The 144179-nt window shown below is 43.6% G+C and overlaps 2 protein-coding genes across 23 annotated transcripts in view; both read right to left on the bottom strand.

The window, feature by feature from the left end:
• The window catches only part of macroh2a1 (macroH2A.1 histone), a 23527-nt gene extending 22983 nt beyond the window's left edge, over window positions 1-544 (bottom strand). For 2 of the 5 annotated variants that reach the window (XM_090188812.1, XM_036989564.2), the window contains exon 1: window positions 1-303. This exon is cut by the window's left edge and continues 131 nt beyond it. The gene's annotated coding sequence lies outside the window, so the exon portion shown is untranslated. The other 3 variants (XR_016484091.1, XM_036989562.2, XM_036989565.2) reach the window with 3 other exon arrangements.
• A 24236-nt stretch (window positions 545-24780) lies between these two features.
• larp1 (La ribonucleoprotein 1, translational regulator) lies at window positions 24781-79745 on the bottom strand. 18 transcript variants are annotated; one of them, XM_090188815.1, is made up of 20 exons: window positions 78887-79745; window positions 59502-59572; window positions 57815-57880; window positions 55269-55349; window positions 51302-51452; window positions 48439-48573; window positions 45615-45767; window positions 44498-44660; window positions 43820-43964; window positions 42999-43176; window positions 41109-41293; window positions 39934-40344; window positions 38398-38521; window positions 37818-38023; window positions 35791-35897; window positions 35453-35610; window positions 34925-35069; window positions 31263-31372; window positions 30885-31012; window positions 24781-28050 (listed from the first exon to the last, which is right to left on the bottom strand). In XM_090188815.1, the coding sequence occupies exons 1-20, from the start codon at window positions 79281-79283 to the stop codon at window positions 27826-27828; spliced, it is 3339 nt and encodes a 1112-aa protein (XP_090044941.1). In that variant the 5' UTR covers window positions 79284-79745; the 3' UTR covers window positions 24781-27825. The 18 variants fall into 18 exon arrangements, with proteins under 18 accessions (XP_090044941.1, XP_036845467.2, XP_036845462.2 ...); XM_036989572.2 differs by having other exon boundaries at window positions 39934-40347; XM_036989567.2 differs by having other exon boundaries at window positions 39934-40362.
• Between the last annotated feature and the right edge of the window lie 64434 nt (window positions 79746-144179).

The raw sequence follows: 144179 nt of genomic DNA on the forward strand, positions 1-144179 counted from the left end.
GAATGGATAGATTTTAGACTGCAACAAACCTCAACTCTCCGTATGCGCGCTGTGAACTTTAACCTACCCCGTGCGCTAAGCCCACTATTGACAGCCCCTATTCCTAAACACATGATTGGTAATACATATCCCTAAACACAGTGACGGTTCTAGATTGTATGGCTCCCTGGGCGACATGATATCGGTGACATGATATCATTGATGTGACGTGCAAATGAGCGATAGAAAACCGATTGCGAAAATGTCACCATTCCCCCCAAAAATTGCGGGCGCCCCTTGCCGCCCCCAGCAAGATACCGCCCCGGGTGGTTGTCCAAGTTGCATGTACCTAAATCCGCCACTGCCTAAACATCACACTAACAGTCAAACATTTCACATCACACCTGTCAAATAGACGTGTGCTGAATTCCACACCGGCTTATTAACATTAAAAAATAATGGAATGGGCGAAAATTTTGTTCAGGGTTGAAAAAAAAAAAAGTAAATCATATGGACATCAGTGACTGGGTTAGTGCTTTTTAAAACACCACACAGATCATGTCATGGCTGCTGAGGGGAGGACGGCTCCTAATAATGGCTGGAATGGAGTGGTATCAACCACATGGAAACCAGGTATTTGGTGTGTTTTATACCATTCCATCAACTCCATTCCAGCCATTATTATGAGACGTCCGTCCTTCAGCAGCTTCCACTGGTATAAAGAACTCCAGGCTGGCCGCCTAGCGAGTACCGCTTTCTCCTGATTCAGCTCATACCTCGAACCCAGGATCTATGCCTCGCAAACACACGTGACGGCCCTCCTGAAGAGTCTTACCCATTTGCGCCATAGATATTTGCCAGTGGAAGTGGAGACACTTTGGGCTGAATGAGTTTCACAGATACCCATCTGCTACATATGAACATGTGTAGTGAGGCTGTTACCACACTAGAGGTCATGAGAGAGAGAGAGAGAGAGAGACTATCAGAACCCACTGGATTCTCCAATAGTCTTGAATGAACTACAGGACAAAATAAAAAACCCCTCAACCCAAAAAGGCCTGTGGTGTTGATGGTATCCTCAATGAAATGATCAAATATACAGACAACAAATTCCAATTGGTTATACATAAACTCTTTAACATCATCCTTAGCTCTGGCATCTTCCCCAATATTTGGAACCAAGGACTGATCACCCCTTTCCACAAAAGTGGAGACAAATTTGACCCCAATAACTACCGTGGGATATGAGTCAACAGCAACCTTTCGGAAAATCTTCTGCATTATCATTAACAGCAGACTCTTACATTTTCTCAGTGAAAACAATGTACTGAGCAAATGTCAAATTGGCTCTTTACCAAATTATCTTATGACAGACCACATATTCACCCTGCACACCCTTATTGACAAATAAACAAAACAAAGGCAAAGTATTCTCATGCTTTGCTGATTTCAAAAAAGCCTTCGACTCAATTTGGCATGAGGGTCTGCTATACAAATGGATGGAAAGTGGTGTTGGGGGAAAAACATACGACATTATAAAATCCATGTACACAAACAACAAGTGTGAGGTTAAAATTGGCAAAAAACACACATTTCTTTCCACAGGGCCGTGGTGTGAGACAGGGATGCAGCTTAAGCCCCACCCTCTTTAACATATATATCAACAAATTGGCGAGGGCACTAGAACAGCCTGCAGTACCCGGCCTCACCCTACTAGAATCTAAAGTCAAATCTCTACTGTTTGCTGATGATCTGGTGTTTCTGTCACCAACTAAGGAGGGCCTACAACAGCACCTAGATCTTCTGCACATATCTGCACAGATTCTGTCAGACCTGGGCCCTGACAGTAAATCTCAGTAAGTCCAAAATAATGGTGTTCCAAAAAAGGTCCAGTCGCCAGGACCACAAATACAAATTCCATCTAGACACCGTTGCCCTAGAGAACACAAAAAACTATACATACCTTGGCCTAAACATCAGCGCCACAGGTAACTTCCACAAAACTGTGAACAATCTGAGAGACAAGGCAAGAAGGGCATTCTATGCCATCAAAAGGAACATAACATTCGACATACCAATTAGGATTTGGCTAAAAATACTTGAATCAGTTATAGAACCCATTGCCCTTTATGGTTGTGAGGTCTGGGGTCCGCTCACCAGCCAAGAATTCACAAAATGGGACAAACCCCAAATTGAGACTGCATGCAGAATTCTGCAAAAATATCCTCTGTGTGCAACGTAGAACACCAAATAATGCATGCTGAGCCAATACCCGCTAATTATCAAAATCCAGAAAAGAGCTGCTAAATTCTACAACCACCTAAAAGAAAGCGATTCCCAAACCTTCCAGTGTGAAATATGTCATTCTACACTAGTTTTATGCACTCTTGCCTTGTCCTAATGCAGGCCCTAATGGAGGCCCTAATGGAGTTCCTAATGGAGGCCCTGATGGAGACCCTAATGGAGGTCCTAATAGAGGCCCTAATAGAGGAACCTAATGGAGATCCTAATGCAGGCCCTAATGGAGGTCCTAATGGAGGTCCTAATAGAGGTCTTAATGAAGGCCCTGATGGAGGTCCTAATAGAGGCCCTAATGAAGTATGTAATGGAGGCCCTGATGGAGGTCCTAATAGAGGCCCTAATGAAGTCCGTAATGAACGCCCTGATGGAGGTCCTAATATAGGCCCTAATGAAGTCTGTAATGGAGGCCCTAATAGAGGCCCTAATGAAGTATGTAATGGAGGACAAGTCTGTAATGAAGGCTGTAATGGAGGCCCTGATGGAGGTCCTAATAGAGGCCCTAATAAAGTCCGTAATGGAGGTCCTAATGAAGGCTGTAATGGAGGCCCTGATTGAGTTCCTAATAGAGGCCCTAATAAAGTCCGTAATGAAGGCTGTAATGAAGGCCCTAATAGAGGTCCCAATGGAGGTGTCAAATACTGATTATTAGCAGGTGATTATTTGAGAAGCCAACTGCTTCTAATACAGGTAGCCTAGTGGTTAGAGTGTTGGACTAGTAACCAAAAGGTTGCAAGATTGAATCCCCGAGCTGACAAGGTACAAATCTGTCGATCTGCCCCTGAACAAGGCAGTTAACCCACTGTTCCTAGACTGTCATTGAAAATAAGAATTTGTTCTTAACTGACTTGCCTAGTTAAATAAAGGTTAAATATATATATATATATATATATATATATATATGTAAACAATGATGAACTGGCATACCTGTTAATGATCAACGATGAACTGGCATACCTGTTAACGACCAATGATGGACTGGCATACCTGTTAACGACCAATGATGGACTGGCATACCTGTTAACGACCAATGATGGACTGGCATACCTGTTAACGACCAATGATGGACTGGCATACCTGTTAACGACCAATGATGGACTGGCATACCTGTTAACGACCAATGATGGACTGGCATACCTGTTAACGACCAATGATGGACTGGCATACCTGTTAACGACCAATGATGGACTGGCATACCTGTTAACGACCTAGATTAACCTAAGGATGATGAGTCAGTTGGACATTTTCCGCATTTAAATCAGCCCAAGGCCATCCGTGCCCCCCCCAAAAAATGCATCAGGTCAATCTCTTGGCCTGACAAATGAGGCAGTATCCCAGTAAAATCATGTTGCTGTAGGTTGAGATCACCCCAAATGTACATTGTCTTCCAACGACTTTCTTAAACGCACCTTCGTTGTCGTCAATCAAAAGCTTTGCCCAATGAACTGATTCTTGGACTGATTCATGGACTGATTTTTGGACTGATTCACGGACTGATTCACTGACTGATTCATGGACAGATTCACTGACTGATTCATGGACTGATTCATTGACTGATTCATGGACTGATTCACGGACTGATTCATGGACTGATTCTTGGACTGATTCATGGACCACAGAGCCCATCCCTCTAAATGTTGTTAGAAATTACAAGCGATTACTACCTGGCCTTTGTCTTATTGGAAGTCGGTGACAGCCACAGTACACATTTATAAAGACACACAGTATTTAAGATACCCAATAATGACAAATCGCAAAATAAATCATGTTTTAAACAGTATTTATTTAAAGAAACGATTTTCCAGAGGGAAGTGGTAACCCAGTAACCCCAAAAGAATGAAAAATACTTCCTAGATCAACCGCTCCTGGAAACTACACAAAGCATCAACATACACCCACGAACTATTTACAATAAAATGTAGAATAAAGTAGACAAAACAAAGACCTAGTAATGAAATAAACAACAGTGACTTCGTGAAGAATAACACTTAATGTACCTATAAAATCGGGGCTGTCCCCAACCAGCTCTTTATAAGCTGCAGGCTTGTTTAGGCTTTTGTTCCAGACCAGTCCTACCACACCTTATTCTACCATTTGCACTCACTGTATACAGATTTTTCCATTGTGTTATTGACTGTACGTTTGTTTATGTGTAACTCTGTGTTGTTGTTTTTGTCGCACTGCTTTGCTTTATCTTGGCCAGGTCGCAGTTGTAAATGAGAACTTGTTCTTAACTAGCCTACCTGGTTAAATAAAGGTGAAATAAAAATAAACAAAATATTAATATTTTTAAGTACTTTGTTTTCTGTCAACTCAAACAGACAATCTGGCAATCTGTAACTATAGGACCTAGGCCTTCAGAGGGAGCAAAAATATTCAACAGTGCACCTGGTGAACGGGTTACGGGTTACCAGGTGCACATTTCAGGATGGCTCTAAATGCCTTCAGGGTGGTGCTGGAGGTCCATAGCCATGTAGAGAGCACTCCCCACCCTGACCCAGCCAATGGGGGGGGGGGGGGGGGGGGGGGGGGAACCCCTGATCATTTTTGGATGTTTTTCAAAAAAATCTTCCTATACGTTGTATCAAACTCATAAATCAAGAAAAGAACAGAAAACATAGCATCACTTAATGTGCCAGCATTATATCTTCTGTAGTCAGACCATTCTGCTGCACACACCGAGACTGAACCACACAACATGTGACACACCGAGACTGAACCACACAACATGTGACACACCGAGACAGGACCACACAACATGTGACACACCAAGACAGAACCGGCACGGACACAACATGTGACACACCGAGACTGAACCACACAACATGTGACACACCGATACAGAACCACACAACATGTGACACGGACACAACATGTGACACACCGAGACTGAACCACACAACATGTGACACACCGAGACTGAACCACACAACATGTGACACACCAAGACTGAACCACACAACATGTGACACACCGAGACAGGACCACACAACATGTGACACACCGAGACTGAACCACACAACATGTGACACACCGAGACTGAACCACACAACATGTGACACACCGAGACAGAACCGGCACAGACACAACATGTGACACACTGAGACAGGACCACACAACATGTGACACACCGAGACAGAACCGGCACAGACACAACATGTGACACACTGAGACAGGACCACACAACATGTGACACACCGAGACAGAACCGGCTAATTGATTTCATCCAAATTGAACATTTTATTTTATAGGATTCATATAATATTAAAAAAATATATTACTTAACATCAGACATCCAAACTTGTTTGTTTTTTTCCAACAATGAGTTAGTTACACACGAGGAATCATAATAAATGGTCTTTCTAACTACTGACACCATTTCAGAACAATCTGAGATGGTAGTCGTCATGGCTTGATGAAATGACATGGAACGACTGTTCACTGCAAGCTTCTGTTAAAGAGCACGTTGTCTTTTAAGAAAGCAGAGACGCTTGCCAGACAGTTTGCTTTGCAGGTCAGCTGTTTAGGCAGTGCGCCGATTGCTTTTGAATTTGATGTTGTCATTTGAACTCATTTAAACTCGCCTGGCTAGCTGGTTTATTCACAAATTGCTTTCACATTGCTGTCGGCATAAGTGGCACATCCAATAAGGGACAAACAGACAGGTACCTAGACATGTTCTCTGCGATTCACTTGATGTTTTAATTACTATTTTGCTTGTAGGGGAGAGTCACTTGTTTTTTTTCAAGCGTTCTGGGAGGGTTTAGGTCAAATATTTTTTTTTTTCTGAAGGGAGGGCCATCCACTCCCTAAGCTAGGGGAAGATACACTTCCCCTAAAGTCAATGGAATTAAATTTGGCAAAATTAGCTATATAATTACTCGTGCCTATAAAAAAAATCAATCAAATCGTTCGAAATACTAAACCAGAGAACATGATTTGACCACAGAGGACCATTAGCTACTTTAAAAAAATTAGCGGTGAAATACAGAAGAAACATTTCAGTTGAAGGCATTCATTTGTACAACTGACCAGGTATCTCCCTTTCCCTTTCCCGAAGAAGAAGTTATACATCTTCTTCAGGATCAGTGTCCCTTCCACGGGACGGTTGAGCTAACGTAGGCTAATGCGATTAGCATGAGGTTATAAGTAACAAGAACATTAATAAAAAGTTACTAATAAACAAATTAGGCATATTTGGGCAGTCTTGATACAACATTTTGAATATAAATATAATGCATATAATGCACTTACGCTGCTGCCATCTAGTGGCCAAAATGTAAATTGCAACTGGGATGGAATAATACATTATGTCCTTTCTCTTGCATTTCAAAGATGATGGTACAAAAAAAAATACATTAGAAAGGTTTTTTTTTCTTCTTTGTATTATCTTTTACCAGATCTATTGTGTTATATTCTCCTACATTCCTTTCACATTTCCACAAACTTCAAAGTGCTTCCTTTCAAATGGTACCAATAATATGCATGTCCTTGCTTCAGGGCCTGAGCTACAGGCAGTTAGATTTGGGTATATCATTGTAGGCAAAAATGGGGGGAAAAAGGTGCGTATCCTTAAGAGATAATTATTTTAAGGCAAACCTAAATAAGTTCAGGAGAACAAATGTGCTTAACAAGTCAAATAATAAGTTGCATGGATTCACTGTGTGCAAAAATAGTGTTGAATGTTGAATGTTTAATGATTACCTCATCTCTGTACCCCACACATACAATTATATGTAACTTCCCTCAGTATACATTTGGCCCTTCTTTGGACACTGTGCTAAAACACCTCCAAACGAGTTTCAATGCCATACAACACGCCTTCCGTGGCCTCCAACTGCTCTTAAATGCAAGTAAAACTAAATGCATGGTCTTCAACCGATTTCTGCCCGCCTGACTAGCATCACCACTCTGGACGTTTCTGACTTAGAATATGTGGTCTCCATAACAACACCCACCCGTAGCACGCGCTCCAGCAGGTATAATTCACTGGTCCTCCCCAAAGCCAACACCTCGTCTGGCCGCCTTTCCTTCCATTTCTCTGCTACCAATGACTGGAACGAATTGCAAAAATCACTGAAGCTGGGGATTTATCTTTCTCACTAACTTTAAGCATCAGCTGTCAGAGCAGCTTACCGATCACTGTACCTGTACATAGCAGATCCAACTACCTCATCCCCATATTGTTTTTTTGTTGCTCTTTTGCACCCCAGTATCTCTACTTGCACATCATCATCTGCACATCTATCACTTCATTGTTAATGCTAAATTGTAATTATTTCACCTCTATTTATTGCCTTACCTCCCTAATCTTACTACATTTGCACACACTACACATAGATTTTTCTATTGTGTTATTGACTGTACGTTTGTTTATCCCATGTGTAACTGTGTTGTTTTTTTTGTCACACTGCTTTGCTTTATCTTGGCCAGGTCGCAGTTGTAAATGAGAACTTGTTCTCAACTGGCCTACCTGGTTAAATAAAGGTGTTCTCAACTGGCCTACCTGGTTAAATAAAGGTGTTCTCAACTGGCCTACCTGGTTAAATAAAGGTGTTCTCAACTGGCCTACCTGGTTAAATAAAGGTGTTCTCAACTAGCCTACCTGGTTAAATAAAGGTGTTCTCAACTAGCCTACCTGGTTAAATAAAGGTGTTCTCAACTAGCCTACCTGGTTAAATAAAGGTGTTCTCAACTAGCCTACCTGGTTAAATAAAGGTGTTCTCAACTAGCCTACCTGGTTAAATAAAGGTGTTCTCAACTGGCCTACCTGGTTAAATAAAGGTGTTCTCAACTAGCCTACCTGGTTAAATAAAGGTGTTCTCAACTAGCCTACCTGGTTAAATAAAGGTGTTCTCAACTAGCCTACCTGGTTAAATAAAGGTGTTCTCAACTAGCCTACCTGGTTAAATAAAGGTGTTCTCAACTAGCCTACCTGGTTAAATAAAGGTGTTCTCAACTGGCCTACATGGTTAAATAAAGGTGTTCTCAACTAGCCTACCTGGTTAAATAAAGGTGTTCTCAACTGGCCTACCTGGTTAAATAAAGGTGTTCTCAACTGGCCTACCTGGTTAAATAAAGGTGTTCTCAACTGGCCTACCTGGTTAAATAAAGGTGTTCTCAACTAGCCTACCTGGTTAAATAAAGGTGTTCTCAACTAGCCTACCTGGTTAAATAAAGGTGTTCTCAACTAGCCTACCTGGTTAAATAAAGGTGTTCTCAACTAGCCTACCTGGTTAAATAAAGGTGTTCTCAACTGGCCTACCTGGTTAAATAAAGGTGTTCTCAACTGGCCTACCTGGTTAAATAAAGGTGTTCTCAACTGGCCTACCTGGTTAAATAAAGGTGTTCTCAACTGGCCTACCTGGTTAAATAAAGGTGTTCTCAACTAGCCTACCTGGTTAAATAAAGGTGTTCTCAACTGGCCTACCTGGTTAAATAAAGGTGTTCTCAACTGGCCTACCTGGTTAAATAAAGGTGTTCTCAACTAGTCTACCTGGTTAAATAAAGGTGTTCTCAACTGGCCTACCTGGTTAAATAAAGGTGTTCTCAACTGGCCTACCTGGTTAAATAAAGGTGTTCTCAACTGGCCTACCTGGTTAAATAAAGGTGTTCTCAACTGGCCTACCTGGTTAAATAAAGGTGTTCTCAACTGGCCTACCTGGTTAAATAAAGGTGTTCTCAACTGGCCTACCTGGTTAAATAAAGGTGTTCTCAACTAGCCTACCTGGTTAAATAAAGGTGTTCTCAACTAGCCTACCTGGTTAAATAAAGGTGTTCTCAACTAGCCTACCTGGTTAAATAAAGGTGTTCTCAACTAGCCTACCTGGTTAAATAAAGGTGTTCTCAACTGGCCTACCTGGTTAAATAAAGGTGTTCTCAACTGGCCTACCTGGTTAAATAAAGGTGTTCTCAACTGGCCTACCTGGTTAAATAAAGGTGTTCTCAACTAGCCTACCTGGTTAAATAAAGGTGTTCTCAACTAGCCTACCTGGTTAAATAAAGGTGTTCTCAACTGGCCTACCTGGTTAAATAAAGGTGTTCTCAACTGGCCTACCTGGTTAAATAAAGGTGTTCTCAACTGGCCTACCTGGTTAAATAAAGGTGTTCTCAACTAGTCTACCTGGTTAAATAAAGGTGTTCTCAACTAGCCTACCTGGTTAAATAAAGGTGTTCTCAACTGGCCTACCTGGTTAAATAAAGGTGAAATAAAATGATCAATACATACACACAAAATCTAGGTCAAATAGGGGAGATGGCATTTGATTTGATTTACCGTGAGGTGTTGCTTTATATTTTGTTTTTAAAAACAGGTTTGCTGTTCATTTTAACAATATAAGATGGAAGTGAGTTCCATGAAATAATGGCTCTATATAATACTGTAAGCATTCTTGAATTTGAGGACTGTGAAAAGACCCCTGGTGGCATGTCTGCTGGGGTAAGTGAGCTGTGTATAAGTTGACTATGCAAACAATTTAGAATGTTCAAAACATTCATGTTTCTTATAAAAAGAAGAAGTGATGTAGTCAGTCTCTCCTCAACTCTTAGCCAAGAGAGACTGGCATACATAGTATTTATATCAGCCCTCTGATTTACAATGAAGAGCAAGATGTGCCATTCTGTTCTGGGCCAGCTGCAGCTTAACTAGGTATTTCTTAGCAACACTTTACCATATGGCTGGACAATAATCAAGATAAGACAAAAGTAGAGCCTGCAGGATTAGCTTTTTCAAGAAAGCAGAACATAACTTTATTACGGACAGACAGTTTACAATCTAAGGTAACACCAAGTAATTTAGTCTCCTCAGCTTGTTCAACAGCCACACCATTCACCACACCATACCAGATTCAGCTGAGGTCTAGAACATAGGGAATGATTTGTACCAAACATAATGCTCTTAGTTTTAGAGATGCTCAGGACCAGTTTATTACTGGCCACCCCATTCCAAAACTGCAACTCTTTGTTAAGGGTTTCAGTGACTTCATTAGCTGTGGTTGCTGATGCGTATGTGGTTGAATCATCAGTATACATGGACACACAGGCTTTGTTTAATGCCAGTGGCATGTCATTTGACAGTGACGTCAATACTCTTTGAGGTGTCACCCCCACGGGACACAGGTCTTGAGTGGCTCCGGCTCTCTGGCAAATTGGCCTCCAGAGTGTCCAAACCTTCGATAATATGATTTAACCCAATGTTTAATGACGTTCAGAACAGAACGAGAGGGAGAGTGAAAGAGAGAGAGCAGAGATGGAAGAGGAAGAGAGACACTCACTCTCCTTTTTTTCTGGTTCATTAACAGTCAATGAACTAAGCAGACCATATCTAACTGCTAATGCATTGCTGCCTATGGGAGAGCCACCTCTTAAGCAGACCGGAACTGTGACCGTTTTTTCCCAATGATACATGGCCTGAGTGGCGCATCTTCATTTATCCAACATCTTTGTAGAGAGTATTGCTTTCTGGCCTGCAGCTTAGAGCTCAGACTGACCCCATGACCTCAAATCAGGCTACAGCTTGGCCCTGATTACTACACTGCTTAAAGCAACACACACACACACACGGAACCCCACGATTGCTTACTCTTTAACTGGGCAGAGAGCACAGTTCAACAACCTGACCCAAACCCTCTTTCTTCTAAACCTAGCTACCCCTCCACCGTGTTAGATTGAGTTATTATTCCAAGAAAAGAAGGAGGGAACGTGAGGTCAAAGGTGAGAACGAGCAGACGAAGCCCTGAGCTCTAGGGTGGTAATACTCCCCTGTGATTGGTCAGGATCAGGGTTAGCAGGCTATAGAAGGTATAAACAATAGTGATGGGGAAAAGAATCAATACAGTTACAAATCACAATATTATTTTTGGACGATATTTTACTCCAATTTGTAAAAATACAAAAAATAAAAATGTAAAAAATATATTTATGTGTTAGCTAGCGATAGTCGTCTGTACCTGCTTCAAAACGGCAGTATTTTTCATCCTATAGCTTTGTTCTCCGTCGTCTTCTTAAATAGTGGAGCCAACATGTTTTCAGTACTTTTATTTCCATGACTGATCAAAACAAATGTTCTTTGTTTTGCTCTCTCTCTCTCTCTCTCTGGTCCCTCTGCAGCAGATATATAGTGAGCAATATGTTTGGAATAAAATCACAGTATCGAATCGCAATACATATATATATATATATACACTGAACAAAAATATAAAACTGTATTGAAGTATTGGTCCTATGTTTCATGAGCTGAAATACAAGAAATACAAGATCCCAGAAATGTTCTAGCTTATTTCTCTCAAATTTTGTGCACAAATTAGTTTACATCCCTGTTAGTGAACATTTTCTCCTTTGCCAAGATGATCCATCCACCTGACAGGTGTGGCATATCAAAGAAGCTTATTAAAAGGCATGACGACATAGGCTAAGATGCAATAGATGGTATAAAATACAGTGTATGCATATGAGATGAGTGATGCAAGATATGTAAACATTATTAAAGTGACTAGTGATCCATTTATTAAATGCGCTGGGGACAATAAAAGGCCACTCTAAAATATGCGGTTTTGTAAAACAACACAATGCCACAGATGTCTCAGATAGTGTCACACTCTGACTGTAGAGAGCGTTTTATGTCTCTATTTTGGTTTGGTCAGGGTGTGCAGTCTATGTTCTATGCTTTTCTATTTCTATGTGTTTGGCCGCGTATGGTTCTCAATCAGAGGCAGCTGTATATCGTTGTCTCTGATTGAGAACCATACTTAGGTAGCCTTTTCCCACTGGGTTTTGTGGGTGATTATTTTTTCCGTGTGTGTTTGTGTGCACCGCGGTTGCGTCACGTTCGTTCGTTGCTGTTTACCTGTTTGTTTCGGTTTCACTTTCATTAAAAGATGTGGAACTACACGCACGCTGCGCCTTGGTCGATTTATGACAGGGAGTTTGACTCTGTGATGAAAGCAGTCATCATCATTGGATACGGCCTCTTTGTCCCGGCAGCGTTCCTAACTTGTTGTTTCCACAACATCTAGGGATGATTTCAGAACAAACATAAACCAATGTTATATTTACGTGAATGATATTAATTAGTTACATACAGTAATAGGCACAATATTTAATAGTTTTTGGCCCAATTTAAAAATAAAAATGAACAGTAGCTTTCTCCCTGTTCATCCCAGACATCTACAGAGGTTTTGGGGAGTGTAACTTTAGACCGTCCCCTCGCCCATACCCGGGCGCGAACCAGGGACCCTCTGCACACAACAGTCACCCACGAAGCATCGTTACCCATCACACCACAAATGCCGCGGCCCTTGCAGAGCAAGGGGAACCACTACTTCAAGGCTAGCTATTTCACATCCGTTACAGCAGCATCAGGAGTCTTCTGGCAGAACCAGTGGAGGTCCAGTTGTGGGAGGGACACGAGACAGCCTCGTTCTTTAAATGGTAAGAGACAATATAATTGGTGGGATCTGAACCCTGGTCTCCCACTGGCCACCACTTGGGAAACAAAAATCTTAACCATTAGACCATGAGCTAATTCCCACCTGATAGTGATTCTATGTTGCACGCGATATCTACCTCATCACGATAGGATGAGTTACAACAGAAAAACAGTTACCCAGCTTTTATAACAGGTGTGACATACATGACAGGGTGACAGGCCCATCTTTAAATATACAGGATGGAAATATTCATCTGACTTAAAATAAGGGAAGCATTCTGGGATGCACAAAGGAACAGGAAGGAATTGACTGTGGCGAACAGCCCAGTAGAACTCTCCTGGAATGTTCCACAGCTCTGAAATCTGTGTGACAGAGACCTAATAATGGCAAAATAAGTAAACAGCTTTAATTTTTTTTAAAAAATCTCCCCAGAATTCAGTTGTGAAATCCATTTCTGTTCCAACACACCAGGGTGTTTTAAATAGAAACCTGTCTGACAGGGAACTTCAGGAGCAATTTGGCTTGTTATTAGCCACATGGTCAGGATGTAATATTGCCTTAGGATATGGGAGGGAAGTAATTAAGTCACTTTTAAATATATATATATATATATATATATATTTTTATTTAACTAGGCAAGTCAGTTAAGAACAAATTCTTATTTACAATGACAGATCACCGGAGAACAGTGGGTTAACTGCCTTGTTCAGGGGCAGAACGACAGCTTTTTACCTCGTCAGCTCGGGGATTGGATCAAGCAACCTTTCGGTTACTGGCCCAACACTCTAACCACTACCTGCCACCCCAGGTATCCTTGTAAGTTATATCACTTGTGTGAGATGTTAATGTACTGGACTGAGTGAAACACGCTGAGCTGTTCTATGACCGTGTTAGGACATGATGCTGTATCTTGAATTGGACCATGTGCACGTGATGTGGTGGTTGTTTTGTATTGGACGTAAATGCATTGATTTGTGTTGTGCTGAACATGGGGTCCTTCGTGGCTTTCTGGGGCTCTAATCTTCTGCTCATGCTGGTTGATTACACTGGAAAGCCCTACTTCATCACCCAGTACAGAATTCATACACTGGAAAGCCCAACTTCATCACCCAGTACAGAATTCATACACTGGAAAGCCCTACTTCATCACCCGGTACAGAATTCCACTGAACAAGAACAACCTGGTACAGTCAGTCAAATCCTGTTTTTTTTACACACACACACACACACACACACACACTATATCCTCCTGTATCTCACCATGAACTCCATTAATTATTACAGTAGGCGTCCAACACAGATAATTACCATCCTTATGAAATCCTCAAATTTTCACTGCTGTGTGTGTCTGCGTGTGCGTGCACATTGTAAAGTTCATAATAATCACACTGTAAATAGGACCTGGAGTTTCTCTCCTGTTCAGGTCACGTGGTCAGGGAAAACTCCGGCCCCTATGAACGGCATGCCCATCTGTCGATCGGTCCAAAGTACTCTTACTGAGTTTAATTAATAGATGTTGTTGGACAGGACATTGGCGAGATAACGACCACCATAACTGATAACCACTGGTTACTTAAAGCAGCAATCAGCAGTTGAAACAATAACAAAGCACAATCCCTGCCCGTTTTGGTAAAAAAAAAAAAAAAAAAAAAGTTGTGAGATGTAACCACTCTCAAATTCATTAATTTAAACTGTTTTGAGGCTAAATAAGGTTTAAACATTGTAGTAAAACATATATTTTTTGGATTCTGATTGGTTACGACAATGAAACCAAAGCTCATGGGGCATTTATAAGTTCAATTAATTTACAAGTCCATAAAAATGAATGTAGGAACTGCAGATTGGCCCTTTACAGTGTTTACCCAGTGCCCAACACCTCCTGCAGTCTGTGGAAGATACTCTCGTGACCTAGCATAACCCAGGCCTGTATTTTATAAGTCATAAATATTCCCTGTTTGTAGTGTGTGCCAAATGCAGCTAGATATAATCACCTTAGGTAGCAAACAAACAAAACAATGATGTAGCCAGATATTGAAGAACGTCCCTGTGAGTTTCAAAATGTTGTGATATAACGTCCATGTGAGTTTCAAAATGTTGTGATATAACGTCCATGTGAGTTTCAAAATGTTGTGATATAACGTCCATGTGAGTTTCAAAATGTTGTGATATAACGTTCATGTGAGTTTCAAAATGTTGTGATATAACGTTCATGTGAGTTTCAAAATGTTGTGATATAACGTTCATGTGAGTTTCAAAATGTTGTGATATAACGTCCATGTGAGGGTGCAAAGCTCAGGGGGAAATGGCAGGACGTGATACTTTACCAGTCAGAAATAACCTCTTTATCTGATTAGAGATCTGTTTAATTATCAATTAAGATTGAAAGATGTTACGATTACTCCCAGAAGTATGCAGCAAGAGTTTGAATCGAGTTTGAATCGAGTTTGAATCGAGTTTGATTCGAGTTTGATTCGAGTTTGATTCGAGTTTGATTCGAGTTTGATTCGAGTTTGATTCGAGTTTGATTCGAGTTTGATTCCAGTTTGATTTGTCTAACTAATAAGCGCACCATCAATGATCATGTAACACTTTACTTGACACCCAGTGTCATCACACGTTCCCTATCCCGTAGGTTGACCCGGTGAAGCTGGGAACGCACAATCCCTGCATCAGTGCTCAGACTGTCCGCAATAGGCTGTGAGAGGCTGGACTGAGGGCTTGTAGGCCTGTTGTAAAAGGCAGATCCTCACCAGACATCACCGGCAACAACGTCGCCTATGGGCACAAACCCACCGTCGCTGGACCAGACAGGACTGGCAAAAAGTGCTTTCCACTGACAAGTCGCGGTTTTGTCTCACGAGGGGTAATGGTTGGATTCGAGCTTATCGTCGAAGGAATGAGCCGAGGCCTGTACTCCGGAGCGGGATCAATTTGGAGATGGAGGGTCCATCATGGACTACGGTTTGCAACTGCACATGGGGACAACGATCGTACTTTTTGGAGAAATGTCTTCTGATCTGATGAAACAAAAATAGAACTGTTTGGCCATAATGACCATCGTTATGTTTGGAGGAAGGGGGGCTTATAAGCCGAAGAACACCATCCCAACTTCTGACCCACTGGGGATGTGATGAAAGAAATAAAAGCTGAAATAAATCATTCTCTCTACTATTATTCTGACATTTCACATTCTTAAAATAAAGTGGTGATCCTAACTGACCTAAAACAGGGAAGTTTTACTTGGATTAAATGTCAGGAATTGTGAAAAACTGAGTGAGTAAATGTTACAAGCACATTCAATGCTGTGGCAAATCACCTACTAGAGAACTGAGAGAAAGTGCAGCTCTCCCTGACAGTGTCTTTGACTTTGTGATCCCCCCTGTTAAACCACCCCCCTGTGGTAGTCTGTGGATCTGGCCACCCTGTGGTACGCCGTGGTTCTGGCCACCCTGTGGTACGCCGTGGTTCTGGCCACCCTGTGGTACGCCGTGGTTCTGGCCACCCTGTGGTACGCCGTGGTTCTGGCCACCCTGTGGTACTCTGTGGTTCTGGCCACCCTGTGGTACTCTGTGGTTCTGGCCACCCTGTGGTACGCCGTGGTTCTGGCCACCACCTCCCTTTCCTCTATAGCACCCTATTCCCTATATAGTGCACTACTATAGCACCATATTCCCTATATAGTGCACTACTATAGCACCATATTCCCTATATAGTGCACTACTATAGCACCCTATTCCCTATATAGTGCACTACTATAGCACCCTATTCCCTATATAATGCACTACTATAGCACCCAATTCCCTATATAATGCACTACTATAGCACCATATTCCCTATATAGTGCACTACTATAGCACCCTATTCCCTATATAGTGCACTACTATAGCACCCTATTCCCTATATAGTGCACTACTATAGCACCCTATTCCCTATATAGTGTACTACTATAGCACCCTATTCCCTATATGGTGCACTACTATAGCACCCTATTCCCTATATAGTGCACTACTATAGCACCCTATTCCCTATATAGTGCACTACTATAGCACCCTATTCCCTATATAGTGCACTACTATAGCACCCAATTCCCTATATAATGCACTACTATAGCACCCTATTCCCTATATGGTGCACTACTATAGCACCCTATTCCCTATATAGTGCACTACTATAGCACCCTATTCCCTATATATAGTGCACTACTATAGCACCCTATTCCCTATATAGTGCACTACTATAGCACCCTATTCCCTATATAGTGCACTACTATAGCACCCTATTCCCTATATATAGTGCACTACTATAGCACCCTATTCCCTATATGGTGCACTACTATAGCACCCTATTCCCTATATAGTGCACTACTATAGCACCCTATTCCCTATATATAGTGCACTACTATAGCACCCTATTCCCTATATAGTGCACTACTATAGCACCCTATTCCCTATATATAGTGCACTACTTTTCACTAGAACCCTATGGGCCTTGGTTGGTTAAAAGCAGTGCACTGTAAAGGGAATAGTCTGGCATTTAGAATACAGGGGAAACAGCCTTTATTTTCCCAGAGGGAACTTGGGTATGTTAACTGGTCCAGTACACACGGTTCTTAGTCTCTTCATGTTTACATTTGTGAATCCCTGTCCAGTTATTTGTTTGTACACGCTGGTGTTCTGTCGACTCTCTGGCGAGATCTTCCGAGTGTTGTAATAGCTACTAATCTCTACTGAAGGTAGATTTTTTTTTTTTCTGCAATATTGCTTAAAGCTCATTAAATCCATTCCTTCTCGTCCTGAAAAAGGCAGTTTATACGTACAAAAGAATAGGGGGGGGGGGGGGGGGGGGGGCACTGGGATTGGTTTAGGATTTGTCAGCCTGACACGCAGACCCACAACAAGTCTGTGGCTTTATCATGTACAGGTAAATGTTTTTATTTTTTATTTTATTTATCTGTTATTTTACCAGGTAAGTTGACTGAGAACATGTTCTCATTTGCAGCAACGACCTGGTGAATAGTTACAGGGGAGAGGAGAGGGATGAATGAGCCAATTGTAAACTGGGGATTATTAGGTGACCGTGATGGTTTGAGGGTCAGATTGGGAATTTAGCCAGGACACCGGGGTTAACACCCCTACTCTTACGATAAGGGCCATGGGATCTTTAATGACCTCAGAGAGTCAGGACACCCGTTTAACGTCCCATCCGAAAGACGGCACACTTACACAGGGCAGTGTCCCCAATCACTGCCCTGGGGTATTGGGATATTTTTTTTTAGACCAGAGGAAAGAGTGCCTCCTACTGGCCCTCCAACACCACTTCCAGCAGCATCTGGTCTCCCATCCAGGACCAACCGTGCTTAGCTTCAGAAGCAAGCCAGCAGTGGTATGTATGCAGGGTGGTATGCTGCTGTATGTAGAATTCAGAGGAGAAAAAGTGAATTGTGGAGTGGGGGTAACAGGTGTGCTATCTCGCTTTACTCGCTGGGTGCTCTGCCACATGTGGCAATGACTTCAAATTAAATCCCAAGTTTAAGAACATTGGAAAAAGGCGGCACCCCCCCAAAATTTTTTTTTTTTTTAAATGGACAAAAAAACATCAAATTTCACCTTTTTATTTTCAGCCGCAGTTTCCCAATGTTCTTCATTCTTGGGATTTAATTTGGAGAAAAAAGTACATTATTCTCGGGTTTCTTTCATGTACCGTACACACTGGTTTATTTTGTACCAACTATGTCCTCTACCCTCAATCTCTGCAGGTTCAACCAGAACTTTGAAGCCCTGTGGGTTTTGGACAGGCTACACGGCACTGACGCCAACTTCTGGAAGACCAATGCCCACGAGCGTCACGCCGTGCTGCTCAGCCACACCTCTCTGAAAAAAAATTGTTCAGTGATGCTTCCCCAACCCAAATGTCACCTCTGACCTCCAACCTGTAAGGACCATGGCTGCATGCGCAATCTCTCCTTCCTCCTGTTTTGTGCACTCGTTCCACTACATTGGATTTGGTGCGGAGCTAAAAACTAACTTTCTAAACTAAGTTTTCAGATACTAATAATTTTCTTTCAAATCCGTAAAAGAAGAATAGTTTACAGATAAAGGAGAGGTTGAAATGAAACGTTAAACTGCCTTTAAAAAGTAACAAATCCCTTTGAAAAGCATCCTAGATACAAGTTAGAAGCAGTTATTCTAGTGTCAACATTTACTACAACGTGTAAATAATTTGGATCTAAAATGGAGTTTGGAACGTCCGTGCATCACAACGGGTAAATGAAGGGTTGGGATTTGATGATGTCCATTTGCCCACTAACACTGTGAACAGGCGTGGTGATTGTGCTCTATCCAATAGCATAGACAGTGAGACAAGACCTGCCCAACAGCTCTGAATTTGTTCGTGCATTTTTCAACTTGAGAAATACTGCACCAAACATGTTAAATTGCTGAACTAAAACATCCTCGGCAAAAACGTCTAAATTAATTACAAATTTCTTGAGTTATCTTCCATTCATTCTGGGGATTTTGAGGAAGTGAGATAGGCTTCCGAGCCTAGTGTCTCATGGGGGGACAAATCATTAGCCAAAAGCGGACTCGGCCAGGAAACACACCTCCCAAGACTGAAATTTCGTTTTCTAATGAACAGCAGAAACAAACGTGCCAATCGGCGTTCAGTGGCTCTTTAAAAAGGAGAGATACTGTGATGCAATCAGAGAATTCCTATCCTCAGTCGTGGCACTGTGATGACTTGACTCTCACTGGTCAGTTTACTCTTGGTAGTAGAGACAGTGGGGGTCCTCATTAAGTTTGACACTTTCCTCACTGAACGCACATCATGTGGTACTTCACGACTTTTTACCTGCTTGATCACAAGATTGACTTGGGTTTTATTATTTAAGAAATGTGAACGTTGATAGCAATAGCATTTTCTACCGTTTCAGTCTAACCTTGTTCTCTGCTGCAAGTTTTTATTTATTTTTAATCTCTATATTTTATCAATCGGATTGCTTTGGGATTGATGCCCTTTATCTACTTACCCAAAAAGCAGGCTAGCACATACCCATAGACTTCCAGTCATTGTGCTAACGCTAGTTAGCATTGGCTTGTGAAACTCTCTAACTTCCTTCATACTAGACACAAAAAAAATGGTTTCCATTAGTTCATCTGATTCTGGGGAAGAAGTAGATAAACGGCCGGCCGTATTTGCCAAAAGCACCGAAGTATCCCTTTAAATGCATGTAAGCTTGTTTTCTTGTTAGGACTGTCAAGAGTTAAATCAGTTAACTTTTTGTCATTTTAGTGCACTTTTTTTTCCCCCCTGCAATGAATCACATTGTCTGAAAGCATTGTAAATTTACTGAAAATATCCCAAATACATCATCTATACAGCTAAAATCCACAATGCCATGTAAAAAAACAAGTGGACATTGAGATTAAAGAAAGCTCTCCATTTGGACCCAAACCCAAACTGGACCCAAACTGTTACAGACCTATATCCATCCTGCCCTGCCTATCTAAGGTCTTCGAAAGCCAAGTCAACAAACAGGTCACTGACCATCTTGAATCCCACCGTACCTTCTCCGCTGTGCAATCTGGTTTCCGAGCCGGTCACGGGTGTACCTCAGCCACGCTCAAGGTACTAAACGATATCATAACCGCCATCGATAAAAGACAGTACTGTGCAGCCGTCTTCATAGACCTTGCCAAGGCTTTCGACTCTGTCAATCACCGTATTCTTATCGGCAGACTCAGTAGCCTCGGTTTTTCGGATGACTGCCTTGCCTGGTTCACCAATTACTTTGCAGACAGAGTTCAGTGTGTCAAATCGGAGGGCATGCTGTCCGGTCCTCTGGCAGTCTCTATGGGGGTGCCACAGGGTTCAATTCTCGGGCCGACTCTTTTCTCTGTATATATCAATGATGTTTCTCATGCTGCGGGCGATTCCCTGATCCACCTCTACGCAGACGACACCATTCTATATACTTCCGGCCCGTCCTTGGACACTGTGCTATCTAACCTCCAAACGAGCTTCAATGCCATACAGCACTCCTTCCGTGGCCTCCAACTGCTCTTAAACGCTAGTAAAACCAAATGCATGCTTTTCAACCGTTCGCTGCCTGCACCCGCACGCCTGACCAGCATCACCACCCTGGATGGTTCCGACCTTGAATATGTGGACATCTATAAGTACCTAGGTGTCTGGCTAGACTCTAAACTCTCCTTCCAGACCCATATCAAACATCTCCAATCGAAAATCAAATCAAGAGTCGGCTTTCTATTCCGCAACAAAGCCTCCTTCACTCACGCCGCCAAACTTACCCTAGTAAAACTGACTATCCTACCGATCCTCGACTTCGGCGATGTCATCTACAAAATTGCTTCCAACACTCTACTCAGCAAACTGGATGCAGTTTATCACAGTGCCATCCGTTTTGTCACTAAAGCACCTTATACCACCCACCACTGCGACTTGTATGCTCTAGTCGGCTGGCCCTCGCTACATATTCGTCGCCAGACCCACTGGCTCCAGGTCATCTACAAGTCCATGCTAGGTAAAGCTCCGCCTTATCTCAGTTCACTGGTTACGATGGCAACACCCATCCGTAGCACGCGCTCCAGCAGGTGTATCTCACTGATCATCCCTAAAGCCAACACCTCATTTGGCCGCCTTTCATTCCAGTTCTCTGCTGCCTGTGACTGGAACGAATTGCAAAAATCGCTGAAGTTGGAGACTTTTATCTCCCTCACCAACTTCAAACATCTGCTATCTGAGCAGCTAACCGATCGCTGCAGCTGTACATAGTCTATTGGTAAATAGCCCACCCATTTTCACCTACCTCATCCCCATACTGTTTTTATTTATTTATTTTTATTTTTCTGCTCTTTTGCACACCAATATCTCTACCTGTACATAACCATCTGATCATTTATCACTCCAGTGTTAATCTGCATAATTGTAATTATTTGCCTACCTTCTCATGCCTTTTGCACACAATGTATATATAGACTCCCCTTTTTTCTACTGTGTTATTGACTTGTTAATTGTTTACTCCATGTGTAACTCTGTGTTGTCTGCTCATACTGCTATGCCTTATCTTGGCCAGGTCGCAGTTGCAAATGAGAACTTGTTCTCAACTAGCCTACCTGGTTAAATAAAGGTGAAATAAAAATAAAAAAAATAAAAAATGTTTTAACTAATTTGATTAATCATTACATCCATATTTTATATATGAAAATTCTTAAATTACAGTCCTTGAGCAAATCACAGCAAATTATATTTTATATACAAATTATATCATATTATACCATCATTTGACAGGCCAAAATGTTAGGTTTGTAGATACATGGAAAACCACACAACAATCCCATCCTTGTCACCATTTTGTAATGTACAACCTCTGCCCTGATTGATACATGGGAAGGTGGGGATCTGTCCGACTCTGTGCATTGTAGCATAAAATCTTTGAAAGAAATGAGATGTGTTATTTGAATTTCTTCTGAGAGTTGACACAAAACCAGCATTCAACAGCATCATTACATCTGTAAATATTTTATACTCATTCAACAGCATCGTTACATCTGTAAATATGTTATACTCATTCTCTCACACATAATCAATAGTCTGCTACAGTAAGGGTTGGAAAATGGAGGTAATTTTCCCCCAAATTCCCAGTTGGAATATTCCCAGAGGGAATAAACAGGACCCTCCAACCAGTATTCTGTAAAAGTTAGCCGAATTTTACAACCCTAGTATTAGTCTAACCAATATCATCTATCAGTGGTCAGAGCCTCATTACACTACAAACCAGGTTTGAGAAATTAGCGAGGTAACTTTGGTCAACTCCGAGTTCAATTTGGGATAACCGGTACCACGGATATGGCTCACCAAATTAGCCAGGTACAATTCTATGACAACGAATCCCCCAGAACTAACCGGCAAGCCAACTCAGGGCTAACTCCATTTATTTTGAACGAAGCGTCTGAGCTGCGTGTTGAGGACCAATCAAATCAGATTCCCTCCCGCTCTCAAAAGATCGCGTCATCATCCCCTTCATTTGAGGAAGACGACTGATTAAATCATTTTTAAAAAATGGTAATGTTAAAATACCTATCACATTACACATTTAGTAATTGACAGAATGCATTTAAAACGTCAGGCACACTTTTGTATGACTTAATACAATCCTTATATCATACGATTGGGGGGAGAAAAAAAAAACTGATTGTGGTTGTGCATTGACACCAAAGACGGCATTTAACGAGAAGTTTAAAAACAAATAAAAACTTCACTTCTAAAAGCCTATTTCACATCGTGGCCTGCTGAATTTGCAAGATAATCAAAAATGAAAGAAGTTGGCGCATGAAAATGTTGCACTGATTCACCCACGGACTTGTGTTTCAGCATTGTCTCAGGGAAGACCTCGGCGTTCGACTAGCCATGTGCGACAGACACGCGCAATACAAACCTGCTAGAGTTAGTGGCAGGTGGAGAGAGCAATATGCACCATTGTAATACAGATTAGTATGATCTCATTGGTCCTCTACTCGCAGCTCAGACATCATTCAGGATAAATAAGAGTGATGCTGCGTTCACGTGAACACTAGAAAACGGACATTTCCGTTGAACGAGGCACGTGTATAATTGTAACCAGTTAGCAAGTCGTACATTTGAGTTTCCTAGCATATGAACGCTGCATTAGCCCTTATTTAGCCTAAACCTGGAGCAGGTTACAGGGCATTCAGAAAGTATTCAGACCCCTGGACTTTTTCCACTTCGTTACATTACAGCCTCATTCTAAAATGTATTAAATTGTTTCCTTTCCCCTCATCAATCTACACACGTAACATAATTTTTTAGAAATAGTCAATGTAAAAAAAATATTTATACAACATATTACATTCACATAAGTATTCAGACCCATTACTCAGTACTTTGTTGAAGCACCTTTGGCAGCGATACCAGCCATGAGTCTTCTTGGGTATGACGCTACAATCTTGGCACACCTGTATTTAAGGTGTATAAAGGCCTGATTGGTGGAGTGCTGCAGAGATGGTTGTCCTTCTGAAAGGTTCTCCCATCTCCACAGAGGAACTCTGGAGCTCTGTCAGAGTGCCCATCAGGTTCGTGGTCACCTCCCTGACCAAGGCCCTTCTCCCCTGATTGCTCAATTTGGCCGGGCGGCCAGCTCTAGGAAGAGTCTTGGTGGTTCTAAACTTCTTCCATTTCAGAATGATGGAGGCCACTGTGTTCTTGGGGACCTTCAATGCTGCAGAAATGTTTTGGTACCCTTCCCCAGATCTGTGCCTCGACACATCCTGACTCAGAGCTCTACGGACAATTCCTTCGACCCCATAGCTTGGTTTTTTTCCCCTCTGGCACCTTATATAGACAGGTATGCGCCTCTCCAAATCATGTCAAATCAAATCAAATTTATTTATATAGCCCTTCGTACATCAGCTGATATCTCAAAGTGCTGTACAGAAACTCCGCCTAAAACCCCAAACAGCAAGCAATGCAGGTGTAGAAGCACGGCGGCTAGGAAAAACTCCCTAGAAAGGCCTAAACCTAGGAAGAAACCTAGAGAGGAACCAGGCTATGTGTCCAAATCAATTGAATTTACCACAGGTGGACTCTAATCAAGTTGTAGAAACAGCTCAAGGATGATCAATGGAAACAATATGCACCTGAGCTCAATTTTGAGTCACATAGCAAAAGGTCTGAATACTTAAGTAGAAAAGATATTCATTTTTTAATTTTTTAAATTTGCAATAAATAAGCAAACATTTCTAAAAACCTGTTTTCGTTTTGTCATTATGGGATACTCTTTGTAGATTGATGAGGAAAGTATTGTATTTAATCCATTTTAGAATAAGGATGTAACGTAACAAAAATGTGGGGGAGAAGTCAAAGGGTCTGAATTACATTCCCGAATACAAAAATGAATTTTCTTATTCCAACCAGAAAAACAAGAGTTTAATGTAGCGGTTTACCAAAGTCAACTGGCTAATTTAATCATTCGGCTTTCTGGAAATCCCCACAGCAAAAGACGAAACAAATAAATAAAGAGGACGATGACAGGAGGTGGTGAGGTTTTTTTGTCCATTTTGTGTTTTTTTTTTGTTGTATTTAATAAGGAAAAGCATAATTACTACAAATTACAAATAACACTAATAGCGAATCACATCAGCCTACAAAGCAGATATTATGAATATTAAAATGTTATAATACAAGATCTCAGTCGAGTATTTTACATTTTTCTGTTTTATATATTTTTTTTTTGGTTCCTTTTTATTTATTTATTTTTTAAATCTTTTTTTTTTCTCATGACAAGCCTGGGATATTGTTAAAGATAATGAACTATTAACATTTTTTTTTTTAATGGTTCATGTACAGCTGTTTTTCTATTTATATGGCTTTATGGAATTGTTTCTCCTAGTTCAGTTCCCAGACATCATAGCCATTCACATCCTCTCAAATAGTGACATCGGTTGACAAACCCAAGGCGGGTTACGTCCATCTTCCTCGTCCTCCCTCTTTCTCTTCAAAAGTCTGGCCCAGTCCACCCTGACCCTGCAGGATGCCAGACATGGCGCCCCCTAGAGTTCATCGGAGCGCCCGCTGATCCATCCGCAGGGTTTGTCACTATGCTAAAGAAAAAGGCTGGACCCCCAGAGCACCTGCCCCCCTCTATCCTGGCGGAGGGGGCACAGGTCACATTCACTGGGGGGGTGGGGACATCTGTCTGTGTGGCTGTCTGGAAGGGCGCCCCCTGGTGACACACCACATCCTCTCAGAGGATTAACTGGGTTGGGAAATGGTTGGGACTTTTGTCGTATTTTTTTTTTTCTTCTCGTCTTTATTCCTCGAGGAAAGGATTTCTTGAGTGATTCATATCAGCCTCCTGAATTGACCCCCGAAGCTCCATTGAACTAAGCCCACAACAAAACAGCTAAAACATAGCTAATTCTCGCTAAACTCTTGTAAATTGTTCAACAATGGCGGGGAGGGTTAATAAAGATATCATTTGAAACAAAAAAAAAACAAAACATGAAGACAATTGGACATTCTAACACAGGAGGAACCACCAGTGAATCTGAATCACCCCATTTCCCCTCCAGCAGATGGTATAGTTTAACTGTTATTTATGCTAATTTGTATTTAACTAAAAAAAAAGAGGACCATTGTACGTCACTGATCAATAACTAGTTAGGGGGACTATTCAACCACCAACATTAACTCATGGTACAATTCGTTCTAAATTGCTGTTGGGCGTGAACACACCAGCGATTCGCATCACACAATTTGTCAACACAACTCATCAAAATAACATTTTGCAAAGTAACTTTGATTTGGAGTTGAACTCTACACTTCCTGGAAATTTGTAATGTCTGTTGTTGCATTAAATGTCAGCTGATGCCCTAATGTAAATTTCCCTTTATTTGTACTATACTAATTTTCCCATTTCTTGAAAGTCCAGAGGTTTCAAAACACACATTCAATACAGAGACATACCCTAGCTTCAAACACAGCAAATTAAAAAGCAATAAGAGATGAGAACATTTTGAGTACGTACACATGTAAGGCGAATGAATATATAATCTGTTCTATAAACAATAAAACAAGTAGCCGGGAGGTGTAATTTCTCTTCATCTGTCCAATTCACATTTACATTAGTGGACAAAAAAAAAAAAAAAAAAAACTCATCTATTTGATATCATCAGTACTCATGTCGGATTAAAGATTAAGTTATCTAAACTAGATTATTATAGTTGATCTGACTGGATGTAGGGGAATATAACAGGTTGGTTGGGGTCAGAGGTGATACATAGCCTTGTCCATTGGTTACAGTTCTCCAGAAGAACAGAGTAGAGCCACCACTCTCTGGAAGAAACACTGGTGTGTGTGAGTGGTGGTGGGATGCGGGGGTATAGGCCATGCCAAGCTGCAGACTGCCTTGTCTTGTTTAGCCCTGGAAAGCAGACCATTACACCCCCCACCCCTCAAAACAAAGCCCACCACACACCTAAAGCACCTGCCGCAGCATGCCAGATCTACTGGGACTGAGAGCCTTTCCTCTGTCGTCAAGTCATCCGGATTGGTGATTCCAGTCCTGTAGCCTGAATGGTGTACAATGGATGGATGATAGGATGAACAGATCGATGGCTGGACGCAGACTGTCCTTCGGAGGTTGGTGATTTGGGGGGGTGGGGGGGGGGGGGTGTTAGGGGTGGGTGTGTGTCCCCCCCAGCAAAGCATTTTAGCACAAAGAGCCACAAATTGCAAACACACCGAGGGGTGGGGAGGCTTTGTAACAGACCATATGACACTTGGAAGACAGTTCAGAAGGGGTGCTGTTTGGCAGGCGGTGGGGTGGGGGGGGGGTGTCACTGAGTGGCCACTACTGTAGGTGATGACCAATGTTGCATATTTGCAATTATCAATGCTGTACAATCGACATTAAGGTGGCGGGCACAAATTAAGCAGAAAAACCATTAAAATAAGGCAACTTTCAACGATCTTGCTCATACTGAGGGACTGGTACAAGTCTTTTATTATAATCATTTGGTTTCTTCTTGATTTTGATCTTCCCTCCAGCCCAAAACAAGTCAAATATTGTTTTCCTTAATTTTTTTTCAAAAGTATCAAGTTTCCAATCCACCACTCACCCCATAGAAGAAAGAAAGAAAAAAAAGATCAGATCTTGAAGAATCACTCATCTGTCAGCCAACAGATGGTGCCAAATGGAAAGGAGGTCCAACGATAGAAAGGGGGCCACAAGGTTTGCAGTTGCCATCAAACGTGCTCAAAAAAAACCCCCATCTTCATTCCCACATAGTAACCACCGGGAGAATATATGTTGCTAAGGTTAGCAAAAAAAAAATTTAAAATTAAAAACTACAATGGAACACTTTATCCATTCCTTCAATAGTCTTTGTCTCCAACAAGACAAAACTCTGTTTCAAACAAAAGAAAGAAAAATTAAAAATGGAAGAGCCTTGATTTATTTCAATCACGAGACATTCATCAAAGTCATTCTCTCATGCTTGGCGTGAACCATTGGACCCCCCCCCCCTTGTGTTGCAGAAAAGGATTTGATGACGTTGAGTTGATCCGCGGGTTGTCCGGGGGTTTACTTTGGTGGCTTGGTGTCTGATGCGGTGGTAGCCGAGGCCTGGGCCGAGGGTCGCTGGCTCTGGCTGCTGTTTCTGGCATCATCCTTGGCGGGGGCCTGGGCGATCGGGGCCGGGCCGAAGCCAGTTTGGCTGTGGGGGCGGCTGGAACCCTGGGAGGGGTGGCGGCGACGACCGTCTCCACTGGATGAGTGTCTCTTGCGACCCCCTTCCTCCATCGGGGGCTGAAAGGAAGGACAACGGTGAGATTTGGGATTGACTGGGGCCCCACAGACATTCTAACAGAACGTTCTGTAACAAAACCATGCGTCACCAAATTACACGGTATTCCCTCTAGTGCACAACTTTGACCAGAGTCTTACGTGCCATTTGAGGTGGAGTCCAAAACTACAGGGTGAACAGGGCCGCCAAGAGACGAGTCTTGCAGCAATGGCTGCCATTTTGTTAATGTTTAACAAACCCACTTGCACAGTACCTTGAACCTACAAAAGCCTGACGGAGCATAATAGCACTCTGATAAAAGTCTTGTTGAACGAGTATGATAGCCAACGCTCTAAATTATAATTACCAAAAAAATGGTAGCACTGGTGCTCCCACTTAAAAAGGTTAGGAGCACCAGAAAATACAATATAATGAATTCTAGCTACTTTCCAAACACATGCTGTGCCTTAGAAGCTAATATGTAACACTAAATACATTAGTTTATTATAAAAGCTCAAATTTGATACGAACACCTGTCATTGAAATGACTAAGTCATTTGTGGAATATTAGGTTCCTACATTGTGTATGAGTGCCATTTTCCTATTGAGATGCATTACATAGATAATGTCTCCAAATGTCAGGTTTGGGACGAGGACATTCAAGAAATGTGTTTAATTCATTGCGATGATCATTCATCTTCTGTGCCCCCAAATGTTTAAAATGAACTGGTCAAATTACCACAGCCCAGTTTCCCAAAAGCTTCTTGAGCCTAAGTTTAAAAAAAAAAAAAGAAAGTATTATTTAACTAGGCAAGTCAGTTAAAAATAAATTCTTATTTACAATGACGGCCTACCAGGGAACAGTGCTCAGGAGCAGAATGGCAAATGTTTTATTTGTCCGCTCGGGGATTCAATCCAGCCTAACCTTTCAGTTATTTTACCAACGCACTAACCGCTAGACTACCTGCCGACCCAAACAATGAAGTAGAGGCCGACAAATTAATCGGAATGGACGATTTCAAGTTCTTCATAACAATCGGTAATCTGCATTTTTGGACACCGATCATGGCCGATGATATTGCACTCCACGAGGAGACTGCGTGGCAGGCTGACTACCTGTTATGCGAGTGCAGCAAGGAGCCACGGTAAGGTGCTAGCTAGCATTAAACGTATCTCATAAAAAAAACTACCTTAGCATAATCACTAGTTACCTACACATGGTTGATGATATTACTAGTTGATCTAGCTTGTCCTGCGTTGCATATAATCGATGCGGTGCCTGTTAATTTATCATTGAATCACAGGCTACTTCGCCAAACGGGGGATTTAACAAGCCTTTCGCATTCGCGAAAAAAAGCACTATCGTTGCACCAATGTGTACCTACCCAAAAACATCAACGCCTTTCTTAAAATCAATACACAAGTATATATTTTTAAACCTGCATATTTAGTTAATATTGCCTGCTAACATGAATTTCTTTTAACTAGGGAAATTGTGTCACCATGAGGTATCTCTCGTTTCATTGCTTTTCTACAGATATGGGAATTCTCCGGTCGGAAAGGTTATTCTCCGGTTCATCATCAAAGGTTATTCCATTATTGACGTTTTATGTTAAAAACATCCTAAAGATTGATTCCATACATCGTTTGACGTGTTTCTCTACAGACAGTAACGGACGTTTTTGACATTTTGTCTGCAACTAGGGAACGCACTTCCTGACTTTGGATTTGTTTACCAAACGTGCTAACAAAAGTAGCTCTTTGGACATAAATGATGGACATTGTCGAACTAAATCAAACATTTAATGTGGAACTGGGATTCCTGGGAGTGCATTCTGATGAAGATCATCAAAGGTAAGTGAATATTTATAATGCTATTTCTGACTTCTGTTGACTTCCCAATATGGCGGATATCTTTTTGGCTGCTTTGATGTCTGAAATCTGTACTCAGATTATTGCATGGTTTGCTTTTTCCGCAAAAAAAAAATTGAAATCTGACACAGCGGTTGCATTAAGGAGAAGTATATCTCTAATTCCATGTATAATAGTTGTATTTTCATCAACATTTATAATGAGTATTTCTGTAAATTGACGTGGCTCTCTACACAATCACCGCATGTTTTAGAACTACTGAACGTAACGCGCCACTGTAAAATTTGATTTTTTTATATAAATATTCACTTTATCGAACAAAACATACATGTATTGTGTAACATGAAGTCATATGAGTGTCATCTGATGAAGATCAAAGGTTAGTGATTAATTTTATCTCTATGTGTGCTTTTTGTGACTCCTCTCTTTGGCTGGGAAAATGGCAGAATTTTTCTGTGACTTGGCGGTGACCTAACAATCGTTTGTGGTGCTTTCGCTGTAAAGCCTATTTGAAATCGAACACTTTGGTGGGATTAACAACAAGATTACCTTTAAAAATGGTATAAGGTACATGTATGTTTGCGGAATTTTAATTATGAGACTTCTGTTGTTTGAATTTGGCGCTCTGCATTGTCACTGGCTGTTGTCATATCATCCCATTAACGGGATTGCAGCCCTAAGAAGTTACAATTATTATTTGGGAGATTTTTTTCCCCCATAGTCACACAGTACTTCCAGAATAGAACTTCTGGTCGCACAGCAAAATATTTTGACCAAATTGGTAGCGCGTTAAGAGCCCTGATGATACCACTCTGATAACAGCCTTGATAAAACCGCTGTTATTCACACATGTGGCTGGTAGTAAAAGTTGTAGTAAACATGTCTAAATTCACACTTAAAAAAAAAAAAAACAGGTTTTCCCAAGTAGTAAAAAGTTATTGTAGAAAAAAACAAAAACAATTCTTTCACAGATTTCTCTACTTACATCGATTCTGAAATCTTCAAGACGCTTGAACTTGCTCAGGCACTCCTGCAGCTTGGGGTCGATCTCCATGTTTTTGTTTTTGGAGTATTTAAGAAACGCCCAAAACTTCTCTAGTCCATACAGCTGGCCTGTGAGAGACAGGGACACAGAAAAAAACAAGAAGAAGGGACAGTGTTAAGGGGGCTAACGTCATTAAGGATAAGTCTCAAAATGGCAACCTAATCCCTCTGTAAGGCTCTGGGTCAAAAGTGGCCCACTTTATGTGGAATAGGGTGCCATTTGGGATGTTGAAATGCACTCCTTTTTGGAAGCATAGTACGGAGAGTTACTGCACGGTGAGAATGTGTACAGTTGGGCGTTCCCTAGGCGACCTCTCACCAGCTTCGTAGTCTTTCATGGTCTCCTCCTGGAAGTCTTTGAAGATGTCTGGTCTGAATTTCCTCTCTAGTCCGTAGCTATAGTACCTGAACAGACACTCCAGACCGTACCTGCAACACACAACATATATATATATATTTTTTTTAACAATCTGCCTTGTGTGGTGATCAAGCAGACTAAACGAACACTCATCCAACACCCGTAGTGGGCAACTGAGATCCTGGAAGGCCACACAGTTCTGGCTTTTGTTCCAACCCAGCAGTAAGATGGATAATCAAACTAAATGCGGTAGTCTAAATGGAAGACTGATTAAATCAGGTGTGTTAAGAGCTAGGGCTGGGCGATATATAGAATTCATTCAAATGAACACGCTAAAACCAATGTCCCAAATGCCTGTATCGCGAGAATCAATTTTTTTGTAAATAAAAATATTGAATGGTCCGTGACTTTTTGGTTTCATCACCTGTGCATCTTCCCACATCAGACACCAAGCCCCTCCTCCGCTGCATCTTCCCACACCAAGCCCCTCCTGTGCATCTTCCCATTTCACAGACACCAAGCCCCTCCCCCTGTGCATCTTCCCATTTCACAGACACCAAGCCCCTCCCCTTGTGCATCTTCCCATTTCACAGACACCAAGCCCCTCCCCTTGTGCATCTTCCCATTTCACAGACACCAAGCCCCTCCCCCTGTGCATCTTCCCATTTCACAGACACCAAGCCCCTCCCCCTGTGCATCTTCCCATTTCACAGACACCAAGCCCCTCCCCCGGTGCATCTTCCCATTTCACAGACACCAAGCCCCTCCCCCTGTGCATCTTCCCATTTCACAGACACCAAGCCCCTCCTCCTGTGCATCTTCCCATTTCTCAGATACCAAGCCCCTCCTCCAGTGCATCTTCCCATTTCACAGACACCAAGCCCCTCCTCCAGTGCATCTCCCCATTTCACAGACACCAAGCCCCTCCTCCTTAGCATCTCCCCATTTCACAGACACCAAGCCCCTCCTCCTGAGCATCTCCCCATTTCACAGACACCAAGCCCCTCCTCCAGTGCATCTCCCCATTTCACAGACACCAAGCCCCTCCTCCTGAGCATCTCCCCATTTCACAGACACCAAGCCCCTCCTCCTGAGCATCTCCCCATTTCACAGACACCAAGCCCCTCCTCCTGAGCATCTCCCCATTTCACAGACACCAAGCCCCTCCTCCTGAGCATCTTCCCACACCAAAGCCCCTCCCCTTGCCACTCACAACAACAGAAGACTAACGTATTCTCTGACAAGCTGCTTAAACTAGCTATTTGCATTTGAGGACTGGCCCAACAGGAAAAAAATACATAATTAAAAAAAAAAGTCATATGGACACCGAAATGCTTAGACATTACTTTACTGTAAAAGACGACTAACCTTTCTACCCTTTTTATGTCCCAAAATGTAGAAACCTAAACTAAAACGAGATCATCAATGCGCATGATTGTGGAAAATACCACGTACCGCATTTTAGACAAACACTCGTTGTGTTTCTAGTCTGTGTTTTTCTAAAATGTGCAATGAGCATAAACATAGGCATTGTTATAAAGGAATTGGCAAATCCATTCTCATTAAATAAGCATCATCTTATCTAGGTAGGCCACTTGATTTAAACATAAAAAAAACAAAGTTTTACAGGCCAAGTGGATCGAAAAACAGACAGGAATGTGTACTCACAACAGTTCAACAGCTCTGCCTTGTTAGCGAGCAAATAGACTTAATTAAAACATAAAGTTCAGCTGGCTACTCACTAGCACGTGGGCTTGAGTGTTTATGAGACCAGGGCTAAATTTGTTATACTAGAAGAATTTGGTTATTATTATCCCCCCTATCTGAAAAACCTACTGCAGCCCTCATCCTCCACCCGTTCTGCCAGTCACATTCTGTTAAAGGTCCCCAAAGCACACACATCCCTGGGTCGCTCGTCTTTTCAGTTTGCGGCAGGAAGCGACTGGAACGAGCTGCAACAAACACTCAAACTGGACAGTTTTATCTCCATCTCTTCATTCAAAAGACTCAATCATGGACACTCTTACTGACAGTTGTGGCTGCTTTGTGTGATGTATTGTTGTCTCTACCTTCGTGCCCTTTGTGCTGTTGTCTGTGTCCAATAATGTTTGTACCATGTTTTGTTCTGCTACCATGTTGTTGTCATGTTGTGTTGCTACCATGCTGTGTTGCTGCATTGCTATGTTGTCGTCTTAGGTCTCTATGTAGTGTTCTCTTGTCGTGGTGTGTTCTGTCACAACTATCCATCAACACACAGTCAAAAGTTTTAGAACACCTACTCGTTCAAGGGGTTTACTACATTGTAGAATAATAGTGAAGACATCAAAACTATAAAATAACACATGGAATCATGTAGTAACCAAAACATTTTTAAAAAAGTGTTAAACAAATCAAAATATATCTTATATTTGAGATTCTTCAAAGTAGCCACCCTTTGCCTTGATGGCAGCTTTGCACACACTTGGCATTCTCTCAACCAGTTTCATGAGGTAGTCACCTGGAATGTATTTCCTTCTTAATGCGTTTGAGCCAATCAGTTGTGTTGTGACAAGGTAGGGGTGGTATACAGACGATGGTGGTATAGAGAAGATAGCATTTGGTAAAAGCTGTTCTTTTCTCTCATATTATAGCAAGAACAGTTCAAATAAGCAAAGAGAAATTAGAGTCCATCATTACTTTAAGACATGAAGGTCAGTATACGGAAAATATCAAGAAGTTTGAAAGTTTCTTCAAGTGCAGTCGGAAAAAACCATCAAGCGCTATGAAGAAACTGGCTCTCATGAAGACCGCCACAGGAAAGGAAGACCCAGAGTTACCTCTGCTGCTGAGGATAGGTTCATTAGAGTTACCAGCCTCAGAAATTGCAGGCCAAATAAATGCTTCAGAGTTCAAGTAAACAGACACATCTCAACATCAACTGGAGACTTCGTGAATCAGGCCTTCATGGTCAAATTGCTGTAAAGAAACCACTACTAAAGGAAACCAATAATAAGAAGAAGAGACTTCCTTGGGCCAAGAAACACAAAGAATGGACATTAGACCGGTGGAAATCTGTCCTTTGGTCTAGAGTCCAAATATGAGATTTTTGTTTCCAACCACCGTGTCTTTGTGAGACTCGGAGTAGGTGAATTGATGATGTAGGCCTCAACCACCCCCCCCCTCCCAGTAGGCTTCTCCCCCCCCCTCCAGTAGGCCTCAACCTTCTCTGTATGTTTTAACTAAGGGTAATGTAGTAGGTACAAGCAGGGGGAGGGTCTACACAAACAGCCTGCATTTTAGCCACACGTGTACAGTTGTGATGCTGTAATCTATATAGTTATGCTGCCATATCGTAGCCGGAGTTGCTGAAAAAGACCGCTTCTACTTTTGACCCGACTGCCCCCTGCTTTGTCAATGTTTGAAATGGTGAAAACAGAAGAATCAAATCGCTATTTAGACTGCCTGTGTGTTGTCTCTACCTAGAGTATACTGCGAGCAGATGAGATAGACCCTCTCAAACCTTTCGCTGTCCGGGAAGAAAGGTCGAGGTAAAGTCGGATCCGCGGCCACTCCACACAGTCAAATATCTACGTGTAATCTGTAGATGGATGAGTATTAAGCAAATAACGAAATGAAACATTTACCTGTATCCCTCCTTGCCGTCCTCCACCACCAGCTGTCTGAACTCCTCATACATCTTCCTGTTGAAGTGATCCCTTAGGAAGAACGACCAGAAACGGAACAGCGTGTTCATCTCCTGGGATTGGCCGATGCCCAACCGCTTGCGCTCTGTGATTGGTGGAGTAGAAAGGGTGAAAGGGTGAGACACTTTGGCTGTGTTGTGTTCTAAATGCCAACTTATTCCCCATATTTTCAAAACTAGTGCACTATGTAGGGACCAGGTTGCTATTTGAAATGCAACCTGAGTATCAAAGTAAGCCACTGCAATTTACACACAAGTGTAATGTGAACTGTGTGTGGGACAACGTGACTTTCTAGAGACTGTGACAAAGTCAGACGTTTCTGAATGGAAAATAGTGAGCAATGGAAACAGTATATGAAATGGTAAAGGTACTACGCATGTACTCTTTAAGTGCGTGAATGACTGATCTGCGTGTGTCTGTGTGTCTGTGTGTTTAGGGGGGGGGGATATATATGGTAGCTATGAGTACCGTTTAGGCAGCGCCGACGGTACTTGTGGTAAACATGTTGAGTGAAGCCGTTCTCCTTGAGCAGTTCGTGGGAGGGGTGCTGGAACTTGGGGAGCGACTGGGGGGTACAGCCAATTCCCCCCAATGCAGGGGTACCCTCTGAGGGGCTGGCGTTGGAGCTGGAGAGAAGGGGGACGGGTCATTAAATACACAGACATCAAGGATAAATTAAACCTGAAATGAACATACGAGTAGACTTACCAACGTGGTAAACCACTCAACAAATAAACCACTCAATTTTGTAGGTAAAATGAACAGGTGTACACGTTCGCAAATCACACAGGTGAGACTTGTCTCACCTGACGGAGGCAGTGCGGGACCGGTGTTCTCGTGAGTCCATCACCCAGCCAACGTGGCACTCCATTGGGGGGTTAGAGCTGTGTCTGGTCTTCCTTTTCCTGGGGGTCTGGAGAGAGAAGGGGGAGAGGGATCGAGAGAGAGAGAGAGAGAGAGAGAGAGGGATCGAGAGAGAGAGATCGAGAGAGAGATAGAGAGAGGGCAGTTAACTACACCAGGAGAATGACAGAAGTCAAGACGCCCACACCCAAATCCAGCCCTAGTCGTCAGTTTGAAGTGAGACACACTTTCCAAATCATATGTATAAACAGATGCGCAGTATAAATCTGATATCATCTATATGTACAGTGCTGTGGCAAAGGAATGGCCCCCTTTTCTATGCAAAAGTTGCACACATTTGAAAGGGGGCAAATAACAGGCTGTTCCCCTGGGAGATCAACATCTAACAGACTGTTCCCCTGGGAGATCAACATCTAACAGGCTGTTCCCCTGGGAGATCAACATCTAACAGGCTGTTCCCCTGGGAGATCAACATCAAACAGGCTGTTCCCCTGGGAGATCAACATCTAACAGACTGTTCCCCTGGGAGATCAACATCTAACAGGCTGTTCCCCTGGGAGATCAACATCTAACAGGCTGTTCCCCTGGGAGATCAACATCTAACAGGCTGTTCCCCTGGGAGATCAACATCTAACAGACTGTTCCCCTGGGAGATCAACATCAAACAGGCTGTTCCCCTGGGAGATCAACATCTAACAGGCTGTTCCCCTGGGAGATCAACATCTAACAGGCTGTTCCCCTGGGAGATCAACATCTAACAGGCTGTTCCCCTGGGAGATCAACATCTAACAGGCTGTTCCCCTGGGAGATCAACATCTAACAGGCTGTTCCCCTGGGAAATCAACATCTAACAGGCTGTTCCCCTGGGAGATCAACATCTAACAGACTGTTCCCCTGGGAGATCAACATCTAACAGGCTGTTCCCCTGGGAGATCAACATCTAACAGGCTGTTCCCCTGGGAGATCAACATCTAACAGGCTGTTCCCCTGGGAGATCAACATCTAACAGACTGTTCCCCTGGGAGATCAACATCTAACAGGCTGTTCCCCTGGGAGATCAACATCTAACAGGCTGTTCCCCTGGGAGATCAACATCTAACAGACTGTTCCCCTGGGAGATCAACATCTAACAGGCTGTTCCCCTGGGAGATCAACATCTAACAGACTGTTCCCCTGGGAGATCAACATCTAACAGGCTGTTCCCCTGGGAGATCAACATCTAACAGGCTGTTCCCCTGGGAGATCAACATCTAACAGGCTGTTCCCCTGGGAGATCAACATCTAACAGACTGTTCCCCTGGGAGATCAACATCTAACAGGCTGTTCCCCTGGGAAATCAACATCTAACAGGCTGTTCCCCTGGGAGATCAACATCTAACAGGCTGTTCCCCTGGGAGATCAACATCTAACAGGCTGTTCCCCTGGGAGATCAACATCTAACAGACTGTTCCCCTGGGAAATCAACATCTAACAGACTGTTCCCCTGGGAGATCAACATCTAACAGGCTGTTCCCCTGGGAGATCAACATCTAACAGGCTGTTCCCCTGGGAGATCAACATCTAACAGGCTGTTCCCCTGGGAGATCAACATCTAACAGGCTGTTCCCCTGGGAAATCAACATCTAACAGGCTGTTCCCCTGGGAAATCAACATCTAACAGGCTGTTCCCCTGGGAGATCAACATCTAACAGACTGTTCCCCTGGGAGATCAACATCTAACAGGCTGTTCCCCTGGGAGATCAACATCTAACAGGCTGTTCCCCTGGGAGATCAACATCTAACAGGCTGTTCCCCTGGGAGATCAACATCTAACAGACTGTTCCCCTGGGAAATCAACATCTAACAGACTGTTCCCCTGGGAGATCAACATCTAACAGGCTGTTCCCCTGGGAGATCAACATCTAACAGGCTGTTCCCCTGGGAGATCAACATGAGTCGAAGCTAAATGGCAGAAACTCTTATTTGTTACCATGGCGTCGACAGGCCGGCTCTCCTTCACCACGGGGTAGAAGCGGGGCGTCATGGGGGGGTCCTTCCGGTGCGGGGTGCGTGGCGTGCGGGGTGTCCGGGCACTGCGGTAGTTGGGCGAGTCAGGCACAGTAGTCGGGAGGGAGCGTGCTATTGTGGAAGGCTCGGGGGCACCGAACAGTTTGTTCGCCAAGGCGTCTACGGGAACTGAGAGATGTGAGACATAGGAGTCATGAGTGATATCTGGAATACAGTTATGGGTCATTTTAGTATCACAGCTATATAAAGGATATGCACATGAGTAAGACAGGTATCTTATGTGGAGGGTATTGCTATAGTTTCCAAGCTTTTCAGTGTGTGTTGCAAAAAAGCCATAGACCCGCTACCAACTCATTGTTCTGCTCCATGGTGTCATTGCCCGTTCGTTCAGTTCAGTGGTTGAGCTAGGCACTGGATAGGCTGCGTAATCCCTGTTTTATTGAGAGGTCGGCGTCTTGTCCGTGTCTGCCTTGTCCGTGTGTGTGTGTGTGTGTGTGTGTGTGTGTGTGTGTGTGTGTGTGTGTGTAGTCCGTGGTACTCACTCTGCTGGGGCTTGGGGGGTCCCGGGGGTACCTCCTGGTTGGGGTCGACAGGGGGCTCTGGGGTCAGGCAGTCAAACTCCTCTCGGCTGATCAGGTGAACCTTCTTGAAGTTCTCCACCTCTTGCTGCAGAGACAACATGGCAGAGAGCCTCAGTGAGACAGTGGTCAAACTTAATGGGCTGGTTTGTTTGTCCAGAGAGGCAGATTTGAGCCCAGTCTAAGAGAGAAAAAAAAACGTTTTGATTCTCCATTGAAAGTGCTTTTTAGTCGGGGCTAGCCGTTATGTGTCCAGGACTAGCCGTTATGTGTCCAGGACTAGCCGTTATGTGTCCAGGACTAGCCGTTATGTGTCCAGGACTAGCCGTTATGTGTCCAGGACTAGCCGTTATGTGTCCAGGCGATGAACATTCAAAAAGCCAAACATTGGACCATGCCTCATTGCATGTCCAAAACAACAAAAGCCGGAGGATATAGTTAATGGCCTGTCATCTATGATTTATGTAGCCTAATGTACCTTCTAATGGTTGGGTTATGGTTGGACACACACACACACACACACACACACACAGGGCATGGTGAAACTACAAGGCTATAGTAGAGCCTTCAATCGAACTACTATTTCATCCCGGTCCATTTCAAACTAGTCTGGATGTCAACTGTTAACGATCTCCAAAACACAACACACAATAATCAACTTTCCTCAAAGACAAAACTGGTAGGAAAAAAAATGAGCAAAAACAACGACTACTAAACTACACACAGAAACATGGAAACATGTTTCCTACATAGAGCTCTGCTTTGTCCAGGGCACATAGGACTCTGGTCAAAAGCACAGCACCAAAATGAGGAAACGGGTGCCATTTTTGAAGCACTACTTACATTTCCAGCCCCAGCCATCGCGAAGTCTAGCAAAGTTACCTCTGAAGGCATTTGAAGAGTAATATATCCCCCCCCCCCCCCCCCCCCGAAAACCCACTTAAACAGAGCCTTTAGCTAAAGCGGAGGCAAGCCTAGTTAGGGTTTATTTATAAACAAGGGAACTCTTTTCCACACACCACTGGATTGAGGGGGGGCACGTGAACGGGCACAAAGAGCCCTGTCACAATGAGAGCAGGGACAACAAACACACATTCAAAATGGCAACACGACCATTCTGTGGCCCGCCACATCCAGACCCCCCCCGCGTGCTCACAGGCCTTGGGACAGAAACATCCACAACTGCAGCCAGAATAGACACCTGGAACTTTTCAGAATAGCCCACTTAAGTTATATATCAGTGATGCATACAACAGTTTTTTTTGTTGTTATCGTTTATTATTGTTGAAATAGTTTCTGGGCCTGGTGGAAGCTAGGTTAAACATGCCTAATTTAACTAAGAGATATGGAATTAGTTAGGGGAAATTCTGCTATTCACCACATTCCCATCGGCAACAATAATTGAACAAACAAACAAATACTAATCCCTGTGGGTTTTAACTCGATTTACCTTTCTTGATACCCGACTACGGAGTTGACGTCTCAGCGAAAGGGACTGACCTTGATGGTGGCGTACTCGGGTTCGTAGTTGTCATCCCACAGATCTGCTTCGTAGTAGTACAGGCCGTCGTTGATCACCTTCACCAGCTCGTTGGTCAGCTTAGAGCGTGACGTGTGGTGGCCCGTACGGTCGCCACCCGGGTGCTTGCGCAGGTAAGGCGGCGTCTGAGTCACGATGAGGATTTTGTTAACGTCGTTGTCGGCGATTTCGCAGTCCGAGTCGTCGTCGGACCAGTCGGTGAAGGTGTTCCTGCGACCATCTATCTGCTCCATCTCCTCGTCGAACATGAAGTCCAGCTCCTCGGGCTCGTCCTGCTCCTCCTTGGCTCCCGTGGCCGAGGCCTGGGCTGGGGATACCGAGGGGATCGGGCTGGGGCCTGGCTGGGGCACCGGGGAGACAGCCTCTTCCTTCTGCTGCAACGAGGGGGTCTACCGTCAGTTAACGCCCAGGGAGGAGGGAGGGAGGTATGGATGGATGACAAAACAAAGGTGGAGAGGGAGACAAGTGGAGAGAGGGCAGTGTATATACCCTCAAATGACACCCTATTATTCCCTATGTAGTGCACTACTTTTGACTAGGGATCTGGTCCAAAGTAGTGCACTAAATAGGGAATAGGGTGCCATTTGGGATGCAGATATTAGGTCATGAAATTGGTCGTAAGTGTCTTGAAGGAAGCCTTTATAATCATTGGGTTTTGATGCAACATTGCCCTGATATCCATATAAGCGATGGGGGGGAATAAATGTAGACCACATTAGGGATATTATAAATTGTGTCATATCGTTTTGACAATTTCGCAATGTTATTTTTGCGCTAGTTGGCTGTCCCCTGCACCAAAACTCCAGTATTTCCTTCATAGCTTGTCCTCCATCTTGTTTGTTTTTTTTTAAATTAGGGAGACAATTCTGTTTTCAGCATTTCTATTTCATTGACTGATCTAAACTAATTTTCTCAAGGCTCTCGTCCCTCTGCAGCAGACATTTGGTGAGCAATATGATTGGCTGAACAAATCGCAATAAAAATCAGTGTTGAATCTCGCAACACACAAAGAAGTGTGAGAATTGCAATACATATCATATTGGCACCCAAATATCACGACAATATCGTATTGTGAGGTTTGAATCCCCCTTCCGGAACACGTTCCGTCCCTCTCCTCTCCTTCAGCTCCACTCACCTTGGGTCGGGCCGGGGAGGGCCTGGGCCTCTTTTTCACCTCGATCCAGGACTCAGAGTCCAGGTCGGGGAGACTCGCCGACAGTCCCTTGGACATGCTCTTCAGGTTGGACACGTCCTGCTCCACCTTGGGCTGCATGGAGGCCCTGGTTGAGCCCCTGGTGGGTGTGGAGGACCGGGGAGACCCTGGAGCAGATTCTGTCGATTAGATTGACTATAGGTGATCCCTAGTCTAGACAAGCCTACAGGATGTACCATGTGGACAGACAGGTGATCATTAGACAAGCCTACAGATGTACAAGGTGGACAGAGCGGTGAGTGAGCTCACCAGATAAGCAACCCAATGGACTAAATCAGCTTTGCCTAATCAGGGTCTACTTGACACAGCAAGAGAGCCTTCGACTGAATCTGAAGGAGTCCACCTCACAGTATCACACTGTATGGTTGGGTATCTGTTCTACAGCGGGCCACTATCAAAACGGGTGGGTATCTGTTCTACAGCGGGCCACTATCAGAACGGGTGGGTATCTGTTCTACAGCGGGCCACTATCAGAACGGGTGGGTATCTGTTCTACAGCGGGCCACTATCAGAACGGTTGGGTATCTGTTCTACAGCGGGCCACTATCAAAACGGTTGGGTATCTGTTCTACAGCGGGCCACTATCAGAACGGGTGGGTATCTGTTCTACAGCGGGCCACTATCAGAACGGGTGGGTATCTGTTCTACAGCGGGCCACTATCAGAACGGTTGGGTATCTGTTCTACAGCGGGCCACTATCAAAACGGTTGGGTATCTGTTCTACAGCGGGCCACTGTCAAAACGGGTGGGTATCTGTTCTACAGCGGGCCACTGTCAGAACGGGTGGGTATCTGTTCTACAGCGGGCCACTATCAGAACGGTTGGGTATCTGTTCTACAGCGGGCCACTATCAGAACGGTTGGGTATCTGTTCTACAGCGGGCCACTGTCAGAACGGGTGGGTATCTGTTCTACAGCGGGCCACTATCAAAACGGTTGGGTATCTGTTCTACAGCGGGCCACTATCAAAACGGTTGGGTATCTGTTCTACAGCGGGCCACTATCAGAACGGTTGGGTATCTGATTCTACAGCGGGCCACTATCAAAACGGTTGGGTATCTGTTCTACAGCGGGCCACTATCAAAACGGTTGGGTATCTGTTCTACAGCGGGCCACTATCAAAACGGTTGGGTATCTGTTCTACAGCGGGCCACTATCAAAACGGTTGGGTATCTGTTCTACAGCGGGCCACTATCAGAACGGTTGGGTATCTGTTCTACAGCGGGCCACTGTCAAAACGGGTGGGTATCTGTTCTACAGCGGGCCACTGTCAGAACGGGTGGGTATCTGTTCTACAGCGGGCCACTATCAGAACGGTTGGGTATCTGTTCTACAGCGGGCCACTATCAGAACGGGTGGGTATCTGTTCTACAGCGGGCCACTATCAGAACGGTTGGGTATCTGATTCTACAGCGGGCCACTATCAGAACGGTTGGGTATCTGTTCTACAGCGGGCCACTATCAGAACGGTTGGGTATCTGTTCTACAGCGGGCCACTATCAGAACGGGTGGGTATCTGTTCTACAGCGGGCCACTATCAAAACGGGTGGGTATCTGTTCTACAGCGGGCCACTATCAGAACGGGTGGGTATCTGTTCTACAGCGGGCCACTATCAAAACGGGTGGGTATCTGTTCTACAGCGGGCCACTATCAGAACGGTTGGGTATCTGTTCTACAGCGGGCCACTATCAAAACGGGTGGGTATCTGTTCTACAGCGGGCCACTATCAAAACGGGTGGGTATCTGTTCTTACAGCGGGCCACTATCAGAACGGTTGGGTATCTGTTCTACAGCGGGTGTAGCTGCTTTTACCCGTCTGCTCAGCGGGCGTCTGCCGGGGCACGAACTCCGGGCAGTGGATGAGCTGGGTCAGGTCGACTTGGTTGTGGTCCGGTCCCATGGAAAGACCCGGTAGAGGCCACTTCTCGGGTTCCACCTTGCGACGGATCTTCATTTCGATGATCTCCACCTCTTTGCTACCCTTTAAAGACTAAGGGGGCAGATTTAAGAGTGTTGAGGGTATGAAACACACTTAAATAGTATCTACTCATCTATCGTTATACGCATGTGTGTTTTGTGTGTGTGTATATATAATATATATATATTATATATACTATATTATATATATATATTATATATACACACACACAAAACTATTATATAATATATATAATATATATAATATAATAGTTTTGTGTGTGTGTGTATATATAATATATATATATATATATATATAATATATATAATTATAAATATATATAATTATAAATATATATATATTTTTTATTTTTTTATTTTAATTTTACTAAAACCACACGAGGGCAGGATTGGACCCCCTTGCTGGCCAAATCAGGCACCCTGTCTGAATGTTTGGCATCCCTGATCTAGAATATTCTCAATGCCTGGCAAGTTGGAATACATTCCTGCATTACATTCAAAAAAACTTCTAAAAACTTAAAGAGGGAAAGAAACTAATGCAGGAAGTGTTTTTTTTGTTGTTGTTAAGTCAAAACTCGTTGAAAAAGCCTTGAATTATCTACAAATCTGATGAGTTCTGACGTTAGAGAGACGTATTTATTTCTAGAGCCATCCGCCACCTTGCTAGAAACAGCTAAGAAGGGGGACGTACGTACCTCTATGATGAGGTTGACGTCGGTGGTGAGGGCCTGCACCCTGTGGAAGCTAGCGACCAGGCCAAGAGACAGGAAGCCTTCCTGATCCATCTTCCTGCGCAGGAAGAAGTCCCGCTCCAGGTTGTCAAGGCTGAAGTAATACTCACTACGGAGAAAATGCAGGAAGTCAACAAAAATCAGTCTTCCTAGAATCACAATGCCTTTATTGTGAAGACATGTTCAATAGAACAAAATCTGAAGATGTTTTTGTTTGTTGGAAAAGCCCTTGTCAGGGAGTACAATGATACGAGGTGGGGAAAGTGTTGAGACTAAATATTTGGCTCTTCTCTCAGCTTCGTTTTGGAGTGAAAATAAATGGAATTTCAACTACAATCCGTTGTATTGGAGATGGAATTTGATCATGGAAATTGTAGGCCTATGTATGTACACCTAAATTCAGATTCCATGTTATATTCTGGGGCCACCCATATGACAAAAATGTGCACGCATGAATGCCAATCCTTTTGGTTGAAAGCGTCTGCTAAACCAGCATAGGTTATTTACATGATTTAAACCCTGAAAAAGACAACAATGACCAATGGCAGTAGTTCTAAAGCGCGGTAACCAACGACAGTAGTTCTAAAGAGCCGTAACCAACGGCACTAGTTCTAAAGAGCCGTAACCAACGGCAGTACTCACATCTGCCTCTTGATGTAGTCCTTGAGCAGGTCCTGGTCTACGGAGTACAGGTCGTTGCTGCTCATGTTGTCATAGTAGTAGGTCACTGGAGCGCCAAACTTCTGTCCGTAGGCGCCGTCCTTCCCGTCGTAGGCCTTGTAGCCGTAATGGTAGTCATAGTGACCTGGCAGGAGACACGGCAGAAGTCGGCTGTCACATACCTACTAAAACAAACAGAGCTACGGAGGCAGTTTAGCAACAGCAGAGACATTTGCAGCACAGCTGTTGAGCCTAGGAAGGCGTGTGAATACACTCTAAAAATCGGAGCAAGCTGACAGAGCTAGAGAGTAAATATTAATCTAAAGATCAGCAGAGAAAATTTAAATATGGCATCCTGTCAGGAAAACATTGTTAGATTGCTGAAACGGTGTGTTCCTGTGGGGGGGTAAAACTCAAGACAGAGGGATCTCGGCCTAGTAAGAAGGAGAAGAACGGCAGGTTTCATAATGATAGTGGGTGGGTCTGCTCTACTCCCCTTGTTCCTCCCCCTCTCTCCTCAAATGAAACGGGTGGGGGGGGGGGGGCAGTGTTTTCCTGTGGCGAAGCCAGAGGGGAGAGGCTGGTGGCTAGAACCAGCAGGACCAGGCACCCTGCCTCCACCCGTGGCACTGAGGGAATCACAGGACTCGCCGAGCACTATACCACACTCTGGTTGTTATGGGATTGTGTTGTTTTTACTGTATCCTTAGCGGGGCCAGATCATGGTTTACATAGGACAAAGGCAAAGCCATGAGCACAGACAGACACAGAGAGACACAGAGAGACACAGAGAGACAGAGACAGAGAGACAGAGACAGAGAGACAGAGAGACAGAGACAGAGAGACAGAGAGCATTGTTCTACAGAGAGCCTTGGAACCACACAAATGAAAATAATTATGTATTTTAAGACTTCAGTACTAAAAACAGACACCTGAAATGGAGTTTGAAATCTTTGCTAGTGTAATGCGTTACTTTCTACACACGACTTCTCCATAAATATGCTATTAGGACATTGCTGTTCTTCAATCACTTAAGACCGTGGCTCTCTCATACAACTAGATACGATACCATATCTGTTAATTTCCACGGAGAGCTTACCTCTGCTGCCTCCTCTGCCTCGTCCCCGTCCCCTGCCCCTGCCACGACCACGCCCCCGGAACCCGGCACGGAAGGGAGCACCCTCACTCTTCACGCTGGACACCTCATCATGGTCCTCACGACATTCACGCTCGTACTTCCCGCTGTGCCAGTCTGAGAAATAAAAAAGTTTAAAAAAAGAAGAGTAAAACTTAAGTTTGTTTTTAAAGTATCCCTATGTATTTCTGTTATTACGGTGCTATCAGTCTGCTGTTAGTACGCCTGCGCGGGAGTGTTACTGGAGATGGACCTGACCTGAGTGCTATGGCAACCTGAGTGCTATGGCAACCTGAGTGCTATGGCAACCTGAGTGCTATGGCAACCGCGTACTGTGGAAATACGGTTTAGTAAAACGTGGAACTGGAACCTAGTCGTTTTGTCATTTTAAGTTAACAAAACACACAAAAATAAATGTAAATGTCAAATGTTGACCACTTTATAAAAGACAAACCAAGCCTTGTTCCGGCAGAGTCAAATTATGATATATTACATGTAGCATTTAGACCACACAAATGTTAAATTACTGTATAAAACGGATGTCTCACTTCATATATTTATAAAAAATAAAAATAAATATATATATATATACATATTATATATTAATTTCTATGAATTTACAAATCAAATTATTTGCTTTGCCATTATAGTAGTTGGGGTTTGGTTCAAACATGGTGAATCGAATCACGGGAATCAAAATTATCATTTGTGAATTGTGGATTGTGAACAGTCAAAAATAATAAATTGTTAGCTGTAGCATACCTTTTGGATTGTGTCGCTGCAAAACTTATTTTGCGTAAATACTTTATTTGGACATTCAATTTATGGGACATTGCAACTCTAGATCCTAGTCCGCTTGAAGTTAACGCTTATAAAATAAAGAATCAGAACGTGCATTACAGAAACACCACAAGCAACTCAATGGTCCCTTGCAAGGTACCAGATTAATTAAAGGGTACACCCTTTAAAAAAATATTTTCTCATTATTGTGTACTTAATGTGGACTTTTAACCTATTAATTTGGTGGTGGTGCACATGGTGCACATTGGTGGAGCACATATAGCCTATAACCTGTTTTAGAGAAATGTAATCATCGAATATTGTAAATCACTTTCATTGTGTGCTTATATGCCCCCTTTATTTATCCTACGGTTCTGACTTGGAGAACACTAAGAATGGCCCATGTTATGAATTCTGTCTCTGTACATTTAAAAAGTGCTGAACAAATAGTTATTATTGACTAATGTTACGTCCATCCTAGCTCTCTCATTAACGTCTCAATCGAAATTACAGATTGTCTCGTATCCGCTCATCGTCCCATTATTCCATAGTTTGTACATCTCAATTGTCAGCAGAAACTACATTTGTTAAAAACAAGTCCGCCATTTCAACTATGTTTTTGTTTTTTTAAAGGCAGTAAATGAGGCTGAATTAACTGTGTCGCTGCCAGACAAGGCCCCGCTGATAACCAGGTTTTTTTTCCAGAGGTAAGGATTCACTCCATGTTTCTGAAAAGAAAGCTCTGCTGTTGGGACAGCTTTATGTCGGCCCTAACAGTTTGTGGACACCGTTTATTACCGTTATAGTGCAATTAATGTATTGTTTAGTGTTGTGTAGTGGCTTTGCTGGCATGCACCCCAAATTTGGTATTTTCTTTGGCCCCAACAAGATTTTTATGCTAAAAATCCCCACTGCACCTACCCATCCCCCTTTGGCCCCATTTATATGCCAAAACCCCCACTGCACCTATCCATCCCCTTTGGCCCCATTTATATGCTAAAATCCCCACTGCACCTATCCATCCCCCATTGGCCCAGTCAGATTTAATGCACTACAGTGCCTTCAGAAAGTATTCACACCTCTTGACTTAAAATAGAGTTAATTGTGTTTTTTTTGTGTGTGTTTTTTACAGCAATCTACACAAAACACGAATGTCAACACGGAGGATCCTTTATCACGTGTAAAAAAAGAAGATTAAATATATAAATAAAAACTATTTGGATTACATAAGTATTCAACCCCCTGAGTGGTGTTAGATGTTGTTAGAATTACCTTTGGCAACGATTACTGCTGTGAGTCTTTCTGTCCGTGTATTTATATATATTTATTTATTTATATTTATATTTATTTATTTAACCTTTATTTAACTGGGACCGGACCACAACCAGGTCAAGTTCTCTCCTATCACAGCCATTTTAAAGTCACCATTGGCCTCAGTGAAATCCCTGAGGGGTTTCCTTTGAAATTCACTGCTCGACTGAGAGACCTTACAGATGATTGTAATGAGTGGGGTACAGAGATGAGCTGGTCAATCAAAAAAAATCACATGAACCACATATTGCACAGGGAATGAGTCGATGCAACTTATTGTGTGACTTGTTAAGCACATTTGTACTCCTGAACTGATTTAGGCTCGCCACAACAAAGAGGTAAAAAAACTTATGGACTAACATGTCAGCTTTTCATTTGTAATTCATTTGTAAAAAATAAATGTCTAAAAACACAATTCCACTTGGGGTACTGTGTGTAGATCAATGCCCCCCACAAAAAAACAATCTCAATTTAATCTATATTAAATTCAGGCTCTAACAACAAAATGTAGAAAAAGTAAAGGAGTGTGAATATTCTCTGAAGGGAATACTGAACCTGGTCAATAGTAGTGCACTATACAGGGAGCTATAGTAGTGCACTATACAGGGAGCTATAGTAGTGCACTATATAGGGAGCCATATGGTACCCAACCAGGCTGACATAATGGGTCAGGCTGGCGCTGGGTGATGTCAGTCACCTCGGAGGTCGTTCCTGTTGTTGGGGGGCATCCTGGGAACCTCGTTCTGACGGGTGTTGTTCCTGGATGCAGAGCGCTCTCTGGGCCCCTCGGACTTCACCTCCATCATTAGCGGCACCCACTTGTGCTTGTTCCCTACACACACACACACACACACACACACACACACACACACGTTAGAGCGGCACCTGTCTGTCACATTTACACAATACCAATAGTGTTGATTAGTGTCAAACCAAGCGTGAGATGCAGGCAGACCGGGATAGGAGGAAACTAGTTGATGTTGCAGGGGGGGGGGGGGGGGGGGGGGCGACAGAGCAGCACTGAACAAGCGCGCTGTAACTTCTCCCGGTGGGCCTATTAGGTTTCACCTCAGGAACTCTAAACCCGATTGAGAAATCTGATAAAAACACTGACAATTAAAATAAATACCTCACATTTTACTCTGTCTTCTGCGCAAACTAATCCGTTTTGTAATTGCTGGAACAGTGCCCCCCCCCCATGTTTTATTCAGCCAGAGGTGTAGTTCCCTCGCTGGCCAGTTGGCGGTGTCAGTGCTCTGTTAGTGGAGTGTGCTCGGGGGCAGGAGACTAGAGCGCGCATGTTGAACTGTGGCGATTCTCACCTACACCGTCAGCAGATAGGCACAGGGCCACGTCACTCTTGACAGTGCACTCTGGGAGAGTAAGAGTGACGTGGCCCTGTCTGCTGAAGGGGGTAGGTGAGAGAATAACAAATCATATTTATTTCTCCAAATACATGTGCTGTAGAGTTAGAGACAATATACACAAAAAAAAACATATATATATATCCACATATAGTATGTACACTATGAACACCGAAGCTATAAACACCACAGACGGCACTATGAACACTGAAGCTATAAACACCACAGACTGCACTATGAACACTGAAGCTATAAACACCACAGACTGCACTATGAACACTGAAGCTATAAACACCACAGACTGCACTATGAACACTGAAGCTATAAACACCACAGACGGCACTATGAACACTGAAGCTATAAACACCACAGACGGCACTATGAACACTGAAGCTATAAACACTACAGACTGCACTATGAACACGGAAGCTATAAACACCACAGACTGCACTATGAATTACATTACAACTATGTGTAGAGATTAGGGTTGTGATGCTCATTTAGGAATTTTGGATGACATTTTTTGGTCTGCCAAATGACTGGTCACAGGTCCTGGGTTGGCGTGGTTACACGTGGTCTGCGGTTGTAAGGCCGGTTGGACGTACTGCCAAATTCTCTAAAACGACATTGGAGGGGTCTTATGGAAGAGAAAATTAAACATTTAATTCTCTGGCAACAGCTCTGGTGGACATTCCCTGTAGTCAGCATGCCAATTGCACGCTCACTCAAAACACGAGACATCTGTGGCATTGTGTGGTGTGACAAAACTGCACATTTTAGAGTGGTCTTTTATTGTCCCCCAGCACAAGGTGCACCTGTGTAATGATCACACTGTTTAATCAGCTTCTTGATATGCCACACCTGTCAGGTGGATGGATTATCTTGGCAAAGAAAGAACTGTTCACTAACAGGGATGTAAACAAATTGGTGCACATTTTGAGAGAATTTTGTTGTTGTTGTTGTTGTTGTGCGTTTGGAGAAATTCTGGGTAATTTTATTTCAGCTCGTTAAAACCAACACTTTACATGTTGCATTTATATAAAAAGGGAGGGATGGATAAAGGGAGGGAGATCGCGAGAGACAAAAAGATCATTGCAGAGCCAGAAAGAGGAACACACACACAAACAGACGAGAGCCTGTCAGTGGCAGAGGTCTAAGGCAGTGCTGAGTGTAGTTGTAGGATGAAAGTGCAGGGTGCAAAGTCCAAGTAGGGAGATAAACGTGGACCAGGTGGGCGGTTGGTGAGGGCCACAGCGCGGAGGGGGTGGGGGGGTGACAGGAGGTTTTGGTTGCGATTGACCTGAAACGTTTGCCCGAGGGGATTCTTTTGAATACAGGGTGCCCGGGGGTGAAAAGTGAGGGAGGAATAAGAGCATTGTAGGGCCAGAAAGAGGCAAGTCTCTCGGTCTCCCTCTAGTCAGTCAGGAAAAACCTCATTCCGAAGGTCAGAAAACACTCGCTGGCTGGCAGACTGGTGGAATTTCAACCCTTAGTTACTGCCAAAACATCTCCCTGCCTGCATCGCCTCCGACTCCGTGAGGGATAGACTCAGAGTAGTAGTCACTACAAAGCCAGACTGGGGCCTGCACCATCTCCCTGCCTGCATCGCCTCAGACTCCGTGAGGGATAGACTCGGAGTAGTAGTCACTACAAAGCCAAACTGGGGCCTGCACCATCTCCCTGCCTGCATCGCCTCAGACTCCGTGAGGGATAGACTCGGAGTAGTAGTCACTACAAAGACAGACTGGGGCCTGCACCATGCAAAACATTTAGTAAACACGATAAATTTTCCTCAAGTGGTAATGGATATTCCTACATTGTTTAGGCCTACGAGCACGAGTGTCAATTAACATATACCGACAGCTTTTTCCGAATACTGTTAATCAAGTCACAACATCATTGATGTTAACACAATGACTGGCTATTTGTTATAGTTTGTGTGTTCAGACACTGGTTCTGTGTAAAAGCCCTAAGGTCAGATGTCCTACCGCACAGGGTTCTGTTTACCCTGAGCCCTGTAAAACATTTTTATTTTTTATATATTTTTTTTAAAGGGGAATTCCACCACTTTTTAACCTCATATTTACCATCTCCAGTTTCTACATATGTGAAAATGCACTTTTCATACACTCTGTAGCTTAGTTAAAAATATATATATTTTTAAAAGAGGTCAATACTGAGTAAAAAGTCACCCACCTTTTTTCTTCTGTCCATTCTTCTGAGAGTCGTCGTCTCCGTTCTTCTCCTCTCCAGAGTCGTCCGACTTGGCCTTCTGGTTCTCCTTGCTTTCTTCGTTGGTGTCACGTTTCTCTTTCCACTCTCTCTTAACCACGGGCTTCTTGGGGGCCTGGGGAGTAGGTTAACACAAGGTACAATATTTCCAGCAGGGTTTATTTTTTAAAATGTATTTCCTTCTTCCAACAACCAGGTTTAGGAGCATCACTTAGCGTGCATTCCTAATGGCACCTTGTTCTCGATTTGGTCCCTGGTCAAATGTAACGTAACAAATAGGAAATGAGGAGCCATTTGAGACTAACATTAAAGGTCACAGGTCACCTACAGTACACCGAGGAGAAACCACACGAAACCATTCATTCCAATGATTTACAGTGGAAAAAACAACACTACGTGAGAATATTTGTCAACAAATATTACATATTGACGTTAGCGTTTCCTCTAGGAGTAGTGTGTGTGTGTGGGGGGGGGGGGGGGGGGGGGGGTCGCCATCCGCTGCTATAAAGCTCATTTCCTGCAATTCTACACATTTTGCCTCACGCCGTGTTCTATTGCCATCTGAGCGACTCAACCTTATAACAGAAACAAGAGGGGCCCGAATGCCCCTGACATTTTAGATTCTGACTGTCACGTTTTTTAAAAATAGTATTTTGATGATTGTTCGTTCTCAAAGATGATCTCAGAGGAGAAAGAAAAGAAAGATTGCTCCAATATATTTTTATACACAATTTAAAATATGGTTGTAGTCGTTTACGGTTTACACTGAAAATGTTTCACCATTATGAAAATGTATTGGCGGCAACAATTTAAACAGTAGCAGTGCGCCATTGCTGCTAGATGCATATAGGGGAAACACTGCGTTATAAATCAAGTTGGTAGCAGCATGTGAAAAACAGTTTGGAAATCTGTTGCAGCTCAAGTTGACAACAAAGCCCATAATGCAATGCTCGCTCTCTGGGCTGGCTAGCTAGCTACACTACATGACCAGGTAATGGTTGGTCTCCCCCTTCGCTGCTAGAACAGGCTTCTGGGAAGGCTTTTCCACTAGATGTTGGATCATTGCTGCTATAACAGCCTCCACTCTTCTGCTGCGGGGGCTTGCTTCCATTCAGCCACAAGATTATTAGTGAGGTCGGGCACTGATGTTGGGAGATTAGGCCTGGCTCGCAGTCGGCGTTCCAATTCATTCCAAAGGTGTTCAATGGGGTTGAGGTCGGGGCTCTGTGCAGGCCAGTCGAGTTCTTCCACACCGATCTCAACAAACCATTACTCTATGGACCTCGCATTGTGCACGGGGGCTTTGTCATGCTGAAACAGGAACGGGCCTTCCCCAAACTGTTTCCACAAAGCTGGAAGCACAGAATCTTTTAGAATGACATTGTATGCTGTAGCGTTACGATTTCCCTTCACTGGAACTAAGGGGATTAGCCCGAACCATGAAAAAACAGCCCAAGATCATTATTCCTTCTCCACCAAACTTTACAGTTGGCACTGTGCGTTGGGGTAGGTAGTGTTCTCCTGGAATCTGCCTACCACTTCGCGGTTGAGCCGTTGTTGCTCCTAGACGTTTCCACTTCACAATAACAGCACTTACAGTTGACCGGGGCAGCTCTAGCAGGGCAGAAATTTGACGAACTGACTTGTTGGAAAGGTGGCATCCTATGACAGTGCATACGTTGAAAGTCACAGCTCTTCAGTAAGGCCATTCTACTGCCAGTGTTTGTCTATGGAGACTGCATGGCTATTTGCTCAATTTTATACACCCGTCAGCAATGGTGTGGCCGAAGTAGGCGCATCTACTAATTGGAAGGGATGTCCATATACTTCTGTATATAGTGTATGTTGCTAGCTAGCTAAAATAATCGCATTGCATGATGGGATCTAAATGATTTTAAAATATTAGCATGACAATCGGTCTCCAATTGGATGGAAACGTAGCTAACGTGGGAGAAGTTGTGATTCACCCCGTGTGGTACTCTTAAAAAGTACAACATGGGGAAAAGAAACCAACAAAGAAATGGCTTTCTATTCCTTCTTGTTCTGGGACACAACCTGTCCTGGGGGTTAAGATTAGTGAGTGGGGCTGGGTGATATTCCGATAGCATCGTCTGGTGATGATGTTCGGGTCAGCCGTTGTCGATGGTTATGTGATGTGACAGCTTATTTGAACATTAAGTTAAAAAAAAAAAACAGTCTGGCAGGACAGAACACATTCAAACCTCATCTCAGATTTTCAAGCAAATTTAAGTCAAGATTGAAACCGCAACGCCTCTCTAGGAAGCTATTCTGGTACGTCTTCTGTATAAAAATGGCTTAATTGTCCAGCTGAAAAATGAACCTACCTCGGGGTTTAGGCATTCAGAAGACTGAGGTGGATTATCCTGAATGGTCCCGTCTGTTTCATTTAATACATTTTTAGATTTAATTTATGCGACATGCTAATTTTCATGAAATACGTTCCTAGCGTGTGAGGAGCATGTTTTGCTAGCCAGCAAGCTAATATTTAGAAGAAAAAAATATTTGTTTGGCTACAGTTATAGCAACCTGTTTTACAATCCCATTAGCGTTGCTAGCTAGCTCGCTAGCTACAGAGGTTTTTGCTACTGCCGTCAAGTTGTGTCATCATATTTAGCCTAATCCACCATTTGCAGTGTGCATACTGGGCATTTGAATATAGTGCCAAGGAAAAAGGGGGAATCCACTACGTGGATATGACAGACACATTTAAACCTAAAGTTTAGACACACGCGTGTCTATGTTCGGAATTCCAAGATCAGAAATTCCACGATCAGAATAGAAAAACAGCATTAAACTGCCAAGTCTTAACATGGCCAGAAAGCTGCCAAGAGACAGTTGCAGATCCTGTGTTTAATCACCTCTGCTCAATTAGTCACGCAGTGTGTCCATTTGAGACGTAAGTCAAATTAAAATGCAAGTTGGAGTTCACTTGGGATGTTTGAGCTCACCTCGCTAAGTTACTAGTAACTTCTATCAGGGGGCACTTTGCATAGGAAGCCCATGCAAAGCATTCAGTTGAAGGGTTAGTTTGTCAAGACGAGGTACCTAGTTATTTCTCACACTTGTACTACACGCATTTCAAAATGTCGTTGTTTTTTTCTCTCTTCTCTCTCTCACTTTTTTCTTCATGTCGCAAAAAAAAATGAAAGTAATCCACACAACAACAACAAAAAACAGTCAGATTAGTGAGCAGACACCCCCCTAACGCACTGGAATAGGCATGTCCATTCAAATGTGTTAGATAACTCACTTGCTATACAAACCCTTGTAAATCACATTCAAATAGAAGAACTGTATACTTTCCTGTATTTGAACAGGAACCATAATAGCTGTTAACATTACTAAGTATGAATGAGCAAACTAACGGAAAACCAATAGCCTAAATGGGAAGTTTAACGTCCACTGAGCACTCTGGAAAAACTAATATAGTGCTAATTTTCTTGGGTGGCCACAGCAAACCTGATACCAATTTCTGAAGAAATACTGATTCCTTTTGTGCTATTGGAAGTTAAATCGATACCACTCGTCAAGCTTTCCAATGGCTACGTTCACCCTACCAGCAGGCCGTTCCACCATCATTCTCCGTCTGGACATCCACAAACTGCTGGTTGCACAGACCCACATTACGTTTAACGGTTGGACCTAAACCATTCTCATGCTGGGTCTCCATAGTTCTGTTCAACCCAGGAGTTTAAAAATCAGGGTCCATGCAACCATCTCCCCAATTATTATTATCATTATAATAAACTCCCCAGCAAGCTTTTTGATTGGTTAACGTCCCCCCCCCCCCCCCCACTATACTCCTACGGAGTATCCTTTTGGTTCAAGTCATTCAGGTTCTACGGAAGCCAGGAGGCCGTGGAGGCCCCTAGACCAGGCTGCTTCAGGTCCATGTGAAGGGTGAACTTACTGGGGATCTCCGTGGGGAGCTCACCTCTCTGACCTGCCTGACAGGCATGGGGCATGACACAATCCCAGTCACAACTTCAATCTGAGCACAGGGGGGACAGAAGGGAAGGTATTTTAGGATAAGAGCGCAATCCCAATTACAGGATTGCGTCCGTGATGAAAATATATATATATATTTTTTTTAAATGCCATTTCAACAACACACACACACACACAGACACAATGATAGATGATGATGGTGTATAGGCGTGTGTTGCAATGCCATGTAGCTGAAGTGTGTATTGAAAATTGTATGGAATTCATCATTGTTATGAGACTCCTTATGACATGTCATCGAAAACTAAAAGAGCAAGAATGCCGATTCATTCTATAGAATTTGCCGACCTTATATGGGCAGAATTCTACAGAAAACATTCTCATTTTACAGGCATGATTCTAAAGACTCCACAAAAACGCCACAGAATGAGAATAAAGGTTTGGTGTCTGGGGAGGGTTGTGATAGTTGAGGTGTGGCATTCTACATTCAGGCCCTCCACCCAACACAAACCTAACCACTGAGTAGGCAACCTTTAATGTGTTAACCTCAATTCCAACAAATTCTAGAAAAAAAAAAAATCACCTTAAAAATAACTGAACAATTCTCCTAGGAAATTGTGGGCAGTGAAGTTGTCTTGTCAAAAAGATACAATGGCCCTTGGGGACATAGTAATGACAATACTAAAGCTTTAGTTTCATTGCAGTACTGAACCAAAACCTTCACAGGCTTTCTGGGAAAAACAGACAACCTATTTTAAAAAGCTTTAAAAAGTACAAAAAAATATAAAATTCTGATACCTAATTTTTCAAGTAACTGACTGATTTAGCAACGTTTGAAAAAGTTTGGTCGCCGACAACCCCCCAGAATAGCAGCAGAGGTCCGTGGGTTATTGTGGGGATCCCTAAAAGGACATCCCATCTATAGGGACCCGTCCAGGCCTGGTTATTCCTAGCCCTGCTCTGACCTACATCTCCTCAGGCCTGCGCTAGCCTGGCAGAACGTACGCAGCAGCCGCTCCTTGCCTCACCCCCCCCCCCCCCCCCACCCCACCTGTCTAAAAAAGGGGTTTATACTTCGGTCACTCTGCCAGTGAGGAACTATCTCCCCGATCCCAGTTGTCAGAAATAGCCTGCAGGGGTATGCTACTGTAAGAGGTCACAAATGAGTTGCATCCTCCGTCCGTGGTACCCAGCACCTGAGGGAAATGAAGGTTGGATCATATGGATGCCTCAGGTGACTGCACTGCTACAGCTCAGAGTCTCTCTACCAGTCTCAGATGTGTATTTAAGCTGAGTCTTGGAGTTCATGTTTGCCCTCAAGTCGATCTCTCGGGGTGGGGGGTGGGGGTCCTATACCGCTCGGGGTGGGGGTCCTATACCTCTCGGGAAGGGGGGGAAGAGGGGATATTTTTCTGGGAAGGGTAAAGAGGGGCATTTTTCTAACTGCAGGGCCATAGTCAAGTGTGCTCTCAAAATATACTATTTTCTTACACTATGTAGAGAATAGGTTGCCATTTAGGACAACCCAATCATGCTATGAACAGCCTCAAGTAGTCCCACTGTGTAGCCACCTAAGAGACAAAAGGGCCAGTCGAGTCACTTGTCTGAAAGCGTTCTACAATTACACCCGCCCCCCCACCACAAAACACCCACAGCAGCGTCATAATCATAATCAAGGGGGGGGGAATAGAGAGCCAACTTTATTTACGTCTCATCCTCCTAGTGACTATTCTCCTCTCCTGTGTTGTTCCTCAAACTCTGCATCTCCGCCTAGCCTGCACACGGTTGTTTCCCCACCAATGAGGAGTAAGAACATGTCTCCAGGTATTATTCAATTGATAAGTCAAGGTGACTGGTTGAGGCCGTCTGTCTGTAGAGAGAGAGGTCCTGTAACCGTCTGAATAAACAAGAGCTGTGTGTTCTCCAGTCTCCGAAACCCGACCCTAGGCAACAGCAGTAACTAGGATCTAGTTTCAATGACGGGACTCTTTCGGCAACTTGGATGAGAAAAATATATATATTCTGGGGTGGGTTTCTCTTCAGGCAGACAACTCTCTCAAACAAATAACGAGGCAGACATGCCAGAAAGTTGCGATTTCAAAACCCAAGTTTGCAGGAAAAATCTTATTTTAAGTGGTTTAAGTGAAGGTCATTGATGCCAACTAGCCACCTGTGAAATACACTCTATAAAAACAATTTTAAAAAACAGAAACTCCTTGATCTCCATCTTGCTAGCTACTATTTAATTCAAGCGGATAAAGGTGGTGAAGTAGTTCCTCTATGCCAAGCTTACCTTCTGTTACGTACAGATGTTTTAAGACAGAAACTTCTCTCTTTTTTTTTAATTGTGGGAGGAAAACCTGATATCTAAGAGAGGCTGTGTGTTCACTACTACTGCAAACAGTACTGTACCCTACTTAACTGGCCACTGGTGTGTGTGTGTGTGTGTGTGTGTGTGTGTGTGTGTGTGTGTGTGTCTGTGTGTGAGCAGATCTCCGGGCGCTGAATTACCTGCGTCTCTTTAGTTGCGATCTCCCCTGGTGTTGGCCAGTTCATAGCATCTCCAAAATCCCCAACCTAAAAAAAAATACATAGAATAAAAAACATCCAAGGAATTTAACACTGTTTAGAGAGTTTGTCCCGAATGGGAACCTAACCCCTATATAGTGCACTACTATAGCACCCTATTCCCTATATAGTGCACTACTATAGCACCCTATTCCCTATATAGTGCACTACTATAGCACCCTATTCCCTATATAGTGCACTACTATAGCACCCTATTCCCTATATAGTGCACTACTATAGCACCCTGTTCCCTATATAGTACACTACTATAGCACCCTGTTCCCTATATAGTGCACTACTATAGCACCCTATTCCCTATATAGTGCACTACTATAGCACCCTATTCCCTATAAAGTGCACTACTATAGCACCCTATTCCCTATATAGTGCACTACTATAGCACCCTATTCCCTATATAGTGCACTACTATAGCACCCTATTCCCTATATAGTGCACTACTATAGCACCCTGTTCCCTATATAGTACACTACTATAGCACCCTGTTCCCTATATAGTGCACTACTATAGCACCCTGTTCCCTATATAGTGCACTACTATAGCACCCTATTCCCTATATAGTGCACTACTATAGCACCCTATTCCCTATATAGTGCACTACTATAGCACCCTATTCCCTATATAGTGCACTACTATAGCACCCTATTCCCTATATAGTGCACTACTATAGCACCCTATTCCCTATATAGTGCACTACTATAGCACCCTATTCCCTATATAGTGCACTACTATAGCACCCTATTCCCTATATAGTGCACTACTATAGCACCCTATTCCCTATATAGTGCACTACTATAGCACCCTATTCCCTATATAGTGCACTACTATAGCACCCTATTCCCTATATAGTGCACTACTATAGCACCCTATTCCCTATATAGTGCACTACTATGGCACCCTATTCCCTATATAGTGCACTACTATAGCACCCTATTCCCTATATAGTGCAATACTTTTGACCAAGCCCCATAGGGACAGAGAGAGAAAAAGACCGATGGGGCCCCATAGGGACACAGAGAGAGAGAGAGAAAGACAGAGGGGGCCCCATAGGGACAGAGAGAGAGAGAGAAAGACAGAGGGGGCCCCATAGGGACAGAGAGCGAGAGAGAAAGACAGAGGGGGCCCCATAGGGACAGAGAGCGAGAGAGAGAAAGGCCGAGGGGGCCCCATAGGGACAGAGAGAGAAAGACAGAGGGGGCCCCATAGGGACAGAGAGCGAGAGAGAGAGAAAAAGACAGAGGGGCCCCCATAGGGACAGAGAGAGAGAGAGAAAGACAGAGGGGGCCCCATAGGGACAGAGAGAGAGAGAGAGAGAGAGAGAGAGAGAGAGAAAGACAGAGGGGGCCCCATAGGGACAGAGAGAGAGAGAGAGAGGGAGAGAAAGACCAACATGACTTTATGCTGATCATATTAAAGCTCCACAACATCAACCAACAGGGTGTGGTCCAGAATAGGTCCTCTTGTACAACAAAGGAAGGGAAAACAAAAAAATCCAAAACGGTGTGAATGAAGCACTTCAGAGGGTTTCTAATCATTTGCATACCAGGAAGCATGGCCTGTTTCGAAATACACACACATGCATTGGATTGGCCAGCAGTAGGTGGATTGTTACCTTTCCTCCTCTCCGAGGCCGGGGATTTGGGGCCTTCACCACCTTGGCCGGGCCTGTTGTGTGCGGCAGCTCTGTAGAAACAACAACAAAAAGATGGTGGACATCACAACCAAGGTCTGCCTTGTACAGCCATCAATAAAAGATGTCTACTTAACCTCTTGGTTACGTCCCAAACAGCACCTCGTTCTCTATGCAGAACTCTACTGTGGATCAAAACCTTACGGGCTCTGGACAACAGTAACACAACGCATAGGGAACGAGGTGCCATTTGGGAATCAGACCTGGGTCGTCGTTAGGATTTAACGAGTCTCCTAAAAATGAACTAATAACTCCGTACGGTCACGGAGCCATGTTTTTTTTTTTTTTTTTTATCCCCATCAATTCCACTAGCAGAGCAAACTAGGAATACGTTGTGGGATATCCGATGGCTCATGGCGTTGGCAGAAGGAACGCCTTCCGGGTCAAAGCGAGTCACAGGCTCACAAATGGCTCCCTATACTCTCTCGTGGACCACTTATTCTTCATTTAAAAAAAGGCTAATTCTGTGCACAAAATGCAACACTCACTTAAAATGTACAGTACCAGTCAACACCTACTCATTTAAAGGGTTTTTTCCTTTTTAAGATGTCCTACATTGTAGAACAATAGTGAAGACAAAACTATGAAATAACAATAAGGAATCGTGTAAAAACCAATTAAAATATATTTTATATTAATATAATATATAAGTACCCTTTGCCTTGATGACAACTTTGCACACTCTTAGTGGCCATTATTGAGCCTGTCTGATATCTCATTTAGGAGGTTATAACAGCCCATTATTGAGCCTGTCTGATCTCTCATTTAGGAGGTTATAACAGCCCATTATCGAGCCTGTCTGATATCTCATTTAGGAGGTTATAACAGCCCATTATTGAGCCTGTCTGATATCTCATTTAGGAGGTTATAACAGCCCATTATCGAGCCTGTCTGATATCTCATTTAGGAGGTTATAACAGCCCATTATCGAGCCTGTCTGATATCTCATTTAGGAGGTTATAACAGCCCATTATCGAGCCTGTCTGATATCTCATTTAGGAGGTTATAACAGCCCATTATTGAGCCTGTCTGATATCTCATTTAGGAGGTTATAACAGCCCATTATTGAGCCTGTCTGATCTCTCATTTAGGAGGTTATAACAGCCCATTATCGAGCCTGTCTGATATCTCATTTAGGAGGTTATAACAGCCCATTATCGAGCCTGTCTGATATCTCATTTAGGAGGTTATAACAGCCCATTATCGAGCCTGTCTGATCTCTCATTTAGGAGGTTATAACAGCCCATTATTGAGCCTGTCTGATATCTCATTTAGGAGGTTATAACAGCCCATTATTGAGCCTGTCTGATATCTCATTTAGGAGGTTATAACAGCCCATTATCGAGCCTGTCTGATCTCTCATTTAGAAAGTTATAACAGCCCATTTTTGAGCCTGTCTGATATCTCATTTAGGAGGTTATAACAGCCCATTATTGAGCCTGTCTGATCTCTCATTTAGGAGGTTATAACAGCCCATTATCGAGCCTGTCTGATATCTCATTTAGGAGGTTATAACAGCCCATTATCGAGCCTCTCTGATCTCTCATTTAGGAGGTTATAACAGCCCATTATCGAGCCTGTCTGATATCTCATTTAGGAGGTTATAACAGCCCATTATGAAGCTGCTAAACCTTCAGTTCTCCATAGGTCAAAGGTTAAAAGTAGTGTACTATATAGGGTATAAGGTGCCATTTCAAATCAAATTTTATTTGTCATGTGCCAAATACAATGTGTAGTAAGTAGACTTACGGACAAGCCCCTAACACTTATTTTTCTTATTGTTGGTTAAGTAAAAAAAAAAAAAAAAAGTTTTTAAATGTAAACAAATAGTTAAAGAGCAGCATTAAAATAACAGTAGCGAGACTTTATACAGGGTATTACGGTACAGAGTCAATGTGGAGGCTATATACAGGGTATTACGGTAGAGTCAATGTGGAGGCTATATACAGGGGGTAACGGTACAGAGTCAATGTGGAGGCTATATACAGGGTATTACGGTAGAGTCAATGTGGAGGCTATATACAGGGTATTACGGTACAGAGTCAATGTGGAGGCTATATACAGGGTATTACGGTACAGAGTCAATGTGGAGGCTATATACAGGGGGTAACGGTACAGAGTCAATGTGGAGGCTATATACAGGGTGGTACCGGTACAGAGTCAATGTGGAGGCTATATACAGGGTATTACGGTACAGAGTCAATGTGGAGGCTATACACAGGGGGTACCGGTACAGAGTCAATGTGGAGGCTATATACAGGGGGTACCGGTACAGAGTCAATGTGGAGGCTATATACAGGGGGGTACCGGTACAGAGTCAATGTGGAGGCTATATACAGGGGTACCGGTACAGAGTCAATGTGGAGGCTGTATACAGTGGGTACTGGTACAGAGTCAATGTGGAGGCTATATACAGGGGGTACAGAGTCCATGTGGAGGCTGTATACAGTGGGTACTGGTACAGAGTCAATGTGGAGGCTATATACAGGGGGGTACCGGTACAGAGTCAGAGTGGCAGCGGTTACGTGCGGGTGGTCATTAGGAAAGCAGTCACAGTCAACTCTTGATTCAGGCCTAAGTAACAGCATGGGAATGTCTGAAAGCATGTGCTCTGGCGATACTGCAGAAACCGAACCACTAAAACCACAAAAAAAAGACTGCACTGTGTTTTAAGTTGAATTAGGACAGACGGTGAATGTACTGCACCTGACCGGAGTTCACATTCATCCGATTATGTAGACCATACTGTACTCTACCAAAGCCTGTCCATTGTGAACCCGGGAGCGCCGTGAAAGTAGTCGCACAACTGACGAACATAAGGAAGCATTGAGCTGGTGAGGTTGTGTAGCACGCTGCTCAGCTGCTGGGCTGTTGACAACCCATGCAAATCTGTATAAATCTCCTTACTGGCAATCATGGCCTCGGACAAAGCCAGACACACAGTGAGAAGCTAAAAAAAATAAACTCAGCCAAAGCCACTTACTAAAAGAAAATGGTGAACAGAAGTGTGTGTGTGTGGGGTGGGATTTCTGTGTTGGGCCTGCCCTCCACTTAAGAGTTAAGAATTTCAAACTGTAGCAGGACATGATCTCTTTGTGCTCACTTCTTCAAAAATCAGCTTGTTGGCATGTACGCATGCACAGTCCATTGGGAAAGTATTCAGACCCCTCGACTTTCTTCCCACCAAAACAAACAGAAAAACCTAAATGACATAAGTATTCAGACCCTTTTGCTATATGGAGAGTAGAAATTAAGCTCGGGTGCATCCTGTTTCCATTGATCATCCCTTGAGATGTTTCTAAAACTTGATTGGAGACCACCTGAGGTAAATTCAAATGATTAAACAGGATTTGGAAAAGCACACACACACAAAATTCTACAGCATTGAAGGTCCCAAAGAACACATTGGTCTCCATCAAGACACCTCCTAGAGCCAAAGCCACTCGATCGGCTATGAAAAGCCAACTGACATTTACTCCTGAGGTGCTGACCTGTTGCACCCTCTACAACCAATGTGACAATTATTTGGCTGGTCATCTATGAACGTTTGAACATCTTGGTCATGTTCTGTTATAATCTCCACCCGGCACAGCCAGAAGAGGCCCACCCCTCATAGCCTGGTTCCTCTCTAGGTTTCTTCTTAGGTTCCTGCCTTTCTAGGGAGTTTTTCCTAGCCACCGTGATTCTACATCTGCATTGCTTGCTGTTTGGGGTTTTAGGCTGGGTTTCTAAAAAATATATATATGTTTTGGCTTTGTCATTATGAGGTATAAAGTGTAAATTGTTACATTAAGACTAACGTAACAAAATGTGGAAAAAGTCGAGGGGGTCTGAATACTGAGTACCAGTCAAAAGTTTGGACACCTACTCATTGTAAGGGTTTTCCTATATTTTTCACTATTTTCTACATTGTAGAATAACAGTGAAGACATCACAACTATGAAATAACACATATGGAATCATGTAGTAACCAAAAAAGTGTTAAACAAATCAAAATATATTGTATATTTGAGATTCTTCAAAGTAGCAGCTTTGCATCTTAGCATTCTCTCAACCAGTTTCATGAGGTAGTCACCTGGAATGCATCTCAATTAACAGGTGTGCCTTGTTAAAAGTTCATTTTTTGAATTTCTTTCCTTCTTAATGCGTTTGAGCCAAATCAGTTGTGTTGTGACATGGCAGGGGTGGTATACTGAAGATACCAAATAGGGCTAAAAGACCAAGTCCATATTATGGCAAGAACAGCTCAAATAAGCAAAAGAGAAATGACAGTCCATTACTTTAAGTCATGATAATAATAATAATAAGAGACTTGCTTTGGCCAAGAAACACAACCAAAGGACATTAGACTGGTGGAAATCTGTCCTTTGGTGTGATGAGTCCAAATTTGAGATTTTTGGTTCCAACCGCCGTGTCTTTGTGACACGCAGAATAGGTGAACAGATGATCTCTGCACGTGTAGTTCCCACCGTGAAGCATGGCGGTCGTGTGATGGTGCTTAGCTGGTGACACGGTCTTGTGATTTATTTAGAATTACAAAGCACACTTAACCAGCATGGCTACCACAGCATTCTGCAGCGATACGCCACCCCATCTGGTTTGCGCTTAGTGGGACTATCATTTTTTCCCCCAACAGGACAATGACTCAACACACCTCTAGGCTGTGTAAGGGCTATTTGACCAAGAAGGAGAGTGATGGAGCGCTGCATCAGATGACCTGGCCTCCACAATCACCCGAACTCAACCCAATTAAGATGGTTTGGGATGAGCTGGACCGCAGAGTGAAGGAAAAGCAGCCAACAAGTGCTCAGCATATGTGGGAACTCCTTCAAGACTGTTGGAAAAGCATTCCAGGGGAAGCTAGTCGAGAGAATTCCAATAGCATGCAAAGCTCCGATCAAGGCAAAGGGTGGCTACTTTGAAGAATCTAAAATATATTTTGATTTGTTTAACACTTTTTTTTGGTTACTACATGATTCCATATGTATCATTTCATAGTTTTGATAAAAAATATAATTGTAATAAAAAAAGGACGGACAAAAAAAACAAAAAAAAACGAGATTCGCTTTTCTTACGCGTTTCAAAGTACAGATTTAAATTAGACGCATTACAATCCTTTCATGTGGATTAACAAATCCACCAATTAGCAACTATAGATGGTGACTGACCGACAGCTACACCCCCCCCCCCCCCCCCCTCCCCCCTATCCTGTGTCCTTAGAGGGAGGCAGGGTAGCCTAGTGGTTAGAGTGTTGGACTAGTAACCGGAAGGTTGCAAGTTCAAACCCCCGAGCTGACATGGTACAAATATAGCGTTCTGCCCCTGAACAGGCCGTCATTGAAAATAAGAATTTGTTCTTAACTGACTTGCCTAGTTAAATAAAGGTAAAATAAACTACTTAGGAACTGTATCCCACTCAAATCACTTTATATGCTCATCAGTAAGATGCACTGGTTAAGAGTCATTGCAGCACTAACACTAGCTACACTTACTACGTAGATTACAGGTAATTACTTAATCTTTGTAAGGGAATTTCCCTGTTTAACTTTGCAAATGTTGTCTGTCCGTAAGCAGTGCTGGTGGCTGTAGTACTCCAGACGTCACTCTCAAACAGGTGGTAGTGCTCACGGCATCCCGCGTTACGAGCTGGGACAGGGTCATATTTACCCAGGTAACGAACGGAAGAAAATTCACTGAAACAGGGAGGGGCTACCTGTGCAGTAACGAACGAGGATTCAGGTGAACAGAGCCAAGACCAGTAGGGAAACAAACTTTGGTTCTATTCTAAAGCAGTAGTTTTCTGCCCATCTTCTGCCAAAACCCTTCCCAAGCATGCATCTTTTCACCCCAATTTTCTGATATCTAAATTGGTAGTTAGTCTTGTCCCATCTCTGGAGAGGCGCAGGTCAAGAGCCGTGCGTCCTCCGAAACACGACCCTGCCAAGCCACACTGCTTCTCGACACACTGCTCGCTTAACCCGGAAGCCAGCCGCACCCATGCGTCGGAGGATAACGCCGTACAACTGACGACTGTGTCGGCGTGCACTGCGCCTGGCCCGCCACAGGAGTCGCTAGAGCGCGATGGGTACAAGGGCATCCCAGCCATGAACCTTCCCCCTAACCCGGGCGACGCTGGGCCAAATTGTGCGCCGCCTCATGGGTCTTTCGGGGCAAGACAACACAGCCCGGGATCGAACCCGGGTCTGTAGTGACGCCTCAAGCACGGCCTTCGACTGCTGCGCCACTCGTCAACTAACCCATCCGTAGGATTCATCATATTCATCTTCAACTCTTAATAAGATTGCGACAGATCACCTCTGAATGAAAGAATGTGTGGTTACCAAACATTAAAAAAAAAAGAGAACCCGAGCCAACTGGACCGATCCAGAGCGGCGCGAGAGCAGGGTGGAACTGAACTCATAGGACTAAAGATTGACTATGACCCTCTCTAATGACCTCCTGACCTTTTTGATAGGGGGTGGATTACCCGAGAGTTCCACAGTCGAAGGTAATGGCTGTCAAAGAACTTGAACACTTCTGACCTGATGAATTGGGCAAACAGTTGTGCGTAAGGGGGGGGTGTTATGGGGCCTATGTTGATTGCCATGTGCTAACAAAATGGTTTCCTCAACTATTTATTAGATAAAAAAAAAAGGTGTTGACGTCCCAAAAGCTACATCCCCACAGCTGACGACACCAATCGTTTTCTATCGCAAGAACTCATGCCAGAGCCCAACTAGAATGTTATTTTATTACACCACCTAAGCTACTGATTTTCAGGCAACAGCCTTACTCTCGGCAACAAGCCAGTCTCGTTTTATAAAAAATAAAAAAAGGTGCATGTACTCTGGTCTAAAAAAAAAAAAAAAAAAAAAAAATATTAATCATTAACTTTCAAAAGATAAAATGTCCCCAATTCTCAAAATCCTAAATGCTATCAGCAAAGCTGATAGTGAACTCAGGGTAGTTTTTCAGTAAGACCTTTCAAAACGACAACAACAACAAAACACATTTAAAAAATAATGCTAAAACGAAGATAAGAGGTCTTAACATGGTGTGTCTCCACACTTAAGCAGTAGCGTTAAAAACCCCATTGTCACACTGATTAAAAGAACTGGGCCAAAGGGTCTCGCTCTATGAAAAAAGCTAATAAAGCCATTGGAACAAAAGCAAAAAAAAAAAAAACTTGCAACACACAGCTTAAGGTTAAGACGCAGGAGAGTAAAATGATCCAGGGACCGCAGTAATACAGTTTCAAACTGTCAAGAGGGAATGAACATTTTAGAAAAGCTTGACTTTGTACATGCCCTCTCTTCAAAACGGTTCCTCTTGAACACAGACCAAACTCAAGGATGGCGTGTTCAGTGGTGAACGATGTATCCCACGTGGGTATTAGGCATGCCTTCCACACTGTGCTCCATGCAAATCAGATTTTTTTTAAAAGGTCAGCTGTGAGAAGACGAGCTATGTCTCGAATGGCCTATACCAAGGGGTAGCCTGGCAGTTAAAGAGCGTTGGGCCAGTAACCCGAAAGGTCGCTGGTTCAAATCCCCAAGCCAACTCGGTGAAAAATCTGTTGATTCCCCCTTCAGCTAGGCACTTAACTCTTAATTGCTCGTGTAAGTCGCACTGGATAAGAGCGTCTGCTAATCAGTGGTTCAGGGTCAGCAACAGGCACATAAAAGTAGTTTTTTTTGGGGGGGTCTGTAGAGAGAGAAGGAGAGAGAGGGGGTAGAGAAGGTGAGAGAGGGTAGAGAAGGAGAGAGAGAGAGGGTAGAGAAGGAGAGAGAGAGGGTAGAGAAGGTGAGAGAGAGGGTAGAGAAGGTGAGAGAGAGGGTAGAGAAGGTGAGAGAGAGGGTAGAGAAGGTGAGAGAGAGGGTAGAGAAGGAGAGAGAGAGGGTAGAGAAGGTGAGAGAGAGGGTAGAGAAGGTGAGAGAGAGGGTAGAGAAGGTGAGAGAGAGGGTAGAGAAGGTGAGAGAGAGGGTAGAGAAGGTGAGAGAGAGGGTAGAGAAGGTGAGAGAGAGGGTAGAGAAGGTGAGAGAGAGGGTAGAGAAGGTATCTAGTTGATGATCCCTGTAGTGCAGAATACCAGCGATAAGGCATAACCAAACGTGCGTTATCAGAAATAAAAATGTAATTACCTGGAATATGGTACATAAGAGCCTCTGTTCATATTTTAATTCAATTTCAGTTTAGCTGATGGGAAGTTTTACACTGTAAAACAAAGGTGAAATGATGTCTCCAGATCAATATCAGGCGTCGTATTTTTCCCCAAAAGTAAAGAAGTTGAAACAATTACACTTTTAGTAAAAAAAAATATATGACTGTGTGGTGTGTGTGTGTGTGTAGTAAGGACTTCAAGGGAAGTACAGCAGTGTGCTCAACCTGCTCAACCTTGTGAGAACATTGTTAAGTGATCTGGAACACCACTCCAGTGTGTGTGTGTTCAGCCCAGCAGCAAGTCGCCCTGGTCCAGTCTCCACCTGTGAGGGATCGTCAACCACGTGGGCTGCAGCCCTGTGACAGCTCCTGGGAAATGCAGCACTAGGCCCAGTCGCCCTCGCTCTCTCTCACCCCCTCTCTCTCTCTCCCTCTCTCACCCTCTCTCTCTCTCCCTCTCTCACCCCCTCTCTCTCTCTCTCTCACCCCCTCTCTCTCTCTCTCTCCTCTCCCCTCTCTCTCTCTCTCTCTCACCCTCTCTCTCTCTCTCTCTCTCTCTCTCTCTCTCTCTCTCTCTCTCTCTCTCTCTCTCTCTCTCTCTCTCTCTCTCTCTCTCTCTCTCTCTCTCTCTCTCTCTCTCTCTCTCTCTCTCTCTCTCTCTCTCTCTCTCTCTCTCTCTCTCTCACCCCCTCTCTCTCTCTCGCTCACCCCCTCTCTCTCTCTCGCTCACCCCCTCTCTCTCTCTCTCTCTCTCTCTCTCTCTCTCTCTCTCTCTCTCTCTCTCTCTCTCTCTCTCTCTCTCTCTCTCTCTCTCTCTCTCTCTCTCTCTCTCTCTCTCTCTCTCTCTCTCTCTCTCTCTCTCTCTCTCTCTCTCTCTCTCTCTCTCTCTCTCTCTCTCTCTCTCTCTCTCTCTCTCTCTCTCTCTCTCTCTCTCTCTCTCTCTCTCTCTCTCTCTCTCTCTCTCTCTCTCTCTCTCTCTCTCTCTCACCCTCTCTCTCACCCTCTCAGTCCATGTATCCCCTGAAGTCAAGATCAGAGCAAGTTTCTGCAGTCGTGTGCACACACAGCCAGAGGCAATGATTAGCATTAGCCAGCTGTCATGGCCGCCCCCCCCCTCCCCCTCCCAACCAGCTTCCCTCTATCCACCTCGCGTCACTCCCTCTATCCACCTCGCGTCACTCCCTCTTCCCATCCTACTCGCGCATTCTCATAGCCCCCTCCATCCCCTCCAAACCTCTTCAGGTGGAGAACACAGCCTCATTCTCAGGACAGTTACAGTGCAGAGTCCCTGAAAATTAGCAACAAACAAAAAACACGATATGGGGGCTATTAATAAGCACTGTGCCACGTAAGTCTTAAACACTGTACATGGGGGGGGGGGGGGGCACTGCTAGCCAATCATGTTGCTACTTTAGGACACGTAGTATGTTTGTACTCAGCTCAGCTGTGTTGCAAAGCCACGGTAAGAAGCACAGCGCTAACCAGCTAACATTTGCAATTGGATTAAACATCCCAGTTGCCACAAACAAGATAATCAAAGCAAGCAACATATAAATGGGATGTCTGTCTGAGAGCTTAATTAGAGCATGTGAGAAGTGCTTATTAAATCCTCACGCAGCAGACATGAAAAGATACCTAATAAATCTTGTTTATTATTATTTTTTTTATATATTTTTTTAAAGCATGAGTTATTTCGACCAGAAGCCGATCTAGAACTGGGTCGGATTAGATTCAAGGAGCACAGTAGGAGAGCTGCTGCAGCACGGGATGACTGAGGCCAGTGGGAACCAAATATGGAGGAAAAGACAGGATGCATGCCACCAGCAGCCACACTGCCCCTCCCACACACACACACACCACTCTTGAAGACTCTTGCTAGTTCACGTGATCAGAAGGGTGACATCACCACCCGCCGAGTAACAGGCTCAGACACTACACTGCTGGTTGAGCTGCAGAGAGGTCACTGTCTCTGCCTGTGGCCACCCACCCCACACCCTAGAACAGTGAGTTTTCACTGGGATGTGTCCATATCGCTGTGCCCAGACAGATGCAGCTCTTTAAAGATTAAAAAAAAAAAGACGTTTTTTTTTTTAAAAAGGCCAGAGCTGAGACACAAACCTGGGTAGACGGCGTTGATCTATGGAAAAAGACGAGAGAAATTGAGGACTTTCTTTTTCTGCCTATTATCATGGTAGACTGGTACCGCAATGAACCCAAAAGGGTGCTTTCTCAAACTAAAATTCAGAGCTGAATACATAGTTCATACTGTCGGGTCAAAAGAGGACATGGCCATTTTGTTCTGAGGGGAAAAACCTGACAAAAAAAAGAAGTCTACTCCACCACAAAACTAGGGCTGGGTGAAAATGGCAAAAATATATCACAATATTTTTCTAATATTTGACAGTATTTTATGTTTTCGAATAATTAAATGTCTACAGTTGCTTTATGAGTAGTGTATGACCCTAGAGTGGAAATAAAAAAATGATTTCATACGGGTCTTACAAGTGATTTCATACGGGTCTTACAAGTGATTTCATACGGGTCTTACAGGTGATTTCATACGGGTCTTACAAGTGATTTCATACGGGTCTTACAGGTGATTTCATACGGGTCTTACAAGTGATTTCATACGGGTCTTACAGGTGATTTCATACGGGTCTTACAAGTGATTTCATACGGGTCTTACAGGTGATTTCATACGGGTCTTACAGGTGACTTCATACGGGTCTTACAAGTGATTTCATACGGGTCTTACAAGTGATTTCATACGGGTCTTACAGGTGACTTCATACGGGTCTTACAAGTGATTTCATACGGGTCTTACAAGTGATTTCATACGGGTCTTACAGGTGATTTCATACGGGTCTTACAAGTGATTTCATACGGGTCTTACAGGTGATTTCATACGGGTCTTACAGGTGATTTCATACGGGTCTTACAAGTGATTTCATACGGGTCTTACAAGTGATTTCATACGGGTCTTACAGGTGATTTCATACGGGTCTTACAAGTGATTTCATACGGGTCTTACAGGTGATTTCATACGGGTCTTACAAGTGATTTCATACGGGTCTTACAGGTGATTTCATACGGGTCTTACAGGTGACTTCATACGGGTCTTACAGGTGATTTCATACGGGTCTTACAAGTGATTTCATACGGGTCTTACAAGTGATTTCATACGGGTCTTACAAGTGATTTCATACGGGTCTTACAAGTGATTTCATACGGGTCTTACAAGTGATTTCATACGGGTCTTACAGGTGATTTCATACGGGTCTTACAAGTGACTTCATACGGGTCTTACAAGTGATTTCATACGGGTCTTACAAGTGATTTCATACGGGTCTTACAAGTGATTTCATACGGGTCTTACAAGTGATTTCATACGGGTCTTACAAGTGATTTCATACGGGTCTTACAAGTGATTTCATACGGGTCTTACAAGTGATTTCATACGGGTCTTACAAGTGATTTCATACGGGTCTTACAAGTGATTTCATACGGGTCTTACAAGTGATTTCATACGGGTCTTACAAGTGATTTCATACGGGTCTTACAAGTGATTTCATACGGGTCTTACAAGTGATTTCATACGGGTCTTACAAGTGATTTCATATGGGTCTTTCTCCATTCTGATTTCACAGTAATATATATATATATATATATATTTTTTTTTTTTTAAACTTCAACCACATCTTCTGGGAATGAGTGGCAGGCAGTTGAATTACGGGCATGCATTTCATCCGGACGTGAAAATCCTGCCCCGTCACCAATAAGTTCTCTAGGATAGGGGGCAGCATTCGGAATTTTGGATGAAAAGCGTGCCCAAATTAAACTGCCTGCTACTCAGGCCCAGAAGCTACGATGTGCATATTATTAGTAGATTTGGATAATAAAAAATAAAAACACCGCTCAGTCAGAAAAACGTTTCTACAACTGTTTGAACCATGTCTGTGGGTATAACAGAACTTATTTGGCAGGCGAAACCCCGAGGACAACCCGTTCAGATTGTTTTTTTGGGGGGGTCACTCTTTCAATGGGTTTTCATTGGGAATCCACATTTCTAAGGGACCTTCTTGCAGTTCCTATCACTTCCACCGGATGTCAACAGTCTTTAGAAATTGGTTGAGGTTTTTCCTTTGAGAAATGAAGTAACACTGTTCAGAACGAGGCTCGAGGGAAGTGTAATCTGTCAGAGGCGCGTGACCTGAAAGCTAGCTACACTTTGTTTTCCTCCAGTATTGAACACTGATCATCCAGTCTGCAATTTTATCGATTATTTACGTTACAAAATGCCTGAAGTTGTATTACAAAAGTAGTTTGAAATGTTTGGACAAAGCTTACAGGTAACTTTTGTAGTCATGTTGCGCGAGTTAAAACCGGTGTTATTCTGGATCAAATAAATTGACATTTTGGATATACATCAACGGAATTGAACAAAATGACAATTTTTGATTTTTATGGGACATATTGGAGTGCCAATGGAAGAAGCTCAAAGTTAAGACAGTTAAGTTTAATTTCTATAATTTATTTGAATTTGGCGCTCTGCATTTTCACTGGATGTTAGCCATCTTAAATAAGCATGCCCCATTCAAAAAATGTAGAACCAGGAACAGATATAGCCCTTAGTTCACTCCAGACCTGACTGCCCTTGACCAGCACAAAAAAGATAAGGAGAGAGGTTAAGGGCTCACCCCAATTATTCGACTGGTCGATGGTGTGGTCGATAGGCTGCTGGTCGAACAAGATTTTTAGTCGAGCAGTAGTATATATGTATGTAGTATATATGTATGTAGTATATATGTATGTAGTATATATATATATATATATATATGTATGTATATAAACTCAGTAACAAAAAAAATAAAACATCCTCTCACTGTCAACTGCGTTTATTTTCTGCAAACTTAACGTGTAAATATTTGTATGAACATAAAAAGATTCAACAACTGAGACAAACTGAACAAGTTCCACAGACATTTGACTAACAGAAATTGAATAATGTGTCCCTTAACAAAGGGGGGGGGGGGGTCAAAATCAAAAGTAGCAGTCAGTATCTGGTGTGGCCACCAGCTGCATTAGGTACTGCAGTGCATCTCCTCCTCATGGACTGCACCAGATTAGCCAGTTCTTGCTGTGAGATGTTACCCCACTCTTCCACCAAGGCACCTGCAAGTTCCCGGATATTTCTGGGGGGGCCCTAGCCCTCACCCTCCGATCAAACAGGTCCCAGAAGTGCTCAATGGGTTTGAGATCCGGGCTCTTCGCTGGCCAATGCAGAACACTAACATTCCTGTCTTGCAGGAAATCACACACAGAATGAGCAGTATGGCTGGTGGCATTGTCATGCTGGAGGGTCATGTCAGGATGAGCCTGCAGGAAGGGTACCACATGAGGTAGGAGGATGTCTTCCCTGTAGCGCACAGCGTTGATATTGTGAAATGGCTAGCTAGTTAGCGGGGTGCGCGCTAATAGCATTTCAAACGTCACTCGCTCTGAGGCTTGAAGTAGTTGTTCCCCTTGCTCTGCATGGGTAACGCTGCTTCGAGGGTGGCTGTTGGCTGTGTTCCTGGTTTGAGCCCAGGGAGGAGCGAGGAGATGGACGGAAGCTATACTGTTACACTGGCAATACTAAAGTGCCTACAAGAACATCCAATAGTCAAAGGTTAATGAAATACAAATGGTATAGAGAGAAATAGTCCTATAATAACTACAACCTAAAACTTCTTACCTGGGAATATTGAAGACTCATGTTAAAAGGAACCACCAGCTTTCATATGTTCTCATGTTCTGAGCAAGGAACTGAAACGTTAGCTTTCTTACATGGCACATATTGCACTTTTACTTTCTTCTCCAACGCTTTGTTTTTGCATTATTTAAACCAAATTGAACATATTTCATTATTTATTTGAGGCTAAATTGATTTTATTGATGTATTATATTAAGTTAAAATAAGTGTTCATTCAGTATTGTTGCAATTGTCATTATTACAAATTAATGTTTAAAATATATATAGGGGGGAAAAAAAAATATATATATATATATATATTTTTTTAATCGTCTGATTAAATCAGTATCTGCTTTTTTTGGTCGTTGAAAAAGCATAATCGGTCGACCTCTAGTTTGGACCGCTCCTGTTAATGTTGAGTAAGGACACGCACCCGATTACACATAGAAGTAGGCCTATAGGCTACCAGGCCTGATTACACATAGAAGTAAGCCTATTGGCTACCAGGCCTGATTACACATAGAAGTAGGCATAGAAATGTTCCCATTTGGGGATCTGATAGTGTTTTGAAAAATCTTTCCAGCTCTCCCTCTTTTGATAACCACTCAACGTGAAAGGGAAAAATATCATACTCGGATCTGGTGGAAAGTCATACAATAGGCCGACCTGCACAATGGCGGCGGTAAACTCTCTGAGGGCACAGAATATTTTATACATAGTTTTAAGTAGCTTCAGGCTGGACCCAAGTTATTAGTTGATACAATGGTTCAAGTTCATTGCAGATGGGCCACGCTTGGTCAATATGATTTATAGGACATTTTTTATTTTTTTTTTATCAGGAAATGTTCTACCTGCAGACGGCATTGTTTTTATTTGTTGGCTTTATAGGCTGTTTTTACATAGTTGGCAATGGCAATAAAATTAGCTTTTTTAGGTTAACCACATGATTAACCACATGACAATTAAGATGTAAATTAAACTGTTCCACATCGATGTGCATATGAAAACCATAACTGGCACGCAGATCGGTAGAAGTGGTAAGATAAACTGGTATTCCCCACGTGAGAGTTTGCCAATTTCTCCCGTGGGCCATTACCGGCAACTTCTGGAGAGTAACAGCAGCGTCTGTGAAAGCCAGTAGAGGAGGCCGGTCGGGACAGGTTCGTTTTTCATCTGATTATTTTGATCTCTGGTTCCCTCGAGTCATCAAACAGTGAGCTAAACGCCTGTATAGTCGATTTCACTAAAACACATAGGGTGTCTATATATGGGGGGGGGGGGAAACATTTTAAAATGTAGACTTAAATCGACTGGTCGAAAGAACAGACGACTTCTGGTCGACTTCGATTTTTTTTGTTGTTCCCTGGGACACTTGTTCGGTTAGCCGACAGCCGAACTGAAGGTAAAATCTACAGGTTAGCCGCCTTAACTCTCATTCATCGTCCATGAATAAAGATGTCCTGCATCTTTATCCCACATTAGCCATCTACACATCAGCACTACCAGGTTGTGACCCCAGCAGAGTCCTGACACCTTTGAAACTACAAAGGCTCAGGACAATTCACTAGTAGCCTTCTGTTTCAGGGCAACAACAAAGAGTCTCCTCTCGTGGGTGAGAACGCAGACACTGAAGTGGAGACAGACAGGTGAGAACGCAGACACTAAAGAGACAGTCATCGTGCTAATTTTGACCCGACTACTACCACTTGGGCTCACCGGTGGCGCAGTGGTCTAAGACACTGCATCTCAGTCACTGCAGTACCTCGTTCGAATCCAGGCTGCGTCACATCCAGCCGTGATTGGGAGTCCCATAGGGCGGTGCATAATTGGCCCCGTCATTGTAAATAAGAAATTGTTCTGCAGAAGCAGGCCCGTAAACATTCATTCAAACAGCACTTTTGTGCATTTTGCCAGCACCTCTTCATTGTGTGTCAAGCATTGCGCAGTTTATGACTTGAAGCCTATCAACTCCCGAGATGAGGCTTGTGTAACCAAAGTGGAATGGCTAGCTAGTTAGCGCACACTAATTGTCGTTGTGTTGCTGGTTCGAGCCCAGGGAGGAGCGAGGAGAGGGATGGAAGTTATACTTTTACACTGGCAATACTAAAGTGCCTATAAGAACATCCAATAGTCAAAGGTTAATGAAATACAAAATGGTATAGAGGGAAATAGTCCTATAACAACTACAACCTAAAACTTCTTACCTGGGAATATTGAAGACTCATGTTAAAAGGAACCACCAGCTTTCATATGTTCTCATGTTCTGAGCAAGGAACTGAAACGTTAGCTTTCTTACATGGCACATATTGAACTTTTACTTTCTTCTCCAACACTTTGTTTTTGCATTATTTAAACCAAATTGAACATGTTTCATTATTTACTTTATGCTAAATTGATTTTTTATTGATGTATTATATTAAGTTAAAAGTGTTCATTCAGTATTATTGTAATTGTCATTAGTACAAAAAATGTATCTAAAAAAGAAGGCCGATTAATCGGTATCGGCTTTATTTATTTATTTATCCTTTATTTAACCAGGCAAGTCAGTTAAGAACAAATTCTTATTTTCAATGACGGCCTGGGAACAGTGGGTTAACTGCCTGTTCAGGGGCAGAACGACAGATTTTGTACCTTGTCAGCTCGGGGGTTTGAACTCGCAACCTTCCGGGTTACTAGTCCAACGCTCTAACCACTAGGCTACCCTGCCGCCCCGGGGGGGTCGGTAATCCAATAATCGGTATCGGCGTTGAAAAATCATAAATCGGTCGACCTCTACACCCAATGTAAATGTCTGACTGCCGACTTTTTAACACACAATGTAAAAAATTTTTTAAGAAAATTGGTGTACTAAATCTCTATTGGTGTCTGAGCCCTTATACATACTAGACTCAAGTAAAACATCCAAGATGAGATTTGACAAAAATACAAATTTTGCCAGTTTAACGCTTCAAAACATGCTTCAGTCCCTCCCTCCCTTCCTGTACTTATCCAACTTGGTGAGAATATGGCAACTAGTTAGCATCTGTAAGGGGTAATAGGACACAAAACAGGTTTAGTACCAAACGGCATAAGCAAAATAACATCAAAATATCAACCAGACAAATAACATTACGACTTAAAAAAGGTTATGAAACATTCAAATCAAAGTTTAAACAGGTGTTTTCAAACCTCTAGTGCAAAATGAAGCCACATCCCAAGACATTGGTTGAATAAATCTAGCTATATGTCCTCATTTAATAATTTTTAAAAAATTGTCCCTTATTAAAGCTGTTTATTGGGGGATAGTCCATGCTTCAAGGAAGCATGATAATATCAGAGACATGAGTAGGGATCTGTGAAGATGTAGACATATGGCACAACGTGTACCATACTCCATGTACATCCGTATTGGATTCCTAACCAGCATTTCTCTAGGGGTAAGACAATGATTCTTGACTATCACTGGCGTTTCAGGCAATTGAGATGAAATAGACTTTAGGCAAAAATGACAATATTTGTACATGTCAGCTACCTTAAAATCTTACACCGAATTACAGTTTTGGTGATTAAGAAAACGGTGTTTGAATCAATTCACATTAGATTTCACAGTAATGCATAACATTTCGCCATGTATCAAAACAACATGTGGCAGACTTGATGATACTAGCAACACTAGCTAGTAGCTAGCTGGCTGACTGTGCGTGGGGGAGGGGAGAGCGTCTGAGTAGTGAGGCCTAGTTGCATTGTTTACGCCCGTTTTTTTCATTACCGCAAAAGCCAAGCAAACAAAAGCCCCCTAAATAATATGACAACGACCACACTTTGACGTGATCTGCTGTTAGAATGTACCAAGCATTAGTTATCACCGTTATAAATCGACGATAGAGAAGAAAAAAAACCACATGGCTGAACGGACCACGTTGTCTTGACATAACTACTGAGGAATTCTGGGATACACACATTTTTTGCACCGGTCTCCTCCCAATATCGGTGTCAAACGCATGTGGTGACTTCCGCTAACTAACTAGTGATTAAAACGACGTCCTTCCTACATGTTATTCTTTATCGGGCGGATCCGACTTGGTCGTCTATGGCGACAAGTCCCACAAGCAACCAAATTGGCTTGTCCACGTTTATATCTAGCTAAGTCGCTAGCATAGCAAAGGGCTAGCTAGTTTAGTGGCTAGCTCCAAGCTAGCATGTGATCATGAGATGGATGAATCATTACAATTTAAGAGCCAGTTATCTACCCGTAATGACAGTCTAAATTGAACACACAACTTGGCATGTTCTACGAGGAGACACCCATTAAAATGGTTATAAATTCGTAATAAACATTGCCAACTACATTTTTTTTGTTTCTTTTAAATACAACTATTGTTCCTTTGCATTTAGTGGAAGGGAACACGTGGAGAGGACACGTGACGTTGCAATAAACCTAGCTATTTGTTTTAACGTTAAGTGTTAAATAAAACTGCGCAAATTGTTTCAGGGGGGTTGCATTATATATTAATATATATTGTTGCAATGTGTCAAACATGTAGTGTTTATAAATAACGTGGATTTGGATTCCGGTAGCTGTCTGTTAGCTCCAACATGAGGATTAGCTACCTTGGCCTAGTCGCTATTGTTAGCCATCGGCACTCACTTTCAGCGTGCTAGGCTAATATTTATCAACTGAAAACAAGAGCTACAATTATCTAAATTGGTAGTATGTCCCTAAAAACAGTGCTTCACAAACCTGGACAAAAATAGTGCCTGGTTAGAAATGGCTATGCTATACTTGGCGTTTATTCAGTAAAAGTTAAAACCCAAAACGCGTGTCACCCGTGACAATGGTAAGTTAGTCATTCGCATTGCTGCTTCAGTTCAGACTTCGTCTATACAACCACGTTAACGAGTTAAATTAGTTCGCAAGTCACTTCATCGGCAACTAGCACAAAAGAGACTGAGTTGTGCAAAAGAAAAATGACGCCCATGCGTCTAGTAAGTGTAACGATGGTGTTAAAATATCACGACACATGAAACCTCACTTGGTTCAACTTGTACCCGACTGAGGCCTGACGCTAAGCACACACACACACACAAAAGCTCAACGTTTGTTATTGCATTTGCACAAAAAATGTACGAAGTAGGTGATCTTCTGAAAGAGACGAGTACCATGTTTGGAACGTCAACTCCAATTAGATCTTAGAAGAAGCTTTTACAATCCACTATTCCAGAAATAGTTTGGGGCCTTGCTCTATATATAGCTAGTTAGAGCAGTCTACTAGATACGAGCAAGCTTGCAATGCAGCATTATCCTGCGAGGAACTCCCCACTATCATATCTGACAGCAGATCATGCTTGGCATTTATTGGGTGGCTCTAGTGAATGCACCATAAACACAGTAGCCACCACACACAACAAAAAAACGTGTTATGGGAGGAATACAAACCATGATGTGCTTGTCCATTCACGTTGACCACGGTCACCGCATTCATTTTCTGAGTCCATGGGTTCACCTTGGGCGGGGGTGCTTCAGCAAACTCCTTTTTGCTACATTTCACATAGTCTTCCGTTTGTCCGGTCGTGTGCTTTTCTTGATCCAGGATGTCTTTCTCTTGATTGTTACTCTCTTCTTTTGCCTGTTTTGAGTTTTGCTCCTTCATTGCGACCCCCCCCAGTTCCGAGTTGTCTGCTTTCATCTTGCTACCGTCGTCGGCAACACCCGTCTGCTTGGCCCCCTTTTCCAGACAGTCCTCTCCGTGTTGTATCGTCTTGCTCGCATGCCCATGCTCCTCTTCTTTGATAAGAGGATTGTTGGGTAGGAGAGTCTCCACCTGAGTGGCCATTTCCCCTTTTCCTCACGATATCCCCAAATTCGCCTTCAACTCAAGAATGGTAAATGTTCAGTATTCCTCGAGTAAACTCGTTTCAATCGTTACTCCACTCCACCCCTAGACCAAATAGCCTTCAGTCTAAGACGCAGAGTGGTTTGTGTTGAATTAAAACATATAAAAAAGCGTCCGAAAGACTTTAAAATTACAAGATAATCTCCACCGCTAGCAGCAATATGGATGATCACCACCACGCGATAGAAGGGTGCGCGCACGTACGATGGAGGGGCGTAACCACGCAAAGATGTGCGCGCAATAGGTTGTTATCAATAACGCCATATTTCGTTACGTCTAAGAAGCAATTCATTCCCAGCTGGGTGGCAAACCTACAGCCCGCTCCAATGGATTACAGTGCAAAACATTGCTGGAGTATACCTCTATCTCTCAATATTGACCACAATTTAATTCGATTTGAGTGATATAAAAATACAAGTGTACTCTACGTGACAAGTATTGTTTTTATGTAAATGTTTTAGTCATATTCTGTACTAGTCAAAAATTTGGACACACCTAGTAATGTCAGGGTGTTTCTTTATTTTGTACTATTTTCTACATTGTAGAATAATAGTGAAGACATCAAACTATGGAATAACACATGGAATCATGTAGTAACCCAACAAAAATGTTAAACAAATCAAAATATATTTTAGATTTGAGATTCTTCAAAGTAGCCACCCTTTGCCTTGACAGCAGCTTTTCACATTCTTGGCATTCTCTCAACCAGCTTCATGAGGTAGTCACCTGGAATTCATTTCAATTAACAGGTGTGCCTTGTTAAAAGTACATTTTTTTAATTTCTTTCCTTCTTAATGCGTTTGAGCCAATCAGTTGTGTTGTGACAAGGTAGGGGTGGTATAGAGAAGATAGCCCTATTTACTTTAAGACATGAAGGTCGGTCAATCAGGAAAATGTCAAGAAATATGAGTTTCTTCAAGTGCAGTCGCAAAAACCATCAAGCGCTATGATGAAATTGGCTCTCATGAGGACCACCACAGGAAGGAAGACCCAGAGTTACCTAATGCTGCAGAGGATAAGTTCATTAGAGTTAACTGCACCTCAGAAATTGAAGCCCAAATAAATGTTTCACAGAATTCAAGTAACAGACATCTCAACATCAACTGTTCAGAGGAGACTGTGTGAATCAGGCCTTCATGGTCCAATTGCTACAACAACAGCAAAACTCCTAAAGGACATCAATAAGAAGTCTTGCTTGGGCCAAGAAACACGAGCAATGGACATTAAACCGTTGGAAATCTGTCCTCAAGTCCAAATTTGAGATTTTTGGTTCCAACCGCCGTGAATTCAAGGCACACTTAACCAGCATGGCTACGCAGCGAAACGCCATCCCATCTGGTTTGTGTTTAGTGGGAATGTAATTTGTTTTTCAACATGACAATTTATTTATTTATTTTACCTTTGTTTAACCAGGTAGGCAAGTTGAGAACAAGTTCTCATTTACAACTGCGACCTGGCCAAGATAAAGCAAAGCAGTTCGACACATAAAACAACACAGAGTTACACATGGAGTAAAACAACCATACAGTCAATAATACAGTACAAAAACAAGTCTATATACGATGTGAGCAAATGAGTTGAGATAAGGGAGGCAAAGGCAATAAAAAGGCCACAGTGGCGAAGTAAATACAATATAGCAATTAAAAACACTGGAATTGTAGATTTGCAGTAGGTGAATGTGCAAAGTAGAACTACTGGAGAAATACTGACAATGACCCAAAACACACCTCCAGGCTGTGTAAGGGCTATTTGACCAATAAGGAGAGTGATGGAGTGCTGCATCAGATGACCTGGCCTCCACAATCACCTGACCTCAACCCAATTGAGATGGTTTGGGATGAGTTGGACCACAGAGTGAAGGAAAAGCAACCAACAAGTGCTCAGCATATGTGGGAATTCCTTCAAGACTGTTGGAAAAGCATTCCAGTCAAAGCTGGTTGTGAGAATGCTAAGAGTGTGCGAAGCTGTCATCTAGTATCGACTAGCACGTGAATGCAGCAGAACATTTCAGAGCCTCCTAGCACGCGGCATAAGTATCAGCTAACCACATCATGGTGGTTAGCTGCATTGGTTAGCTCCTCTGCCCAGGCGTTGCTGACGCCTGCTAGATCTTAAAACGCCTGGATAGGTATTTGTGCGTATCAGCTAACCACATCATATGGTATAGCAATCTGTCAGTCGATGACACAGTCAATGTCAATGACATTTACAATGTGCCACGAATAGACTAGTTTTCTGCTACCTAGATGATATTAGCAACATACACTTATTTGACCAGATCCTCTACTTCTTTAGCCAGTGGTCTAATATTTAATCCCTTACAATTTCCTGCCAACTATAACGAGGTGAAATCTATTTCAATTCATGGTGTCCGAATTCAGAAGTACCTTGTTGACATGTTCTGTTGCAGATTCAAAGTCAGATTAGCCGGAGGACCTGAGCCCTAGGACCATGCCTCAGGACTACCTGGCCTAAAGACTCCTGGCTGTTCTTGTCCCCGTTGCACCCAGTCATGCTGCCAATCCAGTTCTGCTGTTCTGCATGTGGCCATAGAACCCTGACCTGTTTCACAGGACGTGCTACTTTGTCCCGGACCTGCTGTTTTTCAACTCTCTCTGTCTCTCTCTTTGTCTCTCTCTTTGTCTCTCTCTTTGTCTCTCTCTTTGTCTCTCTCTTTGTCTCTCTCTCTCTCTGTCTCTCTCTCTGTCTGTCTCTCTCTCTCTCTCTGTCTCTCCGTCTCTCTCTCTCTCTCTCTCTGTCTCTCGCTCTGTCTCTCTCTGTCTCTCTCTCTGTCTCTCTCTCTGTCTCTCTCTCTGTGTCTCTCTCTGTGTCTCTCTCTGTGTCTCTCTCTGTGTCTCTCTCTGTGTCTCTCTCTGTGTCTCTCTCTGTGTCTCTCTCTGTGTCTCTCTCTCTGTCTCAATTCAATTCAATTCAAGGGGCTTTATTGGCATGGGAAACATGTGTTAACATTGCCAAAGCAAGTGAGGTAGATAATATACAAAAGCTAAATAAACAATAAAAATGAACAGTAAACATTACACATACCGAAGTTTCAAAACAATAAAGACATTACAAATGTCATATTATGTATATATACAGTGTTTTAACAATGTACAAATGGTAAAGGACACAAGGGAAAATAAATAAGCACAAATATGGGTTGTATTTACAATGGTGTTTGTTCTTCACTGGTTGCCCTTTTCTCGTGGCAACAGGTCACAAATCTTGCTGCTGTGATGGCACACTGTGGAATTTCACCCAGTTGATATGGGAGTTTATCAAAATTGGATTTGTTTTCGAAATTCTTTGTGGATCTGTGTAATCTGAGGGAAATATGTCTCTCTAATATGGTCATACATTGGGCAGGAGGTTAGGAAGTGCAGCTCAGTTTCCACCTCATTTAGTGGGCAGTGAGCACTTAGCCTGTCTTCTCTTGAGAGCCATGTCTGCCTACGGCGGCTTTTCTCAATATCAAGGCTATGCTCACTGAGTCTGTACATAGTCAAAGCTTTCCTTAAGTTTGGGTCAGTCACAGTGGTCAGATATTCTGCCACTGTGTACTCTCTGTTTAGGGCCAAATAGCATTCTAGTTTGCTCTGTTTTTTTGTTCATTCTTTCCAATGTGTCAAGTAATTATCTTTTTGGTTTTCTCATGATTTGGTTGGGTCTAATTGTGCTGCTGTCCTGGGCTCTGTGGGGTTTGTTTGTGTTTGTGAACAGAGCCCCAGGACCAGCTTGCTTCGGGGACTCTTCTCCAGGTTCATCTCTCTGTAGGTGATGGCTTTGTTATGGAAGGTTTGGGAATCGCTTCCTTTTAGGTGGTTGTAGAATTTAACGTTTCTTTTCTGGATTTTGATAATTAGTGGGTATCGGTCTAATTCTGCTCTGCATGCATTATTTGGTGTTCTACATTGTACACGGAGGATATTTTTGCAGAATCCTGCATGCAGAGTCTAAATCTGGTGTTTGTCCCATTTTGTGAAGTCTTGGTTGGTGAGCGGACCTCAGACCTCACAACCATAAAGGGCAATGGGCTCTATGACTGATTCAAGTATTTTTTTGCCAGATTGGTATGTTGAATTTTATGTTCCTTTTGATGGCATAGAATGCCCTTCTTGCCTTGTCTCTCAGATTGTTCACAGCTTTGTGGAAGTTACCTGTGGTGCTGATATTTAGGCCAAGGTATGTATAGTTTTTTGTGTGCTCTAGGGCAACGGTGTCTAGATGGAATTTGTATTTGTGGTCCTGGCGACTGGACCTTTTTTGGAACACCATTATTTTGGTCTTACTGAGATTTACTGTCAGGGCCCAGGTCTGACAGAATCTGTGCATAAGATCTAGGTGCTGCTATAGGCCCTCCTTGGTTGGTGACAGAAGCACCAGATCATCAGCAAACAGTAGACATTTGACTTCGGATTCTAGTAGGGTGAGGCCGGGTGCTGCAGACTTTTCTAGTGCCTGCGCCAGTTCGTTGATATATATGTTGAAGAGGGTGGGGCTTAAGCTGCAGCCCTGTCTCACCACACGGCCCTGTGTGAAGAAATGTGTGTTTTTTGCCAATTTTAACCGTACACTTGTTTGTGTACATGGATTTTATAATTGTGTATGTTTTTCCCCCAACACCACTTTCCATCCATTTGTATAGCAGACCCTCATGCCAAATTGAGTCGAAGGCTTTTTTGAAATCAACAAAGCATGAGAAGACTTTGCCTTTGTTTTGGTTTGTTTGGTTGTCAATTAGGGTGTGCAGGGTGAATACGTTGTCTGTTAATTTGACATTTGCTCAGTACATTGTTTTCATTTAGGAAATGTACAAGTCTGCTGTTAATGATAATGCAGAGGATTTTCCCAAGGTTACTGTTGACTCGTATTCCACGGTAGTTATTGGGGTCAAATTTGTCTCCACTTTTGTGGAAAGGGGTGATCAGTCCTTGGTTCCAAATATTGGGGAAGATGCCAGAGCTAAGGATGATGTTAAAGAGTTTTAGTATAGCCAATTGGAATGTCTGTCTGTCTGTCTGTCTGTCTGAAAAGTATTCGTCCCCCTTGAACTTTGCTACCTTTTGCCACATTTCAGGCTTCAAACATAAAGATATAAAACTGTATTTTTTTGTGAAGAATCAACAGCAAGTGGGACACAATCATAAAGTGGAACGACATTTATTGGATATTTCAAACTTTAACAAATCAAAAACTGAAAAAATGGGCGTGCAAAATTATTCAGCCCCTTTACTTTCAGTGCAGCAAACTCTCTCCAGAAGTTCAGTGAGGATCTCTGAATGATCCAATGTTGACCTAAATGACTAATGATGATAAATACAATCCACCTGTGTGTAATCAAGTCTCCGTATAAATGCACCTGCACTGTGATAGTCTCAGAGGTCCGTTAAAAGCGCAGAGAGCATCATGAAGAACAAGGAACACACCAGGCAGGTCCGAGATACTGTTGTGAAGAAGTTTAAAGCCGGATTTGGATACAAAAAGATTTCCCAAGCTTTAAACATCCCAAGGAGCACTGTGCAAGCGATAATATTGAAATGGAAGGAGTATCAGACCACTGCAAATCTACCAAGACCTGGCCGTCCCTCTAAACTTTCAGCTCATACAAGGAGAAGACTGATCAGAGATGCAGCCAAGAGGCCCATGATCACTCTGGATGAACTGCAAAGATCTACAGCTGAGGTGGGAGACTCTGTCCATAGGACAACAATCAGTCGTATATTGCACAAATCTGGCCTCAATGGAAGAGTGGCAAGAAGAAAGCCATTTCTTAAAGATATCCATAAAAAGTGTTGTTTAAAGTTTGCCACAAGCCACCTGGGAGACACACCAAACATGTGGAAGAAGGTGCTCTGGTCAGATGAAACCAAAATTGAACTTTTTGGCAACAATGCAAAACGTTATGTTTGGCGTAAAAGCAACACAGCTGAACACACCATCCCCACTGTCAAACATGGTGGTGGCAGCATCATGGTTTGGGCCTGCTTTTCTTCAGCAGGGACAGGGAAGATGGTTAAAATTGATGGGAAGATGGATGGAGCCAAATACAGGACCATTCTGGAAGAAAACCTGATGGAGTCTGCAAAAGACCTGAGACTGGGACGAGATTTGTCTTCCAACAAGACAATGATCCAAAACATAAAGCAAAATCTACAATGGAATGGTTCAAAAATAAACATATCCAGGTGTTAGAATGGCCAAGTCAAAGTCCAGACCTGAATCCAATCGAGAATCTGTGGAAAGAACTGAAAACTGCTGTTCACAAATGCTCTCCATCCAACCTCACTGAGCTCGAGCTATTTTGCAAGGAGGAATGGGAAAAAATTTCAGTCTCTCGATGTGCAAAACTGATAGAGACATACCCCAAGCGACTTACAGCTGTAATGGCAGCAAAAGGTGGCGCTACAAAGTATTAACTTAAGGGGGCTGAATAGTTTTGCACGCCCAATTTTTCAGTTTTTGATTTGTTAAAAAAGTTTGAAATATCCAATAAATGTCGTTCCACTTCATGATTGTGTCCCACTTGTTGTTGATTCTTCACAAAAAAATACAGTTTTATATCTTTATGTTTGAAGCCTGAAATGTGGCAAAAGGTCGCAAAGTTCAAGGGGGCCGAATACTTTCGCAAGGCACTGTATACACTGCTCAAAAAAATAAAGGGAACACTTAAACAACACAATGTAACTCCAAGTCAATCACACTTCTGTGAAATCAAACTGTCCACTTAGGAAGCAACACTGATTAACAATACATTTCACATGTTGTTGTGCACATGGAATAGACAACAGGTGGAAATTATAGGCAATTAGCAAGACACCCCCAATAAAGGAGTGGTTCTGCAGGTGGTGACCACAGACCACTTTTCAGTTCCTATGCTTACTGGCTGATGTTTTGGTCACTTTTGAATGCTGGCGGTGCTTTCACTCTAGTGGTAGCATGAGACGGAGTCTACAACCCACACAAGTGGCTCAGGTAGTGCAGCTCATCCAGGATGGCACATCAATGCGAGCTGTGGCAAGAAGGTTTGCTGTGTCTGTCAGCGTAGTGTCCAGAGCATGGAGGCGCTACCAGGAGACAGGCCAGTACATCAGGAGACGTGGAGGAGGCCGTAGGAGGGCAACAACCCAGCAGCAGGACCGCTACCTCCACCTTTGTGCAAGGAGGAGCAGGAGGAGCACTGCCAGAGCCCTGCAAAATGACCTCCAGCAGGCCACAAATGTGCATGTGTCTGCTCAAACGGTCAGAAACAGACTCCATGAGGGTGGTATGAGGGCCCGACGTCCACAGGTGGGGGTTGTGCTTACAGCCCAACACCGTGCAGGACGTTTGACATTTGCCAGAGGACACCAAGATTGGCAAATTCACCACTGGCGCCCTGTGCTCTTCACAGATGAAAGCAGGTTCACACTGAGCACATGTGACAGACGTGACAGAGTCTGCCCAGGCATTGTAGGGAGGTCATACAGGCACGTGGAGGCCACACACACTACTGAGCCTAATTTTGACTTGTTTTAAGGACATTACATCAAAGTTGGATCAGCCTGTAGTGTGGTTTTCCACTTTAATTTTGAGTGTGACTCCAAATCCAGACCTCCATGGGTTGATAAATTTGATTTCCATTGATAATGTTTGTGTGATTTTGTTGTCAGCACATTCAACTATGTAAAGAAAAAAGTATTTAATAAGAATATTTCATTCATTCAGATCTAGGATGTGTTATTTTAGTGTTCCCTTTATTTTTTTGAGCAGTATATTATATAAATATATATATCACCGTTCAACATTTTGGGGTCACTTAGAAATGTCCTTGTTTTCCATGAAAACATACATGAAATGAGTTGCAAAATGAATAGGAAATATAGTCAAGACATTGACAAAGGTTATAAATAATGATTTTTAATTTAAATAATAATTGTGTCCTTCAGACTTTGCTTTCGTTAAAGAATCCTCCATTTGCAGCAATTACAGCCTTGCAGTCTTTTGGCATTCCAGTTATCAATTTGTTGAGGTAATCTGAAGAGATTTTACCCCATGCTTCCGGAAGCACAAGTTGGATTGGCTTGATGGGCACTTCTTACCACTTCTTACGGTCAAGCTGCTCCCACAACAGCTCAATAGGGTTGAGATCCGGTGACTGTGCTGGCCACTCCATTATAGACAGAATACCAACTGACTGCTTCTTCCCTAAATAGTTATTGCATAGTTTGGAGCTGTGCTTTTGGGTCATTGTCCTGTTTTAGGAGGAAATTGGCTCCAATTAAGCGCCGTCCACAGGGTATGGCATGGCGTTGCAGAATGGAGTGATAGTAATGGAGCCTCCTTCTTCAAGATCCCTTTTACCCTGTACAAATCTCCCACTTTACCACCACCAAAGCACCCCCAGACCATCACCCCCAGACCATCACCCCCAGACCATCACCCCCAGACCATCATCCCCAGACCATCACATTGCCTCCTCCATGCTTGACAGATGGTTCACTCCTCCAGCATCTTTTCCTTTTTTTTGCATCTCACGAATGTTCTTCTTTGTGATCCGAACACCTCCAACTTCAATTTGTTTGTCCATTACACTTTTTTTCCAATGTTCCTCTGTCCAGTGTCTGTGCTCTTTTGACAATCAAAATCTTTTATTTTTATTGGCCAGTCTGAGATATGCCTTTTTCTTTGCAACTCTGCCTAGAAGGCCAGCATCCTCTTTGTGACCAACACATGTTGCGTTTATATTTTTTGTTCATTCAATTATTACCATCCGAGAGCACACAGATTCTTGTTATTTTCAGTTTTCGGGAATTATAGGAAATAAAATAAAAATGTAAAATAGCATATAGTGATTTTTGGTGGAGAAACAACTGGAGTGTAATCATTAGCCAAACAGTCGTTTAGGCACACTGAAGCCTATACGCAGCTATATGTGGGCAAGCACACTAATGTCAATTGTGAGCAGCACATTTACCTCTGTCTGAACCCCAGAATAAGCAGGATGAGGACAGCATTACAAAGTTGAAAAAAAAAAGGTAGCAAAAACAGTACAACACCTGTAGCCCATTCCTGCAGTCAAACGATCAAATCGCCCTCTAGTGGCCTCATGGGTGGAACGTTATTAATGTTTAACGTTCTTAATATTTTTCATAATTTCATCATTAATAAACGTATATATTTATTTTTTAATGCCAAAAATCCGGTGTTTCTTTGTCAAACAGTTTAGTTATATTTCATTCTTCTGTGATGTATATAAAGTGTAATATTGGCATGCAAACCCAAAATGGACTCTTTCAACTCTTATATCTCACATAGTGTCTTCTTTTTTTTAAGCCCATATCCAGGCTGTAACACATCTGGCCATGATTGGGTGTCCCTCAGGGCGGCGCACAATTGGCCCAGCGTCGTTCCGGGTTTGACCGAAGTAGGCCGTCATTGCAAATAAGAATTTGTTCTTAATTAACTGACTTGCCTAGTTAAATAAAAGGTTACATTTATAAATATATATTGTATAATAATAATTAGAATCGTGTGAGGTGTATACTTTTGTTTCAAAGTAGATTTGTTTAAGACTACCAAGAAACACTCTGATTTAGCCCACTGCAGTAAAAGGGATACGTGCTCTCAAAGTGCCGCTTGAACGTCATCAGGTCTGCGTTTACAAAGGTCAAGGACAAAAATGGAGGACATTAACAATCTGTGGCTTTCAATTTAACTAAAAGTTGACACAAAAGGTTAAACTAAGCAATACGATGCAACAAACCACTACACATATGAAAGACTGTACCGCACAGGCCAGTACAACAGTCTACACATGGCGAGGAACCTAAAGGCACAGACAGTACCAACCAATACTACTCACCTGCCAGACAGGGGGCAGGTGTGGACCAGTGCTGCCTTGGCTGCAGTCTTCTGGTTCCCAGCTGCTCCCTCTGTAGCAGCAACCATCTTGTCATTGTTCAACAAGTTCAACTTCTACTTGAGAGCATGAGTTATATCCTTTTTTAATTTAACACGGCAAGTCAGTTAAGAACAAATTCTTATTTACAATGACGGCCTACCCCCCGGCCCAAACCCAGACGACGCTAGGCTAACTTTGTGCCGCCCTATGGGATTCACAATCACAGCCAGTTGTGATACAGCCTGGAATCAAACCAGGGTCTGTAGTGACACCTCTAGCACTGCGATGCAGTGTGTGCCTTAGATATATATATATATATATATAAATAATAAACTTAATGAATCAAAGCGATAGGCTATGAGCTGGCCTAGAACAAAACCTTGCACACACTCCTGTCCAGATCTGGAGCTGTCCACCCTTTGATGATATTGATATATATATATATATGCAGTGCCTTGCAAAAGTATTCGGCCCCCTTGAACTTTGCGACCTTTTGCCACATTTCAGGCTTCAAACATAAAGATATAAAACTGTATTTTTTTTGTGAAGAATCAACAACAAGTGGGACACAATCATGAAGTGGAACGACATTTATTGGATATTTCAAACCTTTTTAACAAATCAAAAACTGAAAAATTGGGCGTGCAAAATTATTGACTTGTGGCAAAAGGTCGCAAAGTTCAAGGGGGCCGAATACTTTCACAAGGCACTGTATATAGCTTGTCCGAGAGGGATTTACACGTGATTTACACGGTTATCAAAATGCCTACACGAAACACAGTCCCTCGTCCTCCTCCTCTTCTGAGGAGGAGAAGCGAGAAGGATCGGAGGACCAAAACGCAGCGCGGTAAGCGTCCATAATGTTGATTTTAAAACATAAACTGAACACTACAAAATACAAAACAATAAAACGTGAAATGAACGAAACGGTCCCGTGTGGCGACAAACACCCACCAACCCAAAACTGAAACCCAGGCTACCTAAGTATGATTCTCAATCAGGGACAACAATTTACAGTTGCCTCTGATTGAGAACCATACCAGGCCGAACACAAAAACCAACATAGAAAAACAAACATAGACTGCCCACCCCAACTCACGCCCTGACCATACTAAAACAAATAATAAAATAACAGAACTATGGTTAGAAGGGTTTCTAAAATTACTTATGGGAAAAATGAATGGTGAAAAAACTATTGGAACCATTTCCGTGTTTGACTGCAAGGTTTTATGGGTATTATGACTCGCACTGACAAATCATGCCAATTTGGCCAGCTAGGTAAAAAGCTAACTTTCCTTTGATTAAACTACCTAGCTATAAATATCTGTAAATATTGTTGGATTTGCTTGCCAGCTAGTGGTGATGACAGAGAGTGAGAGTTTGTGAGAGAGAAAGTTACAGCCTAGGAGCTTCCCCTGGGGAATTTCTCAGCTCCACGCCCTGAGAACACTCCTCCATTGGGCTACAACAGTCCTTGCCATCCTCACACATGCTCTGTGATGTCGCCCCTTAAGGAAAGAGCCCTCACCACTACACCGAGGCAGTCAGACAACTGTAGGAGGGTTTAAGTGCTCTCTAGCCCTGTGTCTTTAGAACGGATTACTGGGCCTGTTAAACAGGCATAGTGTTTCTAACGGATTACTGGGCCTGCTAAACAGGAATAGTGACACCTGTTACACCTACTACGCTTCATGGGAGTGGTGGACGTGATGAGGCCTGCAAACCTTGACATGCATCCCTGGGCCTGTAGTAAAAAACCCACGTGAGATCCTAAGGTCCTCTGTTGAAAATGAGTTAAATGAAATGAGTGGCTTAAATGAGTGACTTTCATATTTTAAGTATAAATTGTGCACCAATACTGTATATTAAAAGCCTGTTATATTAAATAAAGTGAATGAATATAGACCACATAAAGAATTATAAATCTCTAGAAAGCCATTATGGATGTTTTCTTTTTTTTGTTAAGTGACACAATTCCATCCTTTTTTACATGTCCCCTCCCTCAACTTAATCCCCAAACTTCTCAAATTTTAACCATCAATGAAAAGCCCTAGTTATTGAGCTGTTTTGATGAAGTCATGTCTGAAGATTCTTATTTTATATGCATGTTGATTCAGTGATTTATTTGTTTCTGTCCCTCATTTTCAGGTCAACCTTGTTATGAGAACTGAACTATCATTTTAATAATTAATATGGGGAAACTATTCCTTTAAAACACACACACACACATATACAGTGCCTTGCGAAAGTATTCGGCCCCCTTGAACTTTGCGACCTTTTGCCACATTTCAGGCTTCAAACATAAAGATATAAAACTGTATTTTTTTGTGAAGAATCAACAACAAGTGGGACACAATCATGAAGTGGAATGACATTTATTGGATATTTCAAACTTTTTTAACAAATCAAAAACTGAAAAATTGGGCGTGCAAAATTATTCAGCCCCCTTAAGTTAATACTTTGTAGCGCCACCTTTTGCTGCGATTACAGCTGTAAGTCGCTTGGGGTATGTCTCTATCAGTTTTGCACATCGAGAGACTGAATTTTTTTCCCATTCCTCCTTGCAAAACAGCTCAAGCTCAGTGAGGTTGGATGGAGAGCATTTGTGAACAGCAGTTTTCAGTTCTTTCCACAGATTCTCGATTGGATTCAGGTCTGGACTTTGACTTGGCCATTCTAACACCTGGATATGTTTATTTTTGAACCATTCCATTGTAGATTTTGCTTTATGTTTTGGATCATTGTCTTGTTGGAAGACAAATCTCCGTCCCAGTCTCAGGTCTTTTGCAGACTCCATCAGGTTTTCTTCCAGAATGGTCCTGTATTTGGCTCCATCCATCTTCCCATCAATTTTAACCATCTTCCCTGTCCCTGCTGAAGAAAAGCAGGCCCAAACCATGATGCTGCCACCACCATGTTTGACAGTGGGGATGGTGTGTTCAGCTGTGTTGCTTTTACGCCAAACATAACGTTTTGCATTGTTGCCAAAAAGTTCAATTTTGGTTTCATCTGACCAGAGCACCTTCTTCCACATGTTTGGTGTGTCTCCCAGGTGGCTTGTGGCCAACTTTAAACGACACTTTTTATGGATATCTTTAAGAAATGGCTTTCTTCTTGCCACTCTTCCATAAAGGCCAGATTTGTGCAATATACGACTGATGGTTGTCCTATGGACAGAGTCTCCCACCTCAGCTGTAGATCTCTGCAGTTCATCCAGAGTGATCATGGGCCTCTTGGCTGCATCTCTGATCAGTCTTCTCCTTGTATGAGCTGAAGGTTTAGAGGGACGGCCAGGTCTTGGTAGATTTGCAGTGGTCTGATACTCCTTCCATTTCAATATTATCGCTTGCACAGTGCTCCTTGGGATGTTTAAAGCTTGGGAAATATTTTTGTATCCAAATCCGGCTTTAAACTTCTTCACAACAGTATCTCGGACCTGCCTGGTGTGTTCCTTGTTCTTCATGATGCTCTCTGCGCTTTTAACGGACCTTTGAGACTATCACAGTGCAGGTGCATTGATACGGAGACTTGATTACACACAGGTGGATTGTATTTATCATCATTAGTAATTTAGGTCAACATTGGATCATTCAGAGATCCTCACTGAACTTCTGGAGAGAGTTTGCTGCACTGAAAGTAAAGGGGCTGAATAATTTTGCACGCCCAATTTTTCAGTTTTTGATTTGTTAAAAAAGTTTGAAATATCCAATAAATGTCGTTCCACTTCATGATTGTGCCCCACTTGTTGTTGATTCTTCACAAAAAAATACAGTTTTATATCTTTATGTTTGAAGCCTCAAATGTGGCAAAAGGTCGCAAAGTTCAAGGGGGCCGAATACTTTCGCAAGGCACTGTATATTCAAAATAAACACTGAACATCTAATTGTCGAGTCATCGTGTCGAAGCAAGTGAGTCGGCCATTTTCTGGTGTTTTGTGATGGGAAAATGAGTGTGTCGAGCATAACAGGGCACCCTGTTACCCATAGATACACAGAAATAGAACACTTGCATTGTCTTTGTGTTTGATTGGGGGGGGGGGGGGGGGGGGGCAGTAACTTCTATATCGCCCCAGGCCGAAACAGTAACACAGTTTATGTATCCTTACATTCATTTGATTTTTTAAAATGTAAGTACCATCAAATCAAATCAAATGGTATTGGTCATATACACATATGTTATTGTGTGTGTGTCGTGAAATGCTTGTGCTTCTAGATCCGACAGTGCAGTAATATCTAACAAGTAATATCTAAACAAATTCCACAACGAAACCTAATATCTAAACAAATTCCACAACAAAACCTAATATCTAAACAAATTCCACAACAAAACCTAATATCTAAACAAATTCCACAACGAAACCTAATATCTAAACAAATTCCACAACGAAACCTAATATCTAAACAAATTCCACAACGAAACCTAATATCTAAACAAATTCCACAACGAAACCTAATATCTAAACAAATTCCACAACGAAACCTAATATCTAAACAAATTCCACAACGAAACCTAATATCTAAACAAATTCCACAACGAAACCTAATATCTAAACAAATTCCACAACAAAACCTAATATCTAAACAAATTCCACAACGAAACCTAATATCTAAACAAATTCCACAACAAAACCTAATACTTGGTGGCGGCTGTATCATTTTTTGTTCTATCTGACCTCTCGCAATCTATACTAGTCCTCATATTATAATCACAGCATCCGGTATGATGAGAGTGGCCCTTGAAGCAGATGACTAAATGGTGAATGTCTACTGTAACAGAGGGAAGATGATATTTTCAAATGGGAGTGAGGTTATAACATACCCACCACGTGTGTACCTTCTGGAAATCTACACCCTCTATAAAATAGATACGTGTAGTTTGTCCGTCTGTCCACTAAAGGATATATTCGGTATAAGTGATGCCTTTATTGTTGGTATATCAGAGCATGGCTGAATAGTTATGGGAATACTGTCACAATGGAATATTTGTGGTTTGATGGTACTGTAGAGTATGATGAGATGAGATTCATTAAGTTTCATTTTGTTTGCCACATTTATCTATGATATTAATTACCAACTTAAATTACAACTTTCATTTCAGAAAAAAAAAAAAACAGACTCCTTTGGACCTCAAAAAAACATGTTGCCTTGTGGGAAAGGATATGATCTCTTTTTGCCTGCCAACACACCATCACGCAGACTCTCAAATGCTCAACCATAGAACCATGCTCAACCAACACACTATAAACACACACCTTCTAACCAGAAACTCTCTCTCTCTCAACCCTGTGGTGGCCTCTCGTTGTAAACACTGCGATATTCTGACCAACTGCAGAATCCTATTCTTTGCAGCCAATGACATCAGTGACATGTAAAGCTCTCTGGCATTGTCCAGTCCATTGTAGCTCTTTAGTAATGTAATCGCCAGTTAAATGACCACAGGCTACAGGAATAAAAACTCAAGTCAGCAACTGGTCAGCAAATCACAAATGAAAGCTTTAAATAGTGGAATTGCTCCGTAAGCAATGCATGCTGGGGGCATTGTGGACCTGCTGCTCGGGCAGAGGTGAGGCAGCTAGGAGAGTAATAGTGGTTTGAATGTGTTTAGAACAGTCTCTTTATGGCATCTGCAAATATTACATTTGTTCTAAACTAGAGAGAGAGAGAGAGAGAGAGAGAGAGAGAGAGAGAGAGAGAGAGAGAGAGAGAGACAGAGAGAGACAGAGAGAGACAGAGAGAGACAGAGAGAGACAGAGAGAGAGAGAGAGACAGAGAGAGACAGAGAGAGAGAGAGAGAGAGAGAGAGAGAGAGACAGAGAGAGACAGAGAGAGACAGAGAGAGACAGAGACAGAGAGAGACAGAGACAGAGAGAGAGAGAGAGACAGAGACAGAGAGAGACAGAGAGAGACAGAGAGAGAGACAGAGAGAGACAGAGACAGAGAGAGACAGAGACAGAGAGAGAGAGAGAAAAACTCTACAATTAAACACGAAAAATAATCTTGATGTAAAACAGAATACATTTTTAAACGACTGGGGGAAGGAAACAAGTGCCTTTAATTTAAAATCATCTGACTGATGATTCAGAGTATAGGCTGTGTAATCAAATGCCACAATGTGAAAAATCTGAAATGTGATCGCATGGAGAGATATTGGCATGCCTCTATCAAAAAGATCAACTGTAAATCCCTGAATGTGACTCATATCTAGACGTAAACTCAAGCTCAGCTTGATCTTTTCAATAAGGCTTTCAGTATGGAGCACCCATAATACCATATTATACCTTTGGGAAATGGCCCTGACTGTTTCCTGACTGTTTCCTGACTGCTTCCGGACTGTTTCCTGACTGTGATACCTGATCAGGGAAGAGTGTGGGTCCTATGTAGTTACAAGTTATAACTAGTCCCTGGAGTGGATACTATGTAGTTATAACTAGTCCCTGGAGTGGATACTATGTAGTTAAGTTATAAGTTATAACTAGTCCCTGGAGTGGATACTATGTAGTTATAACTAGTCCCTGGAGTGGATAATATGTAGTTATAACTAGTCCCTGGAGTGAATACTATGTAGTTAAGTTATAAGTTATAACTAGTCCCTGGAGTGGATACTATGTAGTTAAGTTATAAGTTATAACTAGTCCCTGGAGTGGATACTATGTAGTTATAACTAGTCCCTGGAGTGGATACTATCTAGTTATAACTAGTCCCTGGAGTGGATACTATGTAGTTATAACTAGTCCCTGGAGTGGATACTATGTTGTTATAACTAGTCCCTGGAGTGGATACTATGTAGTTAAGTTATAAGTTATAACTAGTCCCTGGAGTGGATAATATGTAGTTAAGTTATAAGTTATAACTAGTCCCTGGAGTGGATACTATGTAGTTAAGTTATAAGTTATAACTAGTCCCTGGAGTGGATAATATGTAGTTAAGTTATAAGTTATAACTAGTCCCTGGAGTGGATAATATGTAGTTAAGTTATAAGTTATAACTAGTTCCTGGAGTGGATACTATGTAGTTATAACTAGTCCCTGGAGTGGATACTATGTAGTTATAACTAGTCCCTGGAGTGGATACTATGTAGTTATAACTAGTACCTGGAGTGGATACTATGTAGTTATAACTAGTCCCTGGAGTGGATACTATGTAGTTATAACTAGTCCCTGGAGTGGATACTATGTAGTTATAACTAGTCCCTGGAGTGGATACTATGTAGTTATAACTAGTCCCTGGAGTGTAAACTATGTAGTTATAACTAGTCCCTGGAGTGGATACTATGTAGTTATAACTAGTCCCTGGAGTGGATACTATGTAGTTATAACTAGTCCCTGGAGTGGATACTATGTAGTTATAACTAGTCCCTGGAGTGAATACTATGTAGTTAAGTTATAAGTTATAACTAGTCCCTGGAGTGGATACTATGTAGTTATAACTATTCCCTGGAGTGGATACTATGTAGTTATAACTAGTCCCTGGAGTGGATACTATGTAGTTATAACTAGTCCCTGGAGTGGATACTATGTAGTTATAACTAGTCCCTGGAGTGGATACTATGTAGTTATAACTAGTCCCTGGAGTGAATACTATGTAGTTATAACTAGTCCCTGGAGTGGATACTATGTAGTTATAACTAGTCCCTGGAGTGGATACTATGTAGTTATAACTAGTCCCTGGAGTGGATACTATGTAGTTATAACTAGTCCCTGGAGTGGATACTATGTAGTTATAACTAGTCCCTGGAGTGGATACTATGTAGTTAAGTTATAAGTTATAACTAGTCCCTGGAGTGGATACTATGTAGTTATAACTAGTCCCTGGAGTGGATACTATGTAGTTATAACTAGTCCCTGGAGTGGATACTATGTAGTTATAACTAGTCCCTGGAGTGGATACTATGTAGTTATAACTAGTCCCTGGAGTGGATACTATGTAGTTATAACTAGTCCCTGGAGTGGATACTATGTAGTTATAACTAGTCCCTGGAGTGGATACTATGTAGTTATAACTAGTCCCTGGAGTGGATACTATGTAGTTAAGTTATAAGTTATAACTAGTCCCTGGAGTGGATACTATGTAGTTATAACTAGTCCCTGGAGTGGATACTATGTAGTTATAACTAGTCCCTGGAGTGGATGCTATGTAGTTATAACTAGTCCCTGGAGTGGATATTATGTAGTTATAACTAGTCCCTGGAGTGGATACTATGTAGTTATAACTAGTCCCTGGAGTGGATACTATGTAGTTATAACTAGTCCCTGGAGTGGATACTATGTAGTTATAACTAGTCCCTGGAGTGGATACTATGTAGTTATAACTAGTCCCTGGAGTGGATACTATGTAGTTATAACTAGTCCCTGGAGTGGATACTATGTAGTTATAACTAGTCCCTGGAGTGTAAACTATGTAGTTATAACTAGTCCCTGGAGTGGATACTATGTAGTTATAACTAGTCCCTGGAGTGGATACTATGTAGTTATAACTATTCCCTGGAGTGGATGCTATGTAGTTAAGTTATAAGTTATAACTAGTCCCTGGAGTGGATACTATGTAGTTAAGTTATAAGTTATAACTAGTCCCTGGAGTGGATACTATGTAGTTATAACTAGTCCCTGGAGTGGATACTATGTAGTTATAACTAGTCCCTGGAGTGGATACTATGTAGTTATAACTAGTACCTGGAGTGGATACTATGTAGTTATAACTAGTCCCTGGAGTGGATACTATGTAGTTATAACTAGTCCCTGGAGTGGATACTATGTAGTTATAACTAGTACCTGGAGTGGATACTATGTAGTTATAACTAGTCCCTGGAGTGGATACTATGTAGTTATAACTAGTCCCTGGAGTGGATACTATGTAGTTATAACTAGTCCCTGGAGTGGATACTATGTAGTTATAACTAGTCCCTGGAGTGTAAACTATGTAGTTATAACTAGTCCCTGGAGTGGATACTATGTAGTTAAGTTATAAGTTATAAGTAGTCCCTGGAGTGGATACTATGTAGTTATAACTAGTACCTGGAGTGGATACTATGTAGTTATAACTAGTCCCTGGAGTGGATACTATGTAGTTATAACTAGTCCCTGGAGTGGATACTATGTAGTTATAACTAGTACCTGGAGTGGATACTATGTAGTTATAACTAGTCCCTGGAGTGGATACTATGTAGTTATAACTAGTCCCTGGAGTGGATACTATGTAGTTATAACTAGTCCCTGGAGTGGATACTATGTAGTTATAACTAGTCCCTGGAGTGGATACTATGTAGTTATAACTAGTCCCTGGAGTGGATACTATGTAGTTATAACTAGTCCCTGGAGTGGATACTATGTAGTTATAACTAGTCCCTGGAGTGGATACTATGTAGTTATAACTAGTCCCTGGAGTGGATACTATGTAGTTATAACTAGTCCCTGGAGTGGATACTATGTAGTTATAACTAGTCCCTGGAGTGGATACTATGTAGTTATAACTAGTCCCTGGAGTGGATACTATGTAGTTATAACTAGTACCTGGAGTGGATAATATGTAGTTATAACTAGTCCCTGGAGTGGATAATATGTAGTTATAACTATTCCCTGGAGTGGATAATATGTAGTTATAACTAGTCCCTGGAGTGGATAATATGTAGTTATAACTAGTCCCTGGAGTGGATACTATGTAGTTATAACTAGTCCCTGGAGTGGATACTATGTAGTTAAGTTATAAGTTATAACTAGTCCCTGGAGTGGATACTATGTAGTTAAGTTATAAGTTATAACTAGTCCCTGGAGTGGATACTATGTAGTTATAACTATTCCCTGGAGTGGATACTATGTAGTTAAGTTATAAGTTATAACTAGTCCCTGGAGTGAATACTATGTAGTTAAGTTATAAGTTATAACTAGTCCCTGGAGTGGATACTATGTAGTTATAACTAGTCCCTGGAGTGAATACTATGTAGTTAAGTTATAAGTTATAACTAGTCCCTGGAGTGAATACTATGTAGTTAAGTTATAAGTTATAACTAGTCCCTGGAGTGGATACTATGTAGTTAAGTTATAAGTTATAACTAGTCCCTGGAGTGGATACTATGTAGTTATAACTAGTCCCTGGAGTGAATACTATGTAGTTAAGTTATAAGTTATAACTAGTCCCTGGAGTGGATACTATGTAGTTATAACTAGTCCCTGGAGTGAATACTATGTAGTTAAGTTATAAGTTATAACTAGTCCCTGGAGTGAATACTATGTAGTTAAGTTATAAGTTATAACTAGTCCCTGGAGTGAATACTATGTAGTTAAGTTATAAGTTATAACTAGTTCCTGGAGTGAATACTATGTAGTTAAGTTATAAGTTATAACTAGTTCCTGGAGTGGATACTATGTAGTTATAACTAGTCCCTGGAGTGGATACTATGTAGTTATAACTAGTCCCTGGAGTGGATACTATATAGTTATAACTAGTCCCTGGAGTGGATGCTATGTAGTTATAACTAGTCCCTGGAGTGGATATTATGTAGTTATAACTAGTCCCTGGAGTGAATACTATGTAGTTAAGTTATAAGTTATAACTAGTCCCTGGAGTGGATACTATGTAGTTATAACTATTCCCTGGAGTGGATACTATGTAGTTATAACTAGTCCCTGGAGTGGATACTATGTAGTTATAACTAGTCCCTGGAGTGGATACTATGTAGTTATAACTAGTCCCTGGAGTGGATACTATGTAGTTATAACTAGTCCCTGGAGTGGATACTATGTAGTTATAACTAGTCCCTGGAGTGGATGCTATGTAGTTATAACTAGTCCCTGGAGTGGATACTATGTAGTTATAACTAGTCCCTGGAGTGGATACTATATAGTTATAACTAGTCCCTGGAGTGGATACTATGTAGTTATAACTAGTCCCTGGAGTGGATGCTATGTAGTTATAACTAGTCCCTGGAGTGGATACTATGTAGTTATAACTAGTCCCTGGAGTGGATACTATGTAGTTATAACTAGTCCCTGGAGTGGATACTATGTAGTTATAACTAGTCCCTGGAGTGGATACTATATAGTTATAACTAGTCCCTGGAGTGAATACTATGTAGTTATAACTAGTCCCTGGAGTGGATACTATGTAGTTATAACTAGTCCCTGGAGTGGATACTATGTAGTTATAACTAGTCCCTGGAGTGGATACTATGTAGTTATAACTAGTCCCTGGAGTGTAAACTATGTAGTTATAACTAGTCCCTGGAGTGGATACTATGTAGTTATAACTAGTCCCTGGAGTGGATACTATGTAGTTATAACTAGTCCCTGGAGTGGATACTATGTAGTTATAACTAGTCCCTGGAGTGGATACTATGTAGTTATAACTAGTACCTGGAGTGGATACTATGTAGTTATAACTAGTCCCTGGAGTGTAAACTATGTAGTTATAACTAGTCCCTGGAGTGGATACTATGTAGTTATAACTAGTACCTGGAGTGGATACTATGTAGTTATAACTAGTCCCTGGAGTGGATACTATGTAGTTATAACTAGTCCCTGGAGTGGATACTATGTAGTTATAACTAGTCCCTGGAGTGGATACTATGTAGTTATAACTAGTCCCTGGAGTGGATACTATGTAGTTAAGTTATAAGTTATAACTAGTCCCTGGAGTGAATACTATCTAGTTATAAGATCCTCTCATGTTCTGTCAGGTTGGATGGGGAGCATTGCTGCACAGCTGTTTTCAGGTCCCTCCAGAGATGTTCCACAAAGGAATTCTGGAGCTCTGTCAGAATGAGCATTGGGTTCTTGGTCATCTCCCTGACCGAGGCCATTCTCCCCGATTGCACTGTTTGGCCGAGCAGCCAGCTCTAGGAAGAGTCTTGGTGGTTCCAAACTTCTTCCATTTAAGAATGATGGAGACCACTGTGTTCTTGGGGACCTTCAATGCTGCAGACATTTTTTGGTACTTTTCCCTAGATCTGTGCCTCGACACAATCCTGTCTCGGAGCTCTGTGGACAATTCCTTCGACCTCATGGCTTGGTTTTTGCTCTGACATGCACTATCAACTGTGGGACCTTATATAGGTGTGTGCAGGTGTGTGCCTTTTCAAATCATATCCAATCGCAGGTGGACTCCAATTAAGTTGTAGAAACATCTCAAGGATGATCAATGGAATGATCAATGAGCTCAATTTCGAGTCTCATAGCAAAGGGTCTGAATACTTATGTAAATAAGGTATTTCTGTTTTTAAAATTTTTAATACATTTGCAAACTTTTCTAAAAAACTGTTTTCACTTTGTCATTATGGTGTATTGTGTGATGAGGAAATAAATATATGTTATCCACTTTAGAATAAGGGTTACTCTCCGAATGCACTGTATAAGTCTCTGGAGTGGAAACTATGGAGATAAGCTATAACTAGGCCCTGGGGTGGATACTATGGAGATAAGCTATAACTAGGCCCTGGGGTGGATACTATGGAGATAAGCTATAACTAGGCCCTGGATTGGGAGCCATGTACTTATATGTTATAACTAGTGCCTGGAGTTGGTCCTATGTAGTCACAAGCTATAACTATTATAAGCTATAACTAGGTACTGGTGGTCAGGATAAATTCAGGGCCCTGCTTTTTTGGAGGATCCCTTAGTTGGTTATTAGGGCAGACTGTCAGTAACAGGCCAGCGAAGGGGTCAGGAGCAGGCCAGTAAAAAGGGGTCAGGAGCAGGCCAGTGAAAAGGTGTCAGGAGCAGGCCAGTGAAGAGGGGTCAGGAGCAGGCCAGTGAAAGGGGTCAGGTGCAGGCCAGTGAAAAGGGGTCAGGAGCAGGTCAGTGAAAGGGGTCAGGAGCAGGCCAGTGAAAGGGGTCAGGTGCAGGCCAGTGAAAGGGGTCAGGAGCAGGAGCAGGCCAGTGAAAGGGGGTCAGGAGCAGGAGCAGGCCAGTGAAGGTGTCAGGAGCAGGCCAGTGAAAGGGGTCAGGAGCAGGAGCAGGCCAGTGAAAGGGGGTCAGGAGCAGGAGCAGGCCAGTGAAAGGGGTCAGGAGCAGGCCAGTGAAAAGGGGTCAGGAGCAGGTCAGTGAAAGGGGTCAGGAACAGGCCAGTGAAAGGGGTCAGGTGCAGGCCAGTGAAAGGGGTCAGGTGCAGGCCAGTGAAAGGGGTCAGGAGCAGGAGCAGGCCAGTGAAAGGGGGTCAGGAGCAGGAGCAGGCCAGTGAAGGTGTCAGGAGCAGGCCAGTGAAAGGGGTCAGGAGCAGGCCAGTGAAAGGGGTCAGGAGCAGGAGCAGGCCAGTGAAAGGGGGTCAGGAGCAGGAGCAGGCCAGTGAAAGGGGTCAGGAGCAGGCCAGTGAAAAGGGGTCAGGAGCAGGTCAGTGAAAGGGGTCAGGAACAGGCCAGTGAAAGGGGTCAGGTGCAGGCCAGTGAAAGGGGTCAGGAGCAGGAGCAGGCCAGTGAAAGGGGGTCAGGAACAGGAGCAGGCCAGTGAAAGGTGTCAGGAGCAGGCCAGTGAAAGGGGTCAGGAGCAGGCCAGTAAAAGGGGGTCAGGAGCAGGAGCAGGCCAGTGAAAGGCGTCAGGAGCAGGCCAGTGAAAGGTGTCAGGAGCAGGCCAGTGAAAGGGGTCAGGAGCAGGAGAAGGCCAGTGAAATGGGTCAGGAGCAGGAGCAGGCCAGTGAAAGGGGTCAGGAGCAGGCCAGTGAAAGTGGGTCAGGAGCAGGCCAGTGAAAGGGGTCAGGAGCAGGCCAGTGAAAGGGGTCAGGAGCAGGACAGTGAAAGGGGTCAGGAGCAGGAGCAGGCCAGTGAAAGTGGGTCAGGAGCAGGCCAATGAAAGGGGTCAGGAGCAGGAGCAGGCCAGTGAAAGTGGGTCAGGAGCAGGCCAGTGAAAGGGGGTCAGGAGCAGGCCAGTGAAAGGGGGTCAGGAGCAGGCCAGTGAAAGGGGGTCAGGAGTAGGCCAGAGAGAACAGACGGAGATAGACTACTGCTACTGTTACTCAGTTTTTCCACCACAGGCATGCTATACTGCCTGACCGGGAACTTTCTGGAACAAATACAATGGGTGTGTGAAAATGCTACTTGTTGAGCAGATGGAGAAGGGGGGAGTCAGTGTACTCTTCAAAACTGCTGATTGTTACGTATCTGATACTCATATGTATAGTTTTGAAAATGTTACTTCTGTATGAAGGTATTTTTTTTAAAGAAGAACACATGAGAGTATTTTACAATTGGTTATTTGAAAAACAAAGTTTTACTCTTATAAAAAGTTCCGGAATGTACGACATTTTGAAGGAAACGAAGATGTTAGATAGATTAGAAGAGATGTAAACACAGGTGATCTATAGAACCAGAGCATTTAAAAGGGTGGTAATTGTGCCGACGCGTTGAACAATATCAGCTGGACTATTTATGTGAAAACAGTTTGAAAAGAAAACTCTCGTGGATAAAATCAATCGAAGCCCCACCTAGTGGTAGTAGTCACTGATTTTCAATTATTTTATTTTTATACAAAATAATTTACATTTTTCGCTGTTCTAAACATTCAAAAGCCTTACTGTTTTTTTTGCACTGGAAAAAAACGTATAAAAAATTGTTTATAATATAATGTTTCACAAGTACAAGCTAAAGAATCGTGTGACTATCACAAATCCTATTGTTGGGTGTGTCAATATTGCCCTCAGTCAGACATTTTTATTTTTATTTTTATTTTTATTCAATCTTTCTATTAGCAGGGAAGACATATTGAGACCTAGGTCTCTTTTACAAATGTGCCCTGTATATACAAAATAAACATACACATTATACCCAACCTGTTTACAGTGCATTCGGAAAGTATTCGAACCTCTTGACTTTTTCCACCTTTTGTAATGTTACAGCCTTATTCTAAAATTGATTTGTTTAAAAAAATTCCCCTCATTAATCTACATACCCCATAATGAGACTTGAAATTGAGCTCAGGTGCATCCTGTGTCCATTGATCATCCTTGAGCTATCTGAGCAGCTAACCGATCGCTGCAGCTGTACATACAGTGCCTTGCGAAAGTATTCGGCCCCCTTGAACTTTGCGACCTTTTGCCACATTTCAGGCTTCAAACATAAAGATAAAAAACTGTATTTTTTTGTGAAGAATCAACAACAAGTGGGACACAATCATGAAGTGGAACAACATTTATTGGATATTTCAAACTTTTTTAACAAACAAAAAATGAAAATTGGGCGTGCAAAATTATTCAGCCCCCTTAAGTTAATACTTTGTAGCACCACCTTTTGCTGCTATTACAGCTGTAAGTCGCTTGGGGTATGTCTCTATCAGTTTTGCACATCGAGAGACTGACATTTTTTCCCATTCCTCCTTGCAAAACAGCTCGAGCTCAGTGAGGTTGGATGGAGAGCATTTGTGAACAGCAGTTTTCAGTTCTTTCCACAGATTCTCGATTGGATTCAGGTCTGGACTTTGACTTGGCCATTCTAACGCCTGGATATGTTTATTTTTGAACCATTCCATTGTAGGTTTTGCTTTATGTTTTGGATCATTGTCTTGTTGGAAGACAAATCTCCGTCCCAGTCTCAGGTCTTTTGCAGACTCCATCAGGTTTTCTTCCAGAATGGTCCTGTATTTGGCTCCATCCATCTTCCCATCAATTTTAACCATCTTCCCTGTCCCTGCTGAAGAAAAGCAGGCCCAAACCATGATGCTGCCACCACCATGTTTGACAGTGGGGATGGTGTGTTCAGGGTGATGAGCTGTGTTGCTTTTACGCCAAACATAACGTTTTGCATTGTTGCCAAAAAGTGCAATTTTGGTTTCATCTGACCAGAGCACCTTCTTCCACATGTTTGGTGTGTCTCCCAGGTGGCTTGTGGCAAACTTTAAACGACACTTTTTATGGATATCTTTAAGAAATGGCTTTCTTCTTGCCACTCTTCCATAAAGGCCAGATTTGTGCAATATACGACTGACTGATTGTTGTCCTATGGACAGAGTCTCCCACCTCAGCTGTAGATCTCTGCACTTTATCCAGAGTGATCATGGGCCTCTTGGCTGCATCTCTGATCAGTCTTCTCCTTGTATGAGCTGAAAGTTTAGAGGGACGGCCAGGTCTTGGTAGATTTTCAGTGGTCTGATACTCCTTCCATTTCAATATTATCGCTTGCACAGTGCTCCTTGGGATGTTTAAAGCTTGGGAAATATTTTTGTATCCAAATCCGGCTTTAAACTTCTTCACAACAGTATCTCGGACCTGCCTGGTGTGTTCCTTGTTCTTCATGATGCTCTCTGCGCTTTTAACGGACCTCTGAGACTATCACAGTGCATGTGCATTTATACGGAGACTTGATTCCACACAGGTGGATTGTATTTATCATCATTAGTCATTTAGGTCAACATTGGATCATTCAGAGATCCTCACTGAACTTCTGGAGAGAGTTTGCTGCACTGAAAGTAAAGGGGCTGAATAATTTTGGACGCCCAATTTTTCAGTTTTTGATTTGTTAAAAAAGTTTGAAATATCCAATAAATGTCGTTCCACTTCATGATTGTGTCCCACTTGTTGTTGATTCTTCACAAAAAAATACAGTTTTATATCTTTATGTTTGAAGCCTGAAATGTGGCAAAAGTTCGCAAAGTTCAAGGGGGCCGAATACTTTCGCAAGGCACTGTATATACTGTTCTCAATACCATCTACTGCATCTTGCCTATGCCGTTCTGTAGCATCACTCATTCATATCTTTATGTACATATTCTTTATCCCTTCACACTTGTGTGTATAAGGTAGTAGTTTTGGAATTGTTAGGTTAGATTACTCGTTGGTTATTACTGCATTGTTGGAACTAGAAGCACAAGCCTTTCGCTACACTCGCATTAACATCTGCTAACCATGTGTATGTGACAAATACATTTGATTTGATTTGATTTGAAGACAACGCAGGAGTGGCTCTCTGAACACTCTCCGAATGTCTTTAAGTGGCCCAGCCAGAGCCCGGACTTGAAACCCAGCGAACATCTTTGGAGTGACCTGAAAACAGCTGTGCAGCGACACTCCCCATCCAACCTGACAGAGCTTGAGAGGATCTGCAGAGAAGAATGTGAGAAAGTCCCCATCCAACCTGACAGACCTTGAGAGGATCTGCAGAGAAGAATGGGAGAAACTCCCCATCCAACCTGACAGAGCTTGAGAGGATCTGCAGAGAAGAATGGGAGAAAGTCCCCATCCAACCTGACAGAGCTTGAGAGGATCTGCAGAGAAGAATGGGAGAAAGTCCCCATCCAACCTGACAGAGCTTGAGAGGATCTGCAGAGAAGAATGGGAGAAAGTCCCCATCCAACCTGACAGAGCTTGAGAGGATCTGCAGAGAAGAATGGGAGAAAGTCCCCATCCAACCTGACAGAGCTTGAGAGGATCTGCAGAGAAGAATGGGAGAAAGTCCCCATCCAACCTGACAGAGCTTGAGAGGATATGCAGAGAAGAATGGGAGAAAGTCCCCATCCAACCTGACAGAGCTTGAGAGGATCTGCAGAGAAGAATGGGAGAAAGTCCCCAAATACAGGTTTCCGAATGTCCTGTATAAACTGAGTATACCAAACATTAGGAACACCTTCCCAATATGATTTGCACCCCCGTCTTTTTCACTCAGAACAGCCTCAATTCGTCGTGGCATGGACAAGGTGTCGAAAGCGTTCCACATGGATGCTTGGCCCATGTTGACTACAATGCTTCCCACAATTGTGTCACATTGGCTGGATGTCCTTTGGGTGGTGGACTGCTGAGGGTGAAGAACCCGGCAGCGTTGTAGTTCTTGACACAAACCGGTGTGCCTGGCACCATACCCCTGTTCAAAGGCGTTTACATTTTTTGTCTTGCCTATTCATCCTCTGATTGGCACACATACACAATCCATGTCTCAAGGCTTAAAAATCCGTCTTAAACCTGTCTCATCTACACTGATTGAAATGGATTTAACGAATGAATGCAATACAAGATCATAGTTTTCACCTGAATTCACCTGGTCAGTCTATTTTATTTAAAGAGCAATGTTTTGTATACTCAGTGTTTATACAGTAGATGAAGTTGATTTTTTTAAAAACAGATTGACCAATAGTGTTTATATAAACGGTGAAGAGAACAGGTCCCAGAATACACCCCTGTGGTACCCCATTACGTACACCAAAAAATTCAGACAATCACGATGGCCTGAGTTCTGTCACCAAGATAATGATGAAACCATGAACAGGCGTCAGAGCTCAGGCCTATCGAGGACAACTTATTCAATAAAATAGCACGATCAACAGAAACAGGTCTACAAACAAATCAACACAATTCATTTGAGTGTCTAAGGCGTTGACAAGATAATTAACAACTAACGTGGTTGCTGTAATAGTGCTATGACCAGGTCTAAACCCTGTTTGGATAACATTAAAAAAAAATACATTTCTCAGATAAAAACAAGCAAAGTTGTACATTTTTACCAAGGATTCTAGAATCTTAGCTAGACTAGGAAGCCTTGAAATGGGGCGATATGGGGCGATATGGGGTGATAATGGGGCGATATGGGGGGATAATGGGGCGATATGGGGCGATATGGGGTGATAATGGGGCGATAATGGGGCGATAATGATTAAGATCCCTGTCCTTATGTAGCGGCAGCACACGAGCTGATTTCCATACTTTAGTAATATATTCTGATAACAATGCTAAATCAAACATGTTAGTTATTGAGCTGCCAATGACGGGTGCTGCACACTTAAGCAGACCGTGATCCAATTCGAACGACCCCCCCCCCCCCCCCTCCCCTCCCCCGTGGATTTCTTGTCTATTGCTAGCAAAGAATCCACAACTTATTGTTTCTGTAAATAGCCGTAAAGAAAAGCTTTGGCTATAATTTCTCTGGTCATTCAGCAAGTTTCCCCCTATCAGCATCCAGCCCCAATATCATTGTGAATAGACTTAGAAGTTATTTCCAAATCAAATCAAATCAAATGTATTTATATAGCCCTTCGTACATCAGCTGATATCTCAAAGTGCTGTACAGAAACCCAGCCTAAAACCCCAAACAGCAAGCAATACAGATGTAGAAGCACGGTGGCTAGGAAAAACTCCCTAGAAAGGCCAAAACCTAGGAAGAAACCTAGAGAGGAACCAGGCTCTGAGGGGTGGCCAGTCCTCTTCTGGCTGTGCCGGGTGGAGATTATAACAGAACATGGCCAAGATGTTCAAATGTTCATAAATGACCAGCATGGTCAAATAATAATAATCACAGACAGAACAGTTGAAACTGGAGCAGCAGCACGGACAGCAAGGAGTCATCATGCCAGAGAGATAGCCAGCTGAAATAAATGGTGATTCAAGGCATCAATCATAGCATTTTTTTTTCTCATAATGATGCCAGTGTCTGAATACATTTCTTGTGGCAGAGAGGAGGAAGTAGAATCCTTCAGGGAATTGACAGTTTTCCAGAGTCACGCCTTGACCATAGAGATTATTTTTATTCTCTATTTTTGGTTAGGTCGGGGTGTGACTAGGGTGGGTAATCTAGCTTGTTCAATTTCTATGTTGGCCTGGTATGGTTCTCAATCAGAGGCAGCTGTTTATCGTTGTCTCTGATTGGGGATCACATTTAGGCAGCCATTTCCCCACTGTGTTTTGTGGGATCTTGTTTATGTGTAGTTGCCTGTGAGCACTTCATTGACATCATGTTTCATTTGTTCTTTATTGTTTTTTACTTCAATAAATATGTGGAACCCATATTCCGCTGCGCTTTGGTCAGAATGTTCTTACGACGATCGTGACATCCAGAATTTAGCCGGACTCCCATTTACAACCCAAAAGAGCGGTTACATAATAATCAGACCTTTCTGATTTGTCAGAAAGACACAATGATTCCTCAGTTGCTTAGAAGTTTGTCAGTCTAAGCCTATGTTCCTGGCCTTGACCCAAGCGTCATCTCTTTCATGAATTACATTTGATCATTCTGGAGTGTACCTGTCACGGTCGTCCTCCTCTTCATCTGAAGAGGAGAGGCGAGATGGATCGGAGGACCAAAATGCGGCGTGGTATGTGTTCATCATTAATTTTAATAAAGAAAACACTGAACACTGAAACACACTATACAAAAACAATAAACGAACTAACGACCGTGAAGCTAATGAGAACTGTGCTGAAACAAGCAATCAACATAGACAATCACCCACCAACAAACAGTGCAACCCAGGCTACCTAAGTATGATTCTCAATCAGAGACAACTAATGACACCTGCCTCTGATTGAGAACCATACTAGGCCGAAACATAGAAATCCCCAAATCATAGAAAAACAAACATAGACTGCCCACCCCAACTCACGCCCTGACCATACTAAATAAATACAAAACAAAGGAAATAAAGGTCAGAACGTGACAGTACCGGGCATTAAATCTACCTTTAGCCTTTAATGTTTTTGATGGGAGCATAATTATCCACAATAGCAATGAAGAAAACATCTGCAAAAAGCCTCAAAGCTAAATCAGGTTCAAGGATAGCTGAGATAGACTCAAGGTCACTAAAATAAAGATCGTGGTCACTGAAGTTTTTAAAGTTCCTCTCTGGGAAATTTGTCCGGTCCATACTATCCAGGAACTATGCAAAATAGCTGCGGCTCCTACATGCGATGAAACAATCCCTTTAGTCTCTGAAGCTGGTAGCCGCCAATCTGGAAAAGGTCAGTTTCCTTTGTATGGTGGAAAGTGACAGACACCATTTTGGAAAAAGTCTGTTAAAATCTACACAAATAAAATAGGGTGGAGAGGAATCAGCTAAAAGTCAATCATTCCACACAGTGTGATACACACCTAAAATGGTTCTCTGGCTGTCCCTTTTTCGGTTCCAGGTAGAACCCTTTTGGGTTCAAGATAGACCCATTTCCACAGAGGGTTCTAATTCAAGCCCAAGAGGGTTCCACCGGTAATCAAAAAGGGTTCTCCTATGGGGACAGCTGAAGAACATTTTGGAACCCAGTGTAGTTAGTTAGTTTTAATCACACAGATTGTAGGATCACAGTTATAGGCAGCAAGCCAGAACCCAACCACAGACTAGAACCCAACCACAGACTAGAACCCAGCCACAGATTAGAACCCAACCACAGACTAGAACCCAACCACAGACTAGAACCCAATCACAGACTAGAACCAAGCCACAGTTTTGATAGAGTTAGTGTATGTAGAGTTGGTATTTAATGACCAAAATGTGTTGTTTTTTTTAGCAGAAAATGTACTATTTGTCTAATTGTGCATGTAGGTGTGTTGCTGTGTTAAGAGTTTATTAATGGGGAGGTACTGTATGGCCAGGTCGAATGGAGTTGATGTGTTTTGGTTTGGAATTCAGCTAGTTCCTGTGTTGGGAAGGTTATAAACAATAAACTCCCAGTGAATTGTGGGATGTTCCTGTAACCAGATACTGACAAGTGAGGGAGTATAGGCCTTATGCTATTCTACACATTTCTGCCATGAGGCTGAGAAAGAGAATTTAGCACTTTTAAAGCTAATTTCCTGCAGGTCTATATATTTTTTTGTTACTGTTTTGCTAACACAGTTTGCTTCCTGACTTAGGCTACAGTTACAGTGGAGTTGATGTGTTTCAGTTCTGAATAGAGGTCCACAGATGGGGAGGTTATGAACAGTGAACTCCCGGTGTGATGTCTGTCTGTGGGATGTTCCTGCAATCAACTCCTCCCAGTGTGAGGAGGAACAGTTATCAGGGCAGGGTGTGTCATACATGTCGGGTACAGATAGTGCTACTCAGCCTCCCTCCCTACCAGAAAGATGACCAAAAGAACACAGTGTGTGTGTGTGTGTGTGTGTGTGTGTGTGTTTCCCCCCTATACAGATAGACACACATATAATATACATTCATGCTACACATACATCACAACTGCTTCTACCTGACTCCTATTATCGCTAAATAATTCACAATTTTAAACACTTGCCCCCCCCCCCCCCAATCTCCACTTCCCCAAAACACGTAAATATTGGACTATAAATTGTGCATTCCTGTATTATACTGATGCTACAAAAATATATTATATTCTACTGAACCATTTACTTCCTGTTCGTAATATATTTGATTAGTTGTTGCATTGTCGAGAATCAAATCAAATTGCATTAGTCACACGCAACGAGTACAACATTAGTCACACGCAACGAGTACAACATTAGTGACACGCAACGAGTACAACATTAGTCAAATGCAACGAGTACAACATTAGTCAAATGCAACGAGTACAACATTAGTCACACGCAACGAGTACAACATTAGTGACACGCAACGAGTACAACATTAGTCAAATGCAACGAGTACAACATTAGTGACACGCAACGAGTACAACATTAGTCACACGCAACGAGTACAACATTAGTGACACGCAACGAGTACAACATTAGTCACACGCAACGAGTACAACCTTACAGTGAAATGCTTACTTGCGAGCCCCTACTGAGGAAAGAACCTACAAGTAAGTAAGTATATATATATATATATATATATATATATATATATATATATATATATATATATACCTTAAGTTTCTAATAAAACTTAAAATACACAGAGAGAGTATTAACAGCCAATGTTTACTTTTTTTTTATATGGGGCTGTGTCAGTCAATTGAAAAACGTTGTAACAGTATTTCTGATTGTCTTCTCAACTCACCATCACATACTTTTAATGTGTTTAATGTGCAAATTAGTCTGACATACTTTTGGCCATGAATTACACCACCTGCTGGTTGAACATCACATTACAAAATCATTGGTATTAATATGGAGTTGGTGCCACCTTCGCTGCTTTAACCTCCTCCACTCTTCTGGGAAGGCTTTCCACTAGATGTTGGAACATTGTTGCTATAACAGCCTCCACTCTTCTGGGAAGGCTTTCCACTAGATGTTGGAACATTGCTGCTATAACAGCCTCCACTCTTCTGGGAAGGCTTTCCACTAGATGTTGGAACATTGCTGCTATAACAGCCTCCACTCTTCTGGGAAGGCTTTCCACTAGATGTTGGAACATTGCTGCTATAACAGCCTCCACTCTTCTGGGAAGGCTTTCCACTAGATGTTGGAACATTGCTGCTATAACAGCCTCCACTCTTCTGGGAAGGCTTTCCACTATATGTTGGAACATTGCTGCTATAACAGCCTCCACTCTTCTGGGAAGGCTTTCCCCTAGATGTTGGAACATTGCAGCTATAACAGCCTTCACTCTTCTGGGAAGGCTTTCCACTATATGTTGGAACGTTGCTGCTATAACAGTCTCCACTCTTCTGGGAAGGCTTTCCACTAGATGTTGGAACATTGCTGTGGGGTCTTGCTTCCAATCAGAGACAAGAGCATTAGTGAGGTCGGGCCCTGATGTTGGGCGATTAGGCCTGGCTCGCAGTCGGCGTTTCAATTCATCCCAAAAGGTGTTCAATGGGGTTGAGAAGAATGCCTTGCATGGCTAAACATGGAGTTTTCTAGCTGAAGTATATGTTCATTAAAAGTAGTTAAACCTACGCCCCGGTCTGCCATTATATAAGGAACAAACATAACACACCAAACTTTACAGTTGGCACTAGGCATGCATTCAGGCAGGTAGCGTTCTCCTGGACTGCCAGATGGTGAATCGTGATTCATCACTCCAGAGAACCCTTTTCCACTGCTCCAGAGTCCAACGGTGGCGAGCTTTACACCACTCTAGCCGGCTGCTTGCGCACGGAATCCCATTTCATGAAGCTACCAACGAACAGTTATTGTGGTGACGTTGCTTCCAGAGGCCGTTTGGAACTCGGTAGTGAGTGTTGCAACCGACGGCAGACGATTTTTACGCGCTTCAGCACTCGGCGGTCCCGTTCCGTGAGCTTGTGTGGCCTACCACTTCACGGCTGAGCCGTTGTTGCTCCTAGACGTTTCCACTTTACAATAACAGCACTTACAGTTGAGGCAGCTGTAGCAGGGCAGAAATTTGATGAACTGACTTGTTGGAAAGGTGTCGATGTCATCCTATGTCGATGCCACGTTGAATATCACTGAGCTCTTCAGTACGGGCCATTCTGCCAATGTTTGTCTATGGAGATTGCACGGCTGTGTTCTCAATTTTATACACCTGCCAGCAACGGTGTGTCGATGCATTGAGCTTTTGACATTATATTAAATGTATTTATTGTTTTATTTTATCTTTTTTTTTCAAAAGTTGTGGCATGTAGTTATGGAAGAAGTTATATTAATTTGAAATAATTGTTAAATTGTGCTGAGAAAATGTCATGAATGTGTTGTAATTTTTCTTTAGATTGTAAAAGCATGTTAAATTAGTGTGCTTGTTGTTCAAAACAGTGTCTGTTGCCAACTTAACTCTTTTGTTGAGTCTTGTGACCTTTGCATGTCTACACGCCACCGTTAGTCAATACCACCAATATTCGGTCTCCCGAGTGACGCTGCAGTCTAAGGCACTGCATTTCAGTGCTTAGAGGTGTCACTACAGACCCTGGTTTGATTCCAGGCTGTATCACAACAGGTCGTGATTGAGAGTCCCATAGGGCGGCGCACAATTGGCCCAGCATCGTTAGGGTTTGGCCTGGGGGTAGGCCGTCATTTTAAATATGAATTTGTTCTTAACTGACTTGCCTAGTTAAATAAAGGTTACATAAAAAAAAAAACATAGTTTACATGGCTTCCCTTTTTATAACCTTCCCTTGAGTGAGAGCAGCATGATGTTAACCTATCCAATGACTGTTTACTACCACCTAGTGGTAAAATATGCAACTACAGTATAATGTTTCTGTAGGGGTAATTTAATTCAAATAACAGGTGTAGTAGACTTTACCGTGAAATGCTTACTTAAGAGCCCTATCCCAATAACTTATTAATACTTATTTTCCACCATAATTTGCAAATAAATTCATTAAAAATCCTGCAATGTGATCTTCTGGATTTTTTTTCTCATTTTGTCTGTCATAGTTGAAGTGTACCTATAATGAAAATTACAGGCCTCTCTCATCTTTTTAAGTGGGAGAACTTGCACAATTGGTGGCTGACTAAATACTTTTTTTGCCCCACTGTACATTGTGTGCAAAAGGCATGAGGAGGTAGGCGAATAATTACAATTTAGCAGATAACACTGGAGTGATAAATGATCAGATGGTCATATGCAGGTGTACTGGTGTGCAAGAGCAGAAAAGTAAATAAATAAAAACAGTATGGGGATGAGGCGGGTAAATTGGGTGGGCCATTTACCGATGGACTATGTACAGCTGCAGCGACCGGTTAGCTGCTCAGATAGCAGATGTTTAAAGTTGGTGAGGGAGATAAAAGTCTCCAACTTCAGCGATTTTTGCAATTCGTTCCAGTCACAGGCAGCAGAGAACTGGAAGGAAAGGCGGCCAAATGAGTTGTTGGCTTTAGGGATGATCAGTGAGATACACTGGAGCGCGTGCTACGGGTGGGTGTTGCCATCGTGACCAGTGAACTGAGATAAGGCAGAGTTTTACCTAGCATGGATTTGTAGATGACCTGGAGCCAGTGGGTCTGGCGACGAACATGTAGCGAGGGCCAGCCGACTAGAGTATACAGGTCGCAGTGGTGGGTGGTATAAGGTGCTTTAGTAAGAAAACGGATGGCACTGTGATAAACTGCATCCTGAAAATTGAAGATGTGGCAAATAGGATTGGTAATATCGTCCGCTATTATCCTCAGTAATTTTCCATCCAAGTTGTCAGACCCCGGTGGCTTGTCGTTGTTGATAGACAACAATCATTGTTTCACCTCTTCCACACTAACTTTACGGAAATTTGCTATTTGAAAAAAATCATTGAAGTAGTTGGCAATATCAGTTGATTTTGTGATGAATGAGCCACCCGAGTCAACATGATTGAGGTAATAGGTACATGTAGGTAGGTGTAAAAGTGACTAGGCAATCAGGATAGATTTTTATACTGTAAAAATAACTAACCAAAATATATTTTTAGATGGTGCTTGATGCTACAGTGAACCATCACAAGTATATCTTTTGTTGATAAAGCGGGCTTCAACCGAGCCTAAACTCGATTCTGTGGGCGGAACCTCATCGGCCAACGGGTGACCATCCAAGTGCATGGACAACGTCGGGGAAACATCTCCATGTGTGCAGCTATCTCTGAAGATGGTGTGGTAGGACGTACGCCATTACTTGGAATCCCCCTGCCCAAAATCGTAAGTAACAACACCCCCTTTTTTTTCAGCACCATGGAGTGAATCCACTGCTACAGCTGGCTATCAGTGGAGCCTTGTCTGGCAGCGAAACAGTTAATTCAGCCTCATTTACTGCCTTTAAAAAAAAACATAGCTGATATGGCTGACTTGCTTAAACAAATGTGGTTTCTAATGACAATTGAGATACAAACTAAGGGGACAACAAGCAGATAAGAGGCCATCTGTAATTTCGATTAAGACATTAATCAGTGAGCTAGGATGGACGTAGTCAATAGAACTATTTGTTTAGTGCTTTTAAAATGTGCAGCGACAGAATTCAGAACCTGTCCATTCTTAGTGTTCTCCCTGTACACCAAGTCAGAACCGTAGGATAAATAAAGGGGGCATATAAGCAGGCAATGAAAGCTCTTACAATATTCGATGACTACATTTTTCTAAAACTGGTTATAGGCTACATGTGCACCACCAAGTCAGAACAGTAGGTGAAATTAAGAGCGGGAAATAGACCACATTTTTAGGGTGAGGCACATGGGCTACTAACATCTTACTACACAACATACATTTAATATTTCTTTATTAGCTACAGTATACATATCTCCCTGGCATAGAACATATTTTATGTAGCAGTATACAAGACATTTTGGACTCACCTTGCTGTGCTCACTTGAACAGGAAGGTGGCGCGGTGGTCCTTCGTGGGCACATTTTGTCATCAAACGTTGTCATCAAAGTCTGGCATTCTCTGAATGTATGGTGCTTTCAAGACAACTGGACAACTGGGAACTCAGTTGTAGAATAACGGACTCACATCGCTCTATTCATACAGTTCTATCTGCAACTTTCTATAATGTGGCCCTGGTAGGTAGGTATGTTGTCATGATGGCACAGGGTGCATTCCGTTCAATTGAATGTTTACTGAACAACACGTTTCCTCTGAGTGTTCTTCAACGTTCTTGAACAGACTTTTAGGTACGTTTGCTCTGTTTGGTGGGTGTTACACACGCCTCTATGAAGAGGGAACGCAACACCCTGCTACAACTAAACTCTCCGTGAAGCGAAAAAGGTATGGACTGTAGGTGCGAGTAAGGATGACAACAGGCAGAATGTGGTACCGTTTACAAGGACTTTATTCCTTTACACGGTAATATGGGGAAAAGGGGCTGGACGGAACCAAAGCAAAGAAAGTAAATCTCAAAGCCCCCCCCCCCTCTCCTATCTTACCTGCCTACCCACTACTTACCTAATTTAGCACCACCTGGTGCCCTAACCAAAATACAGGGGGTGGTCCGCCCAGGTCTTACCTAGTGTGCCTAGACAGTGAATATACTACGGGTATATGTATGCCCGCGGGCCTCTTGGCTAAGCACTCCCAAGGTGCCTTCCCCTTCTCCCCAACTTCCCAGCAATGAACTCCCATCAAAATCAACCTCTAGCAAAATCTCTCTGCAATGACCTCCAAGCAAATCTCTCTATCACAAACAATCGCTCTGCACTGACCTCCCAGCAAATCTCTCTCAGTAATCCCTACCTCCAAAATCTCTCTCTCCTGAACAGAACACTGGCTTTTATATAGCTTCAGATTGAATGGGTAATTGGAGACAGCTGCGTCTTGACGAGGGGGCGGGGTCAGCTCTCCAATTAGCCCTGGAGTCGACCAATCAGCTGCTTGAGGGATTTCAGGAAGCCATTTCCTGAAATAAACACATGCAAATACACAAACTACAACACAAACTGGGGAACGTAACAGTGGGTGTGGCTAGAAGCAACGATTGACATATTTAAAAGGCTGCGTTGCATTTCGAACCCACAAGTTTTTTCCCACTTCCCACTTGGTTACGAACACTGCATGAGGCAGGCCTGAACTCATGCTGTGTTCGTAACCAAGTGGGAAGTGGGAATTACCACATAGAACTGGGAAAAATCCACTTGAATGGACCTCCAACTGGTAATTACTAGTGGAAAACTCGTCTATAATCCCTGGTCTCTGACTTCTCCTACATGTTGACCTCTGACCTCACCTACTAAGGAAAGGACCTGGATAACAGCATTTTCGGCAGCTTAATGTAACAGCAAAACATTATTTATAAAAACCTATCTATTAATATGGTTTTGAACTCTATATTCTGTTTACAAGCATGATAACTGTAATTTTAGTCTATGGTTAATGCAGCTTGTTGGCCATTAGCCGAGGCATTTCTCAACAAGTTCAAAGCATGTGAATGCATCCAACCGGTATTTACAGTGGAAGGGCAAGCTCTCTAGCTTGGAGGCAAGGCGGGAGTCTCTACAGAGATAGCACGTGGATACGACTGAACGTTTGAAACAAAGTTGTATGATTAGCACAACTCTACTTTGGTCAGCATGCAGGATCTTTAAAAAATAAATATATACTTTTTTGGGGATTGTCACATACACCACATACACCAGATACACCACATACACCAGATACACCACATACACCAGATACACCAGATACACCAGATACCCCAGATACACCACATACACCAGATACCCCAGATACACCAGATACCCCAGATACACCACATACACCAGATACACCAGATACACCATATACACCACATACACCACATACACCAGATACACCAGATACACCACATACACCATATACACCACATACACCACATACACCAGATACACCAGATACACCACATACACCAGATACACCAGATACACCATATACACCACATACACCACATACACCAGATACACCAGATACACCACATACACCAGATACACCAGATACACCACATACACCACATACACCAGATACCCCAGATACACCAGATACACCACATACACCAGATACACCAGATACCCCAGATACACCACATACACCAGATACACCAGATACACCAGATACACCAGATACACCACATACACCAGATACACCAGATACACCAGATACACCACATACACCAGATACACCAGATACACCAGATACACCAGATACACCACATACACCACATACACCAGATACACCAGATACACCAGATAGGTGCAGTGAAATGTGTTGTTTTCCAGCGTCAGCCAAACTAGTAGAGGTACACATGGTGCAAATGAGATGTTTCACCATGTCGGATTAGGGATTTGAACCAGCAACCTTTCAGTTACTGGCCTAACACTCTAACTGGTCTATCTGTAGTCTATCTGTTGTCTATCTGTAGTCTCTGTTGTCTGTTGTCTATCTGTTGTCTATCTGTAGTCTGTCTGTTGTCTATCTGTAGTCTGTCTGTTGTCTATCTGTAGTCTGTCTCTAGTCTATCTGTTGTCTGTTGAGTAGTGTTGACAGTAGAGCTGCTGTAAACATTGAGTAGTGTTGACAGTAGAGCTGCTGTAAACATTGAGTAGTGTTGACAGTAGAGCTGCTGTAAACATTGAGTAGTGACATTGAGTCCGCTGAAGCGGGGTAACAACACAGCTGCCATCTTTATTTGATTTCCGTCTTTACGATAGCCTATTGGAAACTAGTTAGACTACAGCATGAATTCTGTTAGCATGAAACAAGGCATTTGGAAAGCATTCAGACCCCTTGACTTTTTCCACATTTTGTTAAGTTACAGCCTTATTCTAAAATGGATGAAATACATTTTTCCCTCATCAATCTACACACAATACCCCATAATGACATCACAATACCCCATAATGACATCACAATACCCCATAATAACATCACAATACCCCATAATGACATCACAATACCCCATAATGACATCACAATACCCCATAATGACATCACAATACCCCATAATGACATCACAATACCCCATAATGACATCACAATACCCCATAATGACATCACAATACCCCATAATGACATCACAATACCCCATAATGACATCACAATACCCCATAATGACAAAGTGAAAACATGTTTTAAGAAATTTTTGCAAAAAAAACGCACACAAAAACAGAAATACCTTATTTACATAAGTATTCAGACTCTTTGCTATGAGACTTGAAATTGAGCTCAGGTGCATCCTGTTTGCATTGATCATCTTTGAGATGTTTGTACAACTTGATTGGAGTCCACTTGTGGTAAATTCAATTGATTGGACATGGTTTGGAAAGGCACACACCTGTCTATATAGGTCCCACAGTTGACAGTGCATGTCAGAGCAAAAATCAAGCCATGAGGTCGAACGAATTGTCCGTAGCGCTCGAGACAGGATTGTGTCGATGAACAGATCTGGGGAAGGGTACCAAAACACGTATGCAGCATTGAAGGTCTCCAAGAACACAGTGTCCTCCATCTTTCTTCAATGGAAAAAGTTTAGAACCACCAAGACTCTTCCTAGAGCTGGCCGCCAGGCCAAACTGAGCAATCAGGGAAGAAGGTCCTTGGTCAGGGAGGTGACCAAGAAACCGATGGTCACTCTGACAGAGCTCTAGAGTTCCTCTGTGGAGATGGAAGAACCTTCCAGAAGGACAACCATCTCTACAGCACTCCACCAATCAGGTCTTTGTGGTAGAGTGGCCAGACGGAAGCCACTCCTCAGTAAAAGACACATGACAGCCTGCTTGGAGTTTGCCAAAAGGCACCTAAAGGACTGTGACCATGAGAAACAAGATTCTCTGGTCTGATGAAACTCTTTGAACTCTTTGGCCTGAATGCCAAGTGTCACGTCTGGAAGTAACTTGGCACCATCCCTACGGTGAAGCATGGTGGTGGCAGCATCATGCTGTGGGGATGTTTTCCGCGGAAGGAACTGGGAGACTAGTCAGGACCGAGGGAAAGATGAATGGAGCAAAATACATAGAGATCCTTGATGAAAACCTGCTCCAGAGCACTCAGGACCTCAGACTGAGGTGAAGGTTCACCTTCCAACAGGACAACGACCCTAAACACACAGCCAAGACGACGCAGGAGTGGCTAACCCTAAGCTAAGGATGTGTTGTCACATGTTTCGTTCCAGAGTCTCTGAGGTAGCCAATAACTTCTTGTATCTGGTGAAGGATGAGTTAAAACGGAGAGGCTTGTTGGTACAAAAAGAGGGAGCTTCATATGCAACGTTCCTCCATGTGGCTTCCCAGCATCCCTGCCCCCTCTCTGAAGAAGAATGTCCCCTCCTGTCTCCAGACTGAATTAAACACTATTGCTCAACACCATCTTGCCTACCGGAGCTTACATCTGTCCAGTCCTTTCAACTCTACAAGCGGTTAGAAATGTTTAAGGGTTTATTTCGGCATTGTGTTTGGCATTATGCAATAATATTACACTTAAGTTAATTTAAAATAAGCTTTTGCCAAAAAATTGACCCAAACATTTAAAAATACACATTTTGCAGCCTTTTGTCTATGGTTTTGTTTTGCTTCAATTTTGTTTTTATGTTTTTAAAAAGAATGCAAGAATGTCTTAAAAATTCAGCCCCAATCCATTACAATGATCCATCTTCCTTCCTGTTTTGAGTAAGAAGATACGATCACTGACCACAAGGTGTCACTATTCAGCTAAAATGTGCTCTTAACTTTGGCCTGAGAAATCCTCACTGAATGATTTTTACAATTGTCTTATATTCTACTTGCTCAATACGTTTGTTTCAAATAAACACAAACTATCCCATTCGTCTTTACTTTTAGAGATTAGTGGTCAGCCAAGCCTACGTTCAGTCGACTTTCTGTGCTTCGTACCAAATGGCACCCCATTCCACACAGTGCACTACTTTTGACCAGAGCCCTACGGCCCATGGCAACATGAATAGGGACATGGCAACATGAATAAGGACATGTCAACATGAATAGGGACATGAATAGGGACATGGCAACATGAATAGGGACATGGCAACATGAATAGGGACATGGCAACATGAATAAGGACATGTCAACATGAATAAGGACATGTCAACATGAATAGGGACATGAATAGGGACATGGCAACATGAATAGGGACATGGCAACATGAATAGGGACATGGCAACATGAATAGGGACATGTCAACATGAATAGGGACATGGCAACATGAACAGGGACATATCAACATGAAGGTGTGTTAGCTTTAGCTGTATAAAATGGCCACATCTGAAGAGAAGCATTATAGAGTAGTTCTACTGTACCCTGACTATACCAAACATTAGGAATACCTTCCTAATATTGAGTTGCACATAATCCATGTCTCAATTGTCTCAAGGCTTAAAAATCCTTCTTTAACCCGTCTCCTCCCCTTCATCTACACTGATTGAAGTGGATTTAACAAGTGACATCAATAAGGGATCATAGCTTTCACCTGGATTCACCTGGTCGGTCTATGTCATGAAACGAGCAGCTGTTCTTAATATTTTGTATACTTAGTATATATCGTTCTATACATTTTGAAATGCTTAAATCGGACAAACGTTTTTTTATTCCTGCATGAATGGCCTTTTGTATTAAGTCATTCTGATGACTAGTTGGGCCTGGACAGGAAACAGGACATGAGACGGTACATCCACTGCTTTACGTCACTTCCTCTGGAGACACCCATATTTCTGGCCTGCCAGTGTTCCTTGAAACCAACTGCCCAACCCTATTGTCGATCCTCAAAATCCCTGAATGTGAGCTCAAGCCGGGCCAACAGGTTGGACCAATCACAGAAGGATTTGAGGTCTTAATGATGCTAATAGTGATGTTGGAAGGAGCCAGGTGGCGTTTCCGTAAAAGGCAACCTGCTCTGTCAGCCCTGTTCTCATTTTCATGGAAATACTGGCCTGCGTCGCAAATGGATCCCTATTCCCTACATATCACACTACGGGCCCTGGTGAAAAGCAGTGCACTACAGGCCCTGGTGAAAAGCAGTGCATTATGGGCCATGGTCAAAATTAGTGCACTACAGGCCCTGGTGAAAAGCAGTGCATTATAGGCCATGGTCAAAAGTAGTCCACTATGGGCCCTGGTGAAAAGCAGTGCATTATGGGCCATGGTCAAATGTAAGACACTATGGGCCCTGGTGAAAAGCAGTGCATTATGGGCCATGGTCAAAAGTAGTGCACTATGGGCCCTGATGAAAAGCAGTGCACTATGGGCCCTGGTGAAAAGCAGTGCACTATGGGCCCTGGTGAAAAGCAGTGCACTATGGGCCCTGGTGAAAAGCAGTGCACTATGGGCCCTGGTGAAAAGCAGTGCATTATGGGCCATGGTCAAAAGTAGTGCACTATGTAGGGATTAGGGAGCCATTTGGGTTAGAGCCCTGGAGAAGCCAGGTACAAAACAAGAACCAGGGGACCAAAGTAGCAGTGGTGTCCCTATCGTGTCATATTTTGGCAAATTACTCTCAATAAACTTCCTCATTTGTTCTGCAAGCTGTTTGCTAGAGGGTTTTTATAACTGAGGGGATGCCTCTAGCCTGGCAGGCACTGTAAATTGTTCTGCGGGTTGTTTTTAATGGGATTATAATGACAGTTATGGTTTACAAGAATTGATGTTTGTGACTTTTATGAGGTGTGAGTGAAGGGGAGGGGCCTAGGTTCGGGTCATAAAGGTAGCAGGAATGTTAATTGGTGGAGAGGCTGGGGACTACCCGGCCGACCTGCGGTAGTCCTCTTTGTTCTCAAACCTCAGTCCTCAGAACACTCACACTAGGCTTCTGTTGAGGCCGTCAAAGGCCAGGAAACTCGTTTAAAATCTGTGACTGACCGCACTGACGCAAACTCCAACTAGGAGTCTAGGATGACCTGTCGACTTTAATGTGAAGCTGTGTTCATTTTCTAAATGCTCGGATGGGACTGTGCCTCTGCTAATGTGCATATAGAGTTATATTCCCATCATTAACAAATCCCAAAGTGAAATGACGTTTCTACACATTTTGAAGCATTGCGTTTTAGTACCAGGGTATCGACAAGGTGATGCCTAAAGCATATTCAGTTTAAACTGAAAACCTAAAATAAGATGAGAAGAGAGGATGAGGAGAGTACTTGTCACGCCCTGACCATAGTTTACTTTGTATTTTCTATGTTTTGATTGGTCAGGGTGTGATCTGAGTGGGCATTCTATGTTAGATGTCTAGTTTGTCTAGTTCTATATTCGGCCTGATATGGTTCTCAATCAGAGGCAGGTGTTTGTCATTGTCTCTGATTGGGAACCATATTTAGGTAGCCTGGGTTTCACTGTGTGTTTGTGGGTGATTGTTCCTGTCTATGTGTTTTTCACCAGATAGGCTGTTTTAGGTTTTCGTTACGTTCATCACGTTCTTTATTTTGTAGTGTTTGCATTGATTCGTGTTTTACGTTTGTTTCATTAAAACATGGATCGCAATCTACACGCTGCATTTTGGTCCGACTCTCCTTCTCATATAGAAAACCGTTACAGAATCACCCACCACAAAAGGACCAAGCAGCGTGTCAACAGGCAGGAGCAGCGCGAGGAGACACGCAATAAGGATTTCTGGACATGGGAGGAAATCCTCGACGGGAGAGGACCCTGGGCTAAACCAGGGGAGTGTAGCCGCCCAAAGAGTCAACAGGCAAGAACAGCCCAAAGTGGAGTACAGTATGGACTATACTTCTTGGGAGGAGATAGACAGGTGGGCGGTCGACCCAGGGAGAGTGCCGGAGCCCGCCTGGGATTCGATGGAGCAGTGCGCGGAAGGATATAGGAGAATGGAGTTTGCGAAGCAAGCAAGGCGGCGCGGACGGAGGCCCCATAGTCAGCCCCAAAAATTTCTTGGGGGGGGGCTCAGGGAGAGTGTGGCAGAGTCAGGAGCCAGACCTGAGCCAACTCTCCCTGTTTATCGTGAGGAGCCAAGGAGGAGACCAGAACCAGAGCCGGTGTTGGAGGTGAGCGAAACAGAGACTGTGAAGGAGTTAATGGGGAAATTGGAGGAGAGAGAAATGAGGGAGTTGCTGTGTTGGTGTTTTAAACATGGAATTCGCCCGACGGAGCGTGTCGGGGATTTGATGGCACCTGGGTCAGCGCTCCATACTCGTCCTGAGGTGCGTGTTAGTCGGCTGGTGAAGATGGTGCCAGTCTCACGTACCAGGCCTCCTGTGCACCTCCCTAGCCTTGCACGTCCTGTGCCAGCACCGCTCTCAAGATCTCCAGTACGCCTTCACGGTCTAACCCATCCTGTGCCACCTCCACACCCCAGCCCTCCGGTAGCAGCTCCCCGCACCAGGCTTCCTGTGCGTGTCCTCGGCCCAGTACCACCAGTGCCAGCACCACGCATCAGGCCTATAGTGCGCCTCGCCTGTCCAGCGCTGTCGGAGCCCTCCTCCTCTCCAGCGCTGTCGGAGTCTCCCGCCTGTTCAGAACTGCCAGTTAGCATAGAGCTGCCAGTTAGCATAGAGCTGCCAGTTAGCATAGAGCTGCCAGTTAGCATAGAGCTGCCAGTTAGCAAGGAGCTGCCAGTTAGCAAGGAGCTGCCAGTCTGCAAGGAGCTGCCAGTCTGCATGGAGCTGCCAGTCTGCATGGAGCTGCCAGTCTGCAAGGAGCCGCCAGAGCTGCCTGTCTGCAGGATGCCGCCAAAGCTGCCAGTCTGCAAGGAGCCGCCAGAGCTGCCAGTTAGCATGGAGCAGCCAGGGCCGCCAGTCAGCATGGAGCAGCCAGGGCCGCCAGTCAGCATGGAGCAGCCAGGGCCGCCAGTCAGCATGGAGCAGCCAGGGCCGCCAGTCAGCATGGAGCAGCCAGTCAGCATGGAGCAGCCAGAGCAGCCAGTCAGCATGGAGCAGCCAGAGCTGCCAGTCAGCATGGAGCAGCCAGTCAGCATGGAGCAGCCAGAGCTGCCAGTCAGCATGGAGCAGCCAGTCAGCATGGAGCAGCCAGAGCTACCAGTCATCATGGAGCAGCCAGTCAGCATGGAGCAGCCAGAGCTGCCAGTCGACCAGACTCTTCCAGAGCTGCCAGTCGTCCAGACTCTTCCAGATCTGCCAGTCGTCCAGACTCTTCCAGATCTGCCAGTCGTCCAGACTCTTCCAGATCTGCCAGTCGTCCAGACTCTTCCAGATCTGCCAGTCGACCACACTCTTCCAGATCTGCCAGTCGACCAGACTCTTCCAGATCTGCCAGTCGATCAGACTCTTCCAGATCTGCCAGTCGACCAGACTCTTCCAGATCTGCCAGTCGACCAGACTCTTCCAGATCTGCCAGTCGACCAGACTCTTCCAGATCTGCCAGTCGACCAGACTCTTCCAGATCTGCCAGTCGACCAGACTCTTCCAGATCTGCCAGTCGTCCAGACTCTTCCAGATCTGCCAGTCGTCCAGACTCTTCCAGATCTGCCAGTCGTCCAGACTCTTCCAGATCTGCCAGTCGTCCAGACTCTCTCAGATCTGCCAGTCGTCCAGATTCTCCCAGATCTGCCAGTCGACCAGGATCTGCTGAAACCGCCAGCCGACCAGGATCTGCTGAAACCGCCAGCCGACCAGGATCTGCTGAAACCGCCAGCCAGCCAGGTTCTGGTAGTTTCTACTACCTGCCTGGGCTTCTTCTCAGTGCTGAGCTTCTTCTCAGTGCTGAGCTTCCTCTCAGTGCTGAGCTACCCATCTGTCCCGAGTTACCTCTGTCCCGAGCTGTCCCTCTGTCCCATGTTATCATTGTGGTGGGTAACCTATTTTGGGACGTTTAGGAGGGGGATTAAAACTGTCATGGAGTGGGGTCCACGTCCAGCGCCAGAGCCGCCACCGCGGACAGATGCCCACCCAGACCCTCCCCTATAGGTTCAGGTTTTGCGGCCGGAGTCCGCACCTTGGGGGGGGGGTACTGTCACGCCCTGACCATAGTTTACTTTGTATTTTCTATGTTTTGATTGGTCAGGGTGTGATCTGAGTGGGCATTCTATGTTAGATGTCTAGTTTGTCTAGTTCTATATTCGGCCTGATATGGTTCTCAATCAGAGGCAGGTGTTTGTCATTGTCTCTGATTGGGAACCATATTTAGGTAGCCTGGGTTTCACTGTGTGTTTGTGGGTGATTGTTCCTGTCTATGTGTTTTTCACCAGATAGGCTGTTTTAGGTTTTCGTTACGTTCATCACGTTCTTTATTTTGTAGTGTTTGCATTGATTCGTGTTTTACGTTTGTTTCATTAAAACATGGATCGCAATCTACACGCTGCATTTTGGTCCGACTCTCCTTCTCATATAGAAAACCGTTACAGAATCACCCACCACAAAAGGACCAAGCAGCGTGTCAACAGGCAGGAGCAGCGCGAGGAGACACGCAATAAGGATTTCTGGACATGGGAGGAAATCCTCGACGGGAGAGGACCCTGGGCTAAACCAGGGGAGTGTAGCCGCCCAAAGAGGCAACAGGAGCAGCCCAAAGAGGAGGTATGGACATGGGAGGACGAATTAGAAGGAAGAGGACCCTGGGCTCAGCCAGGAGAATATCGCCGCCCCAAAGAAGAACTGGAGGCGGCGAAAGCGGAGAGGCGCAGATATGAGGAGGCAGCACGACGTAGCGGATGGAAGCCTGAGAGGCAGCCCCAAAAATTTCTTGGGGGGGGGCTAACAGGGAGTATGGCTATGCCAGGTAGGAGACCTGGGCAGACTCCCTGTGCTTACCGGGGGGCTAGAGAGACCGGACAGGCACCGTGTTATGCAGTGGTGCGCACGGTGTCTCCAGTGCGGGTGCATAGCCCGGGTGCGGTATATTCCAGCTCCGCGTGTCTGCCGGGCTAGATTGAGCGTCGAGCCTAATGCCATGAAGCCGGCTCTACGCAGCTGGTCCCCAGTGCGTCTCCTTGGGCCGGCTTACATGGCACCAGCCTTGCGCTCGGTGTCTCCGGTTCGCCTGCATAGCCCAGTGCGGGCTATTCCACCTCGCAGCACTGGCAGGGCGACCGTGAGCATTCAACCAGGTAAGGTTGGGCAGGCTCGGTGCTCAAGAGCTCCAGTGCGCCTGCACGGTCCGGTTTTTCCAGTACCACCTCCACACCCCAGCCCTCCGGTAGCAGCTCCCCGCACCAGGCTTCCTGTGCGTGTCCTCGGCCCAGTACCACCAGTGCCAGCACCACGCATCAGGCCTACAGTGCGCCTCGCCTGTCCTTAGTGTCCTGATGTCATTGTTCTGTGTTAGGATACACAAGTATAGGCTGTTTCGGGTTTTGTTAAGTTTATTGTTTTGGTAGTGTTTGTGTTTAGTGTGTTAATTCATTAAACATGGATTGCAATAGACACGCCGCATTTTGGTCCGACTCTCCTTCTCTGCAAGAAAATCGTTACAGTACTGAACTTTCCTAGAAGAGAGCAGCTGTTTTATGTACAGGAGAGTAAATCAGCCATCAATCAATTGATCAATCAATCAACCAATCGTTATTAGGACAGTCCAATATCAAACGGGCCTCAGAAAACCTCAGGGCCAATACATTGCCTCCGAGTGAAGGTCTGAACACCTGTTGCACGGTCTTCACATTTTGCTGCCTTAAAATGTCATTTAAAAATGGATTAAATTAGATTTTTTTTCCTGCAGATTTACACAACCTGTGACAGAAAAAAGTATTATCTCTATTTTCAAGTCTTGTGGTGGCAGCATCATGTTATGGGTATGCTTGTCACCAGCAAGGACTGGGGAGTTTATCAGGATCACAAGAAATATGAAAGGAGCAACACCCAGGTAAAAAGTTAGAAGACTTCTGAATACCTAACCTTGGGATGAGGAATTTATTTAGAAAAATAAATAGAGATATGTTTCCCTAACTGTGTGCACAGTTAGTAGAATCTTTTTCAAAATGATTTACAGCTGTAATTGCTGTCAAAGGTGCTTCCACCAAGTATTAACTTTGGGGTGTGTCGAAGACATACGCAATCAAGATATCTTTGTTTAGAATATTTTATAAGGCCTTGATTCAATCAGACCGAGCGTTGGCAGATATCTGCATAGCAGTGTTGGAGTTGTTGGAGGTGTTGGCGGTGTTGGAGTTGTTGGAGGTGTTGGCGGTGTTGGAGGTGTTGGAGTTGTTGGAGTTGTTGGAACTGTTTTAGGTGTTGGCTGTGTTGGCGGTGTTGGAGGTGTTGGAGTTGTTGGCGGTGTTGGAACTGTTTTAGGTGTTGGCTGTGTTGGCGGTGTTGGAGGTGTTGGAGTTGTTGGCGGTGTTGGCTGTGTTGGAGGTGTTGGAGCTGTTTTAGGTGTTGGTGGTGTTGGAGGTGTTGGCGGTGTTGGAACTGTTTTAGGTGTTGGCGGTGTTGGTGGTGTTGGCAGTGTTGGTTGTGTTGGAGGTGTTGGCTGTGTTGGAGGTGTTGGCGGTGTTGGAACTGTTTTAGGTGTTGGCATGTTGGTGGTGTTGGCAGTGTTGGTTGTGTTGGAGGTGTTGGCTGTGTTGGAGGTGTTGGCTGTGTTGGAACTGTTTTAGGTGTTGGCAGTGTTGGTGGTGTTGGAACTGTTTTAGGTGTTGGCAGTGTTGGAGGTGTTGGTGGTGTTGGAGCTGGTTTAGGTGTTGGTAGTGTTGGGGGTGTTTTAAGTGTTGGCAGTGTTGGAGCTGTTTTAGGTGTTGGAGGTGTTGGAGGTGTTGGAGCTGTTTTAGGTGTTGGCGGTGTTGGAGGTGTTTTAGGTGTTGGCGGTGTTGGAGGTGTTGGCAGTGTTGGAGATGTTGGAGCTGGTTTAGGTGTTGGTAGTGTTGGGGGTGTTTTAAGTGTTGGCAGTGTTGGAGCTGTTTTAGGTGTTGGCAGTGTTGGCGGTGTTTTAGGTGTTGGCAGTGTTGGAGATGTTGGAGCTGGTTTAGGTGTTGGTAGTGTTGGGGGTGTTTTAAGTGTTGGCAGTGTTGGAGGTGTTTTAGGTGTTGGCAGTGTTGGCGGTGTTGGCAGTGTTGGAGATGTTGGCGGTGTTGGCGGTGTTGGAGATGTTGGCGGTGTTGGCGGTGTTGGAGATGTTGGCGGTGTTGGCGGTGTTGGAGATGTTGGCGGTGTTGGAGGTGTTTTAGGTGTTGGCGGTGTTGGAGGTGTTTTAGGTGTTGGCAGTGTTGGCGGTGTTTTAAGTGTTGGCAGTGTTGGCGGTGTTGGAGGTGTTTTAGGTGTTGGCAGTGTTGGAGCTGTTTTAGGTGTTGGCGGTGCTGGCGGTGTTGGAGATGTTGGCGGTGTTGGAGATGTAGGAGCTGGTTTAGGTGTTGGTAGTGTTGGGGGTGTTTTAAGTGTTGGCAGTGTTGGAGGTGTTTTAGGTGTTGGCAGTGTTGGCGGTGTTGGCGGTGTTGGAGATGTTGGCGGTGTTGGCGGTGTTTTAAGTGTTGGCAGTGTTGGCGGTGTTGGAGGTGTTTTAGGTGTTGGCAGTGTTGGAGCTGTTTTAGGTGTTGGCGGTGCTGGCGGTGTTGGAGATGTTGGCGGTGTTGGAGATGTAGGAGCTGGTTTAGGTGTTGGTAGTGTTGGGGGTGTTTTAAGTGTTGGCAGTGTTGGAGGTGTTTTAGGTGTTGGCAGTGTTGGCGGTGTTGGCAGTGTTGGAGATGTTGGCGGTGTTGGCGGTGTTGGAGATGTTGGCGGTGTTGGCGGTGTTGGAGATGTTGGCGGTGTTGGCGGTGTTGGAGATGTTGGCAGTGTTGGAGGTGTTTTAGGTGTTGGCAGTGTTGGCGGTGTTTTAAGTGTTGGCAGTGTTGGCGGTGTTGGAGGTGTTTTAGGTGTTGGCAGTGTTGGAGCTGTTTTAGGTGTTGGCGGTGCTGGCGGTGTTGGAGATGTTGGCGGTGTTGGAGATGTTTTAGGTGTTGGCGGTGTTGGAGGTGTTGGCAGTGTTGGAGGTGTTGGAGCTGTTTTATCTAAAATAAAGACGCGCGACCACGAGGTTCTAGCTCCAGCCTGTTTATTAACCTAACCCTCGCATGTCCTACATAGGTACGGATACCCCTAAGGGACATCCTACTACATCTTCCCCTCTTCCATGAACAAGAACTCAACATGCATAACCACTGAAGCATAACTGAAATGCAATTTGGAAACCAGTATTATTCTCTAACATGCTAATTCCCATCCTGAAACAGTATGAAAGCATTAAATCACACAGTATGAACATTAACTTAGGTACAGTCTCTTTTTGCTGGGTATGTTCCCCAGCAGTATGTTTTCTCTTCACGTAAACATAGTCTTTCAGCCACTCTGGTGGCTTCACATTCCTTTTTGGGCGCGCTTGTGGCTCTGTGAGCATTCTCTCTCCTTCACCCTCTTTTTGTGCATTTTCTGTGGCCTCGGTCTGTGTGGCTGGTAGATCTGGAAGAGCTCTGAGGTGTGTTTTGTTCCTTCGTACCTCTTCTGAGCCTGTGTCCACCACATAGGAGAGTGGGGCATCCGCTTTCCTCAGCACTATTGCTGGTGTCTTTGGGTTTGTAATCCACACGCGTTGACCTTCGGTCAGCTCTGGCCTCTCCTTAGCATGGTGTCTCCAATTAAAATCTCCAGTTTGCGTTTGTTTCAGACGTTTGTCCCTCTCAGCGAAGGCCTTTCTGTTAGGCCATCTGGGTTTAAGCTGAGCCGGCGAGACAGGCAATGGGGAACGCAGCCTCCTGCCCATCAGGAGCTCGGCAGGCGACGGCCCATGATACAGTGGTATAACTCTGTAAGCTAACAGAGCCCTGTATGGATCCTTGTTCTTTTTCAGCAGTCCCTTGACTGTTTTCACAGCTCTCTCTGCCTCACCATCCCGCCAGCTTCTTCCTCTTGCAACATGTTGCTTAGCAGTAGCTTAGTCCTTGCTCGTTACCTAGCAAAATAATGATGCGCTGTTTTATCTCCAACACTGTGCCCTCCCTGCTTTGAAACAGCCTGAATGTATGATTTACTTGGTACCTCCTTCACGTTTATGTGAATTTTAAAACCACTTCTGACACCATGTAGTATGATCTAAAATAAAGACGCGCGACAACGAGGTTCTAGCTCCAGCCTGTTTATTAACTTAACCCTTGCATGTCCTACATAGGTACGGATGCCCCCAAGGGACATCCTACTACACTGATCCTCAACACAGGGACAGGGCCCCCTCAGGGGTGCGTGCTCAGCCCCCTCCTGTACTCCCTGTTCACTCATGACTGCACAGCCAGGCACGACTACAACACCATCATTAAATTTGCCAATGACACAACAGTTGTAGGCCTGATCACCAACAACAACGAGACAGCCTATAGGGAGGAGGTCAGAGACCTGACCCTGTGGTGCCAGGACAACAATCTCTCCCTCAACGTGATCAAGACAAGGGAGATGATTGTGGATTACAGGAAAAAGAGGAGTGAGCATGCCCCCATTCTCATCGACGGGGCTGCAGTGGAGCAGGTTGAGAGCTTCAAGTTCCTTGGTGTCCACATCACCAACAAACTAACATGGTCCAAACACACCAAGACAGTCGTGAAGCGGGCACGACAAAACCTATTCCCCTTCAGGAGACTGAAAAGATTTGGCATGGGACCTCAGATCCTCAAAAGGTTTTACAGCTGCACCATCGAGAGCATGGCTGACTGGTTGCATCACTCCCTGGTATGGCAACTGCTCGTCCTCCGACCACAAGGCACTACAGAGGGTAGTGCGAATGGCCCAGTACATCACTGGGGCCAAGCTTCCTGCCATCCAGGACCTCTATACTAGGCAATGTCAGAGGAAGGCTCTAAAAATGGTCAAAGACTCCAACCACCCTAGACTGTTCCACACGGCAAGCGGTACCGGAGCGCCAAGTCTAGGTCCAAGAGGCTTCTAAACAGCTTCTACCCCCAAGCCATTAGACTCCTGAACATCTAGTCAAATGGCTACCCAGACTATTCACATTGCCCCCCCCCCCCCCCCCCCCCATCTCAACACAACTGCCACGCTCTAGGGTCATCTATGCATAGTCACTAATTAACTCTACCTACATGTACATACTACCTCAACTAACCGGTGCCCCTGCACATTGACTCTGTACCGGGGTCCCCCTGTATATGTTGTTATTTTTTTTTACTGCTTCTCTTTAATTACTTGTTACTTTTATCTCTTATTCGTATCTGTATTTTTTGAAACTGCATTGTTGTTTAGGGGCTCGTAAGGAAGCATTTCTCTGTAAGGTCTGTTGTATTCGGTGCATGTGACTAATAAAATTTGATTTGATTTGAAATGGTTAGAGGACAAAAAGCTGTCACTTCACCTTGTAAAAACAGAGTCCAATCTTGTTTGTGTAGAAAGTGACACTGAGAAAATCTCCAGATTTTAAGGTGGTAGTAGGTGATTTAGTAGTCACAGCAAAAGACTCTTGTTAGGTATCTTGGATGTGTGCTAGATAACCATCTGACAGGGGGAGAGCATGGCACAAAATGTTCTCTCCAAAGAGAACCATAGAACTAGGTTCTAGAACCTCAAAATAGCTGGATAAGAATGCAACGGTGTCATTGACAGTGGCTCTTGTTCAGTGCCACTTTGACTCTGCGTGCTCTTCCTGGCACAATAGTGCCACCAAGATCATTAAAAAAATAAATTGCAGACATCTCAGAACAAATTAGTCAGGATTATTCTTAAACTTAAGGTACGTACTCATCTTGACCATTTCCACTTTGAAAGCCTCAGATAGCTCAAAGTGGAGGAGACAGTCTCTCAGATTAAATGGCGTCCTGTTCATAAACTAGTCCACAGTATGATCCCCGGGAACCTATGCAACTACTTTAACTCGGGTCCGGGACAACCATAACTATTCCACTAGAAGGGATGAAACTGATGTTGTTCCTTCTAGATTTAATAGTGGTATGGAGAAAAACATTTTATTAATCATCTTTAAGAATTCAAAATGTATACCTTCAATGGGTAGTTTCAAGTTCTCACTGGGAAAAAAAAGAAGCTAAATGGTAGCATGGCGCAAAAGTGAGTCGTAAGATTATAGTACGTGGCTGAGAAGGAAATTCCCCGGGATAGCATATGGTCTGCCCTATGGTGTGTATTATGTATCATACTGTGATTGGTTTGTATATACTAGGGATGTAACGGTTTTCTTCTGGGGAAAGAGAGGTGGACCAAAATGCAGGGTGGTTAGTTTTGTACATCTTTAATAAAGATGAAAATACAACAATCTACAAAACAAGAAACGTGATAAAACCAAAACAGTCCTATCTGGTGCCACAAAGACAGGAACAATCACCCACAAGAGACCTAAAGAATATGGCTGCCTAAATATGGTTCCCAATCAGAGACAACGATAAACACCTGCCTCTGATTGAGAACCACTCTAGGCAACCATAGACTTACCTAGAGTACTACTCTAACCACAATCCCATAACTACAAACAACCCCAGACAAAACCACCCACATAAATCCCCATGTCACACCCTGGCCTCACCAAAATACTAACGAAAACACAGAATACTAAGGCCAGGGCGTGACAAGGGATTGATTGTTGTATATATTAAGGGTATGTGAGACAAGGGAGATGTACCTGTCCATAGTTGTTTATGAGGAAATTGAACTGTACTAATTAGCTCATTTTACGAAACAAACAACAATTTTTTTCTGTCTTTGTGTGTTGCCACTGCAATTCCCAAACTTGCTGCATTCCCCTCTTCCCCCAACAAAAGGACAACAATGGAAATCATCTGTTGAACTTTGTTGTGTTATTATTGGTCCCTAGTCCTGCTAATATGTACTATACTGTACTATCACAGCCTAGCCCTGCTAATATGTACTGTACTGTACTATCACAGCCTAGCCCTGCTAATATGTACTGTACTGTACGATCACAGCCTAGCCCTGCTAATATGTACTGTACTGTATTATCACAGCCTAGCCCTGCTAATATGTACTGTACTGTACTATCACAGCCTAGCCCTGCTAATATGTACTGTACTGTACTATCACAGCCTAGCCCTGCTAAGATGTACTGTACTGTACTATCATAACCTAGCCCTGCTAATATGTACTGCACTATCACAGCCTAGCCCTGCTAATATGTACTGTACTGTGTACTATCTCAGCCTAGCCCTGCTAATATGTACTGTACTGTACTTTCACAGCCTAGCCCTGCTAATATGTACTGTACTATCACAGCCTAGCCCTGCTAATATGTACTGTACTATCACAGCCTAGCCCTGCTAATATGTACTGTACTGTACTTTCACAGCCTAGCCCTGCTAATATGTACTGTACTGTACTGTACTGTACTATCACAGCCTATTCCTGCTAAAATGTACTGTACTGTACTATCACAGCCTAGCCCTGCTAATATGTACTGTACTGTACTATCACAGCCTAGCCCTGCTAATATGTACTGTACTGTACTATCACAGCCTAGCCCTGCTAATATGTACTGTACTGTACTATCACAGCCTAGCCCTGCTAATATGTACTGTACTGTACTATCACAGCCTAGCCCTGTTAATATGTACTGTACTGTACTTTCACAGCCTAGCCCAGCTAATATGTACTGTACTGTACTATCACAGCCTAGCCCTGCTAATATGTACTGTACTGTACTATCACAGCCTAGCCCTGCTAATATGTACTGTACTGTACTATCACAGCCTAGCCCTGCTAAGATGTATTGTACTGTACTATCATAACCTAGCCCTGCTAATATGTACTGTACTGTACTGTACTATCACAGCCTAGCCCTGCTAATATGTACTGTACTGTACTGTACTATCACAGCCTAGCCCTGCTAATATGTACTGTACTGTACTATCACACCCTAGCCCTGCTAATATGTATTGCACTGTACTCCACTATCCTTTGTGGCTCTAGTTCTCCTAATAACACTGCTGAGTGCACTACGCCCTTAGCTGTGATATATTGTCCATATACCACAAATCCCAGAGGTGCCTTATTGCTATTCTAAACTGATTACCAACGTAATTAGAACAGTAAAAAGTACTTTTGCCCGTGGTAAGACAATCAGCTCAAACCAGCAGGTTTATATTGCAGTATAATACAGCAGGGTTGTGAGTCTCAGAGAGAGAAAGCAGACCTAGTTTTGCACGGGATCCGGCTGGCCCATCCCAGTGGGCGGAACATTCCCTGTGATCAAATCAAATTAATTTGTATTCGTCACATGCGCCATATACAACAGGTGTAGTAGAACCTTACAGTGAAATACTGAATACAACAGGTGTAGTAGAACCTTACAGTGAAATACTGAATACAACAGGTGTAGTAGACCTCACAGTGAAATGCTGAATACAACAGGTGTAGTAGACCTCACAGTGAAATGCTGAATACAACAGGTGTAGTAGACCTTACAGTGAAATACTTACTTTACAAGCCCTTAACCAACAATGCAGTTTTAAGGGGGGGAAAAAGTGTTAAGAAAGTATTTACTAAAAAATAAAAAATAAAAAAAATGAAATAAGAAAAGCATTGAGCCCCATCTCTCAGGGAATCTAATCGTCCTGGTTGTGAGATTGGGCTGATCTGAGACTGGGCTGATCTGAGACTGGGCTGATCTGAGACTGGGCTGATCTGAGAATGGGCTTATCTGAGACTGGGCTGATCTGAGACTGGGCTGATCTGAGACTGGGCTGATCTGAGACTGGGCTGATCTGAGACTGGGCTGATCTGAGAATGGGCTTATCTGAGACTGGGCTGATCTGAGACTGGGCTGATCTGAGACTGGGCTGATCTGAGACTGGGCTGATCTGAGACTGGGCTGCTCTGAGACTGGGCTGATCTGAGACTGGGCTGCTCTGAGACTGGGCTGATCTGTATTGATGAGGCACATTATGCTGGCTACGTACTGGGTGAGGCATCTGCATCCCAAATGGCACCCTATTCCCTTTATAGTGCACTACTTTGGACCAGAGCCCTATGGGCTATATAGGGAATGACCAGAGCCCTGTGGGCTACATAGGGAATGACCAGAGCCCTGTGGGCTACATAGGGAATAGGATGCTATTTGACCAGAGCCCTGTGGACTACATAGGGAATGACCAGAGCCCTGTGGGCTACATAGGGAATAGGATGCTATTTGACCAGAGCCCTGTGGGCTATATAGGAAATAGGGTGCTATTTGGGATGCATCCTAGGAAAGAATGTGGAATAAGTATGCATGCTATGCCGAGCAGGACATATACAGTGGGGCAAAAAAAGTATTTAGTCAGCCACCAATTGTGCAAGTTCTCCCACTTAAAAAGATGAGAGGCCTGTAATTTTCATCACAGGTACACTTCAACTATGACAGACAAAATGAGAAGAAAAAAATCCAGAAAATCACAATGTAGGATTTTTAATGAACTTATTTGCAAATTATGGTGGACAATAAGTATTTGGTCACCTACAAACAAGCAAGATTTATGTCTCTCACAGACCTGTAACTTCTTCTTTAAGAGGCTCGGTGGCTGACTAAATACTTTTTTGCCCCACTGTACTGTAAGAGATTTAGAGACATCATGTGACTACACACAGATGGGACAAGTCATCATACCACAGTGGTGAGACTATGTTGAAATACCCTTCTTAGGAATTACAGCATTTTAACCAGCTGAATGTATAAAATAAGTGCAGTGTATGTATTAATAGTGTTTCATATCCAATATGACAACTCATATCCATAGTTCCATAGAATATACAATGTAAACAGATTCCATTAATTCTGTGGATCTCTGTTAAGTTTCACCAATTACGAACGCGGAATATTGCAAGCCTATCTCCCAATCAGTCATTTCCTCGGGAAACGTTCCTTTAAAAAACAAGTTTGGAGTAGCCAAGGTGGGTGATAACCACTACACACAGGGTTAAGATGGGGCAGCGGGGTGATACCCACTACACCCAGGGTTAAGATGGAGCAGCGGGGTGACACCCAGGGTTAAGATGGAGCAGCGGGATGATAACCACTACACCCAGGGTTAAGATAGAGCAGCAGGGTGATAACCACTACACCCAGGGTTAAGATGGAGCAGCAGGGTGATAACCACTACACCCAGGGTTAAGATGGAGCAGCGGGGTGACACCCAGGGTTAAGATGGAGCAGCGGGATGATAACCACTACACCCAGGGTTAAGATGGGGCAGTGGGGTGACACCCAGGGTTAAGATGGAGCAGTGGGGTGATAACCACTACACCCAGGGTTAAGATGGGGCAGCGGGGTGACACCCAGGGTTAAGATGGAGCAGTGGGGTGATAACCACTACACCCAGGGTTAAGATGGAGCAGCAGGGTGATACCCCTACACCCAGGGTTAAGATGGGGCAGCAGGGTGATAACCACTACACCCAGGGTTAAGATGGAGCAGCGGGATGATAACCACTACACCCAGGGTTAAGATGGAGCAGCAGGGTGATACCCCTACACCCAGGGTTAAAATGGGGCAGCGGGGTGATAACCACTACACCCAGGGTTAAGATGGGGCAGTGGGGTGACACCCAGGGTTAAGATGGGGCAGCGGGGTGATAACCACTACACCCAGAGTTAAGATGGGGCAGCAGGGTGATAACCACTACACCCAGGGTTAAGATGGGGCAGAGGGGTGATAACCACTACACCCAGGGTTAAGATGGGGCAGCAGGGTGATAACCACTACACCCAGGGTTAAGATGGGGCAGCGGGGTGATAACCACTACACCCAGGGTTAAGATGGGGCAGAGGGTGATAACCACTACACCCAGGGTTAAGATGGGGCAGTGGGGGGATAACCACTACCCCCAGGGTTAAGATGGGGCAGTGGGGTGATAACCACTACACCCAGGGTTAAGATGGGGCAGCAGGGTGATAACCACTACACCCGGGGTTAAGATGGGGCAGTGGGTGATAACCACTACACCCAGGGTTAAGATGGGGCAGTGGGTGATAACCACTACACCCAGGGTTAAGATGGAGCAGCAAGGTGATAACCACTACACCCAGGGTTAAGATGGGGCAGCAGGGTGAGAACCACTACACCCAGGGTTAAGATGGGGCAGCAGGGTGATACCCAGGGATAAGATGGGGCAGCAGGGTGATACCCAGGGTTAAGATGGGGCAGAGGGGTGATAACCACTACACCCAGGGTTAAGATGGGGCAGCAGGGTGATAACCACTACACCCAGGGTAAGATGGAGCAGCGGGTTGACACCCAGGGTTAAGATGGGGCAGCGGGGTGATAACCACTACACCTAGGGTTAAGATGGGGCAGTGGGTGATAACCACTACACCCAGGGTTAAGATGGGGAAGAGGGGTGATAACCACTACACCCAGGGTTAAGATGGGGCAGTGGGTGATAACCACTACACCCAGGGTTAAGATGGGGCAGAGGGGTGATAACCACTACACCCAGGGTTAAGATGGGGCAGTGGGGTGATAACCACTACACCCAGGGTTAAGATGGGGCAGTGGGTGATAACCACTACACCCAGGGTTAAGATGGGGCAGAGGGGTGATAACCACTACACCCAGGGTTAAGATGGGGCAGTGGGTGATAACCACTACACCCAGGGTTAAGATGGGGCATAGGGGTGATAACCACTACACCCAGGGTTAAGATGGGGCAGTGGGTGATAACCACTACACCCAGGGTTAAGATGGGGCAGAGGGGTGATAACCACTACACCCAGGGTTAAGATGGGGCAGTGGGGTGATAAACACTACACCCCAGGATAAGATGGGGCAGTGGGATGTAATCCTATACACACACTATAACACACTATCACACACTGTCACACACTGAGAGAGATGGAGGAGGGCAGAGGAGGGGAGGGGGTCAAGGCAGGGGGCACAGGGGCAAGCACACTCTCTGGACCTCACTGTCTGTCTGTCTGTCTGGGGAATGACAGGGCAGTTGTGTGTGTGTGTGTGTGTGTGTGTGTGTGTGTGTGTGTGTGTGTGTGTGTGTGTGTGTGTGTGTGTGTGTGTGTGTGTGTGTGTGTGTGTGTGTGTTTGTGTGTGTGTGTGTGTGTGTGTGTGAGAGAGAGAGAGAGAGAGAGAGAGAGAGAGAGAGAGATGGTCTCAAAGATAAAGAGTGAAGGTGGGGGGGGGGGGGGGGGTCGACATTCTGTGATTACTGAACCCTATCGTTGAGATAAACCCACCTAGATAAATATGTGTCTCTATGGGACTATAAACATGACATATTATTATTATTGTAAACACACTAGGATACGTGTCATAGAGTAACGCATTGCTCTTGACTTTGAGAGGCAATTTACGCTTCAGCCTACATGCGCAGCGTTTACAGTGAATGCCATCTCCCGCAGAGTGAACCGTACAGTGTGCTACGCTATAACAGCACATTAGATTGAATAACGGCTTAAATTCAGCCTACATTGGATCAGCGTTTACCGTGAATGCGATCTCCCGAAACCGACAAAGAAATATCCCTCGACCAAATATCTTAGTAGAAGATGCCTGGAACTGCTTGCAACATCCTTTCCCGCTAGATGGCAGTACTGAGAAAGGTAAACTTCATCAAGACATCCCCGGACTCTGTAGCCGTTAGATTTTTGCTGCTATTTATCACCTCTGACCTGCTGCAAGAGATCAAAACAAACCCCGCCGTCTAAAGGTCTCACGTGACGTGTTTATACATTCACTGTAATACGTCCCACATTGTCTCAACATTTCTTACAGGTTGAGTATGAATGTGTTAGTGTAAGAATGTGCCTGATAATGTTCCCATGAATTACCTTTCAACATCAGCAGGCCTTTAAATTAACCAGAGCTCCCTGTCAAGGGGGTGGTGTGTGTGTGTATGTATATGTATATGCATGTCTCAGTCAAGGCTGAGGAGAGGAGAACGTTCCCTGACCCCACCCCCAGACTCTTTGTCACCATGGTGATTGGTAGACTAAACAGCGGACAATATTCACCAGATCCCAAGGCCCTCTGAGCGTTGGATCATTAAAACATGAAGACGTTCAAACGGGAAGTAAAACTCTGAACACAAAAGCACGCACACACACACACACACACACACGCACGCACACACACACACACACACACACACACACACACACACACACACACACTCACACACACACACACACACACACACACACACACACACACACACACACACACACACACACACACACACACACACACACACACACACACTCCAGCTGAGCTGTGTCCCTAAAATTGTTAAGGCAGTAAACAAACACAGACAGACAGACAGACAGACAGACAAACAGACAGGCAGACAAGACAGACAGACAGACAGACAGACAGACAGACAGGGAATTCCCACTAGACTGGGAATGTTTATGTTAATTTGATGCCCTCTGAGGGTCTCCTCTGAAGCCACTGAGGAATCACAAGTGTGAGAGGAAATAATGAGGCAAACTAACTGGCATCTCTGAAGCAGGTTCAAGAGCAGGCTTCATTAATGTGGTGTAGGAAAGGGTCCTTATGGACTGGTCCTCATCGACTGCTTTCCATATAGGTCTTTCTACAGTTGCTGACATGTTCATATAGTGTAATTGAATGTCACGTGAATCCACAAAACTAACTGACATCTCTGAAGGATGGGCCCTTGTCTAAAGTAGTGCACTATATAGGGAATAGGGTTCAATTTGTTAGCCACTTTGTCTGTGTTCATTTCTCAGGGCCCGCAGTGTTTTTTGTTGTTCTCTTCTCTCATTGGTGAGTTACTGTCTGTTATATTCAACTAGTGTAACTGAATGAACAGCAAGTCCACCTAACAAGTTCCTAACCAGGTCGGAACACCCAACGGGTTCCTAACCAGGTCAGAACACCCAACGACTTCATAACCAGGTCGGAACACACAACGACTTCCTAACCAGATCGGAACACACAACGACTTCCTAACCAGATCGGACCACACAACGACTTCATAACCAGGTCAGAACACCCAACGGGTTCCTAACCAGGTCGGAACACCCAACGGGTTCCTAACCAGGTCGGAACACCCAACGGGTTCCTAACCAGGTCGGAACACCCAACGGGTTCCTAACCAGGTCGGAACACCCAACGACTTCCTAACCAGGTCGGAACACCCAACGGGTTCCTAACCAGGTCGGAACACCCAACGACTTCCTAACCAGGTCGGAACACCCAACGGGTTCCTAACCAGGTCGGAACACCCAACGACTTCCTAACCAGATCACCCAGCGACTTCCTAACCAGGTCAGAACACTCAACGACTTCCTAAGCAGGTCAGAACACTCAACGACTTCCTAACCAGATCGGAACACCCAACGACTTCCTAACCAGGTCGGAATCAGGTCTGAATTAGTGGCACATGCTAAAAGGTTAATTCAATTCTACTGAGCCATTTACTTTATGTTTCTTTTCTTATCTTTCCTTATTTCTTATTGATGTTGAATTGTCCAGATGGAACCTGCAATTAAGCATTTAGTTGGACACTGTATACCATGTGTATCCTGTACATAAGTCTAATAAAACTTGAAACTTGATCAGGTCTGAATTAGTCCCATATCAAAATGTTATGATCGAAAGAAAAAACAGTAGACCCTGTGGTCATTGAGGACTGGAACCCCCCATTCTATCCACCAGGACGCCCCCCTCCCCCCATCACTCCAACATCGTGGCCAATGAACTTCTATCGTCTCCAAGTTGATAACAAGGCCTCTTGAGCCTCGAGGCTAATCAACCGAAGGAGAAGATAGCAGAGGAGTAAGAGAAGGAAGTCTGTGGATGGAGAGATGTCTTTCTCCTCCTCTTCGTTTTTCCATTTCTCTTATCTGAGCCTCTCTCTGTAGGGGACGCGGGGGGCCTAATAGCCTGCATGGGGGCTACGGGGCTGCTCCTACATACCAGTACTCTGGCTGAAACGTCCTGATAAATTATACAGCGACACACCATGTTCCCCCTGGTCGAAGAGGAACCAGAAACAAGTCTCTCCTCTGTGCCCTCCAACGCCACCCCAGTGATCTGTACTGGGCTGATTGGAGTGCACTGCAGTAGTTCTCTCTGGGACTTTTCCCCTTTCTACCTCCTTGTAGGCACTTTTGCAGGGGCTTTACCCAGGGGCTTTACCCAGGGTGCCTTGCAGGGTATAATGGGCCCTGACCCCACCCTACAATGATCTGGCAGCACTTTTAGTTGGGTTATGTACAAGAAAACAGCTATAGCCTCTATGCTCGCTTTGAGGCAAGTAACACTGAAACATGCATGAGAGCATCAGTTGTTCAGGACAACTGTGTGATCACGCTCTCTGCAGCCGATGTGTGTAAGACCTTTAAACAGGTCAACATTCACAAGGCCGCAGGGCCAGACGGATTACCAGGACATGTACTCTAAGCATGCGCAGATCAACTGGAAAGTGTCTTCACTGACATTTTCAACCTCTCCCTGTCTGAGTCTGTAATACCAACATGTTTCAAGCAGACCACCACAGTCCCTGTGCCCAAGAACACTAAGGTAACCTGCCTAAATGACTACCGACCCGTAGCACTCACGTCTGTAGCCATGAAATGCTTTGAAAGGCTGGTCACGGCTCACATCAACACCATTATCCCAGAAACCCTAGAAACCCACTCCAATTTGCATACCGCACCAACAGATCCACAGATGATGCAATATCTATCATACTCCACACTGCCCTTTCCCATCTGGACAAGAGGAATACCTATGTGAGAATGCTATTCATTGTACGTGCCCAGTCCCCTCCTATACTCCCTGTTCACTTATGACTGCATGGTCAGGCATGACTCCAACACCATCGTTCAGTCTGCTGACTGATCACCGACGACGACGAGACAGCCTATAAGGAGGAGGACAGAGACCGGACCGTGTGGTGCCAGGATAACAACCTCTCCCTCAACGATGAGACAGCCTATAGGGAGGAGGACAGAGACCTGACCGTGTGGTGCCAGGACAACAACCTCTCCCTCAACGATGAGACAGCCTATAAGGAGGAGGACAGAGACCTGACCGTGTGGTGCCAGGACAACAACCTCTCCCTCAACGTGATCAAGACAAAGGAGATGATTGTGGACTACAGGAACAGGAGGACCGAGCATGCCCCCATTCTCATCGACGGGGCTGCAGTGGAGCAGGTTGAGAGCTTCAAGTTCCTTGGTGTCCACATCACCAACAAACTAACATGGTCCAAGCACACCAAGACAGTCGTGAAGAGGGCACGACAAAACCTATTCCCCTTCAGAAGACTGAAAAGATTTGGCATGGGTCCTCAGATCCTCAAAAGGTTTTACAGCTGCACCATCGAGAGCATCCTTACGGGTTGCATCACTCCCTGGTATGGCAACTGCTCAGCCTCCGACCGCAAGGAGGGTAGTGCGAATGGCCCAGTACCCCCCCACCCCCCACCCTCTTCTACGCTGCTGCTACTCTCTGTTATTATCTATGCATTGTCACTTTAACAACACTACCTACATGTACATATTACCTGAATTACCTCGACACCGGTGTCCCCTGCACATTGACCCTGTATATAGCCCTGCTATTGTTATTTAATGCTGCTGTTTAATTATTTGTTATTCTTATCTCTTACTTCTTCTTTTTTTAGGTAGTTTCTTAAAACTGCATTGTTGGTTAAGGGCTTGTAAGTAAGCATTTCACTGTAAGGTCTACTACACCTGTTGTATTCAGCATTTCACTGTAAGGTCTACTACACCTGTTGTATTCATCATTTCACTGTAAGGTCTACTACACCTGTTGTATTCAGCATTTCACTGTAAGGTCTACTACACCTGTTGTATTCATCATTTCACTGTAAGGTCTACTACACCTGTTGTATTCAGCATTTCACTGTAAGGTCTACTACACCTGTTGTATTCAGCATTTCACTGTAAGGTCTACTACACCTGTTGTATTCATCATTTCACTGTGAGGTCTACTACACCTGTTGTATTCATCATTTCACTGTAAGGTCTACTACACCTGTTGTATTCAGCATTTCACTGTAAGGTTCTACTACACCTGTTGTATTCAGCATTTCACTGTAAGGTCTACTACACCTGTTGTATTCATCATTTCACTGTAAGGTCTACTACACCTGTTGTATTCAGCATTTCACTGTGAGGTCTACTACACCTCTTGTATTCAGCATTTCACTGTAAGGTTCTACTACACCTGTTGTAT

The sequence above is a fragment of the Oncorhynchus mykiss genome, chromosome 10 (genome assembly GCF_057628025.1).
Source record: "Oncorhynchus mykiss isolate SJ-2025 chromosome 10, ASM5762802v1, whole genome shotgun sequence".
Taxonomy (NCBI): domain Eukaryota; kingdom Metazoa; phylum Chordata; class Actinopteri; order Salmoniformes; family Salmonidae; genus Oncorhynchus; species Oncorhynchus mykiss.

What these genes read in the sequence shown, in the direction of transcription:
- larp1 (XM_036989566.2), bottom strand. Translation starts at nt 79,283, where the DNA reads ATGGCCACTCAGGTGGAGACTCTCCTACCCAACAATCCTCTTATCAAA. An exon ending in GAATGGACAGAAGAAAAAAG is followed by an intron (nt 48,574 to 51,301) that starts GTGGGTGACTTT and finishes GTGTGTGTGTAG; the next exon opens with GGAACAAGCACAAGTGGGTG. An exon ending in TCCCGCACTGCCTCCGTCAG is followed by an intron (nt 35,611 to 35,790) that starts GTGAGACAAGTC and finishes CCTTCTCTCCAG; the next exon opens with CTCCAACGCCAGCCCCTCAG.